General features: G+C 42.6%; 2 protein-coding genes, 1 long non-coding RNA gene, 1 other non-coding gene and 1 pseudogene across 29 annotated transcripts; 4 read left to right on the top strand and 1 right to left on the bottom strand.

The window, feature by feature from the left end:
* Positions 1–5889: 5889 nt before the first annotated feature.
* Positions 5890–8605, top strand: LOC114672853 (uncharacterized). Its single transcript, XR_003723379.2, has 2 exons — positions 5890–6183; positions 6971–8605. It is a non-coding gene; the product is annotated as an uncharacterized LOC114672853 (long non-coding RNA).
* Positions 8606–11642: 3037 nt separating this feature from the next.
* On the bottom strand, positions 11643–19536 carry LOC711374 (14-3-3 protein beta/alpha). Its single transcript, XM_077966434.1, is given in 5 exon segments — positions 11643–11884; positions 11887–12027; positions 12030–12320; positions 13793–13955; positions 19375–19536. Coding segments are annotated over 5 exon segments (864 nt in total). The 3' UTR covers positions 11643–11777.
* Positions 19537–20378: 842 nt separating this feature from the next.
* Positions 20379–21704, top strand: LOC114672652 (uncharacterized; annotated as a pseudogene). Its single transcript, XR_013404975.1, has one exon. The product of XR_013404975.1 is annotated as an uncharacterized LOC114672652 (transcript).
* Positions 21455–104175, top strand: LOC711523 (ankyrin repeat domain-containing protein 18A). 25 transcript variants are annotated; one of them, XM_077966451.1, is made up of 21 exons: positions 21455–22294; positions 26467–26581; positions 26744–26917; positions 31418–31524; positions 32298–32435; positions 35034–35101; positions 38260–38394; positions 39344–39397; positions 41361–41434; positions 46438–47352; positions 48936–49085; positions 54417–54529; positions 56736–56865; positions 65481–65762; positions 66362–66573; positions 67930–68152; positions 70512–70557; positions 71724–71777; positions 72922–72977; positions 102001–102108; positions 103701–104175. In XM_077966451.1, exons 1-19 carry the CDS (start codon positions 22089–22091, stop codon positions 72930–72932), a joined length of 3207 nt encoding a protein of 1068 aa, XP_077822577.1. In that variant the 5' UTR covers positions 21455–22088; the 3' UTR covers positions 72933–72977; positions 102001–102108; positions 103701–104175. The 25 variants fall into 25 exon arrangements, with proteins under 25 accessions (XP_077822577.1, XP_077822575.1, XP_077822578.1 ...); XM_077966449.1 differs by lacking the exons at positions 102001–102108; positions 103701–104175 and adding exons at positions 74598–74770; positions 74924–75205; XM_077966452.1 differs by lacking the exon at positions 102001–102108.
* LOC114672884 (U6 spliceosomal RNA) lies at positions 33805–33907 on the top strand. Its single transcript, XR_003723418.1, has one exon. It is a non-coding gene; the product is annotated as a U6 spliceosomal RNA (small nuclear RNA).
* Positions 104176–121896: the final 17721 nt, after the last annotated feature.

Below are 121896 nucleotides of genomic sequence, written 5' to 3'. Positions count from 1 at the left end.
AGACCATGCCATTGCACTACGGCCTGGGCAATAAGAGCAAAACTACATCTAAAAAAAAAAGAAAAGGAAAAAGAAAAAAAAGACTGTCCCTTTATCCATTGAACTGCATTTCTTCTTTGTCAAAAATCAGGTGACTAGGCCAGGCGTGGTGACTCACACCTGTAATCCCAGCAGTTTGGGTGGCTGAGGCAGGTGTATCCCGAGGTCAAGAGATCAAGACCATCCTGGCCAACATGGTGAAACCCCATCTCTACTAAAAATGCAAAAATTAGCTGGGCATGGTGGTGCATGCCTGTAATCCCAGCTACTCAAGAGGCTGAGATAGGAGAATTGCTTGAACCAGGGAGGCAGAGATTGCAGTGAGCCAAGATCATGCCACTGCACTCCAGCCTGGTGATAGACTGAGACTCTGTCTCAAAAAAAAAAAAAAAAAAAAAAGAAAAGAAAAGAAAAGAAAAAGAAAAAGTGCATAATGTGCCTGGAAACAAAATGAGCACAAATAAATGTTAGTGCCTGCCCCTCATGGTAATGATATTTTTGGTGTGACAAATACTGGGGTGATTATGGGGACATTAGAGCAGTCTCCTTGAAGTCAAGGCTATTCTGGAATACTGGGGTCTCTGCAAACCCTTTCTGCTTTCTCCTCTCTCTGCTCTCAAGCCCTCTCTACAACACAAATAGCTTGATTTCTTTTACGTGCATAATTTCAAGATGTATTTCATTTCTCTACATGCTCTGTTTGTTAGAGCCTTTTGCAAATGTAATCAACTTAAAAGAGGTCTGGCATGTGCCATCCTGGGCTGTATCCCATACATAAACTCTCTTTGTGAAACTGTGAGCACCTCCAATCACCTGAATCTTATTCTCATGATCGTCATTTTAAACGCCCTGGCTGTGCTGCTGAAAATTGCAGCTCTGAAAGACATACTCAAAATCCCTGCCTAAGAAAACAGTGCATCATTGGGCTTGCACAAAATAAAATCTTTGGGTGCTGAACCCTTGCACTTAATATTCCTCAACAGCTGGCTGAAGGGAACACACCCAGAGGTAATTTGCATTTACCTCCTGAATAAACTTTCTAATCAAAAGTACTTTGGAATGAAGCATGTTGAAATATGCTGCATTTGCAGTGGGTGGGGTTGATTTATTCATCTGCCCATGCAGCGTATGCTGCTTATGCAGTGCTTTATGGCAATCACAGGTTTGACTGTTCCATTTTTCTCTAACCAATGCTCTAGTGGGCTGCTTGCTTTTTATTATCACAGTGCTCAGAGCTGCAGGGTTCACTGTTTCTATGATTGCTGTCTTGGGGATTAGAATGGCTTTTCTTTTGGTTATTAGTATTGCAGAAGAAACCAATTATCAAATATGAAGTAATCTTGTGGTGATCTTCTCAAATGCCAACCTCATGAAGACCCCAACTAGTAGGTCATTCCTAACACCACATGCAGATTTCCTCAACCTTTACCACTCAGAGGACCCATGACTCACACAACAGAGCATTGACTCATATAGGAGTGTGCTCTAAAGGCAGATTCACACGCCCCACCCAGGGCGACTGAAGTACAAGGTACATTTTACAGGATCTGCAGCTGCTTTGTGCACATTAATGCCCAAGTGGCACCATCCTCAGCCACCCTGGGGTTTGGGAGTCTTTTGAGGCATTACTCCAGTGCTTCCACAAACAGGATCCCATTCAATACAGCAACCTAGTGGCAGCTGCTATCCTCATCTCACATGGTGGGAAAAGAAGGCTCAGCAAACCCATGTGAATGGTGGAGTTTGTTGGGAACAGGCCCCCCAAAATCTGGCCATTAACTGGCCCCAATCTGGCCATAAACAAAATCCCTGCAACACTGTGACATGTTCATGATGGCCATAATGCCCACGCTGGAAGGTTGTGGGTTTACTGGAATGAGGGCAAGGGACACCTGGCCCACGCAGGGTGGAAAACCGCTTAAAGGTGTTCTTAAACCACAAACAATAGCATGAGCACTCTGTGCCTTAAGGACATGTTCCTCCTACAGATAACTAGCCAGAGCCTATTGCTTTATTTCAGCCCATCCCTTGGTTTCCCATAAGGGATACTTTTAGTTAATCTATATCTAAAGAAACAATGCTAATGACTGACTTGCTGTTAATAAATATGTGGGTAAATCTCTGTTCGGAGCTCTCAGCTCTGAAGGCTGTGAGACCCCTGATTTCCCACTTCACACCTCTATATTTCTGTGTATGTGTCTTTAATTCCTCTAGCACTGCTGGGTTGGGGTCTCCCCGACTGAGCTGGTCTCAGCAAGTGGCGCCCAATGTGGGTCTCAAATCCAGGTAGAAGGGTTGCCAGAGTGACAGTTGGAGAACTTGGAACTAAGCTGGAGGACACCCGAGTACTCTTAAAGCAATCCCTGTGTTGAGTAAGAGGGGGAGCTTGGAAGCATCAGGGTAACAGTGGGACAAGTGTGGGTTCTGGTTTGTTCCACCTTGGAACTTTTTCACACTAATGATGAGGGGTAAGGAGAGTATAACAAAATAACAGAAGAGGTTACAGAGCAGGTTTATTTGCCAGCTAAAGCTAAAGCAGCAAAGGAGGGAGAGGTTCATCCCTACCCTTCTGCACCCCCTCATTATTATTTTGGAAAAAAAAAGAGTGGCCTGACCCTCCAGATCTTTCTTTTCTGGAGGACACTGGGGGAAAAGTAGTGGCCCCAGTGACTGTTCAAGCAGTGCCTCGAGTGACTGCTCTCAGTTCTATTCAGGCAGGAATTCAGCAAGCTAGACACGAGGGTGATTTAGAGGCTTGGCAGTTCACTGTTAGAATACACCCCCCAGATCAACAGGGACATGTTATAGCTACATTTGAGCCTTTTCCTTTTAAATTACTCAAAGAATTTAAACAAGCTATTAATCAGTATGGACAAGATTCTCCTTTTGTAATGGGACTGTTAAAGAATGTTGCTGTTTCCAGTTGGATGATTCCTACCGACTGGGATGCTCCTACTTGAGCTTGTCTAACTCCTGCTCGGTTTTTACAATTTAAAACTTGGTGGGCAGATGAAGCTTCCATTCAGGCTGCTTGCAATACCCAGGTCCAACCTCAAATTAATATAACTGCAAACCAACTTTTGAGGGTTGGTGGCTGGGCTGGTTTAGATGCACAAGTGGTCATGCAGGATGATGCCATAGAACAGCTTAGAGGAGTGTGCATTAGAGCTTGGGAAAAAAATCACTTCATGTGGAGAACAATATCCTTCCTTTAGTGCTATAAATCAGAGACCAAAAGAACCATACATGGATTTTATAGCTCGGTTACAGGAGTCTCTTAAAAAGATGGTTGTAGATTCGGCTGCTCAGGATATAGTATTGCAGTTATTAGCTTTCAACAATGCTAATCCTGATTGCCAGGCTGCTCTGCAACCTATTAGAGGGAAAGCACATTTAGTTGATTATATCAAGGCCTGTGATGGTATTGGAGATAATCTGCATAAGGCTACTCTGCTAGCACAGGCAATGGCAGGACTGAGAGTGGATAAAGGAAATACTCCATTACCTGGAGCTTGTTTTAACTGTGGGAAGCATGGTCATACTAAAAAAGAGTGTAGAAAAAAATCAGTGAGTCAGGCCGCCAGACAGGGGAGAAAAGAAAACTGCTGAGTCTGAAATATGTCCAATTTGTAAAAAAGGAAAACACTGGGCTAATCAGTGTCACTCTAAGTTTGATCAAGGTGGGAACCCAATTTCAGGAAATGCCATGAGGGATGTGTCCCAGGCCCCATTCCAAACAGGGCCATTTCCAGCTCAGACCATTCCCTCACCCCTGTACAATGTCTGTCCCCTGCCACAGTCAGTAGTGCCGCATCAGATTTATGCTGTGCAAAAACTGTGAGTCTTCTGCCTGGGGAACCTCCACAAAAGGTCCCAACAGGAGTCTGTGGACCCTTGCCAGTAGGGACGATAGGATTACTTTTAAGAAGGTCTAATTTAAATTTAAAAGAGGTACAAATACATACAGGAGTCATTGATTCAGATTATAATGGGGAAATTCAAATTGTTGTATCTACTTCTGTTCCCTGGAAGGCAGAGCCAGGAGAGCACATAGCACAGCTCCTGATTGTGCCATTATGTGGGAATGGGAAAAAGTGAAATTAAATGAACAGGAGGATTTGGAAGCACAAATAAACAAGGCAAACAAGGCAGCTTATCAGGTAAGTCAAACTACTGATAAATGTCCTACCTCTGAAATAACTATTCAGGAAAAGAAATTTAAAGGTTTGGTAGATATAGGAGCAGACATTTAGATCGTTTCTCTATAGCACTAACCTTCTGCATGGCCAATTCAACCTGCTCAATTTAACATAGCTGGAGTTGGTAAAGCCCCTGAAGTATATCAAAGTAGCTATATTTTGCATTGTGAAGGGCCTGATAGACAACCTGGGACTCTTCAACCAATTATAACTTCTGTATCTATGAATTTATGGGGGAGAGATTTATTATAACAGTGGGGAGTACAAGTTCTAATTCCAGAACAATTATATAGCCCTCAAAGTCAACATATAATGCATGAAATGGGGTATGTCCCTGGTATAGGACTAGAAAAAAATTTGCAAGCTTTGAAAGAACTGCCTCAAGCAGAAAGACAAAGTTCCTGCCAAAGATTAGAATATCATTTTTGATGGTGGCCATTGTTAAGCCTCCAGAACCTATACCTTTAAAATGGTTAACAGATTCAAGCCTGTAATCCCAGCACTTTGGGAGGCCGAGACGGGCGGATCACAAGGTCAGGAGATCGAGACCATCCTGGCTGACACCGTGAAACCCCGTTTCTACTTTAAAAATACAAAAAACTAGCCGGGCGAGGTGGCAGGCGCCTGTAGTCCCAGCTACTCGGGAGGCTGAGGCAGGAGAATGGCGTGAACCCGGGAGGCGGAGCTTGCAGTGAGCCGAGATCGCGCCACTGCACTCCAGCCTGGGCGGCAGAGCGAGACTCCGTCTCAAAAAAAAAAAAAAAAAAAAAAATGGTTAACAGATAAGCCAATTTGGATAGAACAATGGCCACTAAGTAAAGAGAAACTGGAGGCTTTAGAGAAATTATTTCCTGAACAATTAGAAAATGGGCACATAGCTCCAACGTTTTCCCCTTGGAATTCTCCAGTTTTTGTAATTAAGAAAAAAGTCAGGTAAATGGATAATGTTAACTGACTTAAAAGCCATCAATTCAGTTATAGAACCTATGGGAGCATTACAGCCAGGATTGCCTTCTCCTGCTATAATTCCAAAAAATTGGCCTTTAATAGTCATAGATTTAAAAGATTGTTTCTTTACTATATCCTTAGTTGAGCAAGACTGTGAACGGTTTGCATTTACAATTCCTGTGGTAAACAACCTGCAGTCTGCTAAGCGTTTTCATTGTTTTACAGATGGGTCTAGTAATGGTAAAGCTTCTTATTCTGCTTCGAAAAGTAAAGTTTTCCAGATGCCCTATACTTCAGCTCAAAAAGCAGAGCTTGTAGCTGTAATTGAGGTATTGACTGCTTTTGATATGCCTTTTAATGTGATTTCTGATTCTTCATATGTGGCTCATTCCACACAGTTAATTTAAAATGCTCAGTTACTATTTCATACAGATAAATAACTAATGACAAAAACAAAAAAGGGGGAGAATAGGGATTATGGGACAGCCCATACACAACTGAATCTAGCATTATTAACTTTAAATTTTTTGAGCCTGCCCAAAGGCCAGATGTTAGCAGCAGCTGAACAGCATCTACAGAAACCAGCTGCAAAGACAGAAGCAGAACAACTGGGTTGGTGGAGAGATCCGATAACAAAAAGTTGGGAAATAGGTAAAATAATAAATAATAACTTGGGGTAGAGGTTATGCTTGTGTTTCTCCAGGCCAAAATCAACAACCAATTTGGATATCATCAAGACACCTGAAACCTTATTATGAGCCAGATGCTGAGGAAGAGATTCCAGGAGGATCCCAAGGACCCCCTGGTTGAAGCCATGTTGAGACTGATGCTGAAGAGGACCCCAACTGCCACGACCAACACCCATTGAACATAGCCACCCACCTGGGATCAGATCAAGAAGCTATCACAGATGGCGGAAGAAAACCTGAGGAAAGCGGGACAACCAGTCACAATGAGTAATTGAATGGTAGCTATGATGGCGGTGATCACCACTGCCGTGAGTATTCCTTCAACAAGGGCTGACACAGAGAGCAATGATACTCGTTGGGCATATTTATCAATCTTGGCTGGTAATAATGCCTGGATGTAATCACTCTATGACACAGTTACACATGTTTTCCGATCTCAGTATGTACTATAACAAATCTGCTCCTATAATTGAGGCATACCACCCTCAAAAACCTATTTGTAAACAGAATTGAACCTGGCCAGAAAGAATGAACATATTTGTTTAGGAGGATTGCATTGCAGAACAGGCAGAGGTGCTGCACAATGATTCCTATGGAATCATTAATTGATCCCCTAAGGGGATGGTTAGCTTGAATTGCACCTCTCAGTCTGCATGCCATGGCCACACTATGTTCAGATGATCTGAACAAAACAGTCAGATGGTAGAAATGATAAGAAGTACGGCAAGAGTTCCTATTATCTGGAACTACGGAGCTATAGTGGCACCTCAACCTCAAATGATATGGCCCGCTCTAGAAGCTAAACACAAGGATTTGTAGAAACTATTAATAGTTCTTAATAAGATCAAAATTCGGGAAAGAATAAAAAAGCATCTAGAAAGACACTCTACAAACTTGTTTTTGGATATTGCAAAATTAAAAGAACAAATATTTAAAGCATTCCAGGCACACCTGACTTTAATGCCAGGAACTGGAGTGCTTAAAAGAGCTGCAGACAGATTAGCAGCTAGTAACCCAGTAAAATGGATAAACACACTTGGAAGTTCTGTGATTTCAATGATGATTGTGCTTTTAATCTGTGTTGTCTTTGTATAGTCTGCAGATGCAGATCCTGACTCCTGCGAGAAGTAGCTCACCATGACAAAGCTGCCTTTGCTTTTATCACTTTGAAAATCAAAGAAGAGGGAGGAGTTCATTGGCTTTGGTCAAAGACTAGGATCACCTATAAAAGGCGGACCCCTTGCCGCTGGATTAACATGGTTCCATTGTGACGTGTTTTCAGAATCCTGCACATTGCCATTATGGAGGGTTGCTGTGTCTGTCACTGCGAGAATTTGGTTACCATCTTTCTCCCCAACCATACTAGAACCCTATGAGCCCCAGGGTTCAAACTCCAGGGTGGCTGAGAACCCTAGCCGTACGGGGTGGAAGCACTGACTCTTGGAGGAATCAGAATTCAGCCCAGGCCTCTGAGGGACTCTCCATCCTGCCTGTGCACCAGAAAAAAAAAAAACCCTGATTGTTTTAAATCAGTTGCTTAGTTCCCTTTGACCCACTGAGTTAGAATCTCCTGGGCCCATGGTCCTGGTGCCTGTTTTGTTATAAAGTTCCCAGCCTTATGCAGCCAGGCTAGGAGCCTGCATGCAAAACAGTCACCCCATCCAGCCACTCACTGGGCCCTAGGAAAAAATGAGATGTCAAGCAGCTGCTAACGTTGATTTGGCAGCTAACACTGTGGTTGTGCTCTGTAAGTGTCTTAGGTTGCTTGTGCGTGATTTCAATGCCAGTCCCTTCAAGATGGAACCCCTGATCTTTCCCCATTAACCTGGTCCTCGTCTCATGGTCCTTGACTCTGCAAATGGCACCAACCTATGCAGTGTGGAAGACAGACACCTAAGAATGCTCTGTAATGTTCTCTTCCTTTTCTCTCATATTCAACCCATCTCTAAGCTACTACCTGTCAATTTTACCTCCTAAGTGTCTCTCCAACATATCCACTTGGTGTCCATCATCACCATAGCTACTGACCTCTCCCAGGCTACAGTCTACAATCCTCTTGCTTGGACTCCTGCAGGAGCCTTTGAATTCTCTCTACATTCATTCTGACCCCTCCAATCCATTCTCCACACTGCGGTAGGCAGCATCTCCACTGGCACCCAGACATTCCCACCCCCTGGCATTCACTCCCTGGTACAATCTCCTCCTGAGTGTGGGCCACATCAGGTGACTTGTTTCTATGAATAGAATATTGTAAAAGTGACAGAATGCCACATTTCAGATTAGGTTACAAAAAGAATGTTTTCTGTCTCTCCTGCCTTCCCATTCTGGGGGAATCAAATTGCCATGTTGTGAGAAGCCTTAGGGAGAGGCTCATGAGACAATGAAGAAATGCCTCCAGCCGGCAGTGAGCAAAGGCCTGAGGTCTGCCAACAGCCACTTGGTAACCTTGGATATGAATCCTCTCCCCAGGCAATCCTTGAGATAGCTGCAGCTCCCACTGACACTGGATTGTAACATTGTGGGAGATCGAGAGTCAGAGGACCCAGCTAAGCCATGACCAAGTTCCTAGCCCAAAGAACCGTGAGATGATAATATAAGTTGTTCTATGCCACTGCCCTTTGGGGTAATTTGTTACACAGCAATAGATAACTGATACACCTATTATACCACACTCTCCTTTACTTCAAGACCACCCAGCCTTTAAGAATAAAGACTAAAACCCTTGACACCTAAGGGCCTTTGTGACCTAGACTCTGCTGACCTCTGCACCTCACCTGGCACAAGGCTCCCCTACTTTCAGGGTTCCAGACATCTCATCTTCTGGCAGGTCCTTGAAGAAGTTTAGCTGCCTCTGGACAGAGGGCCTTTGCACAGGTCCCTCTGCTTCAGATCCCTTTGACCCAATTTCAGGAAACGCCATGAGGGGTGTGTCCCAGGCCCCATTCCAAACAGGGGCATTTCCAGCTCAGACCATTCCCTCACCCCTGTACAGTGTCTGTCCCCTGCCACAGTCAGTAGTGCCGCATCAGATTTATGCTGTGCAAAAACTGTGAGTCTTCTGCCTGGGGAACTTCCACAAAAGGTCCCAACAGGAGTCTGTGGACCCTTGCCAGCAGGGACGATAGGATTACTTTTAAGAAGGTTAATTTAACTTTAAAAGAGGTACAAATACATACAGGAGTCATTGATTCAGATTATAATGGGGAAGAACCTGTCTCAAAAATAAATAAATAAATAAATAAATAAATAAATAATAATAAAAACCCCAAGCTAGGAAGAACCTGGAGACTGAATACTCCTCAAGTGAAACACAATCTCTACAGAACGTTCTTCTTCTTCTTCTTCTTTTTTTTTTTTTTTTTTTTTTTTGGAGACAAGGTATTGCAATGTTGCCCATGCGGGAGTGCAGTGGCTATTCACAGGTGCGACCACAGGACACTATGGCTTTAAACTCCTGGGCTCAGGTGATCCTCCTGCCTCAGCCTCCCAAGTATTTGGGACAACAGGCATGCACCACCATGCCTGACTCAGAACCTTATTCTTAAAGGTATTATCCAGGAATATGGGGCAAAGACATGTGGGGGAAGGGACTTCTGTGCTATAACGAGGGTGGCTAACACTCAGTGAATCCTGTGTATCCACTGGGGTTCTGAGCAATTTGTATGCATTATCTCATTAAACTCCTCCAGATATGTGTGTGTGTGTGTGTGTGTGTGTGTGTGTGTGTATGTGTGTGTGTGTGTATATATATGTGTATGTGTATATATACATATATGCCAGGAAACAGACAAGAACATTCCTAAAACACACAGCATTTTTTTTTAGCTCAGTGTTAACAATGAAAAATAATTCCACTATTGAGGCACAAGTTGCAAATCAGTAACATATTCCTATTGCTGTAGAAAAGGGGGTTAAGTCAGGTGTGTCATATGAGCACTAGAACTTTTCATGGTGTCACAAGCCAGTTGTCTGTCACAAAGAGTTTCAACTTCAGGATTTGCATTTCCTCAGAGGAAGACGCTGTGGACGTTTGTGGTCATGAACTTTTGAGTGGCAATAGCCCAAACAGGTCTAGTGTCTGTAAGCTCTTAACAGGCAGCATCACTGTGAATTATCATTAAACTCGAATGCCAAATGAGGGTGTCTCACTCCACATCCCAGCATCACAACGCAACCTCTATAACTTTCTGTATAACTTTACAACGTAATTGTATTTCAGTGACTATTTTGATACTGGATTAAACTTTGCAAAGAGTTACACAACATTAGGGTCTATTTTTCCTATCAGTAAGAATTGTGCTGAATTTCAAAACCCATCACCACAGTGTTCAGCTTTAAGAAAATTAAACACACAGTAATCTTGCCAATGTCAATCAAAACCAAAACTTCAGAATGCCGTGGTGTTTATGCAGCCAATCTGGGTTTTAGATACCAATGCCAGCTGTTTATCCCATGAACCATTCTTGCTAGGCTGAGGCTGTGAAAAATCACAAGATGATGTACAATTCTTTTTTTTTTAATCTCACAAAGGGATGTTGTGGATGGTACAGGGTGACACTGAACAGAGGCATGGCAGACATAGTTCTCTCCCTCCCCAGCATCTCCCGTGTCTCCCTGGTTTCCCGATGTCCACAGAGTGAGACTGTCTCGAAGTCACTGCATGATGGGAGTACTGTCTTTATAAGACACTTCACTCAGTGTATCCAACTCAGGAATTGCTTCATCAAATGCCATGTTTACCAGGTTGCAGGCCTTTTCAGGAGAGTTTAGAATCCCATAGCAAAAGGCTGAGAAATTAAGTGCCAGGCCTAGTCGAATCGGGTGTGTAGGCTGCATATCTTTCTTACTAATTTCAGATGCTTCCTGGTAAGCTGCTGGGAGTTTATCAGGAGAACCCGCTCCCGATGTTTAACATGGGTTTTTTTCTATTTCCTAAGTGTCTCGGCTCGGTTGAGAAATAAAGGAAAAGAGCACAAGAGAGAGAAATTTAAAGCTGGGTGTCCGGGGGAGACATCACAGGTCGGCAGGATCCGTGATGTTCCCTTAGCCGTAAAACCAGCAAGTTTTTATTAGTGATTTTCAAAAGGGGAGGGTGTGCACGAATAGAGTGTGGGTCACAGAGATCACATACTTCACAAGGTAATAAAATATCACAAAGCAAATGGAGGCAGGGTGAGATCACAGGACCACCGGATGAGGAAAAATTAAAATTGCTAATGAAGTTTTGGGCACGCATTGTCATTGATAACATCTTATCAGGAAACAGCGTTTGAGAGCAGGTAACCTGTATGACCACAGTTTATTAGGTGGGAATTTTCCCATCCTAGTAAGCCTGGGAGCACTATAGGAGACCAGGGCTTGTTTCATCCCATCAGCTTCGACCATAAAAGACGGGATGCCTTAAAAAGGGGCCGTCTATAGGCCTACTTTCAGGGCGCATTCTCTTTCTCAGGGATGTAACTTGCTGAGAGAAAGAATGCAGTGATATTTCTCCTATTTGCTTATGAAAGAGGAGGAATATAGCTCTGTTCCGTCCGGCTCACCGGCGGCCAGTTCAAAGTTACCTCTCTTGTTCCCTGAACATCGCTGTTATCCTGTTCTTTTTTAAAGATACCCAGATTTCATATTCAAACACACATGCTCTACAAACAATTTGTGCAGTTGACACAATCACAGGGTCCTGAGGCAACATTCATCCTCCTCAGCTTACAAAGAAGATGACAGGATTAAGAGATTAAAGTAAAGACGGGCATAGGAAATCGCAAGGATATTCACTGGGGAAGTGATAAGTGTCCATGAAGTCTTCATAATTTATGTTCAGAGATTACAGTAAAGACAGATGTAAGAAATTATAAAAGTATTAATTTGGGGAACTAATAAATGTCCATGAAATCTTCACAATTTATGTTCTTCTGCCGTGGCTTCGGCTGGTCCCTCCGTTTGGGGTCCCTGACTTCCCACAACAGGAGTTCAACAGAGTAGTTTGTTTATTGTCTCCAGACGACACCCAGAAAGATACCTGAAATGATCTCCTTTCATTTCCAAGCAGAACAGCTTGCTTTCAGGTTGCGTAGCGTGGGGAATGAGAGACCTGCCCAACCGCTCTGGAACCTCATTGCCGATGTCCAGCAGCTCTGCCTCTGTCTTCCACAGTACTCTTTGCCCATCTGCTGCTTCTCATTCCTCCCTGTTCCCTGCTCAGTGCTGGAGATGAGAATCCAGGAAGAATGGCGGGCACCCGCCATGTTCCTGTAGGCGGCAGAGGGCAGATTGCTGTCTTCAGTTGGGGGTGCATGCCCCTGTGGCATGGCTGCCTTCCCAGCTGCAGCCACATCATCACCGCACTCAGCCTGCTCAGCGGTCTTGGCTTTCTGTACCAGCACACTTTTTGTCACTTCCAAGCACAGCTCTAAGCATGGTGACCACCACCTTCCCAAACTGACTCCTTAGGCCGCTGCAGTGGTGGTGGCAGTGGTAGCTACCCCAGCTCCAAAATGAGCGGCAGCTGCTCCACTTCCCCAAAACAGCCTCTCTTTGATGAGCTACTATCATGTCCTGCCTGGATCACAACACCTGTAAAAAAACTAAATAAAAATGAGCAGAAATAAATGAGCCCCAAGTTGCCAACTCTCTGGAAAATTCTGAAGACTGCCAGCAGGTGTAATTTCCAGGTGTGAGAAAAATAGAGGTGTCTGAAAAAGGACAGGGTGCAGCAATGAGGATGGTGAACTCAAAGGGAGCCAAGGTTTGCCAGAGCGGCCGGTAGCCATGGCAGGGCGAGAGTGTGGATGGTTCCTGTGTTCCTCTGAGTCCCTATCTCACCAATAGACCACACAGGATGGTCTACCTCCAAATTTTAATCTCGAGCTGACCAGAGTGGCGTTCGGATATCAGAGCATCGATGGTGGGCTGTTTTCTGCAAGCCCCACTCACCCCTGCATCCAACAAGCCCCATGGCTCTGGGCTGATGGTCATTCCTGAGAGTGATCCCAGCTTACTACAGGGAAGGGGTCCACACTCCATCTGTCCTGGAATAGCTGCCATCTCTTGGGCAGCCCAGGCTGGGAATACCCCACCAGAGTGGGCATGTCTGACTGTATCATAGTTTGTCATAGTAGGAATAATTGAACTAGCTTTCCTTGGGCCTTTTTGGATTTTCAGAAAGGTTAGGACATTCCAAGTTTTTATTTCCTCCTTTCCCATTTCTTGCATCTGAAATTCAATTCTCCACCCCATGCAGTGTGAATCGTATAATGCAAGGCAATAGCCCCATCTAGTGTACTCGTCTCCAACTTCCGCAAAATGACTCTGTGGCCAGTCCTCCCGGACAAGGAGAGGTGCCAGATGTGTGCTTTTATCCCCCTGTCAATCAGACATAAGAAATGTGAGGGGAGACGGGAGGATCGCTTGAGCCAGGGAGGTCAAGGCTGCAGTGAGCCATGATTATGCCACTGCACTCCAGCCTGGACGACAGAGCGAGACCTTGCCTGGAAAAAAAAGAAAAGAAAGAAGAGAAGCATGAGGACCTAATTAATTTTTCAGTGTTAGAATAAATTACATTTATTTTCTGATAAAATTGCACATAACCCTTGACCTATACATGCCCCATGTACCCTTTGTTTCCACAGTTAGCACAAGCGGTGGTGGACCGTGCCTGTTCGGTCCTGAGGCACATCAGGCATTCCCCCAGAGCCCCCAGTTCCAGGAGGTGGGTCACAGGGGCCATGCGCAAGGTCTGAGCTCTGAGAGAGAAAATCTCCCTGGGGAAGATCATGATTGACCCCAAATCACCATTGCGCTCAGCTCAGAATACATTTGAGAGTTCAAGGAGGCACTTTGGGCTAAAGTGGAAGATCTACACTAGAGCCGGATCAAGTCGAAGAGGGATTTTTGTGTCAAGATCCAAGCATGCCTCACTGGGCCTGCTTGGATACTGCTCTGAAGTTATGTTCACTTTCTTATCTCCATGTGCTGGCTTTACTTCTCTTTCTTTGTCTCTTGGCTGGCAGAATTTCTGTGCTTCCTGGGCCACAAAGGAGAGCTGGCTTTCCACAGCTCCTGGGTTCCCCAGGGCTCTGTTCTAGGACGTGAACCCAGGGGCACGAGCAGGGAGATAATAGCAAAGGCACGATGTTAGGTAACCAGAGCACTGCGGAACTCAGCAGAGTGCTAGTCCAGTCTGTTTTCTCTCTCCTTTCACCCCTTAGAGACTCCCACTCCTGGGAACATCACACACCAGGGCCTGTCAGGGGGTAGGAAAAAGGGGGAAAGAGAACATTAAGACAAATACCTAATGCCTGTGGGGCTAAAACCTAGATGATGGGTTGACAGGTACAGCAAACCACCATGGCACATGTATACCTATATAACAAACCTGCATGTTCAGCACATGTATCCCAGAACTTAAAGGAAAAAAAAGAAAAAATAAAATAAAAAAGACCAGCTCCTGCCATAAAGAGTTCCTGCAGTCCACAGGCGTGTAAAGTCGGTGCTTCCTCGGTCCTCTGAGTTTTCCTTTCCTCAGTACCGACTTCATTAATTCCTAAGGCCACTGGGCTTCCCCATCAGAGGGGAAGGTGACCACTCTGATGCCAGATCCAACGCCTCCAAACTCTTGAACCCCCGCAGAAAGGAAAGATGGCCAGAAGGCAAGTGGAAAGCAGGCTTCTTTGGATGCTCTTCAGTTTTACAGAAATCTTTTTGTTTTTTCTTTTTTTTCTTTTTCTTTTCTTTTCTTTTTTTTTTTTTTTTTTTGAGATGGAGTCTCCCTCTGTCGCCCAGGCTGGAGTGCAGTGGCTTTGATCTCAGCTCAGTGCAAGCTCCGCCTCCCAGGTTCACACCATTCTTCTGCCTCAGACTCCTGAGTAGCTGGGACTACAGGTGCCCACCACCACGCCTCGCTAATTTTTTGTATTTTTAGTAGAGACAGGGTTTCACCATGTTAGCCAGAGTGGTCTCCATCTCCTGACCTCATGATCCCCCTGCCTCTGGCCTCCCAAAGTGCTGGGATCACAGGCATGAGACACTGCGCCCAGCCCAGAAATCTTATTTTTAAATAATATTTCACATTAATCTGAAAGCATAGACTTGTAAAGCATCAGGAGAATCATAAGATTTTTCTTACTTTGAAAACTAAAAACAGACAACATACAAAACTGGCCAATCAGAGGAGGCTTAAAGAAACTAAATACATCCTGGTTACAGACAAAAAGAATCCCCAAAGTATCTCTCTCTTTCTGGTCTGAGGGGAAGGAAAATGAGCCCCTACAGGTGAGAAAGAGAAGGATGAATTCCCTACTATCTTTCTGCTTTCCTTTCTTTATAACCTAAGCAATACTGTGGTGGTGATTCAGTGGTTGCAGCTGGGCTAAGAGCAACAGCTACCAACAGGAAGCACCTTCAACTCTGAAGGAAGGAAACTCTTCTCTCTAACCCAAGAATCTATGGTTCCAGGAGTTCGGAGTGAATCTTCACTGCTCGCTTTCTCTGTGTGCTTGTGCCACATGGCTCTGAACCAACAATAGAACTACAGCCCATTGGAGGAATTTGCGTATTGAATCTGACCTAGCTGATTGCCGTTTAAAACAACAGCAAAGCACATTGTCCTGATGTTTTAAACAAAACCCAGAGTCTCATAAGATGATATCCAAAATATCCAAGATATACTCCAAAATGATTCAGCAAATAACGAACAAGGAAAATCTCAACCTGCAAATGAAAAGACAGTTATGCTTCAGAACTAAAAATACAAACACTGAAATTAAAAATTCACAAGATGACCTCAACAGCAGAATAGAAATGACAAAGGAAAAAGTCCACGAACTTAAAGATAGATCAATAAGAAGTATTCAATATAAACAATAGAGAAGAAAAACAATTGAAGAAAAATGAGCATAGCCTTAAGGATCTGTGTAACAATACAAAAAAGCCTAACATTTGTGTCACTGAAGTTCTACAGAGAGAAGCATAAGAACAGAGTAAAAAATATATGAAGCCATGCATCTCTTAATGACAGTACTACATTCTGAGACATGTGTCATTACGCAATTTCATCACTGTGTGAACCACAGAGTGCACTTCCGCAAACCTAGATGATAAAGCCTACTACACACCTATGCTACATGGTATATCCTGTAGCTCTGAGGCCACATGCCTGTATAGCATGTTACTATACAGAATACTGCCGGCAATTGTATTACAATGGTAAGTGCTTGTATATCCAAACAGAGAAAAGGTGTAGTAAAAATATGGTAGAAAAGACAAAAAATGGTACACCTACATAGGGCACTTACCATGAATGGAGCTTGCAGGACTGGAAGTTGCTCTGGGTGAGCCAGTGTGTGAGTGGTGAGTAAATATGAAGGCCTAGGACATTAATGTACACTATTGCTGACTTTATAAACACAGTACCCTTGGACTACACTGAATTTATTTTATTTTATTTTTTTATTCAGGCTGGGTTAAAAAAATTGACAAAACCATTAATGGAGGTCCCCAAGTACTGGGAAAGTGTTTCAGGAAGTGCAAGCATATGATAGTTAAAAGATATGGCAGTGCGGACAGAAAGATGGGTTAAGTGCCTAAGATTTTTATGATAAAGTGTAAGAAGTTGCAAGATATGACCAGTGATTTCATGACTTGCACCTTGATGTTATACCTTGCAGTGGAGTGGAGAGAAAAGTTATTGGGTTAAAAAAAGTCGAGGAACCATGAGTCACTTTCCAAGAATTATCAGACTGCCCATGGGGAGCAGTGATTAGAAGCCGGCGACTACAGGAAGGGAAAGGACTATGATGGACATCGGTAGAGTCATGTTGCGTGGTGGCAGGAGTCTCAAAGTCAAAGGCGTGTAACAAGGGAGAAGCGAGTGGAAGTGGGGAACACAGATCAGAAGGGCACTGACACCACCAATAAGCTCGAAAGGAGAAAGGAAAAGGACAGTCTTCCCCTAATTCCACATGTGACCCTGGTGCCACATATACATTACCATGTAGGGAAAAATCAATGGCTATGCACACCTTCTTCTTTAACTGTATAATAAAACAATACGTTTTCTTTTCTTTTCTTTTTGTCTTTTTTTTTAGACAGACTCTCGCTCTGTCACCCAGGCTAGAGTGCAGTGGGATGATCTGGGCTCACTGCAACCTCCGCCTCCCAGGTTCAAGACAGTCTTCTGCTTCAGCTTCCCAAGTATCTGGGACTATAGGTACATGCCACCATGCCTGGATAATTTTTGTACTTTTAGTAGAGACGGGGTTTCACCATATTGGCCAGGCTGGTCTCGAACTCCTAACCTGGAGATCTGCCCACCTTGGCCTCCCAAAGTGCTGGGATTACAGGTGTGAGCATTTCACCAGCGAATTGTATGAAACATTTAAGGAAGAAAAGATAACAATTATTTACAATCGCTACCAGAAAACAGAAGCAAAAGGAAAATATCCCAATTCATTCTATGAAGTTCTTATACTAAAAGCAGAAAAAGACATTTAAAGAAAAACAAATGTTCAGACAAATATCTCTCATCAAAAATTCTCAACAAAATATTAGCATGCTAAATCTAACAATACATTGTTGAATTACACACCAAGAGCAAGTGAGATTTATTCCAGGTATGCAAGCCTGCCTTAACACAAAATAGTTAAGGCAATCTATCACATAACTAGCTAAAGAAGAAAAGTTATTTGATTGTATTAATAGATCAAGAAAGCATTTTATAGAATCCAAAGCCCATTCATGGTTAAAACTCTCAGCAAATTAGAAATAGAAGGGAAATTCCTCAACTGATAAAGAACATATACCAAAAGAACACCCCACAGACAATATCATACATAATGTGAAAAATGGGATGTTTTACACAAAAGATAAGAAGCAAGGAAAGGTTATCCTCTCTCACTGCTCCTATTCAACATCATACTAAAATCCTAGCTAATGCAACAAGACAAGAAAATAAAATAAAAAGCATACAGATTGGAAAGGGAGCATTAAAATGCCCTTTACTCGCTGATAAATTGATTTTCTATGTAGAAAATCTCAAAAGTATCAGCCAAAAACCCTTCTGGATTATAGCAAGGTTGCACAGTATAAGGTTAATATACAAAATCAATTGCTGTCCTACATCCAGCAATGAACAACAAGAATTTGAAATTAAAAGCCCAATATCATTTTCATTAACATCAAGAAAATGAAACAGACACAATCTAGCAAAATATGGGCAGGCTCTATGTGAGGAAAACTATAAAATCTGTTGAAAGGAATTAAAGATCTAAATAAATGAAGAGATATTGTGTTCACAAAATAAGACTCAGTGTTGTTAAGATGTCAGTTCTCTTCAATGTGATTTATAAATTCAATACAACTCTGGTGAAAACATGAACAAATTATTGTGTGGAAATTGACAAACCAATTCTAAAGTTTATATAGAAAGACAAACTAACCAGAATAGCCAACAATATTGTAGGGGAGGAACAAAGTTCAAGGACTTGCAAAGTGATCAATGGAACAGAATAGAGAAATAAGAGCCCACAAACACAGTCAATTGATCTTTTACAAAAAGTTAAAGGCAGTTCAAAGGAGAAAGGGTAGCTTTTTCAAAACCAGTGATGAATCCATTGCATGTATGTATATATACGTATATGCAAAAAAAAAAAAAAGAATTGAGACACAGACCTTGCTCCTCAAAAATTAACTCAGAGGACACATGTTTAAGTTAATAATATTTGAAATTGTCAAACCATAATCACATACATTTATGGGGTACAGTGTGATGCTTGGATATGTGTATAAAACAAGGAATGACTACATCGAGGATAAAATATCCATCACCTCAATTTTATTTTCTGTGGTTAGACATTTGAAATTTACTTTTTGTTATTTTGAAATATACAGTACATTATTATTGACTATAGTCATACTGCTGTGCAATAGATTTCAAAATGAATTTCTCCTGCTTAACTGAATCTTTGCACGTGTGAACAACTTCCCATTTTCTCTCCAGCAACACAGCATCTGGTAATCATCATTCTACTCCTACTTTTATGAGTTCAATTTGTAGACCTAAATTTAAATCCAAAAGCTGTAAAACTTCTGTAAAATAACAAAAGGATTAGATATTTAGGTAACTTTGGGTTTGGCAATTACTTTGTAGATACATCACTACAGTACATAAAAGACAAATTTCTACCATGAAAGAAGATATTGGAAAAGAAAGAAAGAAAGAAGATATTGATATGACTTCGTGCTCTGGGAAAGAAAATATTAAGAGAATGGAGAAACAAGCCACAGACAAGGAGAAAATATTTGCCAAACACCTGTCTGGCATCCAGACCATTAAAAACCACTTACAACTCAACAATAAGAAATCAAACAACCCAATTAGTAAATGGACAAAAGATCTAAAAAGGCTCCCATCAGAGATGGCATATACAAAGGGAAAAGCTTATGAAAAGATGTTCGCCTTCCCAGGGCGTTTCCCTCCCTGTGTCCGTTTCTCCCCTACACACCCTCCGCTGCAGCGAGAGTGGGAGCGGGTCAGGGTCGCTGAGCTGTGACGATGACGTGCTGTCACTCTGGCGAGGCGTGAGATTAAAGCGCATTACAAGCCGTGGGTCCCGGGGAATCCCGAGAGGCTGCGCTTGGAGCCCAGACTGATCTGCCTCTCTCATGGTCCCGGCCCGCTGCCCTGCAGAGCCCGCCTTACTCTTCCTCTCTCCAGGCCTGCTAGCCGCGGCAGGCCTTGGCTCCCCTGAGCCTGGTGGGCCCACAAGGAGCTGCGTCCAGGAGGAGCCGCTGCCAGGGAACAAGCTGCCCGCGGGCCCTGGGGAGAATCGCCCCTCCGATGAGCTCGGCTGAGCGTGCACGCAGTGTCGAAATCAAGGACGGCTGGATGCTTTTCGTGGCAGAGTGACAAAGGTTTAACAACAAGAAGAGGAGCAGGGGCCAAGACAAGACGCTGAAGTTCTGCCTGCCAGGACCCCCGGGTCCCAGCATCCCACCTGAGGCGCTGCTGCAGGAATTCCAGCTGCTGCTGAAAGGTGCGGTGCCGCAGGGCCAGCGTGCGGGACCCTGAGCCCAGGATGCCAGTCCTCGCGGGGCCGATCGCTGCGAGCCTTGCTCAAGTCCAGCCGCCTCCAGGGAGGACTAATGTCCACGAGACGCGGGGGGTGAGGGCGGTGCTGGCCGCACCTCTGGTCCTGGGGCCGCAGGAGCCGTGCGAGGAGGCCGCCTTCCACTGCTGCCTGCGCCGGGACGGGTTGCTGCAGGGGTGCAGCTGCAGGAGCTCCGCGCCTGCTGCTTCTCCGACGCCAGGGCGCCACCAGGATGGCAGGTGCAGGAGGCTGCGGCTGTGGGCAGATGCGGCTTCCAGCCCCAGGTCCCGGCGGCCCCTGGCTTCCCAGCCCGCTGTCCTGTGGGCAAGAAGATGAAGAAAGCCACCCCATCAGCAGGCCCCGCCTGGCAGCACAGCCGGACAAGGCAACCCGAAGTTCATCCTCTCTGAGGTGACTTCATGCGGGCAGCGGACCCGCGCCCAGGATGCTGGGGAGCCCTGTGCGCCGGAGGCCGGCCCCTGGGGCCCAGAGGCGTCACAGGGCGAGAAGGCACCCGCCTCCCAGCGATTTCACCCTCCGGCCCGCCCGGCCCGCGAGGTGTCCCAGAGGCTGCGGACAAGCCAGGCATTCTGCTCGGCGGCGGCTGCACAGGGGCGAGAACTGAGAACCCCCGATCAACCCCAATCGGGGTGACTGCCAAGTGCCCATGCCAGCGACCCCGATCTCCCTCCTGTGGAGGAGTGGGGCGGGAGGCATGGCCGGGGGCCTCAGGCTGGGCGCGCTGGCGATCCCGAGGCAGACCAGGTCATGCACCTCCAGCCCGCCTGGGCACCCAAGCTGCAGCCGGCTTCTGTGTGCAGGCAGCAGCTTCCAGGCAATCCCCGAGCCCGCCCGCACTCCCCGTATCTCAGAACCGGGGCCAGACGTCCCAGTGGCTGCGGCCAAGCCAGGCGGTCTGCCCTGCGGCGGCAGCACAGGGGCGGGAACCGGCCCTCAGCCCCATCTCCGGTGGCTGCAGAGGGCCCCCGGCTAGAGGTCCCGAGCTCCGGCAGAGCAGGAGCCGGCGGGGGCAGGGCCTGGCGGGCTCTCAGGCCAGGTGCACTCGCGATCCAGAGGCCGCCCAGGCCATGCTCCACCACCTGGACGCCCAAGGTGCAGGCGCCCTCTACCTGCTGGCGACAGCTGCCTGGCAACTCCCAAGCTGGTTGGCGCTCCCAGCCTCGCAGAACCGGGGCTAGATGTCGCCTTGTCTGCTGCCAAGTCAGGCGGTTTGCCCGGCGGCCGCTGCACCAGGGCGGGAATCGGATCCCAGCCCCATCCCTGGTGGCTGCGGAGGGCTCCTGTCAGCAGCCCGCATCTCTCTTCGGGGGAGGAGCGGGACAGGAGTCACGGCCAGCGGGCCCTCAGGCCCGACGGGCTTCGCGCCTGCGATTCCGGGACGTCCAGCGCGAGCCTAGGAGAACCCGCAAGCCAGCGGCGCCTGCGCTCAAGCTGCAGCCGCCCCCTTCCGGTCACGCGGACTTGGGAGAGGCTTCCGGAGTCCCGGCGGGCGCTGAGCTGCAGGCGCGCGCGTAACGCTTGGCGGGACTCACTCGGTCTGAGAGGTCTGAACGCTGAACTGCAGGCACGCACCTAACGGCTTCGTGGGGCTCACTCGGTCTGAGAGGTGGGAGCGCTGAGCGGCAGGCGCCCGCCTAACGGCTTCGCGGGGCTCGCTCGGTGTGAGAGGTCGGAGCGCTGAGCTGCAGGCACGCGCCTAACGGCTTCGCGGGGCTCGCTCGGTGTGAGAGGTCGGAGCGCTGAGCTGCAGGCGCGCGCCTAACGGCTTCGCGGGGCTCGCTCGGTCTGAGAGGTCGGAGCGCTGAGCTGCAGGCGCGCGCCTAACCGCTTCGCGGGGCTCACTCGGTCTGAGAGGTCGGAGGCTGCGAGTGTCGCTGCTGAAGGCTGTGGTGGACCGGGCTGGATCGCGGATTCTGAGCTACATCGCGGGTTTGGGGGTGGATCTTGGATTTGGGGGTGGATCGCGGGTTTGGGGGTGGATCTTGGATTTGCGGGTGGATCGCAGGTTGGTGGGGGGATCGCGGATTTGGGACTGGGTGGGGGTGGAAAGGCCACGAGGGGCCGCGGCGGCTCAGGAGCGGGTTGTGGGCGTCTGAGAAGTCGCCACCATGAGGAAGCTCTTCAGCTTCGGGAGACGCCTGGGCCAGGCGCTCCTGAGCTCCAGGGACAAAGAGTACGCGGGTCCCGGGTACCACACCCTGGACTGGGAACTGCGGAAGATCCACAGGGCGGCCATCAAGGGCGACGCCGCGGAGGTGGAGCGCTGCCTGAAGCGCAGATTCTGGGACGTGGACGCCCGCGACAGAAAGGACAGGTAGCGGGGGCTCAGCCCGCGGTGGGAGGGGGGCCCCAGGCCTGGTTTCACCGCAGCCCCTGAGGCGGGGGCCTTGGAGGGCTCCGGCACCCTCGGAGCCGAGGAGCCAAACGGAGCCTCAGCTGCTTTCCATCGCTGGCAATTCCCGCCTGTAGTGCTTGGTGGAGAATTTGAGTGATTTAACTCACGAAGTTAAGCATATACACGTTTAAAACATGGGTCATATACATGATAGGGAGATGCCTAATGAGAACTCATTCCCATGTCAAAAATACCAGGAGCCATTTTCAGTAGGCGAAGAGTTCTCAGATAAAACCCTGTGTCGGTTTCACATCCGTGGGGTCATATACATGATAGGGAGATGCCTAATGAGAACTCATTCGCATGTCAGAAATACCAGGAGCCATTTTCAGTAGGCGAAGAGTTCTCAGATAAAACCCTGTGTCGGTTTCACATCCGAATCCACCTAGGTAGATAGGTTCTTTATTGCGGCTTCTTAGAGGGACACTTGGAAGTGGGACGTGGGTTCCTTGAATGGGAAGACTCAGTTTTCTCAAAATGTGAGCTCTTTCTATGTTTATCAGTTTTACATAAACCGAATGAAAATATCGAGGTTTTATGATTTGTGCATGACATTTGCTGTCTGTCTTACTATTGTGATGACTTTTAAAAATGTTTATAATGGAGTGAAAAGACTTGCTCCTCTAGATACCAAAATGTGCTATTAATTCCCACAATTAATTATTTACTAATAGCTGTAAACACAAATAAATGGAACAGAATAGGAAATCCAAAAACTCTGAAATATATGCAAGATACATGCATAGGGATTGATAATGGTAACCTTTCAGATGAGTAGGAAAGGATGAGTTATTAATAATATGCCTGCTGTGTGAAGAAAACTAATGAAACTTTATGTCACAAAAATGAGTTCCTGATGGAATTTAGACTGAAATTTTTACATACGCAAAATGAGAAAAGTACCAAAACAAAACACAAAGACTTATTTATACAGGTACATTTTATGTTAACAAAGGCCTTCCTAAGAATGACCTCGCGAGCAGGCATTCTGAAAGTTGATTTAGCAAACTAAAAATTAAAATCCCCTGTGTATCAGAAAAAAATTAACAAAAGATAACACACTTGAAAAAATTTACTGTATATATTTTTACTAATATATAAAAATATATATTCAACTGAAAAGTGTATCTTCATCCTACAGGGAATTTATTCTTTATAATATGATATTTAATGATTATATATAAAACATTTACTGATTATATATATAACAAATTGTATATATTACTAATATAATATGTTATATATATAGATCAGTTATATATATACAGATAAAAAAACACATCTTTATTTTACAGGGAATTCTTTCCAATCAAATCCACAAGAAAAGAACTCTAAAAGTGAGCAAAGTACCTTTTTGCAGATCCACAAGTTACTTATGTACATAGGAAAAAATCCTTAGTGTTTCTCATAAGAGAATTTAAGTTGAAAGAGGAATGCGACTGTTTTCTATCCACAATGTTTGTGAGAATAAAGAGCAGTGGTACTTATACTGCTGCTTGAAGTTTAAGTTGCTGATGACTTTTCAAGTGGTAATTTGGAGATAATTACCACATTTTAAAAATGTATATGCCTTTTACCCATCAATTCCATTGCATTAAAATACCTTTAGAAAATAGAGATACATGCACTTTGTTTTTCTCAGCATTTATATTAAGAACCGATAGAGGCCGGGCGCGGTGGCTCAAGCCTGTAATCCCAGCACTTTGGGAGGCCGAGACGGGCGGATCACGAGGTCAGGAGATCGAGACCATCCTGGGTAACACAGTGAAACCCCGTCTCTACTAAAAAAAAAATACAAAAACTTAGCCGGGCGAGGTGGCAGGCGCCTGTAGTCCCAGCTACTCGGGAGGCTGAGGCAGGAAAATGGCGTGAACCCGGGAGGCGGAGCTTGCAGTGAGCTGAGATCCGGCCACTGCACTCCAGCCTGGGTGACAGAGCGAGACTCCGTCTCAAAAAAAAAAAAAAAGAACCGATAGAATGGATATGTGGCCATTGAAGGTGGCAGTAGGTCGAGAAGTATGTTGATGTGTGAAGATGTATTTTGTTATAGCCAGTGAGGAAAAAAAAATCAGTTTGCTTGCACATACACACAAACATACTATGGTCTTGTGTTAGCCAAAATTATGTACAAAATAGGATAAAATTTGTAACTTCTGAGCATTTGTATTTTAAAGTCTTTTGTTCCTTTTTCTTACCTTTGATTTCTGAAGTGAGCATTTATGAAACTTCTAGTAAAAATTTATTATTAATGGAATAATATTTGGGAAGAGAGAAATATGAATCTTGTATAGATAAAAATAATTTCTCACTATTTTATATTATTATTGAGAGTTATCTTGTTTGAACTTTTAGCTTCAGAAATAAAAAGGGAATCTTTTTATCTGTGCTTGCAGATTTTATTATGTATATATTTTTTATGTATATTTTTATGTATATATGTTTTTCTTATGTATAGATTCATTACATATGTGCATATGCAAACAATGATAGATTAATCATTTCATTATAGTTGTAGTCTTATAAAAATAACAAACAGCAAATATTATTACTATCACGAAAATATTGGTTTATAGAAGTTGTATTTAAAAATACTGGGATCCCCAACTGTATTCTGTCAATCCATTTATTCATCAAACATAACCTGAAAACCTGTTATGTAGCAGACATTTTGCACTATCTCTCAGGACCCTTCCATACTTAAAACCTTTATGTTTACCTGTTCTACCTGAGCAAGATGAGAGATTTAAAATGGGAATAGTAGGACTTAATCTCACTGAAGCTTTTCCTCCCACCTTTCAAGCAAAAGCATTTCTGAAGGTAGAAAACAGTAAGAGATAACCTTTAACTGCCCTTTTGAAAATTTATCAGTCTTAAATTCTATTATTAATAATTGGAAAGTCTGATTTGCATATATTCTGTAAATCTAAGTGTTGACTAAAATGAGCCATACCTGTTCATCTCAATCATTAGTTTTCTTTAGCTTCATGTTTTTAAAAATCAAAGTAAGAAGTAATTTGTTTAAAAAGTATGTTGTTACTTCAGTGATCGTTCCCCATGGTACTTTTAGGAATTAAAATGTATTTAAGTGTCAATTAGATGCCTAGAACTGCCCTAGACCTGCTGTGTATACCGTATTCTACTTAATGTAAGGCCTCATGGATTGTGTAATACCTTACTATTTTCTATATTAATAAGATGATTTTTTAAATGCTACCAATTATAAAAAATTATGAATTATAAATGCCATTCCAATATCAGATATGCTAAAATGTGACCTAACCTTTAAATCATCCTGCAGAATAGCAATAATTATATCATTTTACTTAATTAAAATGTTTTTGTTAAGTAGTAGTAATAGTAATAATTATAACATCTGGCTGGGTGCGTGGCTCACACCTGTCATTCCAGAACTTTGAAAGCCTGAGGTGGGAAGTTCCCATGATGCCAGGAGTTTGAGACCAGACTGGGCAACAAAGTGACATTCCTACTCTACACAAAATTTTTAAAAATTTGCTGATTATGCTGGTGCGCTCCTGTGGTCCCAGCTACTCAGGAGGCTAGGGCAGGAGGATTGCTTGAGCCTACGAATTTCAGGCTGCAGTGAGGCATAAATACACCATTGCACTCCAGCCTGGACAACAGGGCAAGACCCTGTCTCAACAAACAAAAATCTAACAGTTATTGAGTTGTTGCTTGTTCTGGAAATGGTTCTAAATGCTTTACATAGATTTTCATTTAAGCATCATAATGGTGTCCTGTGAGCTAGCTACTGTTGTCATCTTTATTTTATTAATGTGGAAATTGAGGCACAGAAAGGTTAAGCAATAGCTGGTATGTGACCGAGTTCAAAGTAGAACTCAAGCCCTAGTTGAACTGAATCCAAGCACCAAGCTCATTCTATCCAAATAGGCTGCTGTTTCATTAAGGTAGGGAGCAGTAAGAGCTAATAAATATTGTACTTTCTTCAAAAGAAAATTATTTGTTTTGAAGGCAGAGGAATAACTGCCATTCATTGTTTACAATTACATGAACCATTGTAGGTTTTGAGATATTGCACTACAATTTCCTGAAATCTCCTCTTACTCTCCTAGGACTGTTCTACATTTGGCCTGTGCCCATGGCCGTGTGGAAGTGGTCACTCTCTTGCTGAGCAGAAGTTGCCAGATCGACATCTGTGACAGACTAAACAGGACACCGTTAATGAAGGTATATAGTAGCCAACTCTTTCAGCATGAAATGAATTTGATTTAAATACATAGAGTTAAAATTAATTTATCTCATTTAAATATAACTAGTTGGTGAAACCTGTGGAATATGTATTTTGAATTCTTAGAATTTATAGTCTAATTTTTTACCTAACACGAATAGGCTGTACATTGCCAGGAAGAGGCTTGTGCAATTATTCTCCTGGAACATGGCGCCAATCCAAACATTAAGGATATCTACGGCAACACTGCTCTCCATTATGCTGTGTATAATAAGGGGACTTCACTGGCAGAGAAACTGCTTTCCCACCATGCAAATATTGAAGCACTAAATGAGGTATAGATCGATCAACTTTCTTTTCAAAATGTTTGTTTTAACATTGACATAGGTAAGAGTCAGTTTTTCATATTTGGAACTCAAGTGTTTCTGAATAAAAATATTTTGAAATAATTGTCTAAAATTTTATTTTAAATATTGATAGTTTTAAAGAAGCATTAGAGGGCACAGCTTTTTTAGTGCACTTATGGGAAATATTTGTGAATTTGTTAAGGTAAAACTTCTTTTCAAATATTTGTTTCCTACCCCAGGTATATATATTTTTTTCTAATTAGTATTTTAAAAATCACAGGAAAAAAATTACCCTGGAAACAGGTTTTATCTTAAAACTGAAAACTAAAGCAACTTACAATAAATGTAAATCTTGCTGCTGCTGACAGTTTTCTAAAAAAAAGGATGTATCTTTCATTGGTAAGGTTTAAGAGGGAAAAATGGGAAGGGAAAAGGGGAGCAATCAAAAACATGCAGGTCACTTGGAAATTAGGTAATGAGGGAAAATGCCAAGAAGAGGTTTTGTTTTTCAGTTTGTTGTTTTCCCAGTTGATGTATTGAGACAAAGTGCTCTTCAGCTTTGGGGTAATCATTTTTGGTTTGGTAAATAGAGTGATTGAAACTTGCCTAAAGATTAATTTTTAGAGGACTCTGAGGAAACCAGATTGGCAGTGAGTAGATGGTGATGAGGTGAGAAACACTTCAGCAAAGGGTGGAACAAATTAGTAACTGACTTATTACCCATCCTGGCAGAAACAGTCACTTAGATAAGAGTCTAAACTCTCAAATCTAGAATATCTTGGTGGGAAGGTGGGAGATAAGGAACTTATAAATAGCAAAATCAACTGGGATTTTGAGTTTACTTGTCCCTGTTATACCCACACCCAGGAAAATTAACTGGAGTTTTAATAAAAAACTCTATCTCATACTCTTCTCTTTCTGGCCACATCCCAACTGATAAAGGATACTGGCCATGTGGGTGAGAGATGAAACGGAAGTGATTGTCTGCTGCAGTAATTCTCAGCTAGAATTGTGCATTACAGTGACCTGGGGAAATTTTGTCAAAAATCTACAGGTGTAGGCTTTCCCCTGATGTTTTTGATGTAATAGATCTAATAAGTTCTGAACATGTATGGTTAATAATATTTTCTTGAAGTCATACACAATGACATGTACCTGCAGTCCCAGCTACTTAGGAGGCTGAGGTGGGAGGATTGCTTCAGCCCAGGAGTTTGAGTCCAGCCTAGTAATTTTTGTTTGTTTGTTTTGAGACAGAGTCTCACCTTGTTGCCCAGGCTGGAGTGCAGTGGCATGATCTCCCCTCAATGCAAGCTCCACCTCCCAGGTTCACACCATTCTCCTGCCTCAGCCTCCCAAGTAGCTGGGACTACAGGTGCCCGCCACCATACCCGGCTAATTTTTTGTATTTTTAGTAGAGTCAGGGTTTTACCATGTTAGCCAGGATGGTCTGGATCTCCTGACCTCGTGATCCGCCTGCCCCTTAGAATTTATAGTCTAATTTTTTTATCTTACACGAATAGGCTGTACATTGCCAGGAAGAGGCTTGTGCAATTATTCTCCTGTAACATGGCGCCAATCCAAAAATCTTGTCTCTTACAACAAGAGCAAAAACAAATACCTCAGCATTCAAATACACTCCTGATGAAGAAGCACAGAATAGATAAGTGCAGTATATAAATTCCCATATCTCAAAGACATAAGAAATCTCTAAAAGAGTTGGCATTTGATAGGTGCTACTTTCTTCAAAGGTCTCCTTTCCAATAACATTAGCCTGACTTATCTGTCTTTCTCTACGTTTGTGACTGGGAAGTGAAAGGAAATATCATTGGCAACAGCTCTCAGCTTACAGAATAACACTCTTTCCTTCCCACCATGAATCATTCACTGCTATTCAGAGAGTCTTCAGCAATTTGCTTGTGGGTAATCTTTCAATAAGTAGAGGCTGACCCTTTCACAATTTCATGTTCCTCTGTCACCATTCTAGTGATTATGTGTCAACAAATGTTCATTACAAGTGAGATTTTCTCAATTAGGTTAGTAGCAAATCCTGAACCTTTTTTTTTTTTCAGTTGAAGTTGTGTTAGGGACTATCTCAGTGTGTCTGTTAAGTTTATAGAGCTTTGGCATAATCAGGATGTCAGTTTTAAACACTGAAATCCTTGAAGTCAGTGAGAATACAATAGAAATTCTTTTAATAATTTAGTTTCCGCAGTCCTATGAACTAATTATCTATTTGGTTAACAATCTGGGAAAATGATATACACATAGATTGCAAATGAATAAATGTTGGGAAAATTCTTGAGGTGGGTATTATGAGTCTTAACAGCAATTTTTATTATGTATATTTCAGGGCCTGAGTTTTTTTATTAAACATATGATACTAGAGAAGGAAAAAGTTCCACATGCAAATACTTAGTTTATACACAATTTAGTAACACATTCATAGCAAATATAAAAACACAAGGGTTATAGTCTACATGTGGCACATAGATTTGTTCTTTGCCTCTTTAAATTGAGTCAACATGTAAAATTTAGTAGACTTATGCAGAAATCTGGACCTCAGGCTTAAGAATCAAATCTAGTGTCCCCTGAACTGCATCAGTGCTTAGTCTGCTGTGCAGAGGTTGCCCTGTGTAGGAGGCACATATTCTCCAGTTTGCTACTGAGCCCACCTGAGTACTTCACTTACTTAGGTAACCTCCTTCATCCTTACAAGTATTTGAGTTTACAACTCCTTTTTTATAGTATATTTTCATAAAGATATCAAGTTTTTCAAGACAGCATATATTGGTTCATAATATATAGTCTATAGTTTATATAAATCCCTCAATTATAGAGTTGGATTTTAGAATTCAGAAGTTTAACTCTTTTTTTATATCTATACCACAAATAGTCATCTTCTCATAAGAATGCCTAGAAGCCTTTTTTAGGTTATGCCTGCTGAGAAGTGGATAGATTATGAATATTGCAGACATTATATCTTTATTCTCAGCAATGTCCCTTAAAAATGCAAGTGACGACTGGGCATGGTGGCTCACACCTGTAATCCCAGCACTTTGGGAGGCCGAGGCAGGCAGATCACGAGGTCAGGAGATCCAGACCATCCTGGCTAACATGGTGAAACCCTGTCTCTACTAAAAATACAAAAAATTAGCTGGCAACTATAGTCCCAGCTACTTGGGAGGCTGAGGCAGGAGAATGGCGTGAACCCAGGAGGCAGAGCTTGCATTGAGGGGAGATCATGCCACCACTGCACTGCAGCCTGAGCGACAGGGTGAGACTCTGTCTCAAAACAAACAACAAAAAAGCAAGTAACTTACTGGCTTTTGTTATGCTAGAAATAAGCCCTATACATCAATATTAGAACTTTTATTGAGAAGCCATTGTATTTTTATTTCTGATTTATATTTTGCCTAAAGTAAAAAAATAATGTTAAATAGCAATTTAAATGGAAACCAATACAAATGGATTTAAAAAGTATAGTTGCATTAGCATCCCAGGATTATCATTATAATTGAGAATAAAATTTCTTACTGAGCTTTGCTTTTTAATATTTATTTTCAAAAATTTTTAACTGGTCTGTATTACACAGAACATACTGAACTTTCTAAGTTAAGATAAAAATCTATCCTCTTGTATTAGGAAAAATCCCATGCACTATTTAATAGTAAGGAAAATAAGTGCATTTGAAGCCAATCTCTCTTAATTCAGAGCTCATTTCTTTAGTAGCCCCTTTGCATCAGGAGTGCCTGACATTGACATCCTGACACCATTGATGCAAGTGAATCAAGTAAGTTTGTACCACCCAGAGGAAACCTACATTTGTATTGCAAAGCTCTGACAACTGTGTCCCTGAAACTCTAGTTCCTAAAGTGTTAATGTTTGCCACAAAAAGTATTGTCAAATTGAGATTAGGCAAAGTTCAAGGGATTTCTAGATTTTTGGCCATGTAATACAGTTTTGTAATACTTCTCAAATGCAGATGATCATGGAACCTTTTCGTTGGGGTACAGTTCTTCTGGTAAAACAAATATTCTTTGAAATGTAGTTTAAGAAACACTGCTCTAGAGATAATTTAAATCATTAATTTATTTTAAAAACTTAAAGCATTTGCTACTATGTCTTAGGTTTTAGGGTTATAGAGAAAAAAGATACAGCCCTTGCCCTCAAGAAGCTCTTGGTTTCAGTGGGAAACAATGAAATAATTACAATATACTGTGCTAAATGCTGAGATAGAAGCAAGGATTTTTGGGACTGGTAAATAAAGTGAGTTTTGGAGATGACCGAAGTTAACGTGGGGAGGCAGAGGAGGGGTGTTTGCAAGGCAGTGTGTGGGAAAGCACAGAGGAGTGAAAAGGAAGGGACTGCTTTGCATTTACTTTCTTTCTATATTGTAAGTTTAAGTTCATAGCATCTTATAGAAGATTTTTAGTTCAGTTGAGAAATATGTAATTTTGTGAATTATAAATTGATTTTGCTTTCTTACAGGAGGGAAACACTCCACTTTTGTTTGCTATAAATTCTAGGAGACAGCAAATGGTGGAATTTTTATTGAAGAACCAGGCAAATATACATGCCGTTGACAATTTCAGAAGGTGCAATAGTTTTTGTGTTTTTTTGTTGTTTTTTGTTTATTTCCTAAAAACCTGAGTGTTCTGGAGTGGTAACTCAAGTGAGAAATGTTAATAAGATTCACTTATAATTATTGACATATAGTAAAAAATAATACAAATAATCAGTTAGGTAGAAAAGCAGTTATTTGGACTGAGCAACATCAAAAACAGTATATAGTAGGATTCATCTTTTCTTATAGACTGTTATTTGTAATCTGATGTTTTTGGTCCTGTAATCATAATAACTAAAGGGGTTTTGTATTTTCTTAATTTTATAAAGCATAGACTTTAACTTTCAGTTTACAACAACTACTATCACTATTATTGTTGTTGTTGCTGTTGTTTTCAGCCTGCAGATAGCTCTTACATGTTTGATCCCTAGCTGACTTTGAGTTACAATATATCAGACTAGGAAAGCAATGGGGAAATCTTCATCTAAATCTTTGCCTACTTTAGATAAGTGACCTTAGCACAGTTTCTTGGCCATCAAAGGATTATAAATTAAGAGCTTGTATTATGTCATATCCCAGTGGGACAAGAAGCTTCCTTGTTGTCCCTGCCTTCTAGCCTTGGTGGTAATTTACCAAGATGAACACTTGAGCACCCAAGATGCTTATACACATAAGCTAGTACATGTAAATGGTTATTATGTCTATCCTGAGAGGCAAGATATGAAATCGGTAAAGTGTATCCAATTTGCTAATTAAATATCTTTATTAAAGTTCTTGAGTGCTGTTATTTCTTTGTTATTTTAGAACAGCCCTCATGCTTGCTGTGCAGCATAGCTCATCAAGTATCGTCAGCCTCCTCCTTCAGCAAAATATAAATATCTTTTCTCAAGACATGTTTGGCCAAACTGCTGAGGATTATGCTGTTTGTTGTGATTTGAGAAGGTATATGCTTATATTAGGTTAATACTACATTAAGGTTTAAAATAATTACAAATATTGCATCTTATACATTAGGTGAGAGTTCATAGTTTGGTTGAAGTAGTTTGGAATGGCAACAAGTTAGTCCACTTTTTAGCCAGAAATCAAACAGAAAGCTAGACTAGTTAGAAGTAGCAATGAGTGCAAGATTCTTTCAGAATCTTTGAAGACCTTTATCCCTAGGGATCTCAGTGTTGTTCATTTCATTCCAGGTATTACCCTTGTATGTGAGACATAAATAATGTCACATCTTTTACTTTCTTTTTTTCTTTCTTCTTTCTTCTTCTTTTTTTTAAACAAAGTCTCACTATGTTGCCCATGTTCCTGAGCTCAAGTGATTCTCCTGCCTCGGCCTCGCAAAGGCCACCATGGCTGGCCTGACTTTCCAAATTAGTTGTTGGGTCTTGAAATGTCCAGTTTAGCAGAAAATCTTGTATTTATTCCCTGGGGCTATCTCTTATGCCTTCCTGCTTTGAATTTTTCAAAAAGCTAAGGGGTTCCCTAAGTCCAAGGAAGACAATCTTGCTTTACAAGTCAGAAGAAGGGGGGAAAAGGCCGTTCTAGTCATTCTGTTGTTTCCATTGATTCACTTCCTGTATTGCTGCCATTGTAACTTGTCCTGCAATCTGGTAATGATTGACTTTTGGTACCAGGATGCCCTTACTGATTCAGATCCCTCTCTCTTCATGATGACTCATACACAGTGTCCACAGCTACAATGTTTTTTAGTTCATGTACATAGATAGGCTCAGCCATTGTTCCCAGCACCCTGCTCTGGCAGAAAGGCCTCCTAGCTTTACCCACACACGTAGTGAGTAAATTGACCTTCTCCCTAATACTAAAAACCTTATTTGTAGCCCACGTCTTAGCTTGGCCTAGCCTATACCTTCATGGTATGTTATCCTTTGAGACCAGTGTCCATCTGTTCTCTAGCAAATATTAGTTGGATTGTACTCAACAGTCAGGGATGTTCAAATAATGTTGCAGGAAGAGAGCAGAGGTCCCTTTGCCTTTTGTTGTCACATCTGTACCTTGAGCCTTTTTTCTGTCCCGTGTAGCCTTTTGTTAGATAGCAGAATGTTCCACATTATCCTTCAATAGAGTAATGAGCACCAACTTGGAGTTGGCCCCTCAAGTAATGTGTTTCCATAATAATGAAAACCTGTCAGGCTCTTTGCATCTCCACCTCAAGTTTTTAAAATATTTTAAAATTCTACCTCACAGGAAGTCATTCAACAGAATTCTCTGTATCTAAAGTAGGTAATTTAGATTTAACAGAGCTAAGCCTCATCCATGACTTTTGAGTATCCGTGTATAAAACAGGGCTTTATACTTGTTTCAGCAGCACATATTCTAAAATTGGATCATTACAGAACAGATAAGCATGCCTGCTGCCTAAGGATGGCACACAAATTCAGAAAGCATTCCACATGTTGCATGGTCCCCAGAAGGTCATTTGACTATTTGTTAACTAGCTTCAAGGAAATAATGTGAGTCAAACCAAAACAGGAGTCACCCAATATGGAAATTGTTATTATGATCATTATAGAAGTATTCATGTAAGGTGATCTGTGAAATGAGAACAGAGCTGAGTGGCATAAGGGATGTTATATGCAAATATGTTGTTAGTACATGACTTGGAAATGAAGAAACATCAACTTGCATCTCTTTCATGGAACTGAAAAACAATACAAGCAAGGCTTTGTCTTGTGTGTCAGTCGGAGAGGACCCAGAAGATGCAGCCTCTGACACAGACCTGCTGGCTCTGAGTTTGAGGAGGTAGAGAAGGAATGGTAGTTGTCCCAGCCAGGTTTTGACATCTATTAGTTTTCTGCCCTTGGTGTGATTGATGAGCTCAGTAATAGGGGACAATTAGGTTATATGTTTTAATGAGACAATAATATATTTATATATAAATTTAGTTATAAGTTATGAGCTAGCTAAAATGCTCTGAACTATAAGCCACAATGAATAGAACTAATAACCAAAATTAGCACTTAATAATATTCTCTGAAAACTGTGACATTCAAATATTAGAACCTATGAAAAAACACCCATCAGGTTTTATTTGAGATTCCAAAATTGTTCCAGCAATGCGGCTCAAGAATAAATTTTTCCATTGCTTTACTATTTCTCTGAACATTTAAACATTTTACCTCATTACATCCTCCTAACAACCTAGTGAAGTCAAGTAGTAAAATCTTTGTTTTTTAGAAGAAGCCATGGAGCCTAAGAGAAGCAACTGGTCTGAAAACAAAATACCTATTGGTCACAGAGCGAGGACTTACTCTGAGTGCAGGACGGTTTCCAGGCTGTTAAGCTAATTAGAATTAACTTACTGAGCTATGTTTTTCTCAGTTTATGAGTACTTCCTGTTTTTCTTCTTTAATTAGAAGCTTAATAAGTTTATACAGCTTAAAATTTTAAAGTGTATTGGACATTAGAGTTCTGATATTAGCTCTGATATTGTCTGAAATGCTTTAAGAATTTAATATGTTTGGTAAATATTTTTCATATCACTATTAAAATACTAATTTTATTTATTACATTTATTATGCATAGCATTCAACAACAAATTTTGGAACATAAAAATAAGATACTTAAAAATCATCTTCGAAATGACAATCAAGGTAAGACTTCTGATAGTAAATTTCTCATTTCTCTTGGTGGTCTTACTGATTTTAAAAAGCAAAATTACAGGCCAGGCGTGGTGGCTCAAACATGTAATACCAGCTCTTTGGGAGGCCAAGGCGGGTGGATCACCTGAGGTCAGGATTTTGAGACCAGCCTGGCTAACATGGTGAAACCCCATCTCTACTAAAAATACGAAAATTAGCTGGGCATGGTGGCGGGCGCCTGTAATCCCAGCTACTTGGGAGGCTGAGGCAGGAGAATCACTTGAACCCAGGAAGTGGAGGTTGCAGTGAGCTGAGATGGCACCACTGCACTCTAGCCTGGATGAAAGAGCGAGACTCTATCTCCGAAAAAAACCAAAAAAAGTAAGATTACGTATTTTTAATCATAAAAGAGCAGTTTAAAATATGTATATTTATGTATAAATTAATTTTTTAAATTTAATTTCTTTAGTTTAGAATTCAGTTATTTAAGAAGTTAGTTCTCAATCTCAAACAGTATTCTCTGAAAAAAATTCGTTTATGATCCCTGAAATTCTACATTATATTTTTGTATTAATATAAATAAGAAATTAGATTTTTAAGTTAACATGTTGCATTTTCCTATATAATTACATTGTTACAAATTGCACTTGTTATGCAAATGGATCTTCTATTTAACTTTTATAGTAAATGGTTTATATTTAGTAAATAAATGTTAATTACAGTTGATTCTTGAATGTTGTGGGAGTTAGGGACTCTGATCCCTGTGCAGTTGAAAATCTGAGTATAACTTTGACTCCTTCCAAACATAACTACTAATAGCCTACCATTGACTGGAAACTTTACTGATAACATAAACAGTCGATGAACACATAGTTGGTATGTGTTGCATTATTATATACTATGCTTTTAGAATAAAATAAGCTAGAGAAATGAAGCTGTTACAAAGAAAATCATAGAAAAGAAAAAAACATACCTACTATTCATAAACATAAGTGAATCCTCCCAAAGGTCTTCATCTTCATCATCTTCAGGTTAATTAGGCTGAGGAGGAAGAAAATGGTTGGTTTTGCTGTCTCTTGGTTGCAGAAGCAGAAGAAAAATCTGCATATAAGTGGACCCCTGCAGTTCAAACTCTTATTGTTCAGGGTCAAGTGTATTATACAGGAATCTGTGTCACTAAGAAAGTAACTGTCTTTAGAACTGGGAATTCAACAATCCCTTTCTGATACCATAAACAAATGGCAATAAGAACCATAAAACTGAGCCATTGTGCACCCATACAAATAGGAGATTATTTCTGAAGATACCTACGGAATGCAGAAGACAGAAAAGTAATCCCTTCCCGAGAAGCAGAAGTTATGTTACATATTCTTATACAAACAAGGTCTACTTTTAATTTATTCACCATAAGTTGGAACCTCATGAGATATATTCACTTCTTAGAACAAGCTGTGTTTTTTTATATGCTGGATAATTATAATAATAGTAATTTTGTTGGGACAAGATAATCTGTTACCAGGCTGGGCGTGGTGGCTCATGCATGTAATCCCAGCACTTGGGAGGCCAAGGAAGGCAGATCACTTGAGGTCAGGAGTTTGAGACCAGCCTGGCCAACATGGTGAAACCCTATCTCTACTAAAAGTACAAAAAGTAACCAGGCATGGGGGTGGGCACCCATATTCCCAACTACTCGGGACGCTGAGGCAGGAGAATTGTTTGAACCTTGGAGGTGGAGATTGCAGTGAGCTGAGAACGTGCCACTGCACTCCAGCCTGGGTGACAGAGCAAGATTCCATCTCAAAAAACAAAAAAAAAACTCTGGTAACCATTAGGCAAGAGATGATCATAATAAATATTCCAATAACCAAACTCTAGGCTCAAAAAATTTTTTTAAATTATAATAAAATTATAAAAATGGTTCACAATAACAAAAGTATAACACCTAATGTGTTGTACAGTCTGAACTGTATAAAGACACCGTTAATTTAGTATATATTTATCAAACCACTTCTATAAGTTAGGTTTGGCAAATGCACGAGACAAAGATGGAATTGACGTAGTTTTTGTCTTTAAGGTGCTCATAATAGAATATTAGAATATAGATAACTATTTAATTTTTGTGTTTTTTAACAGACTTTTTAAGAAAAATATTTTAATTCATTCATATACTTGTCCACTTAAAAAATAACTATCATTTATCTTTTATAGACTAAGCATTTTTCCAATGTTACAAAATACATTTAAAAAATGCAGTTAGGAGATTGTTATTACCACTGTTATTTATTTACCACCTTAAATAGTGCTTACTGTATGTCCAATGTCACCTGGGAGCTTATAGTTATTATTTATTATATATGTATCATGTTCAGTACGTGCCAAGCACGTTTATGTTTGTGGTAATGAATGCAAGCTTCTAAAATGTGGGTAGGATTTAGGGTAAGTGTGCAGAGTGGGTGGAACTTTGCCAGGTAAGGAGGCAGAGGGATGATGCTTGGCAGAAGGAGTATCTAACAAGCTTGCATGTTTGACAGAAGCAGCAGCCACGAGGAATGAAAGTTTTAAAACACGAGGAGCAAGTTCAAAAGATAGGACACCTGAGTGAACTTTGTAGAGTTTATGAGCAGCTCAAATTTACTAGTGCAAAAAATATATATGGAGAGCTTGGTAATGAGGTGAAAACAGCTCACAGTTATTATTTATTACGTATTTATCGTGTTTAGTGTGTGTCAGTGAAGGCAGGCTTAGGAGAGACTTTGTTGTTGGTTTACCTGTGTCTAGAAACAAGTCCAGTAAAAGACTTTTAATAGTATAGAGCTGAGTGGATCTCATCCTGTGGGCCAGGTGAAACTTCTGAGGTAGAATGCTTTTGGCTGCAGATACTAGAGGACATAACAGTGGCCAAACCATAAGAACCAGGCTTGTTTTGGTTGTCCGGTGATATTATTGGATCCCACATGTTCCTCTTTCAGCTATGCTGTTGGCAGTGTCTTGTTCATGTCTCCTTTCATGGTTGGCTACTTAGCAACAGCTCCAAACATCCTGTTCTCACAAGACAGTATCTAAAGGCTGGAAGGGCTGCTTTTCTTCACATGTGTCTTTTAAATTGGGAGAAAACTCCGAACCTTGCAGGGGACTTTTTGTAATTTTTTTTTTTTTGGGGGGGGATGTAGTCTCTCTCTGTCGCCAGTCTGGAGTCCAGTGGCACGATCTCGGCTCACTGCAGCCTCCACCTCCCAAGGTCAAGCAATTCTCCTGCCTCAGCCTCCCGAGGAGCTGGGACAACAGGCACATGCGACCAAGCCCAGGTAATTTTTCTATGTTTAGTAGAGACGGGGTTTCACCTTGTTGTCCAGGATGGTCTCGGTCTCTTGATCTCGTGTTCTGCCCGCCTCGGCCTCCCAAAGTGCTGGGGTTACAGGCATGAGCCACCGTGCTCAGCCCTTTTTGTAAAATTTTATTAGCTGGGTCACACCACATACTCATTCCTAAACCAGGCACTGAGAAAGCAAATGTGGTTATGTGATTAGCTTTGAATAATCACTTACCTTTTGAAGCTGGAGAGGAGTATTGAGATAATAAATATCCAAATAGATTTGTGATTCTCCAGCAAGAAACAACAAGGAACTGCTCTTGGGTAGGGAGCCAACAGTGTTTGCTTTAGAAATTCATTGGAAAATTGTGAGCAGGGGAGGCATTAGATTCAATTTGAGAATTAGGGCATTCTGTTCAGGGTATAAAGCAGGGATTGGCAAACTTTTTCTGTAAAGGGCCAAATAGGAAATATTTTAGGCCATGTGGTCTCTCTTTCTCTCTCTCTCTCTCTTTCAAGAACGATTTAAGCAGCTGAAGGCCATGTGATCTCTGTCGTAGCTACTCAACCCTGCCATTGTAGTGTGAAAGCAGTCATAGGCAGCATGTCAGTGAATAGGCATGACTGTACTCTCATAAAACTTTACTGAGAAAAAACTTATGGTAGGCAGGATTTGGCGTGTGGTCTGCAGTGTGCTGACCCATTTTGTAGAGGGTAGATGGAGGATAGGTGTCACCTGGGAGCATATAGTTATTATTTACTAGAAATTTATTATGTTCATTAGATGCCATGCACTTTTAAATTTGTGGTGATGACTGCAAGCTTCTAAAAAAATGGGTAGGATTTAGGGGAAGCATGCAGAGTGAGTGAAACTTTGCCAGGTAAGGAGGCAGAGGGATGATGTTTTCTAGAAGGAATAGCTAACAAGCTTGCATGTTTGGCAGAAACAGCAGCTGTGAAGCCTGCAAATTTGAAAAAAAGGAAAGAAGGTGCAAAAGGTAAGACACTGAGTGTCTCTACTCTTAACCATGTGAAGAGACGGGAAGACAAGGGAAGCTTCAGCCATAGTTAATGCTGTAGTTTCCTTGTCACAAATCCATGGAGTCCATGAGTCTATTACAAGGTTTTCACCCATCCATTATAAAATAAAACGGTGGAGCTCCAGTTTATTCATTTGAAAATATTGGTGTTGCCAGGGATGGTGGCTCCTGCCTGTAATCTTGTCAGTGTTGGAGGCTGAGATAGAAGCATCCCTTGAGGCTAGGAGGTCCAGCAGCCTGGGCAACATCGCCAAATCTTGTGTCTATTTTTTAAAAATCTGTAGCTGGGTGTGGTGTTCTGCCCCTGTGATCTCAGTTACTTGGGAGGCTAAAGCAGGAAAATTACTTGAGCCTAGAAGTTTGATCCTGCAGTTAGTTATGATAGCAACCTTACACTGTAGCCTAGGTGGCAGAGTGAGACCCCATCTCTAAGAAAAATCAAGTCAAATAGGATAAGATACAATAAAGTAAAATGTTGGTCTTTTTCTTGGAATTATGCTTTTCTAATTTGTTTTGCTTTTTTTATAAATTTAAGAAACAACAGTAATAGTTGGTTTATATAAGGCTTTCAGAAACTGGCTTCTGCCCAAATCTCCATCTGCAGCCCTTTCTCTGTCTGCCTCTTTTTCTGGCATTACTGAGCTGCTGGTGATGCCCCCGTCACCGTCCCTCTCATGTAGACAAATACATACAGTCTGGGAGGCTTCTCTCCCTCTCTTGCCACTGCCTGGCATGTACTATCTTTCCTGCCCTCTGCCTCTTTTAATCTGGTGAACCTCACTGTCTAAGTCTCAGCCCATGCATGATCTCTAGAAAAACCATCCCTGACAGCTTTTATTCTCATTCTTTAAACCCCAGTGCCTACCACTTAGCAGGAACTCAATTAAACATTTAGTAAAATAAAGACTTTATACAAAGATGATTGCTACAGTCTAGCAACAAAGGGGATAGACGTGCAAAAACATGATGCACAGTTCAGATGGTGAAGTGACACTAGAAAAATGGACACTAGAAAAATGGACTAAGGGAGCCCCAAGGACGGAGAGCCTGTGTATGTGGAGAATGATAGCCAGATTCAAGGAGGACTTCACATAGCATTTTGAGCCTTTTTTCCTTTTTTCTTTTTCTGTTTTTGGAAACAAGTTCTTACTGTGTCATCCAGGGTAGAGTGCAGTGGCATGATCGAGACTCACTGCAAACTGAAACTCCTGGGCTTAAGGGATCCTCTTGCCTCAACCTCTTGAGTAGCTGGGACTACAGGCACACACCACCATACCTGGCAAATTTTCTGTAGAGTCAGGATTTCACTATGGTCTCCAGACTGGCCTTAAACTCCTGGCTTTAAGCAGTTATCCCATCTGGACCTTCCAAAGTGATGGGATTACAGGTGTGAGCTACTGTGCCCAGCCTACATTCTGAGTCTTACAACACAAAAATACATTTATCAAAATAGTAGAGGAAAACATTTCAGATGTAAAAAACAGGGTGTACATTATAAAGGTGTAACAGTAACAAAAATTTTGCAAATTATTAGTAAATAACAACTTAGCATGTTGTTTAAAAGATACTATTATGAAGTAGAGAATGGTAAAGTGTTACTTTATATGTTTTCACTGTATTTTTAAATTTTGTTTTGTTTCCAGCAGTTTTGTTTATTTACATTGGGTGGAATAATTTGTGGGTGACCCTGAGACTTTTGCATGTCTTGAACCTGCTGATATCTAGTGTCTCCCCAAGTGGTTTGTTAAAGTTTTAGGTAATTAGAAGTGCTTCTTAAAAATGTAAATATTCCAATAAACATTTAGCTTCATTTAAACTCTCAAATTATAAAATAAAAGTATGTTATTTTGTATCCATTTTAATAAAGATTATAGTCTTTATTCTAAGTCATTCATTTTAACTGAACATATGGATTTGTCAGCAGAACACAACTTAAAAGTGGCTTCAGAGGAAAAGCAAGAAAGGCTTGAAAGAAGTGGAAATAAACAGCCACAGGTATATAGCAATTTAAATTTCTGGTTTACTATTGGTTTGTTTGTTTGTTTTTCTTTAATACCATAGCATAGTCCAAATGAAGTGACCTTATAGGCTATCATTTTAGAATCCAACAGATCGTAATTTCATATTGAATTTTAAAACATTTTAGCCAGTTATAAAATTTAAAATATTCTTACAGTCTGTAGTAACTCATAGCTATCTGTACCCTTGGAATTGAGGCCAGAAATTTCCAGAAGTCGCTTTGCTCTTTTATTTTTATAACCTTCTTCATGATAAAGAAGGTAACATCAGAAATGGAGTTGTATTACTAAGCAAGAGAAATTATGAACAATTGGACAGTGATGGCCCCTGAGTTCACCTCATGTTAAAGGAGTGGTTCCCAGTGGTTCGAACTTTGCAGTTTTATGTTGCTGGTCACCAGTGCTGAGGTTAAAGACTTCGTCTGTCTTTTGGTTTCTGGTTGCCTTTGGTGTCTATGTTCAGGGAGAGGATGGGGTCATAAAATCAGCCCAACTGCCTATTGAGAGAATCATGCCTTCCAGAAAGGGACTTTGGTGTCAGAGTACAAACAATAACTTTCTTGTTTTAACATAAATAGAAAATGCTATTAAAAATTTTTAACCCACTGTCACTAGTGGAGCTTAGAATATATTAGACCTGGATATAAGCAGATAACTTTCTAGATAACACTGTCATATTACAGTACAATATTTGAAGTAGAATCTAAAAATTTTCTTGTCTTTCTGATTGGTATTCATTTTGGCTTCTAATAATTTAGCATTTGCCAACTCTTTAGTTAATCCTCAGAGATATTAATTCACTGTAGGGGTTCACTATTTAGGGTATGCTGAGGTAAAAATCCTTTGAAGAGAGAAAGCCTATAGAATACTACATATCATCTGTGAACCCATTTCTGTCAGATTTAATTCATAATGAATTAAGTTTACTCCAAACAAACAGAGTTAAGCTTCCTGACTCATGTTTTTCTCCTATATTAAGCCAAGGCAAATTATTTTTTACTTCTTAGTTATAATCCAGTAACTTAGGGGTAGTAAAACATAGATTAAGTTTCACAGTTCAATTTTAATTATTTTCTATTTTTTCTTTGTTCATACTTGAGACTAGAGTTAATTTTAAAACATGCACCCTGTCAGAAAAGACATCTGAGAAACAAAAGACGCAAATTAATTTTCACTTTTGCACCTGCAAAAAAAAAAAAAAAAGTCTCAAGAACCAGAACTGGGTAAAAATTGTAATAAAGACGATATATCTGTATATTCAGGACTTCCTTTAAAATTCATTACAAAGACTCACACCTGTAATGCCAGCACTTTGGGAGGCCTAGGCGGGCGGATCACCTGAGGTTGAGAGTTTGAGACCAGCCTGACCAACGTGGAGAAACCCCGTCTCTACTAAAAATACAAAATTAGCCAGATGTGGTGGCACATGCCTGCAATCCCAGCTACTCGGGAGGCTGAGGCAGGAGAATCGCTTGAACCTGGGAGGCAGAGGTTGTGTTGAGCCAAGATCATGCCATTGCACTCCAGCCTGGGCAACAAGAGTGAAAGTCCATCTCAAAAAAAAAATTCATTACAAAAAAGTTCAACTGAAGATTGTTGAAAGTTTTGAAAAATCCAAAATTACTGTTTGTCCTGAGGAAGAGCTCTTACGTTGTAAACCTAAAGAGGGACAAAGTTAAAGGGAGTGCCCCGTAATCTGATGAATCATATCCCTGATAATATCCCTGAGGAAGCAGATACACCTGGAGTGTCTTAACTCTGTAGTATTCCAGGCATTGCCTGAACAGAACGAGCCCATCTCACTCAGGTCTTGTCATTGCATTTACACTCGGAGTCCCTCAAACACACTTGCCAGTCGTCTTCTAAGCTTTATTCAAATGAAAATAAATCAGACTGTAAAAATTGTAACAAACCAGACATGTCGCCATTTCTCACAGAGATGAAGAAGAAAGAGAATTGTTGTAATGATACAGAAATTGAAAAATTAAGGAACCCAGTAGTTATGGCTGAAATGAAAGAAGACTAAGAGTTTGATATTCAAATGACAAGAAAATACAACCCAAAATACCACAGATTGGAAATTAGACATTAGACATTGGCCTCAGTCTAGAGATGCAAAAAGTCTTTTTGGTTTGTGGTTTGCTCACTTCAAAGAATTGAAGCATGTAATATGGATAGAAAGCTACAGTATTTCTGCTGTTACAGACACTTACAAAAACCGAAAACCAATACAGCGCTTGTTCCACAAGCCATATGGAACTTAGAAGCTCTTCTAAAGCTTAGAAGATGACTGGCAAGTGTGTTTCAGGGACCCACATGTGACAGTCCCACTGCTAATATCTATAAAAGCATGAAACCCGAATTAGAAAATGTGAGTTATTCTCCACCACATAGTGACAGAACATCAAAAGCATATGTAGAAGAAGACTTACAGCAAGATATGCAAAGGCTTAAGCATGAGGTGAGCTTGTTACAAGTAGAGGTCCTGGCTTTGAAGAAAAGAAGTTCAACTATAAAAAGAAAGAGGTTCCCTTGCTGCTTCTCTTATTATAAGTTATCTGATTCTTTCTGGTTCTCTACTCAAGAAAATCTCATGTGTATAGTTACAGTGGGGTTATCTAAACGTGTAGTTACGTGTCAAAGTAGATTAGTGCTGCTATCTAAATGACAGTTCTGGAAAACATTCCCATAATCTTTGCTCATTGATCAACTTAAGTCTCACTATGAGTCTTCCAAGTGGCATATGTGCTGGGAAAATTATTTAACCATATACCATGTGACCTTCTGAACTAGATAAGCATAAGGGAAATTGCTAAAGAAATAATGTCTAGATTCTTTTTTCTATATTCATTTTAATATGAATTACATTTATTTAAATGATAAAATGGTAATACAATGGGAGGGAAGCAATGACTGAGAAGAGACATGAAAATGTGTCTGACCTTGAGAGTTGCAACAAATACTTCCAGCCAAAGACGTCTGTTTAGTGTGCTTCATGCATGCAGGTTTATCTGTTTGACTCAAACTGTTTAAACTTATAATTCCATCATGGCCACTTTAAATAATTTTGGAAACAAATATATATACTTTCACATATTTAAAAAAATCATCACTCTCCAATGTTTCTGTTGAATCAGACTTTTACATGATGTTGTTTCATAAAATATGGTAGGTTTTGAGATGTATGATTTTATCATATAAGTACCATAACTCCTCAGCCAAAAATTTAGCATTTGACTCTGTAGTAGAAGGCTGAGTTCTGTACATTGTGTTCTAAAGATAGACAAAAATCTAGAGATTTTCTTTCAAAGTAAAAGCAGATGAGGCCTCCCACCACCCTCTGAGCCATTAAATTGCTTTGCCAAAGTCACACCTTTAATTTATTTGATGAATTTAATGCATTTATCTGGTAATTTATGTAATTCAGCAACATGTAATTGTATCTTCCCTTTTGGTGCCACGAAATGCTAGGTAATGCCACCTTAGGAGCGTTGAGTGAGTTACTTAATATTTCTTGGTTTTACTTCCCTTATCAAGTAGATAATGGGGCTAGAGTGGACAATTATACTGTATATCTTCCAGCTATAAACTTTTGTGGTAAGTGAATGTAAATTTGAGGAACATCTCATTTTCCAGGATTCTGCACTAGCAACTCAGCAGTTTCACTCAGCTCCTTGTGTTGTGGCAAACTTTGGTTCCTCTATTTCAGTGAGCACCTTCACTTTTTTGGTATCCCAGGATCCAAATGAAAAAATAAGGAGAACAAACAGTGGGGAAAAGAATAGCTTAGTGCAGAAAAGGGAAAGCTTCTTTTCTGTTTCTGAAGCCCCACATGTCACATCCTCTCAATCTGGCTATTTCATGGAGAATCCAGGTGACAAAGACAGAAGACACATTTTATGCCTGTGTCTTTTTGTTTCTCTGTTTTTGTGTTGATACATTTACACCACAGAAGTACCTGTGATCTGATGGAGAACTAGAAGTAGAATCAGAAGCCCTGAGGAAAATCCTGCAGCTTGCTTATATTTTTAACCTCTCTTCTTTAAGGATTGTGATGATTAAATAAGTTCATCAATGTATGTATGTAGAAGTGCTTAGTACAATGTCTAGATTTATGATTTAGTAAATGTAATTCTTACAACTGACTAAAAAATGTTGAGTCAAATCACAATAGAATATGATCAGAGAAACAGAACTTTTAAAACTTTGAGAGATTTTATCTGTCCAAATAGATGTGGAGGTAAAGCTCTTGCTCTAGGGTGGTGTCTGGGTTAGATATCAGAGTATAAATGCAATTTTCTTTTTTCAAGATTTTAGTCAAAATTTTTAACATTTAACTTTATGCTTTGAGTTTGTTGTAATTCAGAGAAAGGTTTTTCCAATTCTGATATTCTTAAAAATTCTCTAGAGTGTGTGTGTGTGTGTGTGTGTGTGTGTGTGTGTTTACTTTTATGGATTCATTGACATCAAATAAATTTAATTTTTTTTTTTTTTTTTTTTAAGACGGAGTCTCACTCTGTCGCCCAGGCGGGAGTGCAGTGGCCGGATCTCAGCTCACTGCAAGCTCTGCCTCCCAGGTTTACGCCATTCTCCTGCCTCAGCCTCCCGAGTAGCTGGGACTACAGGCACCCGCCACCTCGCCCGGCTAGTTTTTTTGTACTTTTTAGTAGAGACGGGGTTTCACCGTGTTCACCAGGATGGTCTCGATCTCCTGACCTCGTGATCCGCCCATCTCGGCCTCCCAAAGTGCTGGGATTACAGGCTTGAGCCACCGCGCCCGGCCTGACATCAAATAAATTTTTGAACTTTTTGAAATGTATGCTAAGGTTCAAGGTTTTACTTCAACTTTTTCTCCAGTTTGATATCCACTTACAGCAACTTTTAATTCCATGAATGTACAGGTTGTTCTTTCACTTCAGAAATAACCATGATATGTTATTTTGTTGAGTGCTAGCTAAAAATTTGTTTTGTTTTATTTAGGATTCTCAAAGTTATGGAAGAAAGAAGGATGTGATGTATGGAAATTACATGTTGAAGAGAGACATTGCCATGCTCAAACAGGAATTATACACAATAAAAAATGACAGTCTCAGAAAGGAAAAAGAATATATTCAGGAAATTAAAAGTATTACAGAAATGAATGCTAACTTTGAAAAGAGTGTAAGACTCAATGACAAAATGATAACAAAAACAACGGCCCAGTATTCGCAACAGCTTAATGAACTGAAAGCTGAGAATACAAGGCTGAATTCAAAATTGGAGAAGGAAAAACACAGCAAAGAAAGACTAGAAGTTGAAGTTGAATCCCTCCATTCTAGCCTGGCCACTGCTATAAATGAGTACAATGAAATTTTGGAAAGAAAAGACCTGGAACTAGTTTTATGGAGAGCAGATGATGTTTCTGTACATGAAAAAATGGATTCCAATATTTCTCAATTAACAGATAAGAATGAGTTGCTTACCAAACAACTTTCTAAAGCTCGGGTGAAGTTCAATACCTTAAAAGGTAAGCTTCATGAGACAAGAGATGCTCTCAGGGAAAAGACACTGGCTTTAGAAAGTGTACAGATGGACCTAAAGCAAGCGCAGTATCGATTAAAGGAAATGAAGCAGATGCATCCAAATGAGGAAGCTAAAGAAAGTCAATCCTTTGGAAAGCAGAACTCTTTAGAGGAGAGAATACATCAAGAACTTGAAAATCTATTGCTTGAACAACAACTAAAGGATGCTTATAAGGAAGGCAATAATAAAGAGATAGTCATTAATATCCAAGAAGACTGTCTTGAGAATGGAAAGGAAGATCTTACAGAAGAAAAAAATATGGAATTAATGAATGAATATAATTATTTAAAAGAAAAACTGTTTCAGTATGAAAAAGACGAAGCAGAAGGAGAAGTAAGTATGAAGAAAACTGTTTTTAACCTTCTGGAAACATTTAAGCATTTCATTCTGGCTGTATGTTGAACCTAGTTCAATATAAAAATAAATAGATGAAAATGTGTTTACCATACTGTATAATTCCATTTACATGAATCATCCAGGAAATACATGTATAGGAACAGAAAGAAGATTAATGTTTGTGTAGGGCTGGGGCTGGAAATGGGTGGTGACTGCTAATGGGCATGAGGGATTGTCCTGGAGTGATGAAAATGTTCTAAAGTTGGATTGTAGAGATGGTTGCACGACATAGTAAATTTACTAAAAATATTTGAACTGTTTGTTAAAACAGATAAATTCTATAAATCGTATTTCAACAAAGCTGTTTTAATAAAAATCATATTTCCACAAAGCTGTTTTAATACAAAACCAAAAAAATATGTTTACTGTATCAGCTTGGAAACATACTTTGTTTCCAGAAAATAAAAGGTAGAACTGGCAGATGCTTTCCTTTGAGTAAAGACATTATGTCACCAATGAAATTTTAGTAGATACAGAGCAATGTTGATAAGGGAGGTAGTCTTATACTACTGAAATAATAAATTTAATGTCTTTATGTTGCCACATTCTAAGACCATAATGAAGCAGGTAAATGGAAATGCTTGTACCTGAAATGTGTATTTTGAAATTAAGATTCAATTAAGTGAGCCGCTTTGACACTTAATTCTAGATTTCCCAGATGAAGTGAAGTTTGTTGCTGTGTCTTGTGGTGCTTTTCCTTTAGTGACTCTCTCTTTTATGTATTTTGGTTGGTATAACTTTGTTTTGATTCATACCAATGTGACTTAAGTCTAAAAATATGTCAGTCTCACATTATGTATTTTTCTGACCACTTAGAATTTTAAAGACATCTACTTGTTATAAAATCACAATTTGGAATAAATGTCACAAATTTTAGCAAAAAAAAATTTGATATAATGTTCCCACTGGTAGGTATTTATAATTTATTGTGAATATTTTATGAATAATTAGCTCATAATTTACATTTTAAGTCTCAACGGCTATCATTTAGATATAACTCTTTCCCGTACAAGGATACTTGTAGCTGTCTGTGACTTATGAGTTTGACATTGAATCCCCATTTTCAGACTAATAAGGGGTGGCAGAGTTCATGGAGAATGGGATGGAAGTGAGTATGGGACACAGATGTAGGAGCTGAGGTCAGGGAGGGAGTTAGAGGCCATGTTACCTAGCGCCTTGAAGGCTATTGGAATTTTACTTTTATTCTGAGATAGGAATCTGTTGGAAGGATTTCAATAGGTGACTGAATATGTGAGGAACTCAGGTTGAGTTGAGGATCTAAGATGAATGAATAGTGGGCTAAATCCATCTGTCATGTAAGAGAATGATTTGGCAGGAAGATAACACCTTCTGTGCCCCTCACTGAATTCAGTAATAAAGAAGAATGTGTACGTATGAGGAAAAGAAAGTGAATCTGTGTGTGTGGTAATAATTTTCAAAGCATGTATGCTAGAGTTAAATATTAACATAATTTAATAATAAGGCACTTTATAAAATTGGTAACAAAAATATTTTATCAGGTGATTGTGAGACAACTTCAAGAAGAACTGGCTGATCACCTTAACAAATTTTCTATGTCAGAATCTCCACTGGAAGGTACATCACATTGTCATATTAATTTGGATGACACACAGGCTTCAAAGAAGAAATTATTTCAAGTAGGAAGTCAAGTATGTATGGAATTTAACATGTAGACCATTAATCTGTAGCTGGTTGAATAATATAAAGTGTTTAGGATACTAATTTCAGTGGACAGCCTGTTTTTGTAATTTCATTATAATTGATTATTACCATTTTATTATCTTTATAACGTACTTATTTCTTCAACTCTGGCTCTTGTTCTGACATTTTGAAAAATAGTTGCATATGTTTTCTCTTACAATGTTTACTCTTGGGAAAGTTGAGAATGATAAATCACTCCTCACAGAAAATTGACTTTTTTCCTGTTAAACAGTATTTTTAGATAATTTCCTTATTGTCTTGGTGAGGCAAGCCAGATTGAGTCAGAGGAGAATGTTTAATGGAATATTGCAGAAAGTTGTCTTATTTCTTCACTTTTGTGAATGGACACAGAAGCTGTGCCTATTCATTTCATGGATTCTAGGTTAACTTGTACAGAAAGGTCATCATACTGTTCTTTGAAATGCACACGTTTTAGATTAATTCACAAACTGCTTGAAAAGTTAGGCATTGCCTTCATCTTCCTTTCATTTAAAATATACTGTAATGGCATAAAAATATTCAGATCTGATAGAGCATGTACATCCAAAATAGAGAGCTGAGAAAATTATCTTGATCCTACCATGAGATTTTTGAAACAATTTCACTGAGAGATAATTCACATGTCAGACAGTTCAACCATTTAAAATGTATAACTCAGTGTCTGTTAGTATATTCGCAGCATTGTGTAATCATCAGCACAATCAATGCTAGAACATTTTCGCCACTCTGAAAAGCAACCCCACATCTCTTAGCCATGACTGCAACCCCTCTCCATGTCTCTCCACCTACCCCTACCCCATGTCTCTCCATCTACCCCAGTTATAGGCAACCACCGTCCACTTTTGTCTCCATAGATGTGTATGGTCTGCATATTTTATATACACAGAGTCATACAATATGAAGTCCTTTCTGACTGGCTCTTTCACTTAGCAGAATGTTTTCAGAATTTTATCCATGTTGTAGCACGTATCAGTAGTTTATTCCTTCTTATTGTCTCATAATAGTCTATTTCATGGCTACACCAGTTTTCCATTCATTCGTCAGCTGATGGACCTTTAGGTTGTTTCCACTTTTTGGCTATTATGAAAACAGCTGTTGTGAACATTCATTTACAGGTTATTGTATGGATGTATGTTTTTATTTCTCTGCCATTGGACTTTATCCTAGCGTTAATTGGGCAGATGTCAGCCCCAGTTTTACCCATGCTGTCCTTCCTGCCTTCTCAGTTCCTGCTCATCTAGCCTCATTCATTCAGACCTGGCAGGCAATTTCCTCTTCATGAAGCTTTCTCTGACTGTTCTTACTCTCACTGACCTTACATCTCAGCACTTGTTGCCCAGTCTGCAGAATAACTTAGCCCTTAATTTGACATGGCTTTTATTTTTGATGGAAGATAATTTTGTCTCATCATAAATTTGCTTAAAGGGAAAATAATATCTGACATGCATGTCACCTATCCTTGTATAAATTGAAAATATTTTAGCTTGGCAGCTTTTAGCATAGAACAAAATATACCATACCTATGATTTCTTCTTTGAGACATTAACACAGTAAGTCTTTTTATTCTAAGTGTATTTTTAGCAATTAAATATGAAATTAAAACCAATTAGTCTAATAAAGGAGAATTGTTCAATCAAATGCTCATGTTTTTCTCAGTATGAAAAAAGAATCTAAATTTGCCTTCCTTCACTATGTAGCCAAAACTGTATTTCTGGATGGTTGCCAGTTTGTCAGCTGAACAGTTCTGGGTGCAGCTTGTCTGATGAAAGCACAGCCCCTTAATCCGAGCGCTCAGCAGAGTACTCGTGAAAGCAGTGCCACAGCAACAGCTTCTGGGAGGGAATTGATTCAGAAGCCTTGATTTAGCAATAGAGTCCAGGGTTTTCAGCTCCGTGGCTCAGCCTGTCTCTGCTGGTCATGTCGGTTATGTACTACTCAATCCAGGAGGTGCTGTTTACATTGTACTACGTACATGACTGTTGCCCACTGAGTCATATGGAGAGAAAAGTAAGCTATAAATTATGCGCTCCCCATTTGCTGCCACTTTCAGTGGTGTGAAGAATGATTCAGTGCAGCTATAGGAGACTACTCCCATTGGAATGCCACCTGCCTAACGTGTACAATTGTCAAGATATAAAAAAGTAAAAATTACCATGCTAATAGCAAATCTTATCTGTAGTTCACTATGTACATGGACTCTTCTAAGTGCTTCTAAGCAAATCTTATCTGTAGCTCACCATGCACCATGTACTCTTCTAAGTACTTCATGTCAGTCCCCGGTTTAATCTTCCCAACATCCCAGTGAAGTAGATGGTATTATTCTCTCCATTTCATAGATAAAGAACCAGAGACACAGAAAATTAATTTTCTCAAGTTCACACAGCTAGTATCTGGTAGAGCTGGGATTCAGACCCAGGCCTTCTGGCTTCTGTGTAGAACTGCTTCTCAAACCATTGCATGGAACACCTGGTTGGTGAGGTGGTTAATGCCAGTAATTCTAGCACTTTGGGAGGCTAAGGCAAGAACAGTGCTTGAGCCCAGGAATTTGAGACCAGCCAGAGCAATATAAGTGAGACCCTGACTCTACCAAAAAAAATTTTTTTTAACAGATGAGGCATGGTGGTGCATGCCTGTAATCCCAGCTACATTGGAAGGCTGTGGTGGGAGGATCGCTTGAGCTCAGAATATCAAGGCTGCAGTGAGCGGTAATCAAGCCATCGCACTCCAGCCTGGGTAGCAGAGCAAGACTCTGTCTCATAAATAAAATGTTTTTTATAGATTCGCATAGAGTTGATTTAGACATCAGGCATAGAATTATTAGCCACTGTGATGTCTGCCTTGGGAGTAAAACATATAATAAGGGACAGCTTTAAACCATCTCAGTCAATAGCTTCTAACTTCTCCAGAAGGTTCTTATTTCATGAGTTCCTAAGCAAGAGACTACCTGGATAAGACATTTGGTGGACACCATTTTGAGATGAAGAATCTCGATTAGGAAGAAGGGAGATCTCTACTTGACTGGAGCTTCCCAATGATATAGTTGAGTGTCCCCAGAAAGAAACTGTAGAACAAGATGTTCATCATGCCATATCTCTATGGAAAAGGAAATTCTTTAGAAGGAAACAAAGGCAAACAATTGATAATCTGATTCTCATGGGAAAGTTTTCATTATACAAGAAAAAAAGGGCTGGGTGCCATGGCTCATGCCTGTAATCCCAACACTTTGGGAGACTGAGGTGGGTGGATTGCCTGAGGCCAGAAGTACAAGAACAGCCTGGCCAACATGGCAAACCCCTGTCTCTACTGAAAATACAAAAATTAGCTTGGTGTAGTGGTGTGCAACTGTAGTCCCAGCTACTTGGGAGGCTGAGGCAGGAGAATCACTTGAACCCAGGAGATGGAAGTTGCAGTGAGCCGACGTGACACCACTGCACTCCAGCCTGGATAAAAGACTGTGACTCTATCTCAACAAAAAAGAAAGAAAAAGAAAAAAAGGACAAAGTATAGTGGTCAAAAAAAGAAGAAAGAGAGAGAGAGATATGAAAGAAAGAGAGAGAAGGAAGGAAGGAAGGAAAGAAGGAAGGAAGAAGAAAGAAAGGAAAGAAAGAAAAAGGGAAAGAAAGAAAGAGAAAGAAAAGAAAGGAAGGAAGGAAGGACAAAGTATACCGGTCAATATCCAAAGAAAAAGGAAAAAAAAAGAAAAGAAAAGAAGGAAAAAGTACAAAGTATACTGGTCAATATCCTAAGGGTGAGACAGCCCCCCTTCAAGATTAGAAAATAATACTATATTCAAAGTAACATCAATAAGAATCAACATAAAATAGACAAGATTCACTATCTACAAAAGTAATCTGCACCAAGTAGCAATGTATGAGTGTGTGGTTGAAAATATTGTCTATAATATGTGTACTAGAAGGAAGAAGCCTCAGTAAAAAGGTCAGAGTTGGAAATATATATTAGGGAATCCAGGTTAACCTTTGGAGATTTTAGGAGTTCTGAGAGAATTTAAAAAGAGGAGTAGCAGCCGGGCATGGTGGCTCATGCCTGTAATCCCAGCACTTTGAGAGACCGAGGTGGGCGGATCATGAGGTCAGGAGTTCAAGACCTGCCTGGCCAACATAGTGAAACCCCATCTCTACTAAAAATACAAACAATTAGCTGGGTGAGGTGGTGGGCACCTGTAATCCCAGCTACTCGGGAGGCTGAGACAGGATAATCACGTGAACCCGAGAGGTGGAGGTTGCAGTGAGTGGAGATCGCACTGTTGTGGAATCAGGAGGACTAGAGACAGACCTTGAGGTGTATACAGGAGGATATCTTTATTGAGTGTATTCAGATCCAGTGGACTCAACTTTTGACAAACTGGGCCCAGAACAAAGACAGCACTTGACTTTTTTTATGCACACCTCAAAAAGAGGGTGGGCTAGCTTGAAGCAGGCTTACAGTTAGAGTGGTGTGAAAGCACGGATACAGAGCAGAACAATTAATTAAATTGTGACAGGTTCATAACTCAGGATTACACATGACGTTTGCCAAGCAACCCAGATGTCTGTTATCTAGGTTTTGCTCTAAAGAGCCGTACACTGGTTTATCTCAAGTTTCAGTATACAAAGTGATGAAAAGTAGATCTCTGGATGAGACCATGTGTCATAGAGTCCAATGGAAGGGGAGAAACAGGATAATAGAAAAGCCACAAAAACCAGACAAAAGTTATTATTTGTTTATTATAGAAAAAATAAACTTTGTTTAAAGAGAAATGGTAAAGAGACATGGAAAGACAAACCCACAGGTGAATACTTACAGAGGATGACAGTGTTTAGCTCAGCCTGAAGATAGATGAGGATCAAAAATGTAATGGGAACTAGTAAGAGTTTTCTAAAAATCATCTTAATAAGATGTAATTTAACTTGGAATATCTTAAACTATTAATGACAATGTTTCTAGAGCATCTTTAAAAACTAAAATGTAAATATAGCTACCTTTATTTTTTTTCTTTTACTAACCCTTAGTATTTTATGTGTAAAAATTCTCATTTTTAACAAACATTTTTGGCAGTTTAAATTTCAGAAAAGATAATGATGAAAGTGTGAATCATTTTTAGCTGTTTTAAGAAAATGACTATTTTTGAAATCTGTCCTTATTGGCATCAGGTTTATAAAACGCACTTTATATACCTGCCTAAATACATATTATTCGTCAACTTATGAGAAATAATATTTTTAAGATAAAAGAGGGGCTCTAGATTTTGCAAAAATAATTTTAAACCCTTTGTTTTCAAGCCTGAAGAAAAACATGAAGAATTCAGAAAACTTTTTGAGTTAAGATCATCACTGGACTATAATGTGGATCAAATAAGAAAGAAAAATCATAAATTAGAAGAAGAGACAACTGGGTATGGTTTTCATATTATAGGACATTTTAACCATTTGTTAATTGATTTAACTCTAACTTTACTTGACTAAAACCTAGATACAAATTCATTTTATGTCTGCATTTTCATAATTAAACGAATTGTATTTTAAAATGTATTTCAGAAACTCACAACGCAACTTTATAGGCATGTGAGCAGGAGTCCATGACCCTTGCACTTTTTTGTTGGAATTATTAAAAAATCAAATTTCAGTATAAAAACACAATAACTGATGAAAAATAGATCTCTGGATGAGACCATGTGTCACAGAGTCCAGTGGAAGGGGAGAAACGGGGCAGAAGTCAGCTAAGTGCTATGGCGAAGTTGGGATGAAAACATTCATATTAAAAATATGTGAAAAAAAAGAAACAATGCGATCTCAAAATTTTTTTGAATGCCGAAACATTACACTTATTTATTTATTTTTTGAGACAGAGTCGGGCTCTGTCACCCAGGCTGGAGTGCAATGACACGATCTCGGCTCACTGCAACCTCCACCTCCTGGGTTCAAGTGATTCTCTTGCCCGAGCCTCCTGAGTAGCTGTGATTACAGGAGTGCACCACCCTGCCCGGCGAATTTTTATATTTTTTGTAGAGACAGTGTTTCACCATGTTGATCACGCTGGTCTCGAACTCCTAACCTCATGATCCACCTGCCTCGGCCTCCCAAAGTGAGGCATGAGCCATTGTGCTTGGCAACGTATTCTTTAATGGTTTTGAAAACAATAATGACAATGCTTTGGGCATGTGATGTCAAGTGCACTCTTCATGACCTAGTTTGAATTTTTATTTCTGAAGATATTTTTGCTGTATTTGGTCATCTTTTCTTCCTTTTACAGTGTTCTTCTCTGCTGCATTCAAAGTTTTTAAAGACCTATTTGTGTCATTCTTTAACATCAAAATTTATCTTGATATATAGCTTGTATTTGGTTTCTGCTTCTTTCTTTTGCTTTTAGATATAAAACATATCATGGAAATTTACTCATTTTACATGGGTACCTCCATTGTATACGTGAAGTATACATCTTACTAAACTTTTGTTTTACAGAAATAAATTATACATATGTATAAATATATGTATAACCTAAAGAAAAAGAGTAAAAGACCATTCATGTTTTGATCACAGATTTTAAAAAAAAATGGAATGTGTCTTTGAAGTCCTGAACACAGCTAGTTTTCTATTTATTTACTGAGCACTTAAGTTGGTTCTCTGATTCTATTCAACATTTTTCTGTCATTGTCTTTCTCTACATGGTTTTGTATCTCTTTCATTTTGTTGGATTATGTCAGTAAAGATCTCTAGATCTCTTCTTCAAAGTCTTTAAATCATCACATATCTGTCTCCACCTTTCCTTTTTTCTAAAACTGCCTGTTTTCTTTTTCTCCTCAACTCAGATATTAAAGATGTTTCCTTACTTCTCTTTCTCTACATTGAATGACCTTCTTGATGCTTTTTGTGTGTACTTTTTTTTCTTGTTATAGACTGTGGTCATCGGATATCAAAATGTATTTTTGTGTCTTTTTCAAACATGTATGTGTTTTACTTTTTTTTATCTTAGTTACTCATCTCTGGGTTATGGCGTATATTTACTAATAGGTCATTTTATCTTAGCATACCAAAATGGATGTGAATAGTTTATTTATAAAAAACTGTATGGTTAGGCCAGGTGTGGTGGCTCATGCCTGTAATCCCAGCAATTTGGGAGGCTAAGGCAGGTAGATCATTTGAGGTCAGGAGTCCAAAACCAGCCTGACCAAAATGGTGAACCTCATCTCTACTAAAAATACAAAATTAGCCAGGGATGGTGGCACATGCCTGTAATCCCAGCTACTTGGGAGGCTGAGACAAGAGAATCACTTGAACCCAGGAAGCAGAAGTGGCAGTGAGCCGTCATCACGCCATCGCACTTCAGCCTGAGCAACAAGAGTGAAATTCCATCTCAAAAAAAACTGTATGGCTATCGTATCACTTTACCTGCTATGTATGCCATAAAATTGTTGTTCATATTATTTATCTAAGATTATAATTTCATATAGAATATTTTCAAACTATGTTCAGTTGAAACTGAGAGGATCATAGTTTATAGATTTGTTTCTTTGATATGCCATAACATAATATCTGTTTAAACGATTATTAAATATTTACTCTTACAAATACTTGACTTACTACTTCTGTACATTTCTGCAGATATAAGAAATGCCTAGAAATGACAATAAATATGTTAAATGTATTTGGAAATGAAGACTTCAGTTGCCATGGAGACTTAAATACAGATCAACTGAAAATGGATATTCTGTTTAAGAAGCTAAAACAGAAGGTAATTAAAAATAATTATTTTATCTTAAGGTCTAGATTACATGTGCGAGACGTGCAGGTTTGTTACATAGGTAAACGTGTGCCATGGTGGTTTGCTGCACCTATCAATCCATCACCTATGTATTAAGCCTCGCAGGTGTTAGCTATTAATATTGATGCTCTCCCTCCTGACCCAAACAGGCCCAGGTGTTTGTTGTTCCCCACCCCAAGTGCATGTGTTCTCATTATTCAGCTCCTACTTATAAGTGAGAAGATGAAGTGTTTGGTTTTTTGTTCCTGAGTTAGTTTGCTGAGGATAACAGCTTCAAGTTCATCCATGTCTTGCAAGGAGCATGATCTCATTTGTATGGCTCCATAGTATTCCATGACGTATATATACCACATTTTTTTTATCCTGTCTATCATTGATGGACATCTGGGTTGACTCCATGTCTTTGCTATTGTGAATAGTGCTGCAATGAACATACAAATACATGTATCTTTGTAATAGGATAATTTATATTCCAACATAAGGTAATTTTAAATCAGTTTGGGGATTAAAATTATGTAATTTGGGGAAATATTAATGATGGATAAACCCAAATTCAGCCATAATATGTTTAAGGAGGTTGATTCTGAGCCAATATGGTGACTGTGGCCCTGGATTACTGAATCTCCAGAGCTCTTGAGAAAGTTTCATGAGACAGTCAGATTACAGTTTGGTTTTGGTTTTGTACATTTCCAGCAGACAGAAGGTGTAGGGAAAATCATAAATCAATATGAGGAAGGCAGACATTGGCTCAGCCTAAAAGTGGGACATCAAAAAGGAGGGGCTAACAAGTCATAGGTGGGTTTTCGGGATTCTTTAGGTGACAATTGGTAAAGAAAATCTGTTGTCTAAAACTGGAAATAGGTAGAAAGGAAGGCCTTAATTAAGATAAGGTGGTTACGGAGGTTAAGGTTCTTATTATGTAGACAAAGCCTCATAGCTGGCAGCCCTCAGAGAAAATAGAGGGTAAAAATATCTTTTCAGACTTTAAATGCATCAGGCTCTTAGTTAATCTTCCCTAGATCTGGGAAGACCTAGAAGGGGAGAGATTGGGCTACATTAATGAAGACTTCTTACAGATGCAGTTTCCCCCACAGAAGACAGCTTTGTACAGTCATTTCAATTTCTTGGTCCTGCAACAGCCATTTCAAAATGTGTCAAAAATATATATATATCTGGGGGTAAAATACTTTGATTTTTTTCAGCTTCTTCTCTCTGTGATGCTGTACCAGAATCACGTTAGAAAGTAAGCCACATCATAAGAGTTAATAAAACCTGTCTGATGAGATTTGATAATTTGAAGGGTGTGATTCCCAGACCCTTTAGATAGAAACTGGGGCAAAAGAATACAAGGTCTTTCTCCTCAATATAAATCTCTCAGTGCTTTAAGCGGTGAAAGATTTTTCATTTAATTTTACAGACTTGATGCTAATAAAAAGGATACTTAAAAAAATATATATATATATATATACACACTATACATCTTATAAGACATGCTGTTGATTCTCTTATGTCTTGAACCCTGGCCAGTGGTCTGAAACCAAGCAGCCCATGTCTCCAGATCACTAGTATCAAATAAATTTTGGGGTGCAACAGGTTTATTGAGAAATAATTAACACACCGTGCAATTCACTCATTTAAAATATACAAGTCATTGACTTTTCGTATTTTCAGAGAGTTATGCAATCATCATTACAATCAATTTTAGAATATTTTCATCACCCTAAAAACAAACCCCATATCATTTAGCCATATTCACTAGTTTTCTGTTCCTCCTTCAGCCCTAGGTAACCACCCACCTTCTTTGTATAGATTTGCCTATAAGCCTCTGAAATAAAAAGCAAGTGGTCTACTGTGACTGGCTTATTTCACTCAGCATAATTTTTCATGATGCATCTGTGCTATAGCAGGTATTGATGCAGGGTTTTTGCTTCTTAATTCAGCTAAATCTGGGTTCTTCTCATGATCAGGAAAAATTAGGCACGTGGACACATTGAAGGGTGAGGAGGACAGAATTTATTAAGTGAAAGGGAAGCTCTCAGCAAAGAAAAGGGTCCTGCAATCAGATTTCCACCTCACAGTTGAATACCAGGACCAGCACACATGAGCTGAAGAGGCCAGGCTCCTCCTCTGCATAAGGCATGAATTCCTGGTGGCTCCACCCCAACCCCCCAGTGCATGTGGGCCTCTGGTCCGCTGCTGGCATGTCCAGGCAAAACCCTGTGCAGTTTCCCTTATCTGCACCAAATGTTTTGTCTGGTGTAGACACTTGTGGGCCTGGTTGGAGATTCTCTGGGGACTGTGCTGTATCTGCCTAGGCATTTTGCTGTCTCCTGCTTCTATCAGTATCAGTACTTAATTTCTTCTTATTGCTGAGTAATATTCCACTGTATGGATACATTAAACATTTTATGTATCCATTCGTGAGGTGATGGACCTTTGGGTTCTTTCCACTTCTTGACTTTATTAATAATGCTGCTGTATAAGTTTTTGTGCTTGCATATGTTTTTATTTTTCTGGAGTATATAATTAATGACTGGAATTTCTGGGTCATATGGTAACTTCATGCTTAACCTTTTGAGGAGCTGCCAGTTTTCCAAAGTGACTGCACCACTTTACATTCCCAGCAGCATTGGATAAGGGTTTTAATTTCTTTACATTTTTCCTAACACTTATTTTCTCTTTTTTATTGAACAAAGATTTCATCCTGTGGTGTGAAGTGATACCACAAGGTGGTTGTGATTTACATTTTCCTAATGACTAATTACATTAAGCATCTATTAATGTGCTTATTATCCATCTTTATATCTTCTTTGCAGAAATATCTATTCAAAATCTTTGCCCATTTTTAAAATTCGGTTATCTTATTATTTATGAATTCTATATCCTATATATGTAAGTCCCTTATTAGATATATGCTTTTCAAATACTTTCTTCTACTCAGTGTCTTACCTTTTCACTTCTTGATACTGTCTTCTCAGGCCCAGCAGTTTTCAATTTTGAAGTCCATTGAATCCATTTTTGCTTTGGAGTCAAGGCTAAGAAAACTGCCAAATGCAGTCACAAAGATTTATACCAATGTTTTTTTCTGAGAGTTTTACAGTTTTAGCTGTTACAGTTAACTGTTTTATTTTGAGTTAATTTTTAGATATGGTATTAGGTGAGAGTCCAACTTTATATATATATTTTTTGCACATGTATACCCAGTTGTTCCAACACCATTTATTGAAAAGACTATTCTTTTCCCATTCTGTTTTTTTGTTAACCTTGTATAAAATCAATTGTAAATGTGCAGGCTTATTTTTAGATTATCAATTCTTAGTTTGTTTATGTCTATTCTTATACTAGGACCAAATCAAATTTAATGAAAAGGTTTTTTTCAATCATGTTGCATATTACCAGTTGTCTTATGTCATAATAAAAATTAAATGTAGTGAAATATCTTTAACTTCACCTTTTGTGTCTCAAAGGAGTCTGTGGTCAGCTTATACCTTACTTACTCTAAGACACAATGGCAAGTCAAGCTTACAAGACACACTTTCTTTCTTTTTTTTCTCCATTTAAACCTTCAGTCTCTTATCCAGTGCCTCCCTCTATAGTTTCGTTTTCAGTAAATTTTGGTCACAGGATCTGCTGACATAGTCTACTGTTTAGTGCATTATGTTTTACTAATTCATTATAATTCATAGAATCATCCATAGATATTTACCATCCAGGAAGGAGAAGTTTAAGTCTGAGCTGCCAGCTTTCCTCAGTGGAAACCAAGTGAAGTCATCATCTTCCAGTTCGCAGATCCTCTTGCCATGTGGTAGCTGGTTCTCTTGAGTAGCACTGTGGCTAATCCTTTTCTTGGTGCAGATCTTGCATTCTCAGAAACCACAGTTTCTGTATTGACCTCCTTTGACTGAAACAGAGATGCACAGCTCTGCTTTCTAGCTTACTAGAGGATTCTTGGAATAAAAAGTTTAACTCATTCCAAGAAAAGTTTTAGGAGCGCAGCAGTTAAAAATCAGGTAATATTCAGCAATTTATCAGAGACAAATGGTAGATTGGTATTTTGAATTTCAAAATATCAGAGCCAAGTTGTGTGCTATAGAGAAGCATTGTGGTATAACATAGAGATGGGATTGTCTTAACTTCTCCATACAAACAGGCTTGGAGTAAGGTAAAGGAGAAATTGCATTTGATGTCTTAACACTCAAACCTCACTATGTTTATTTTACTTCTGTGAAGTCTAAAAATCATTCCATAATGTTCTCCTTATTTCCTCCTCATTGAGAAAAAGGAAAATGAAAATTGAATACTAGATTGATTAATAAATACTCAAAGCGTCTTCTCTTTTTTGTTTTTTCTTTTTTTTTTTTTTAGATGGAGCCCTGCTCTGTCACCCAGGCTGGAGTGCAGTGGCGCAATCTCGGCTCACCGCAAGCTCCGCCTCCCGGGTTTGTGCCATTCTCCTGCCTCAGCCTCCTGAGTAGCTGGGACTACAGGCGCCCGCCACCACGCCCGGCTAATGTTTTGTATTTTTAGTAGAGATGGGGTTTGACCCTGTTAGCCAGGATGGTCTTGATCTCCTGACCTCATGATCCGCCCGCCTCGGCCTCCCAAGCTGGGATTACAGGCGTGAGCCACCGTGCCCGGATCAAAGCTTCTTTTAGAACTTTCGTTAATTGAAATCACATAAATATCTGATTTTGGTTATGTAACCAGGTATTTCTAGTTGTTTTTCAAATCATATGTCTTCTTGCTTCGCAGTCTATAACTTGAGGGGAAATTGTAAGGAGACACCCTTGCCTTATTATCAGAGTTCGTAATTGAAGGGGGTTTTAGGAAAAGTTCCTCTTCAGCAGCTTATGTCTCTTTCCTGGTTATCTGCTGCTTCTCAATAATGTTTGTCATCATTAAATTAATCTCAACATTTATTAGATCCTACTTTAAAGGAGAGTCTTTTCTGCTGTATAAGTTATGTTTCTTGTTGTCTTTTTTTAAAACTTATTTTTCTAACAATTACTCAGAGATTTTTAGCTTAAAAGAAAAACATTTATTTAGTTCATGAACCTGTGGTTTGGAAAAAGCTTGGCCAGGACAGCTTGCCTCTGCTCCCCTCAGCTTCCCTAGGAACAGCTGATCATTTGGGGAAATGGCATCATCTGAAGCTTTGCTCACCCATGCGTTTGATGGTTGATGCTGGCCATTGGCTGGAACCTTGCTTGGGGCAGGCAGCATGAACACTGACACTGGCACTCCCAGGCTGTCTCTGTGGTCTGATCTCTCTCACAATCTGAGGGCTGAGTTTGAAGGGAAAGCAGTCTGAGATAGGGAAGCCACATGGTATCCCTTTTACTGCATTCTATTCATTAGAAGGAAGTCAGTAAGGATGGCCCATATTCTATTCTTTTGATGGGATAAATATAGCTTCTCTTTTGTTTTAATTGACATGTATATACATAATTTTGGGCTATAGAGTGACATTTTGATACACGTATATAGTGCGTAATGATCAAGCCAACTAGCATATTTACTACTTCAACCATTTCTCATTTCTTTGAATTGTGAACATTCAAAATCTTCTAGCTTTTTAAAAATATACAATAAATCATAGTTAACCATATTTGACTACAATGCCACAGACCACCAGAACTCATTCCTCTTATCTAACTGTAATTCTGTATCCATTAACCAGACTCCCATCCCCTATCTTTATGAGCTTTTTAATTGTTGTTAAGAGACGAGGTCTTGCTAGTGAAGTCTGGTCTCCGGGCAACTGTAGTCACCCAGACTAGAGACAGTGATTTGATCATAGCTCACTGCAGCCTCAAACTCTTGGGCTCATGTGATCCTCCCACCTCAGCCTCCTGAGCAGCTGGGATTGTGGACATGCACCATTGCACCTGTCTGATTTTTCACTGTGTAGAGATGTCTCTCTGTGTTACTCAGGCTGCTCTGGAGCTTTTGGTCTCCAGTGATTCTCCTGCCTTGGTCTTTCAAAGTGCTAGGAAATTACAGGCATCAGCCGTGTCGCCCAGCCCTCAATTACTCTTTTCTTTTTTTTTTTGAGATGGAGTTTTGCTGTGTTGCCCGGGCTGGAGTGCAGTGGTGCGATCTCAGCTCACTGCAAGCTCCGCCTCCTGGGTTCGCGCCATTCTCCTACCTCAGCCTCCCGAGTAGCTGGGACTACAGGCGCCCGCCACCACGCCCAGCTAATTTTTTGTATTTTTAGTAGAGACGGGGTTTCACCATGTTAGCCAGGATGGTCTCGATTTCCTAACCTCATGATCCACCTGCCTCAGCCTCCCAAAGTGCTGGGATTACAGGTGTGAGCCACCATGCCCAGCCTCAATTTTTCTTTAGCTTCCACACATGAGTGCGAATGTACGGTATGTATCTTTCTGTGTCTGCACTTAATATAATATCCTCCAGACTGATCCAAATGGCCACAAATAAGAGGATTTCATTTTTTTACATGGTGAATAGTGTTCCATTGTGTATGTGTACCACGATTTTTGGTCCATTCATTTGTTGATAGACATGTAGGTTGATTTATTACATCAGTTGTTGTGAATAGTGCTACAATGAACATATGAGGACAGGTATCTTTGTGATCTATTGGTTTTTTTCTATTGCCTGAATACCCGGTAGTGGGGTTGCTGGATCCCTCGACAGTTCCATTATTAGTTTTTTGAGAAATCCTCATGTTGTTTTCTAAGTGGCTTCACTAATTTACCTTCCCACCAACACCATGTAAGAGTTTACTGTTCTCTGAAACCTCACCAGCATTTGTTATTTTTTGTCTTTTCTATGATAGCCATTTATTCGAAATGGAGCAAGAGTATATCACATTTTAGGTTTGATTTGTATTTCCCTGATGATTAGTGATACTGAACATTTTTAAATGTATTTATTGGCCATTTGTATTTCTTTTTTTCTTAAAAAAAGAAAAACTAATCAGATCTTTTGCGCAGTTTTGAACTCAGATTATTTTTTATACTGTGAGGGTGTTTGAGTTCCTTGTATATTTTGGATATTTACCTTTTATTAGATGAATAGCTTGAAAATATTTTCTTCCATTCTACAGGTTTTCTCTTCACTCAGTTGTAGTACTGTTTGTCTATCGTTTGTTTTTTGCCTGGGCTTCTGATGTCTTACCCATAGAAATCTTCGTGCAGACTAATGTCCTGAAGCATTTTCCCTATCTTTACTTATAGTAGTTTGATAATTTTGGGCCTTACATTTCAGTCATCAATTGATTCTGAGTTTATTTTGCTATATGGTGCTAGATAGGAAGCTAGTGTCATTCTCCATATGGATAGTTTTCCCAGTGCCTTTCATTTGAAGAGGGTGTCCTTTCCCTAATGTATGTTCTTGGCACCTTAGTCCAAAATCAGTTGGCTGTAAATATGTGGATTTATTTCTAGGTGCTGTATTCTATGGCCTTTACCCCAAGAATCATTACTTCTTAAAATTCAATTCAAATTAGCATGAAACATTTGCAGTTTAGGAAAAGCCTTATGGCATCAGAATCCTTATTTACAGGATTCATTATTTTGTGGTTTTTTGAGATATGGTCTTTGTCTGTCATCCAGGCAGAAGTGCAGGGATGTGTTCATAATTCACTGCAGCCCTGAACTCTGAGTACAAGCCATCCTTTTGCCTCAGTCTCCCAACTAGCTGGGTCTACAGGCCTGAGCCACCATGCCTGGCTAATTTTAAAAAATTGTTTTGTAGAGATGAGTGTCTCACTATGTTGCTCTGGCTGATCTCAAATTCCTGGTCTCCAGTGATCTTTCTGCCACAGCCGCCTAAAGTGCTAGGATTACAGGCATGAGCCACCAGGCCTAGCCTAGAGTATCATATTATTTTCAAAGTCTTATTCTGAGAGCAATTTATTGACTTTGGCCTAAATAACTCAATGTGATAGCTCTGAAACTTTTTTTGACAAATTTTGGGGAGTGGCTGTGAGGGAAGGGGTTAGACACTTTTCACTAGGAGATCACTTTGGCCTAAATAACAATGTGATAGCTCTGAAACTTTTTTTGACAAATTTTGGGGAGTGGCTGTGACGGAAGGGGTTGGACACTTTTCACTAAGAGACCACCTTGGCCTAAATAACAGTGTGGTAGCTCTGAAACTTTTTTTGACAAATTTTGGGGAGTGGCCGTGACGAAAGGGGTTGGACAGTTTTCACTAAGAAACCACTTTGGCCTAAATAACGATGTGATAGCTGTGAAACTTTTTTTGACAAATTTTGGGGAGTGGCCGTGAGGAAGGGGTTGGACACTTTTCACTGAGAGACCCACTCAGTGCCGTTTCAGGAGGAACAAAAACAAATCGTCGGAAAAATGAAAAGATCAAGCGCAGGTGTTCTGTGGCAAAGATGATGATAGTAGAGCGTGTATTTTTGTGACTCATGGTAGCTTTAACTTCGCTCTTAAAATTCTGAGTAATTTAAGGGTTCACATTTGAAGACTGTGCTACATTATTGATAACATGTTATTGCAAGTAAATGCATTTCAAAATTTGTTACTGGTTTTGTATTAGATTATTTGAAGCCTGCTTCACTATCAAGCTCTATTATTTTATTCATGCAGTTTGATGATCTTACGGCCGAGAAGGAAGCTGTGTCTTCAAAATGTGTCAATTTGGCTAAAGACAATCAAGTTCTTCAACAGGAGTTTTTATCTATGAGAAAAATACAAGAGAAATGTGAAAAACTTGAGGAGGATAAAAAGATGTTGGAAGAAGAAGTATTAACTCTTAAGACACATATGGAAAACAATATGGTAGAACTTGGTAAAGTACAAGAATATAAATCAGAGCTAGATGAAAGGACAATGCAGATAATAGAAAAATTAGAAGAAACCCATTTACAGGTTAGTTTTTAAAGTCAGGTAAGTTTATCTGTAATGTGCTTTCATTTGTTTCACTGCAAATTATATTTTGAATATGTATATATTGTGTTTCCTCTGCCTCCCTTAGAGCAATTTGCTTTGTAGAGTTCTAGAAAACAAGTGGCATCTTTTTTTTCTTTTAAATATTTAAATTTACATTATTATTATAACAAAATCAGTATTTCAAAGTAATGATTCTCACTATAGAGTCATTTGATGATTAAGACCAACTGGCATAAGATAAAACTGTGATTTAGAAATTATGTGATACTTTTGGATTGGTCTTAAGCTACGTTGTTCATTGTTCACTTTTTAAAATTATAAATGGATTCTATTACTTTTTATAGGACCAGATTACATTAATACTAACATAATTATGATTTCAAATTTTTATAAATCAGATTTAATTCTGAATTCAGTTATTAGTTTTGTTGATAGTGCTGATAAATACTTTAAGCTTCAGCCTCTTTTTAACATATTCAAAATTGCTCTTTGAATCACTGACTCAAAATGAAAGGCAGCAAACATATGGTAATTAGGTTATAATTGTTTTAAAAGTGTATTCTTTTCATTTGTTTTAGGAACAAGCAAAATATGAAAAACAATTAGAGCAGTTAAACAAGGATAATATAGCTTCACTAAATAAGAAGGAACTCACACTTACAGATGTGGAATGTAAATTCTCCGAAATGAAAACTGCTTATGAAGAGGTTACAACCGAATTAGCAGAATATAAGGAAGCCTTTGCAGTAGCATTGAAAGCTAACAATTCCATGTCAAAAAATTTAATGAAGTAAGTCAAAACACACTAACAGAAAATGAATTAAGCTCATTAATTTGTTTTGAAAGTATAATTTTTAGTGAGATGGCTTCAGGAGATCAGTAGGAAGTGACTGCTAATCTGATAATGTAATTTTGGAAAACAATGTTAGTAAATAATCTTACCTTTAAAATGTTCTTCAAGGATAGTTTCTGTCTCTATGCTCTCTCTTTTTTTTTTTTTTTTTGCTTTTGTATGGCTTTTTTCCCCGAAGTCTCATGTAGTTAACCTGACCTGTTAGTTTTTTTCACTAAGTATTTTTGAAGCTTTATAATTAATAAAGTGATCTTGTTATAAAATTGCCAGAATTTCCCTAAATAGAAATATTAAAGAGTTTATTTTTTGGTAGATCACAACCTAAACCCAAAGTGTCGAGTTGTGCTTCTACTCTGGGCACATCCTGGCACTGAGGCAAGAACTGTTTTTGATTGTGATCTTTAGTATTATCACTAGAGGGTGCCTCAAGAAAGACTATTTGTGTAACATTTTCAAGGAGTTACAGCAACTTGTCCTTGTGAAATAGGGAATAATTATCACAGGAATGAAAAGAAGTGTAATCCACAAGGTGGTTTAAAAGAAAAACACCATGTTCAGCCTGAAGGGGTATGTGGAAGGCAGAAAGAACAAGCCCCACCTACAGTGCCTTGGTCACAGTGCTGGGGGCTAATTGCCTTCAGAGATGCTTTAGTTCTCTTGGATCACCAACCAACCAATCTGGTTCTCCCCCAGGAGTTGTTGCTCTGAGTTATTCCTCAGTGCCAAATACTTAAGTGTTCTTGGATAATGAGTGAAATGTACAAGGGTGAAACCTGAAACTGGTTTACAAAACACAAGTATTTCTAGATTATTTTTGTTCATTTTAGTTTTCTTAATCTACATTCTTTAAGGAGTACAACATGATGTTTTGATATAATTATTTATAGTGAAGTCGTTCTTATAGTCAAGCAAATTAACATATTCATTTTCCCATATAGTTACCCTTCAAATACAAGTATTTCTAAAGGAATCTGTAGAATCTTACAAGTAGAGCTATTGTAGAAGGCAGCTGGGTTACCTGTTGAGCTGTACATCACTGATAACCATTTCTCTTCCCTGTCGACTTTGAACTTCTTGCTCAGTAGAAATCACTTTAGAAGCAATATACTTATTCAGAATGATTTTAAAATTAAAGTTGCTTACAAGAGGTAGGCTCTCACACATCTTCTTGTGAAAACAGTGTTTAGTGGGTAATTTGGTTTACTCTCGGGCAACTGTTTTAAAAATGCAAGTCGTTAAGAATCATTCAAGGAAAAATGAAATACTAAGCATTTGTCTTTGCTGTCTTTACAGATCGAATAAGAAAATAGCAGTGATCAGCACCAAGCTCCTTATGGAGAAAGAGCGGATGAAATATTTTCTCAGCACTCTTCCTATAAGGCCAGACCCAGAGTTACCTTGTATTGAAAATCTTAATAGTATAGGACTCAACAGAAAAGATATTTCCAAAACACCCATAAGAATTCCTACTTCAAACCCACAGACTTCAAATAACTGCGAGAACTCCTTGACTGAGGTTAGTTATATGACCATTTCTCTTTTGGGTTTCATTTCTTTAATATAATTCTTGTTTATAATTTGGTGAAATACTGAGTTGTTCTGTTGACTTATGCATGTTAAGTGAAGATTATAATTACCTGTGTTAACACAGAAAGGAAATGGGAACTTTACATTTTTTAATTCACTGGAGCTCTCATTTTCAAGAGATACCCATTTGCTAAGTTTATTCAATAAATGTGACTAAACTGACACATTTAAAATTTCTTTAAAAGCTGCATTTAAGTTAGGTTTTAGAAATTGCATGTTATTGCCTACTAACTGATGGTATACTTTGAGATGCTTTGTCTTACTCTACTTGATTGTAGTTTGTCTGTGGTTCATATCACCTTTTTTTTTTTTTGAGAAGGAATCTTGCTCTGTTGCCTAGGCTAGAGTGTAGTGGCATGATCTCAGCTCATTGCAACCTCCGCCTCCCGGGTTCAAGTGACTCTCCTGCCTCAGCCTCCCGAGTAGCTGGGACTACAGGTGCCCACCACCACACCTAGCTAATTTTTGTATTTTTAGTAAGGATGGGATTTCACCATATTGGCCAGGCTGATCTCAAGCTCCTGACCTTGTGCTCCACCCACCTCAGCCTCCCAAAGTGCTGGGATTACAGGGTGAGCCACCATGCCCAGCCCATACCACTTTTAAAGTTTCTTTGCACCATCTTAACTCTTCCCACCCATAATCACAAGTGAATGACTGGCAACCAAACACTTAACCACACATAGATATTTATTATTTCATAGAATCCAAAATAAGTGCATTTTATGAATTAAATAAACAAGACACTGAAAGATTCATTTCCATTTTTCTGTTAAAAGATTTGTGCTTGGCCAGGTGCGGTGGCTCACGCCTGTAATCCCAGCATTTTGGGAGGCTGAGGCAGATGGATCACCTGAAGCCAGGAGTTTGAGACCAGCCTGGCCAACATGATGAAACCCTGTCTCTACTAAAACTATAAAAATTAGCCAGGCGTGGTGGCAGGCACATGTAATCCCACATGCAGCAACCCCATTACTATACTAGGGGTATACCTGAAGGAAAATAAATCATTGTAACAAAAAGATGCATGCACCTGTATGTTCATTGCAGCACTGTTCACAATAGAAAGACATGGAGTCAATCCAGGTGCACCCAAGGATTGGGTGATTGAAAATCCAAGGTAGATTGGAAAATTCCATATACACCATGGAGTACTATGCAGTCATGAAAAGAACAAAGTCATGTCCTTTGCAGCAACATGGATACAGCTGGAATCCACTATCCTGAGGAAACTAAGGCAGAAACAGAAACCGAATATCTTGTTTTCACTCATATGTGGGAGCTACGCATTAGGTGCACATTGGCGTGAACATGGGAACAGTAGACACTGGGAAATAAGAACAGGGAGGGACAGAGTGGGCCAGGATTGAAAAACTACTTCTTGGGTCCTATGCTCACCACCTGTGTGATGGGTTCAATTGTACTCCAAACCTCAGCATCCCTCAATATACCTTTGGAAGAAACTTACACTGGTACCACTTTAATTTAGCATACAAACTAGAAAAAAAAAAAAAAAGCAAGAAAAATTTACTATAAAAATTTTTTTCTATAAGTAAAGAATATAAATTTCTTTTTAAGAAAAAATTTATTGAAGTAAAAAATTGGATTGAACTTTTATAAAGGACAGAGTTTTGCTAAGAATTTCAAAGCAATGCATTCATTGCAAAATATGACTTTAATTGTTTAACTTTTTTTTTTTTCTTTCTTTTTTGAGATGGAGTCTCGCTCTGTCACTAGGCTGGAGTGCAGTGGCACGATCTCGGCTCACTGCAACCTCCACCTCCTGGGTTCAAACGATTTTCCTGCCTCAGCCTCCCAAGTAGCTGGGATTATAGGCACGTACCACCATGCCCAGCTAATTTTTGTATTTTTAGTAGAAATAGGATTTCACCATGTTGGCCAGGATGGGTCTTGATCTCTTGACCTTGTGATCTGCCCACCTTTGTCTCCCAAAGTGCTGGGATTACAGGCATGAGCTGTCATGCCCTGCCATTGTTTAACCTTTGTACTAATAAAATACCACCTTTCTAAAATTATGTATATCCAACAGACCAATATTATCTATTTTTGTCAGATTACTCTAAACAGCATTACACAGATACATCCCCTATTATCTAAACTTAAGTAGAAATTTTACTTTATTATGTGATTATTTTTCTATTTAAGCAAACTTCATGTTATGTCTAGTCACTAAAAATACTAAAGGCCACATTTTGTAAGTGATTTATTATTCTCATGATACTGTCTCTTGTTTAATTTAAACATTTTTTTTTTTTTACTTATTTTAGGTGGAGCCGGACTGTGTAGAACAAATAATTAGAGAAACAAAGAAAAGTATGTTGCCAAAATTTATTAATTAAATTTAGGTTTATTTTAGTAATAAAGTGTAAATAGCAGATGGCATTCCTTTTCATTGTGGGTTAGTAGATACTATGTTCAGTATCTTTTTCTTACACACATCTAATGAAAGATGTGAAAACAAAAACTTTCACAATGAAGAGTATACTTATGCACCATTAATTCATCATGTTCCATAGCTTAAAAAATTCCCGAGAAGTGTATACATCTCTTTTTCACTGACTCTACAATTTCTTCACTTTTGCCATCCTCATGGAACTATCAGCCAGCACACTGAAAGGATTCTCCGAAAACAAAGGCATCATCAAGTTCTCAGGGTTTTGGTGGAGATTGAAGGCCAACAGACCTCAGACTCATTTAGAAATACTTAACTGAGCAATAACCCTTCATAAGCAGTCGCTTGACAGGTTATATTTTAAATCTCCTGTCGTTTACTGTGTCATTGACTTACATCTGTTCTCAAGAAAAGTTCCAAAATTTTCACCATGAAATAAAAACACCCATGTCAATGTAATTCTTGTCAAGTTACTCAGCCTTGTCTCTCACCACTTACCGCACTCTGCCCTTTGCTCTAGCACCAAAGTGGATGGAGTAGAACTCCACCGGGCTGTTGGTCACCTCAGGCTGTTTGCCTTTGCCTTTTCCCTCTATCTGGCAAGCTTTTCCTTGTCCTTTAGGCATCAACCTATGGATCTTCTCCACCAGAAAGCCCATGATATTGACACAAAAGTGGGATAGGTGTCCCTTCTGTGTGTTCCAGTAGTGCCCTGCTGTATACCTGTCATGGTATCTGTGACTCTATATGGACATTGCCTGCCTGTCTGTTTTTTAGGTTATAGCATATGACTGTTGAGAGGTGAACCATGCCATCTTCATCTTGTAATTCCAGTGCTAGTTTCAGTACCTTAGAACGTGGCTGTTGAGTACATGAATGAAGAATGAAAAAGCTGTGATATTTAACCACAGTTAGAATTTACGCTATGTGTAGATTATTTAATAGTAATTTTGGATTGTAATTGTACATACATATTTCTCATTCTTATTAACTCTGATAATGTTCTCAACTCTTTACATTTTAAACTCACACTTAGTTAACTGAAATGTATTAGGTAAAGAACATAATTCTTTCTTTTTCTTTCCAGCTTTTGCTGTGTTGGGCACTTGCTCCCATCTACTTTCTTCTCTAGAATCCACTGGTAAGCCACATCTAATGAAGAGAATATTTAACCAGAAAATCTTAAGGAAAAGTTGTATGATTTAAAAGATAATCAAACTTTATTACTGGGCTATTTACATGAAATTTTAATTGTTTCTCATAAAATATATAACAATCTTTACTATAAAGATTGTTTATATCTTTACTAAATTTTTCATGTACTAGAATATTTCTGTGTCATATGTATGTTGAAAATTTATATGGTATTTTAAATGACATTTTTTAGCCTTCTTAAGTTTTAAGTGGATCTTGCAAATGAACACCAGTATTATTGGGTTGGGCATACTCAAATTGCCCAAATGTCAGCTGTTTAAACAGCCAAACAACCAAGTCATCGTTGATACTTTAGTAAAGGTCATCAAAGGCTTATTTGCATTTTACAGTTTTTATTACTCTATATAGTAGGAGACTTAAAGAGTACCTGCCAGGTTTGTCCATACTAATGTTATGATTTTCAATGTGTAGTTCAACCATATTTTGTGTGGAAATACTTTGAGGCTCTGTAAATATCTGGTTACTCCTCAAAACCCATTAGATTTAGCATTTCGTGGGTGACTTGTGTTTGAACAAGTATTACTATGATGGTTGCCAGATGATTTTCTTGTTCTCTTCTTTGTTCTACATGGAGAAATAACACCAATAAATAAGACCGGGTGCAGTGGCTCACAACTGTGATCCCAGCACTTTGGGAGGCCAAGCCAGGCAGATCACGAGGTCAGGAGATCGAGACCATCCTGGCTAACAAAGTGAAACCCCGTCTCTACTAAAAATACAAAAATTAACCAGGCATGGTGGCGGACGCCTGTAGTCCCAGCTACTCAGGAGGCTGAGGCAGGAGAATGGCGTGAACCTGGGAGGTGGAGCTTGCGGTGAGCCGAGATTGTGCCACTGCACTCCAGCCTGGGCAACAGAGCGAGACTCCATCTCAGAAACAAACAAACAAAAACAATAAAGGAGAAGGGAAAGCTTATGATTCTTGTGCTCCAATTCCCCAAGATTAGGTCAGTAGTAGACATTTCAAGCTGACTTTGTGTCTTTTTGATTTGTCCCTGTTACTCTGTCAGCACTTTTTAACTTTCTGGCATAAAATATTCTAAGCTAATCTTGTATTTTCTCTGCCCCAGGGCCGGAATGAGTGATTTTTCTTAGAAGCAGAGTTGGAGCCACCGAGGAAACACAGGTGAGCGCTCCCCAGCACACACTTACTAGTCCCCAACAGAAGAACCACTGCTGCATCCACTGAGGTACCAAGAAACTAGCGAAGGACCTTCTAGCTGTCTGGGGACAATCCTCATGTGGTCTCTGGCTCAGCCTCAAGGGTTCTGGATTAGTCTCTCTGCAACCTTTGTGCTGTGTCTCTAGATCGGGGCTCTGCGGGAAGGGCCTGGGAGACCCAGAAGAACAGGGTGTCTTGCCTGCCAAATGTCCCTTCCTTCTTCCCACTCTGACACTCAGGAATAGGCTACATGGCATGTCCAGGCAGTGCCAGGCCATCTCACTATCTCCTTTGAGATGGGCCCAGAGGGCCTTGGGGGGCAAGTGTGAAGCTGGGTGCCTGGAGCCTGAGGCTGACTGTCCCTCCCTGTGTCTTGGAGGAGAGGCCTTGGGGCCCAAGAAAACCCCCAAGGCCTGACCTCTGGGCACACATGCAGGGAGGGAGGGTCTGTGGGCTGATGGGGGCATTGTAATGAGACTTTGAGCACCACTGCTCAGGGGCCTCATCAGTGGACCATGGTCAGAGATGACCTGGTCATCAGGACCTGGTCAGTTGGGACCTGATCAGCAGGGACCTGGTTAGCAGTGGCCTCCTCAGTGAAGGCCTCACCAGTGGGGACCTGGTGACCTAGTCATTGGAAGCCTAGCCAGTAGAGACCTGGTCAGTGGTGGCCTTATTAGTGGGGCCTGATCGGTTGAAACATAAACTATAAAAAACTGGTTGGTGGGGTCAACTCAGTATATTAGGGGCCTGGTCAGTGTGGGGCCTTAGTGGCTTGGAGCCTGGTCAGTGAGGGCCTGGTCAGAGAGGGCTTGGTCAGCTGGGCACTGATCCATGGAGAACTGTTCAGTGGGGTTGGGGTGAGCGGCAACCTGGTAAATTGTGGTCTTGTCAGTGGGAACCCAGTCAATGGGGACCAGATCAGTGGGAAATTGGTCAGTGGGGTCTGGTCCATGAGGCCTACTAATGGGGGCCTGGTTAGGGAGACATGGTCAGTGGGGACTTGGTCAGTGGGACCTGGTCAATGGAGAAGTGGTCATTAGGGGCCTCATCAGTGGGGACCTGGTTGGGGGCACCTGGTCAGTAGGAACCTGGCCAGTTGGCCGTTGTGTGACCTCAGGCAGGGGGTTTGTCTGTGGAGCCTTCTTGCCTCCATCTGTAGGGAAGCTGAGTTAGGACACCCTGGACGGTTGCTGGAAAGAGAATGTGAGAAGATGTGTTGAATATAGACAGACCTACAACTTTACACACGACCTGGGTTCCACCTAGAGAGGGTGCCAGCCCTCTCTGCTCTGCCCGGTGCCCTTCCTCTGTCTGCATCCCCAGGACAACCCTCAGTGGGGAGGGTAGAGTTTGGGGAGCACCTGTGGAGGCTCTAATCCTGGCCCTGGGCCCTGGTAGTGACAGTGATGAGGACATGGGTGCACCTGTGAGTGGAGCAGCTAGGCCTGGCCAGAGAAGCAAGACAAACACACACACCCATATGTACACACACACACACACGCATGCACAAACACAATGCATGCACACATGTCAGTTCAGGGGATAGAGGACACTGACTCTGAGCACTCTTGACCCAAGCAGGCTCCCGTTGTGGTGGATTGTGTCATCCCACAATGTCGCTATTGCTGAGTCCCCATCACCTCTGTGTTGTGGAGCAGTAAGAGACACATAGCAGTGTCTGTGGGTGGCTCTGCGTGAAGGACTGTTTTCTAGGTGAGAGGCACATCTCAGCATAGCTGACTGATCAGACTCAGGTGAGTGGGACCTGCTCTCTTCTCTTCCTCCTGGCTTGGGGACAGTCACTATCAGGTGGGTGGTTTTGGCCTCTGGGCAGCTACTGAGGGTAATCCCTGAGCATTCACCAGGTGCCTGTTCTGTGCTGAGAGTCATCTCATTCATCCTCACAGCAATTCCATTCTGCATCTCCTCTGGACAACCCCAGGACAACCCCATCAGGGCCCTTGTCACCAGGCCCAGTGTGGCTCCATGATAGCCAAGACGCAGGTCCAGAGACAACTGCCCTGCATGGTGCCTGCATCTGACCCCCCTTGGTGGATAGTGATGAGCACAACATGGAAGAAGCCAGGGCAGCATGCGGACGGCTGCCCTGCAGCCCCAGATGGCACCTGGCCCTTGGGAAGTCATTCTCAAAGGGGAAGCTGGAAACTTTGATATCCCTGGAGGAAAGGGTAAACGTGGCCTCCCAACAACCCTAGCAGCCAGCAGCATGCCATACATTTTCTCACCCAACCTGTGGGACAGAGGCCCCCTCCTGGGGAACAAGATCTGTATCTAAAGGGTCCTGACCCAGTCGGGCCTCATCCTGGGCCCTGGGAGGGGATAGGCACTGTGGGCCCTCCAGCAGCAGCCAGGATTACCACCCAGGGGACTCAGCCTTCTGTGGCCCTGGCCAGACTTAGAATTTGGCACAAGACAGGACAAGCTCACTCAGCGCAGCTTGTTAATACCCAGGGCCTGTGCATGCCAGGCAAGGCCAAGCTGACTCAAAGAGCAACCAGCCACCTCTGCAAGGGTGTGCCTGGAGCAGGTAGACCAGCCACCAGCCTCACCCACTCAAGGAAGCAGGGGTGGCCAGGTCCCGCAGCCTGAGTAGCTGCCACCTGATGGCTGATGGAGCGGAGGCCTGAGGAAAAGCAGATGGCACTGGGGCCCTACCTCCAGGGCAGAATTACTGATTTACCCTGAGGGCAGCGAGTGAGGTTGGTGGCTGGTCCACCTGCTCCTGGCACACCCTTGCAGAGGTGGCTGGTTGCTCTTTGAGCCAGTTTGGCCTTGCCTGGCATGCACAGGCCTCAGTGCAACAACTGTGCTACAAATGGAGCCACATAGAGAAAATGAGCAGCAGGCTCAGGAGCAGGGTGTGCGCTGCCCTTGGGGCCCCAGTCCATGCTTCAGGGCTCCTACAGCACTGTGGGCTTCTTGGGTGCCAAGAGGCAGACCACAGGCCATCTTGAGGAGGACTGCTCAAGTACAGAAAGGGCCCAATCTAGTGGATGAACCGCACGGCCAGCTTCTGGGTGCGGGCACAGTGCCACATCTTCCATCACTTCCTGATGTGCCCCACCAGCACTGAAGAGCCTGGAGACAGGGCAAGAGGTAGGCTGAGAAGGATGAGATGGTGAATTCCAGCTTCTTCCTGACCCTGAGCCCACCTCCAGGATGACCCTCAACCTTTAGGAGTGGGAGAGCAAGATTGACAGCTTCGAGTGATTCACCAAGAAGATGGACAGCAGGACGCTCAGCTCAACTTCACAGCCAGTGAGTTGACATGCAAGCAGATGACGGTGACGGTGACAGGCTTTAAGAAAGAGCATCAGAAGGCAGCCAGTTCTTCAGCCTCGGCCAGGTCTTGGAGCTGGAGCAGGCCATCACTTCACCAGAGATGCCTTCAACACTGATTGGCTCTTTGCCAATCAGCCCAGGCAGGACCTGGACCCAGTCATGGACCTGTTAGTGCTGTCTCAGGGACACCAGACCAAAATCCTGGACATCATCCGTATACACAAGGAAGCCCTTACCAAAGTCATGCAGAGCAGGCAACATGTGGCAGAAGGGAAGACAGAGGTGCAGAGGCTGATGACGCCAGAATCACAGGAACAGGATTTTTTTGGCCACTTTGGCTGAAATTCACTGCTTCCATCCAATTCAAATGAGAGACATGGACTCGCAGATGCAGTATTTCTTACAACAAGAGATACTAGTTTTTCAAAAAGTTACCCAGGAATTGGTAGTGTTAAATGACTAGATACTCCTTTGTGGACTGTTTCCAGTTCAAGGATACTTTCTACAGCAGAATAATAACACTAAAAAAGAGCTAATGCCAGCTGTTGGTGGTAGGACAAGGATGCTTTTGTTCTCAGTTGAAACTCAGCTGAATATAGAATTGTGTAGGAAACAGTTAATATGGTGATAGAATAGAAAGAGTAGCAAAGATGAACTAAATCATGCTATGATTGCCTACACTACCAGTGTAACTTTTGGAAGAAAGATACCACTTACTTTATCGCTTTTTAAAGTATGAATATTTTAGTATATATGCTGTAGACTTCAAACCGTGTGAAGAGTCTCAAAGAAGCTGGCTGTATAAAGCCTGATGTGGATTTCTTTATACTCAAAGACTGATGATGCAATTCGAATATATGTCCCCACCAAATCTCATGTTGAATTGTATTTCCTAATGTTGAAGGTAGATCCTGGTCTAAGGTGATTGAATCCTGAAGGCAAATTTCTCATGAATGGTTTAGCACCATCCTCTTGCTACTGTCCTCACAATCATGAGTGACTTCTCATGAGACCTGGTCATTGAAAACTCTATGTCACCTCCCTACTCTGCATGTTTTCCTCTTGCCATGTGAGACAATTCTCTTTCTTCACCTTGCACGAAGATTGAAAGATTTCTGAGGCCTCCCAGAAGCAGAAGCCAGTGTGCTTCCTGTCCACCCTGCAGAACCATAAGCCAATTAAACGTCTTTTTCAAAATGAATCATACAGAAAGTGGCAAATAAGGACTGGAGCATTGCTATAAAGATACCTGAAAATGTGGAAGCAGCTTTGGAACTAGGTAATGGACAGACATTTTAAGAGTTTGGAGGGCTCAAAAGAAGACAGATAGATGAGAAAATGTTTGGACCATCTTAGAGACTGGTTAAATGGTTGTGACAAAAATCCTGACAGAAACATGGACCGTGAAGGCCAGGCTGAGGAGGCCTCAGATAGAAATAAGAAGCTTTCTGGGAAATGTCTTCCTTTTGGATATGGAAAGCTTACACAATGCCTGTACCATCATTGTACCTTAGAAGCAGTGAACTTGCTTTTTATTTCAGAGGCTCATAGGGAAAAGAGGCCGTAGCCTTGACTCAGATGAGACTTTGGACTTTGTAACTTTGAGTTAATGCTGAAATGAGTTAAGACTCATGCTGGCAAGGCATGATTGTATTTTGCAATGTGAGAAGGACATGAAGTTCGTAGGGTCAGGGACAGAATAATATGGTTTGTCTCTATGTCCCTTTCAAAACTCATGTGGAATTATACTCCCTAATGTTAGAGGTGGGGCCTAGGTGGAAAAAGATTTAGTCCTAAAATGGTGCGGGTAGATCCTTCACGAATGATACAGGACCATCCCCTTGATGCTATCCTGATAGTGAGTTCTCATGTGATCTGGTTGTTTAACAGGCTGTGGAACCTCTTTCCTCTGTCTTGCTCCTACTTCTGCCATGGGAGACAGCTCATTGTTCCTTGGCCTTCTGGTATAATTAGGAGGCTTCCTGACTCCTCCCTGAAACAAAAGACACTATGCTTCCTTCACAGCCTGCAGAATCCCGAGTCAGTTAAACCTCTTTTATTTACGATAATACAGAAAATTAGAACTGCAGAGAGGAGCTGTGAAATGTCTTGAAGGCCTTTTTCCATTTGTCTTGGCTAATTTGCACAGGGCTTTTGTATATGCAAGTTTCTGAAGTCTTGAATTTTCCCCCCTTATATCAGGTTTTGTGTTATTACTACATAGCCAACCCCACTCTAGAGATACCTGAAAAAGTAGAAGCAGGTTCCAAGTGGGTAACAAACAAAGACTGAGAGGGTTTGGAGGGATTGGAGAATGACAGAAGGAAGAGGGCCTGGCGGGAGTGATTTAATCATGGATGGGAGGCAGGTCGGGTGGAAGGAAAAAGGGGTGGGTAGGGTGAGGAGGAGTAGGCTGGCTGTAGGGTGGTGGAAGGGTGGGGTGTAGTGGGAGTAGGGAGTCGCCTGCTGCAGAGGCACAGCCTCATGGACAACCTCTACTAGGGCAGTGCACCTGTGGCTTTGCAAGTTTTAGCCCCCGTGGCTGCTCTTATGGACTGGGCTAGTGTTGAGTGCCTGCAGCTTTTCCACACTGAGGGTGCAAGCTGTTGTTGGGTCTGTGAATCTGGCTCTGCCTATGCAGCAGGCTTCTGCCTGGAGACAGTGGGAAGTGGAGGTGGAGGTGGGGATAGAGGGGCGGATCCTTCACCAGTGGTTATGCACCATCTTCTTGATGCTGACCTTGTGATATGGAGTTCTCATGAGATCTGGTTGTATAATAGGGTGTGGCACCTCTTCTCTCAGTCTTGCCCCTACTCCTGCCATATGAAGCATCTCGGTGCCCCTTGGCCTTCTGGTATGATTGGGAGGCTTCCTGAGTCCTCCTAGAAGCAGAAGCCACTATGCTTCCTTTACAGCCTGCAGAACCGTGAGCCAATTAAACCTCTTTTCTTTATGATTATACACAAAATTAGTGCTGTGAAGTGGAGCTATGAAATGCCTTCAAGGCCTTTTCCCCACTGTCTTGGCAACCAGCACCCACGTTCTTTTCATGAAAATATCTGAAAGCCTTCGTGAATTTTCCCCTGAAAATGGACTTTTCGTCTTTTACCACATTACCAGGCTGTGACAAAGATAACTGAGAATGTAGAAGCAGGTTCAGAAGTAGGTAAAAGACAGAGGTCGGGAGAGTTGGGAACACGTAGAAGACAGCAAGATGAGGAAAAGTTTGGACCAGTGAAAAGAATTGTTAAATACTTGTGATGAGAAGGCTGACAGAAGGATGGACAGCGAAGGCCGGACTTAAAAAGTCTCAGATGAAAATGAGGAATTTCCTGTGAACAGGAGCCAAGGTTACATTTGATTGGCAGCCCTGGAGATCTGTGAAACTATAAACATGGGGGTGATGATTTAGGATGTATCTGGTGGAATGAACATCTTGGCAGCATAGCTCAAGAGGTGTCCTCTTCGTTCAACAGCCTGTGTTCTTTTTTTTTTTTTTCTTTTTTTTTTTTTTTGAGACGGAGTCTCGCTCTGTCTTCCAGGCTGGAGTGCAGTGGCGCGATCTCGGCTCACTGCAAGCTCCGCCTCCCGGGTTCACGCCATTCTCCTGCCTCAGCCTCCCGAGTAGCTGGGACTACAGGCGCCCACAACCGCGCCCGGCTAATTTTTTGTATTTTTAGTAGAGACGGGGTTTCACCGTGGTCTCGATCTCCTGACCTTGTGATCCGCCCGCCTCGGCCTCCCAAAGTGCTGGGATTACAGGCGTGAGCCACCGCGCCCGGCCAACAGCCTGTGTTCTTATGTGCAACCTAAGAAATGACCTCAAGTTGCAACTTCTATTTAAATGGGAAGTGGAGCTCAAAAATTTGAAGAATTTGCAGCCTAGCCAAGTGGTCACAAAGAGAAGCTGATTTTCAGGGGGAAAAATTCAAGAACACTTAGCGTATTTGCATAAAAAAGAGCCGAGTGCAAATAGCCAAGACTATGGGGAAAAGGCCTTGATGGCATTTCAGAGGCCTTTGCAACAGCCCTTGCTGTCACAGGCCCTGGGGCCTAGGAGAGAATGGTTTCCTGGGCCAGCTCCATGGCCTCGCTGCTGTGTGCATCCTCAGGACACTGCTGCCTGCATCCCTGCAGCTCCAGCTCCAGCCATGGCTGAAAGATAGATACACAGGTACAGCTTGGGTCACTGCTTCAGCGGTGGCTCCAAGCCTTGATGGCTTCCACATAGTGTTAAGCCAGGAGGTGCACAGAGCAAGAGACTAGAGGCTTGGGAGCCTCCGTCTATAGTCCAGAGGATGTACAGAAAAGCCTGGGTGTCCAGGGAGAAGCCTTTCCAAGACGCAGAGCCTCATGGGAAACCTTTACTAGGGCAGGAAAGAAGGGATATATCAAGTTGAAGCCCTCACACAGGGAGGCAACATCCTTCAAATCCCAGATTCATAGACCCACCAACAGCTTGCCCCCTCAGTGTGGAAAAGCTACAGGCACTCAACACCAGCCCTGTCCATGAGGGCAGCCACAGGAGCTGATCACTGCAAACCCACAGGTGGAGATCTGCCCAAAGCCTTGGGAGCCCAGCCCTCACACCCCTCTGCCGTGGATGTGGGACAAGGATTCCAAAAGGATGATTTTGGAGCTGTAGGATTAAATGACTGGCCTGCTGGGTTTTGGAGGTTCATGTATCCTGTGAATCCCATCGGTGTTTTGTTTTTCTTTCTAACAATTTTTCTTCTGTTGGCTGGGAATGCTTACATGTTGCCTGTATAATCATTGTACCTTGGAAATAGTTAACTTGTTTTATAATTCAGAGGCTCATGGGCAGAAGGGACTGTATCCTTGTCTCAGATGAAACTTTGGGCTTTACACATTTGAGTAAATGCTGGAATGAGTTAAGATTTGGGGGACTGTAGGGAAGGCATCATTGTATTTTGCAATGTGAGAAAGACATGAGATTGGTGGGGGCAGGGACAGAATAATATGATTTGGTTCTGTGTCCCACTGATGTGGAATTGTCATGGGAGATGTTAAAGGTGGGGGCTGGTGGAAGGTGATTTAATCATGGTGGAGAGTGGAGGTTGGAAGGTAGGGGTGGTGGGGAGAATTGGGGGGAATTATGGTGGGAAAAGGCAGGGGTTGGGGGCAGATCCTTCACAAATGGTTAAACACCATTTCCTTAATGCTGTCCTTCTGATAGTTCTCTTCATGATTTTGTAGCTGTGAGTTTGAATGAATAATGGTCTGCTGGGTTTTGGATGTGCATTGGGCCTGTGGTCCCATTTGTGATATTTTTCTGGGAAATTTCTTCCCTTTGGATTGAGAAAGCTTACCCAATACCTGTATCATCATTGTACCTTTGAAGAAAAGCACTCCGTTTTAACTTCGGGGGGTCATAGGCAGAAGAGACTGTAGCCTTGTCTTGGATGAGACTTTGAACTTTTTATATTTGAGTTAATGCTAGAATGAGTTAAGGCTTTTGGAAACTTTTGAAAAGGCATGATTGTATTTTACCCTGTGAGAAGGACATGAGATTTGGAAGGGTCAAGGTCGGAATAATATGGTTAGGCTGTTTTTCCCTAGAAAAACTCATGTGGAACTGTAATCCCAAATTTTGGAGGTGAAGGCTGGTGGGAGGTGATTTAATCATGGATGGGAGGAGGGTGGGGGAGTACGGAAAAAGGGGTGGGGAGGAGTAGACTGGCCATAGGGTGGTGGGAGGGTGGTGGGTAGCAGGAGGGAGGAGTAGCCTGCTGCAGAGGCAGAGGCTCATGGAAAACTACTAAGGCAGTGCACCTGTGGCTTTGCAGGCTTTAGCTCTGTGGCTGCTCTCATGGGCTGGGCTGGTGTTGAGTACCTGTAGCTTTTCCATATTGAGGGTGTGGGCTGTTGGTCTATGAATCTGGGGTCTGGAGGATGGTGGTATCCTGCACGGGGACTCCAAGCCCATATTTTCCTTCTGCACTGCCCTAGTAGGGGTTTTCCAAGAGGCTCTGCCTCTGCATCAGGCTTCTGCCTGGAAACAGTAGGGGGTGGAGGTGTGTTGCGGGGTAGATCCTTCACCAATGGTTAAGTTCCATCTTCTTGATGCTGACCTTGTGATATACTGAGTTCTCTTGAGATCTGGTTGTATAACAGGATGTGACACCTCTTTCCTCTCTGTGTTGCTCCTACTCCTGCCATATGCAATATTTTATTGCTGCTTGTCCTTCTGGTATAATTGAGAGGCTTCCTGAGTCCTCCTAGAAGCAGAAGTTACTATGCTTTCTTTACAGCCTACAGAACCATGAGCCCCTTTTCGTTATGATCATACAGAAATTTAGTACTGCAAAATGAAGCTATGAAATACCTTCAATGACTTTTCCCTTTTCCCCATTGTATTGGCTATTAGCACTGGTCTTTTTAATGCAAAGATCTGAAGCCTTCTTGAAGTTTGCCCTGAAAATTGACTTTTTTTTTCCTTCTACATTGCCAGGCTGTGACAAAGATAGCTGAAAATGTAAAAGCAGGTTCAAAGTGGCTAACAGCCGGAGGTTGGAGAGTTTGGAGGACTTGAAAGAAGACAGGAAGATGAGGGAAAGTTTGGACCATTGTAGAGACTTGTTAAATAGTTGTGATTAAAATGCTGACAGAAGGAGAGACAGTGAAGGCCAGGCTTATGAGGTCTCAGATGAAAACGAGGAACTTACTGGGAACAGGAGCCAAGAGCCAAGGTTACTTTTGTTTTGCTGTAGGAAAGAACGTGGCTGCAGGGTGACCTTGCCCTAGAGATCTGTGAAACTTGGAACTTGAGGGTGATGATTCAGTGAGGGTGATGATATCTGGTGGAATGAACTTCTAGGCAGCAAATCTCAAGAGGTGTCCTGTCTGTGTCAAACAGCCTGTGCTCTTTTGTGTGACCGAGGAAATGACCTTAAGTTGGAACTTATATTTAAATGACAAGCAGAGCTCAAAAGTTTGGAATATTTGCAGCCTGGCCAAGTGGTCAAAACAAAAGCTGATTTTCAGAGGGAAAATTCATGATGGCTTAAAAAATTTGCATAAAATGAAGGCCAGTGCTAATAGCCAAGACAATGGGGGAGAAAGCCTTGGAGGCATTTCAGAGATGTTTGCAGCAGCCCTTGCTGTCACAGGCCCTGGGGAGAAAAGAATGGTTTCCTGGGCCAGCCTCATGGTCCTGCTGCTGTGTGCAGCAGGGATGCAGGCAGCACTGTAGCTCCCTGCAGCTCCAGCTCCTGCTCTGGCCTTGTCTCAAAGATGCACAGGTACAGCTTGGGTCACTGCTTCAGAGGGTGCAAGCTATGAGCCTTGGTGGCTTCCACATAGTGTTAAGCCACTGGGTACACAAAGCACTAGTCCAGAGGCTTGAGATCCTCCACACACATTTCAGAAGATGTATGAAAGTGCCTGGTGTCCAGTCAGAAGGCTGCCAAAAAGGCAGAGCCTCATGAGAAACCTCTACTAGAGCAGTGCAGAAGGAAAATATGGTGTTAGAGCCCCCACAATGGAGGCCACCATCATGCAGACCCCAGATTCATAGACTTTGTACCCCAGGTACAAAGACCAAGTTCTTTGTACCCTTTATGGGTAAAAACTACAGACACTCAACACCAGCACAGCCTGTGAGGGCAGCTGCGGGGGCTGAACACTGCAAAGCCACAGGTGCAGAGCTTCCCAAGGCCTTGGGAGCCCAGCCTTCACACCCTTGTGCCCTGGATGTGGGACAAGGATTAAAAAAGGGTGACTTTGGAGCTATGGGTTTGAATAACTGGCCTGCTGGGTTTTGGACTTTAATGGGACCTGTAAGTCCCATTTGTGTTTTGTTCTTCTTTCTGGCAAAAATGCTCCTTTTGGCTGTGAATTCTTACTCAATGCCTGGACAATCATTGCACCTTGGAGGTAGTTAAGTTGTTTGTATTTCAGAGGCTCAGGGGCAGAAGAGACTGCCTTGTCTCAGATACAACTTTGGGCTTCGGACATTTGAGTAAATGCTGGAATGAGTTAAGACCACGGGGACTGTAGGTAAGGCATTGTTGTATTTTGCAAATTGAGAAGGACTTGAGATTGGGGGAGGCAGGGACAGAGTAAGATTCGGCTGTGTGTCCCTACAGAAACTTAGGTGGAACTGTAATCGGAAACGTTAGAAGTGGGACAGGTGGAAGGTGATTTAATCATGGAGAGCAGTGGGTGTTGGAAGGTGGGAATTAGGGAGAATGGGGGGATTATGGTGGGGGTGAGGGGTAAAAGGTGGGTGTTGGGGGAGGATCTCGCACAAATGGTTAAACACTATCTCCTTAATGCTTTCCTCATGATGGTGAGTTCTCATGATGATTCTGGAGCTGTAAGATTAAACGGATACCGTTCTGCTGGGTTTTGGACTTTCAGTGGGCCTGTGATCCCATTTGTGTTATTTTCCTGACAAATCTCTTCCCTTTGGATTGAGAAAACTTATCCAATGTCTGTGCCATCATTGTACCTTGAAAGAAAAGAACTCCCTTTTAAATTCAGGGACTCACAGGCAAAAGGGACTGTAGCCTTTTCTCAGATGAGATGTTGAACCTTTTACATTTGTGTTAATGCTGGAATGAGTTAAGACTTTTGGCACCTTTTGAAAAGGCATGAATGTATTTTACTCAGTGAGAAGGATACGCTATTCGGGGAATCAAGGTCAGAATAATATGGTTTGGCTCTGTGTCCCTACCAAAACACATGGGAAATTGTAATTACAAATGTAGCAGGTGGGGCCTGGTGGAAGGTGATTTATTCATGTACTTGAGACGGGTGGTGTTGGAAGTAAAAAGAAGTGGGTAAGGTGGGGAGGAGTAGGCTGGCAGTACAGTGGTGCAAGGGCAGTGGGTAGTAGGAACGGGGAGTAACCTGCTACAGAAGCAGAGGCTCATGGAAAACCTCTACTAGGGCAGTGCACCTGTGGCTTTGCGGGCTTTAGCCCCCATGGCTGCTTTCATGGGCTGGGCTGCTGTTGAGTGCCTGTAGCTTTTCCACACTGAGTGTGGGAGCTTTTGGTGGGTCTATGACTCTGGAGTCTGGAGGATGGTGGTATCCTGTATGGGGGCTCCAGGCCCATATTTTCCTTCTGTACTGCCCTAGTAGAGGTTTTCCAAGAGGCTCTGCCTCTGCCTCAGGTTTCTGTTTGGAAACAGTACAGGGTGGATGAAGGGTATTGGGTGGATCCTTCACCAATAGTTAAGCATCACCTTCTTGATGCTGATCTCCTGACACTGAGTTCTCAGGAGATCTTGTTGTGTAAGAGGATGTGGTGTTATGCCCAGACCGGTCGTTTGTTCCCCAAAGAAGACCACCAGAGTACAGAGTCAAAGCCAAGCGGCAAGGATCTTTTACTGCAAGTTCGAACTTGGTCCCTCCATTCCACAGCATGCAAGAGGGCCCCGAACAATGCGAGTGCTTGCCTTTTTATAGCCTGATGTAAACAGGATATGTAAAGTTACAGAGGAACAAGGGATTTCTTTTGGTTACAGCACTATAATTGGTTAACACTATACATTTAGCATTTTTTATTGATTCTCGCTGTGTCCTTATCGGAGATTTTCCAGGTGTTGTTTTTCTAAAGTTGAGAGACATATGGAGGAATGTGTTTGTGCTGGGCTCAGGGAGTTGGGAGATATATGGAGGAATGTGTCTGGTTTCTTTCAGTGGCACCTCTTTCCTCTCTCTGTCTTGCTTCTACTCCTGGAATATGAAACATTTCATTGCCACTTGGCCTTCTGGTATAAATGGGAGGCTTCCGGAGTCCTCCTAAAAGCAGAAACTACTATGTTTTCCTTACAGCCTGCAGAATTGTGAGTCAATTAAACCTCTTTTCTTTCTGTACAAACAGAAAATACTGCAAAGTGAAGCTATGAAATGCCTTCAAGGCCTTCCCCAATCTCTTGGTTGTTAGCACTGGGCTTTTTTAATGCAAATATCTAAAACCTTCTTGAAGTACCCCCATAATGGACTTTTCTCCTTTTAGCACATTGACAGGCTGTGACAAAGATAGCTGAAAATGTAGAAGCAGGTTCAGAAATGGGTAATGGTCAGAGGTTAGAGAGTTTGGAGAGCTTGGAAGACGACAGGAAGATGAGGGAAAGTTTGGACCATTGTAATGACTTGTTAAATAGTTGTGATTAAAAGGCTGACAGAAGGATGGACAGTGAATGCCAGGCTTAGACCGTCTCAGATGAAAATGAGGAACTTACTGGAAACAGGAGCCAAGGTTTTTTTGTTTTGCCTTAGCAAAGAATTTATCTGCACAGCGTCCTTGCTCTGGAGATCTCTGAAACTTTGAACTTGAGGCTGAAGATTTAGGGTGTATCTGGTGGAATGAACTTCTAAGCAGCAAAGCTCAAGAGTTGTCCTGCCTACGTCGAACAGCTTTGTGGGTATTATGTGTGACCAAAGAAATAGACCTTAAGTTGGAACTTACATTTAAATGAGAAGCAGAGCTTAATCCTTTGTAAAATTTGCAACCTAGTCAAGTGGTCAAAAAGAAAAGCTGATGTTCAGGGGAAAAATTCAAGAAGGCTTTGGGTATTTCCATAAAAAGGAGCCCAGTGCTAATAATTCAAGACATTGGGAAAAAGGCCTTGAAGGCATTTCAGAGACCTTTGTAGCAGCCCTTGTTTTCGCTAGACCTGGGTCTTAGGAAAAAAGAATGTTTATTGGGCCAGCCCCATGGCCCAAATGCTGTGTGCAGCCTCAGGACACGGCTGCCTGCACCCCTACACCTTCACCTCCAGCTCCAGCCATGGCTGAAAGATGCACAGGTGTAGCTTGGGTCACTGCTTCAGGGGTGCAAGCTCCAAGCCTTGGTGGCTTCCACATAGTGTTAAGCCAGCAGGTACACACAGCACAAAACTAGAGGCTTTGGAGCCTTTGTCTAGACTGTATGTATGGGAAAGCCTGGGTGTCCAGGCAGAACCTTTTCCAAAAGGCAGAGCCTCATGCTAAACCTCTACTCGGGCATTGCAGAACAAGCATATAGGGTTGGAGCCCCCATACAGGGAGGCACCATTTTCCAGACTCCAGATTCATAGACACACCAACAGCTTACACCCTTAGTGTTGAAAAGCTACTGGCACTCAACAGCAGCCCAGCCCATGAGGGCAGCTGTGGGGAAAGACCCTGCCATGCCACAGGTGCAGAGCTGCCCAAGACCTTGGGAGCCCAGCCATCACACCACACTGTGCTCTGGATGTGGGACGTAGATTCAAAAGATGATGATTTGGAGCTGTAGGATGGAATGACTGGCCTGCTGGATTTTTGACTTGCATGGAGTCTGTAAGTCCTATCTGTGTTTTGTGCTTGTTTCTAGCAAATTTCTTTTTGGCTAGGGATAGTTACCCAATGCCTGTACAAGCATTGTACCTTGGAAGTAGTTAATTTGTTTTGTATTTCAGAGGCTCAGGGCCAGAAGGGACTGTAGCCTTGTCTCAGATGAGACTTTGGGCTTTAGACATTTGAGTAAATGCTGGAATGAGTTAAGACTTTGGGGGACTGTAGAGAAGACATCATTGTATTTTGCAGTGTGAGAACGACATGAGATTTCGGGGGCCAGGGGCAGAATAATATGATCTGGCTCTGTGTCCCTACCAAAACTCATGTGTAATTGTAATGGGGGAATGTTAAAGGTGGGGCTTGGTGGAAGGTGATTTAATCATGGTGGACAGTGGGGGTTGGAAGTGTGGGTGTGGGAAGAATGGGGGTTCATGGTGGGGGTGGTCGTGAAGCATGGAGACAGGGACAGATCCTTCACAAATGGTTAAACACTATCTCCTTAATGCTGTCTGTGTGATAGTGAGTTCTTGTGATAAATGAATTCTCTCCTGCTGGCTTTTGGGCTTGCATTGGGCCTGTGTCCCAATTGTGTTATTTTTCTGGGAAAATCTTCCCTTTGGATTGAGAAAGCTTACCCAGTGCCTGTACCATCATTGTAAATTGAAGGAAAAGAACTTCCTTTTACATTCAGGGACTCGTAAGCAGAAGGGAACTGCAGCCTCGTGTTGGATGAGATTTGAACTTATTACATTTGATTTACTGCTGGAATGAGTTAAGGCTTTTGGAAACTTTTCAAAAGGCATGTTTGTATTTTCCTCTGTGAGAAGGACATGAGATTTGGGGGTGTCAGAATTAGAATAATATGGTTTGGCTGTGTTTACCTACAAAAACTCATGGGGAATTGTATTTCCGAATGTTGGAGGTGGGGCCTGGTGGGAGGTGATTTAATCATAAATGGGAGACTGGTGGGGGTAGAAGGAAAAACACGTGTGTAGGGTGGGAGGTGCGGGCTGGCAGTAGGGAGGTGGGAGGGTGGTGGGCAGTAGGAAGGGGGAGTAGCCTGCTTCAGAGGTACAGCCTCAAGGAGAACCTGTACTAGGGCAGTGCACCTATGGCTTTGCAGGCTTTAGCCCCATGGCTGTTCCCATGGGCTGGGTTGATCTTGAGTGCCTGTAGCTTTTCCACACTGATTATGTGAGCTGATGGTGGGTCTATGAATCTGGGGTCTGGAGGATGGTGACCCCCCCACATGGGGGCTCCAAGTCCATCTTTTCCTTCTGCACTGCCCTTTCCAAGAGGCTCTGCCTCTGCAACAGGCTTCTGCCTACAATCAGTGGGGGGTGGTTATGTGGTGGGGGTGGATCTTTCACCAACGGTTAAGCACCATCTTCTTGATGCTGACCTTGTGATACTGAGTTGTCATGAGATCTGGTTGTATAACAGTGTGGCACCTTCTCCTCTCTCTGTCTTGCTCCTACTTCTGCCATATAAAATATCCTGTTGCTGCTTGGTGCTCTGGTATGATTGGGAGGCTTCCTGATTCCTCCCAGAAGCAGAAGCCTCTATGATTCCTTTAAAGCCTGCAGAACCATGAGCCAGTTCAACCTCTTTTCTTTATGATCATACAGAAAATTAGTGTTCTGGGCCGGGCGCGGTGGCTCACGCCTGTAATCCCAGCACTTTGGGAGGCCGAGGCGGGCGGATCACAAGGTCAGGAGATCGAGACCACAGTGAAACCTCGTCTCTACTAAAAATACAAAAAATTAGCCGGGCGCGGTTGTGGGCGCCTGTAGTCCCAGCTACTCGGGAGGCTGGGGCAGGAGAATGGCGTGAACCCGGGAGGCGGAGCTTGCAGTGAGCCGAGATCGCGCCACTGCACTCCAGCCTGGGCTGGGCGACAGAGCGAGACTCCGTCTCAAAAAAAAAAAAAAAAAAAAGAAAATTAGTGTTCTGAAGTGGAGCTATGAAATGCCTTCAAGATCTTTTCCTTCTTTTCTTGGCAATCAGCACTCATTTTCTTTTCATGCGAATATCTGTAGCCTGCATGAATTTCCCCCCTGAAAATGGACTTCTTTTACCACATTGACCGGCTACAACAAAGAGAGCTAAAAATGTAGAAGCAGGTGGAGAAGTGTATGACGGCCAGAGGTTGGAAAGTTTGGAGGGCTTGGAAGATGACAGGAAGATGAGGGAAAGTTTGGACTATTGTACAGACTTGTTAAATAGTTATAATTAAAAGAATGACAGAAGGATAAACAGTGAAGGCCAAGCTTTAAGGTCTCAGATGAAAATGAGGAGTTTACTGGGAACAGGAGCCAAGGTTACATTTGTTTTGCCTTAGCAAAGAATATCGCTGCATGATGCCCCTAACCTGGAGACCTGTGAAACTTTGAACTTGAGGGGTGATGGTTTCGGGTGTGTCTGGCGGAATGACCTTTTGGCAGCAAAGCTCAACAGGTATCCTCTCTGTGTCCTGGTCTTCTGTGTGACCAAATAAATGACCTCAAGTAGAAATTTATATTTAAAAGAGAAGCAGAGCTTGAAAGTTTGGAAAATTTGCAGCCTGGCCCAGTGGTCAAAAAGAAAAGCTGATTTTCAGTGGGAAAATTCAAGACAGCTTCAGAAATTTGTATTAAATGGAGTCCAGTGCTAATAGCCAAGATAATGGGAAAAAGGCCTTGAAGGCATTTCAGAGACCTTTGCAGCAGCCCTTGCTGTCACAGGCCCTGAAGCCTAGGACAGAAAAATGGTTTTCTAGGACATAATGGTTCCTGGCCCAGCCCCATTGTCCTCTTCTGTGTGCAGCCTTAGGATACTGCTGCCTGCATCCCTGCAGCTCCCGCTCCAGCCATGGCTGAAAGATGCACAGGTACAGCTTGGGTCACTGCTTCAGGGGTGCAAGCTCCAAGCCTTGGTGGCTTCCACATAGTGTTAAGCCAGCAGGTGCATAAGCACAAGACGAGAAACTTCGGAGTCCTCATCTAGACTCAGAGTATGTAGGGAAAGTCCTGGGTTTCAAGGCAGAAGCTTTTCCAACAGGCAGAGCCTCATGGTAAACCTCTACTAGGACAATACAGAAGGAACATACAGGGTGGGAGCCCCCACACAGGGAGCCACCATTCTCCAGGCCCCAGATTCATAGACCCACCAACAGCCTGCACCCTTAGTGTTGAAAAGCTACTGACAGTCAACAACAGCCCAGCCCATGAGGGCAACTTTGGGGAAAGACCCTGCCATGCCACAGGCGCTGAGCTGCCCAAGACTTTGGGAGACCAGCCATCAAAGCACCCTCTGCTCTGGATGTGGGATGTAGATTCAAAAAAAATGATTTGGAGCTGTAGGATGGAATGACTGGCCTGCTGGGTTTTTGACTTGCATGGGGTCTGTAAGTCCCGTCTGTGTTTTGTGCTTCTTTCTAGCAAATTTCTTCTTTTTGGCTGGGAATGCTTACCCAATGCCTGTACAAGCATTGTACCTTGGAAGTAGTTAACTTGCTTTGTATTTCAGAGGCTCAGGGGCAGAAGGGACTGCAGCCTTGTCTCAGATGAGACTTTGGGCTTCAGACATTTGAGTAAATGCTGGAATGAGTTAAGACTTTGGGGGACTTTAGAGAAGGCATCATTGTATTTTGCAAAGTGAGAGTAACATGAGATTTGGAAGGCCAGGGGCAGAACAATATGATTTGGCTCTGCGTCCCAACCAAAACTCATGCAGAATTGTGATGGGGAATGTTAAAAGTGGTGCTTGGTAAAAGGTGATTTAATCATGGTGGACAGTGGGGATTAGAAGTGAGGATGCGGTGAGTTTGGGGGGTTTACGTTGGGGGTGGGGGTGAAAGATGGGGCTGGGGGGCAGATCTTTCACATATGGTTAAACAGTATCTCCTTAATGCTGTCTATGTGAAAGTCAGTCCTCGTGATGAATACATACTCTCCTGGCTTTTGGGCTTGCATTGGGCCTGTGTCCCAAGTGTGTTATTTTTCTGGAAACTTTCTTCCCATTGGACTGAGAAAGCTTACCCAATGCCTGTACCATCATTGTATCTTGAAAGAGAAGCACTCCCTTTTACATTCAGGGACTCATAGGCAGAAGGGACTTCAGCCTCATGTTGGATGAGACTTTAAACTTTTTACATTTGAGTTACTGCTGGAATGAGTTAAGACTTTTGGAAACTTTTGAAAAGGCTTGTTTGTATTTTACTCTGTGAGAAGGACATGAGATTCAGGGATGTCAGGGTCAGAATAATATGGTTTGGCAGTGTTTCCCTACAAAAGATCATGGGAAATTGTATTCCCGAATGTTGGAGGTGGGGCCTGGTGGGAGGTGATTGAATCATGGACGGGAGGGGGTTAGGAGTAGAAGGAAATAGAAGTGGGTAGGGTGGGGAGGAGTAGGTTGGCAGTAAAGTGGTGAGATGGTGGTGGGTAGTAGGACATGGGAGTAGCCTCCTGCACAAGCAGAGCCTCGTAGAAAACCTCTACTAGGGCAGTGTACCTATGACTTCAGGGTTTAGCCACCATGGCAGCTCTCATGGGCTGGGCTGGTCTTGAGTGCCTGTAGCTTTTCCATACTGACGGTGCAAGCTGTTGGTGGGTCTATGAATGTTGGGTCTGGAGGATGGTAACCTCCTGTGTGGGGGCTCCAAGACCATATTTTCCTTCTGCACTGCCCTAGTAGAGGTTGTCCAAGAGGCTCTGCCTCTGCAACAGGCTTCTACCTGGAAACAGTTGTGGGGTGGGGGTGTTGGTAGGGACAGATATTTCACCAATGATTAAGCGTCGTCATCTTCTTGATGCTGATTTTGTCATAGTGAATTATCAGCAGATCTAGTTGTATAACAGAGTGTGGCACCTCTTTCCTCTCTCTGTTTTGCTCCTACTTCTACCATATGAAACATCCCGTTGCCGCTTGGTCTTCTGGTATGATTGGGAGGCTTCCTGATTCCTCCCAGAAGCAGAAGCCTCTATGATTCCTTTAAAGCCTGCAGAACCATGAGCCAGTTCAAGCTCTTTTCTTTATGATCTTACAGAAGATTAGTGCTCTAAAGTGGAGCTGTGAATGCCTTCAAGGCCTTTTCCTTATTGTCTTGGCAATCAGCACTCGGCTTCTTTTCATGCAAATATCCAATCCCTTTGTGAATTTTTCCCCTGAAAATGGACATTTCTTCTTTTCACCACATTGACAGGGTGCAACAAGGATGGATGAAAATGTAAAAGCAGGTTCAGAAGAGGGTAACAGCCAGAGGTTGGAAAGTTTGGAGGCCTTAGAAGAAGACAGGAGGATGAAGGAAAGTTTTGACCATCGTAGAGACTTGTTAAATAGTTATAATTAAAAGGGTGACAGAAGGATAGACAGTGAAGGCCAGGCTTACAATGTCTCAGATGAAAATGAGGAATTTACTGAAAACAGGAGCCAAGGTTACATTTGTTTTGCCTTAGCAAAGAACATCGCTGCATGATGCCCCTAACCTGGAGACCTCTGAAACTTTGAACTTGAGGGTGATAATTTGGTTGCATGAACTTTTGGCAGCAAAGCTCAGCAGGTGTCCTGTCTGTGTCCAACAGCCCATGGTCTTCTGTGTGACCAAATAAATAACCTCAAGTGGAAACTTATATTTAAAAGAGAAGCAGAGCTTAAAAGTTTGGAAAATTTGCAGCCTGGCCCAGTGGTCAAAAAGAAAAGCTGATTTTCAGTGGGAAAATTCAAGAAAGCTTCAGAAACTTGTATAAAATGGAGTCCAGTGCTAATAGCCAAGACAATGGGAAAAAGGCCTTGAAGGCATTTCAGAGACCTTTGCAGCAGCCCTTGCTGCCACAGGTCCTGAAGCCTAGGACAGAAAAATGTTTTCCTGGGCCAGCTGCAAGGCCCCACTGCTGGTCTCAGCCACAGCACACTGCTGCCTGCATCCCTGCAGCTCCCGCTCCAGCCATAACTGAAAGATATACAGGTACGGCTTGGGTCACTGCTTCAGGGGTGCGAGCTGCAAGCCTTGGTGGCTTCTACATAGTGTTAAGCCAACAGGTGCACAGAGCAAAAGACTAGAACCTTGGGAACCTTCATCTGGACTGCAGAGCATGTACAGAAAAACCTGGGTTTCAAGGCAGAAGCTTTTCCAAGAGACAGACCCTCATGGGACACCTTTACTAGGGCAGTACAGAAGGAACATATAGGGTTGGAACCCCACACATGGAGGCACCATTCTGCAAACCCCAGATTCATAGACCCACGAACAGCTTGCACCCTTGGTGTGGAAAAGCTACAGGTACTCAACACTAGCCCAGCCGATGAGGGCAGCTGTGGGTAAAGACGCTGCAAAGCCGCAAGTGCAGAGCTGCCCAAGGTCTTGGGAGCCCAGCCATCACACCCCTGTGCTCTGGATGTGGGATTTAGATTGAAAAGAGATGATTTGAGCTGTACAATGGAATGACTGGTCTGCTGGGTTTTTGACTTGCATGGGGTCTGTAAGTCCGATCTGTGTTTTATGCGTCTTTCTGGCAAAGTTTTTTCTTTTGGCTAGAAAAAGTTTTTTCTTACCCAATGCCTGTACAGTCATTGTACCTTAAAAGTAGTTAACTAACTTTGTATTTCAGAGGCTCAGGGGCAGAAGGGATTGCAGCCTTGTCTCAGATGAGACTTTGGGCTTTGGACAGTTCAGTAAATGCTGGAATGAGTTAAGACTTTGGGAGACTGTAAAGAAGGCATCATTGTATTTTGCAGTGTGACAAGGATATGAAATTTGGGGGAACCAGGGTCAGAATAATATGATTTGGTTCTGTGTCCCTACTGATACTCATGTGGAATTGTAATGCGGAATGTGAAAGTGGGGACCTGGTGGAAGGTGATTTAATCATGGTGAAGCATGGATTTTGGAGGTAAGGGTGTGGGTGGAGATTATTTTGGGGGTGGGGTTGAAAGATGAGGATAGGGGATGCATCCTTTCCAAAAGGTTAAACACTATCTCCTTAATGCTGTCCACATGATAATGAGTTCTCTTGATGATTATGGAGCTTTAATATTAAGTGAATACTGTCCTGCTGGGTTTTGGACTTGCATTTGTGTGATTTTTCTGGGAAATTTCTTCCCTTTGGATTGAGAAAGCTTACCCAATGCCTGTACCATCACTGTATCTTGAAAGAAAAGAAATCCCTTTTGAATTCAGGGACTCATAGGCAGAAGAGAATGTAGCTTTGTCTCAGATGAGACTTTGAACTTCTTACATTTGGAATGAGTTAAGACTTGAAAATTTTGAAAAGGCATGATTCTATTTTGCCCTGTGAGAAAAACATGAGATTCTGGGGTATCAGGGTCAGAATAATATGGTTTGGCTGTGTGTCCCTGTGAAACTCGTGTGGAATTCTAATCCCAAATGTTGAAGGTGGGGCCTGGGGGGGTGATTTAATCATAGATGGGAGAGGGTTGGAGTGGAAGGAAAAAGGCTGGGTAAGGTGGGGAGGAATGGGTTGGCAGTAGGGTGGTGGGAGGGTGGCGGGTAATAGGAAGGGGGAGTAACCTGCTGCAGAGGCAGTGGCTCATGGAAAACCTCTACTAGGGCAGTACACCTGTGGCTTCACAGGGTTTAGCCCCTGTGGCTGCTCTCGTGGGTGGACTGGTGCTGACTACCTACAGCTTTTCCACACTGAGGATGTGAGCTGTTGGTGGGTCTATGAATCTGTGGTCTGGAGGTTGGTGGCCATCTGTGTGGGGGCTCCAAGCCCATATTTTCCTTCCACACTTCCCTAGTAGAGGTTTTCCAAGAGGCTCTGCCTCTGCATCAGGCTTCTGCCTGGAAACAGTAGGAGTTGGGGTTGGGGGCGAATCCTTCACAAATGGTTAAGCACCATCTTTTTGATGCTGACCTTGTGAGACTGAGTTCTCATGAGATCTGCTTGTATAATAGGGCATCTTTCCTCTCTCTGTCTTGCTCCTACTCCTGCCACATGAATCATCTCATTGCCCCTTGACATTCTGGTAAGATTGGGCGGCTTCCTGGGTCCTCCCGGATTCAGAAGCCACTATGTCTCCTTACAGCCTGAAGAATTGTGAGCCATTAAACCTCTTTTCTTTATGATCATAGAGAAAATTAGTACTGGAAAGTGGATGTATGAAATGTCTTCAAGGCCTTCTCCTTAATGTCTTGGCAATCAGCACTCAGCTTCTTTTCATTCAAGTATCTGAAGCCTTCTTGAATTTTCACCCTGAAAATGGACTTGTCTTCCTTTATCACATTGCCAGGCTGTGATAAAGATAGCTGATAATGTAGTAGTTCAGAAGGGGGTAGCAGGCAGAGATCCGGAGAGGTCGAAGGGCTTTGAAGACAGGAAAATGAGGAAAAGTTTGGATCTTTGTAAAGAATTGTTAAATACTTGTGATCAGAAGGCTGACAAGAAAATGGTCAGTGAAAGCCAGACTTAGAAGGTCTCAGATAAAAATGAGGAACTTACTGGGAACAGAAACCAAGGTTACTTTCCTTTTGCTGTAGCAAAGAATGTGACTGCACGGTGACCCTGCCCTGGAGATCTGTGAAACTTTAACCTTGAGGGTTTTGACTTAGTGCGTATCTGGTGGAATGAACTTCTAGGAAGCAAAGCTTAAGAGGTGTCCTGTCTGCATTGAATAGCCTGTGCTCTAATGTGTGACTGAGCAAATGACCTCTGGATGGGACTTACATTAAACGAGTCCCAACTCTTATATTAAATGAAAAACAGAACTCAAAAGTTTGGAAAATTTGCAGCCTGGTCAAGTGGTCAAAAAGAAAAGCTGATTTTCAGGGAGAAAATTCAGGAAGGCTTCAGAAATTTGCATAAAAAGAAGCCCAGTGCTAATAGCCAAGACAATAGGAAAAGCCTTTTAAGGCATTTCAGAGACCTTTGCAGCAGCCCTTGCTGTCACAGGCCCTGGGGCCTAGGAGAGAAGAATGGTTTACAGGGCCAGTCCTGTGACTCCCCTCTATGTGCAGCCTCAGGACACTGCTGCCTGCATCCCTGCAGCTCCAGCTCCAGCCACGGCTGAAAATGCACAGATGCATCTTGGGTCACTGCTTCAGAGGGTGCAGGCTAGAAGCCTTGGTAACTTCCTCATTGTGTTAAGTCACTGGGTGGACGGTTTCTGAGACTAGAGACTTGGGAGCCTCTCATAGATTTTGGAAGATGTATGGAAATGCTTGGGTGACCAGACAAAAGCATCCCAAAAAGGCAGAACCTCTCAAGAAATCTCTACTAGGGCAGTGCAGAAGGAAAAATAGGGTTGGAGCCCCCACACTGGAGGCCACCATCTTGCAGACCCCAGATTCATAGACCCACCAGTAGCTTGTACCATCAGTCAGGAAAAGCTATAGGCACTCAACACCCACCCAGCCCGTGAGGGCAGCCATGGGGCATAAACCCTGGAAAGCCACAGGGGCAGAGCTGCCCAAGGCCTTCAGAGCCCAGCCCTCACATCCCTGTGCCCTGGATGTGGGACAAGGTTTCAAAAAGGATGATTTGGGAGCTGTAGGATTGAATGGCTGGCCTTCTGGGTTTGGAGTTTCCTGGGTCCTGTAAGTCCTATGTTTTGTCCTTTCTGGCAAAATTCTTCCTTTCAGCTGAGAAAGCTTACCCATTGCCTGCACAAGCACTGTACCTTGGAAGTAGTTAATTTGCTTTATAGTTCAGAGGCTCATGGGCCTAAGGGACTATAGCCTTGTGTCAGATAAGACTTTAAGCTTTGGACCTTGGTATAAATGCTGGTATGATATAAGATTTGAGGGGGCTGTAGGGAAGGCATCGTCGTATTTTGCAATGTGAGAAGGACATGAGATTTGGGAGCCAAAGACAGAATAAAATTTAGCTCTGTGTCCCTACCAAAACTCATGTGGAATTGTAATGGGGAATGTTAAAGGTGGGGCCTGGAGGAGGGTGATTTAATCATGGTGGAGAGTAGGGGTTTGAAGGTGGGGAGTAGGGAGAATGAGGGGATTATGGTGGGGGTGAGGGGTGAAAAGTGGTGGTGGGGGATGGATCCTTCACAAATGATTAAACACAACCTCCTTGTTGCTGTGCTTATGACAGTGAGTTCTCTTCATGATTTTGGAGCTGTGAGATTAAATGGATACTGGCCTCCTGGGTTTTGGACTTGCATTGGGCCTGTGGTCCTATTTGTGTTTTTTTCCTGGGAAATTTCTTCCCTTTGGATTGAGAAAGCTTACCGAATGCCTGTACCATCATTACACCCTGAAAGAAAAGAACATTCTTTTTAATTCAGGGACTCATAAGCAAAAGGAACTTGTCTCAGTTGAGATGTTGAACTTTTTGCATTTGAGTTAATGCTGGAATGAGTTAAGACTTTTGGAACTTTTGAAAAGGCATGAATGTATTTTGCTCTGTGAGAAGGACATGAGATTCTGGGGTATCAGGGTCAGAATAATATGGTTTGACTGTGTTTCTTTACCAAAACTCATGTGAATTGTAATCCTTAATGTTGATGTGGGACCTGGTGGGAGGTGATTTAATCATGGCAGGAGGGGGTTGGGATTGGAAGGAAAAGGGGTGGGTAGGGTGGGGAGTAGGTTGGCAGTAGGGTGGTGGGAGGGTGGTGGGTAGTAGGAAGGGGGAGTAGCCTGCTGCAGAGGCAGAGGCTTATGGAAAACCTCTACTAGGGCAGTGCACTGTGGCTTTTCAGGCTTTAGCCCCCATGTCTGCTCTCATGGGCTGGGCTGGAATTGAGTACCTATAGCTTTTCCATACTGAGGGTGTGAGCTGTTGGTAGGCTTATGAATCTGGGGTCTGGAGGATGGTGGCCTCCTGTGTGGGGACTCCAAGCCCATATTTTCCTTCTGCACTGCCATAGTGGAAGTTTCCCAAGAGGCTCTGCCTCTGCAGGAGGCTTCTGCCTGGAAACAGTGGGCAGTGGTGTGGGTGGTGGTTCCTTCACCAGTGGCTAATCTTCTTGATGCTGATGAGTTCTCATGAGATCTGGTTGTATAACAGGATGTGGCACCTCCTTCTTCTCTCTGTCTTGCTCCTACTCCTGCCGGATGAAATATCTCATTGCCGCTTGGCCTTCTGGTGTGGTTAGAAGGCCCCTGATCAGTGTGGGCCTGGTCAGTGGACTAGTCAGTTGGGACTTGGTCAGTGAGGCCTATTTATTGGGGGCGTGGTCAGCAGGGGTCTGCTTAGAGAGGGTCTCATTAGGGGGATCTAGTAATGGGGTCTTGGTGAGTAGGGACCTAGTGGCAGCCACTTGTTTGGTGTCTGCTCAGTGTAAAACTGGGCTGTGGGACTTTGTCAGTGGAGACCTGGTCAGCATGGGCTGGGTCACTGGTGACCAGGTCAAGGGGTGCTATTCCGTGGAGGCTGGTCACATGGGACCTAGTCAGCAGGGCATGTCCTCATCAGTGAGGTTCTTGTTAGTGGGGCCCTGGTCAGGGCAGCCTGGTCAGTGGAACCTAATCAGTGGGGACCTGTTCAGAGCGTGCGTGGTCAGTGGTGGCTTTTGTAGCACTGGTTTATGGGGTGACCTGGTCAGCGGGGATCTGAGCAGTGGTTGCCTATTCAGTGGGTCCTACTCACTAGGGTCACGGTCAGGGGCATCTGGTCACCTCAGGCCTGGTTAGTAGGGGTCTGGTCAGTGGCAGCCTGTTCCCTGGAGGCCTGGTCAGTGGGGCCTCATCTGTGGGGCCAGGCAGTGGGGCCATGATCGGTGGAACCTGATTAGTGAGGCCTTGTCAGTAAGGACCTGGTCAGTGAGGCCTTGTCAGTAAGGACTTGGTCAGTAAGAACCTGGTCAGTGAGGCCTCGTCAGTAAGGACCTGATCACTGGGACCTGGTCAGTGAGGCTTTGTCAGTGAGCCCCTGGTCAGTAAGGTCCTGGTCACTGGGGGCCTGGTTAGTGGGGCTGGTCATGGGATTCTAATCAGTGAGGACCTGATGTGCAGGATCTGGTCAGCAGGGACCTGGTCAGCAGGGGCTACTGAGCACTGCTGGGAGATGTCAGGTGCAATGCACATTATCAAGGGCCCTGTGGACAGCTGGGATGGCCCAGTGGTGCCCATAGACCCAGTCAAAAGTGGACAAAGCAGGTGTTTGGATGGACCTGGGAGATCCTGCTCAGAGATTTTGACAGGACATTGCTGTCCAGGCCTGACAGACTGGGAGGACCTGTTAAGTTCTCCATTCCTAGACCAACCTCCCACACAGCATGGACAGTCTCTTACCTTTACCTTCAGGGCACTGACTGACCCATCTCACTCTAAGGCAACCAAGGCAAAGCTGAGGATCTGTGCCAGGCTGGGAGCCAGTCCCCTCTCTAAATGGGCCTGAGGGAAGCACTATCCCTGTCCCAGTCCACTGCAAGTTTCAGCCCAGGAGACACATAGGGAGGGGAGGATGGAATCTCCCTCCTGGCTGACCCTGGAAAAGCGGGACCTGGGAGAAGGGGACCAGGAGGAAGGGCCAGAGTGGCTGGTGAGATGGTCACAGTCTACGGGCTGCACAGGATGAAGGAAGCCAGGGAACAGGCAGGGTGGGCACCTGGGGTGCAGGGAGAGGCAGGTGCATGCTGGGAGGTCAGACCCTGTGAGGACTGTGGGGGTGTCAGGTGGGGTGGGCTCCAGGTGCACCAGGCAGGTCTCAGCCCAGGCTCCCTGGACCCCAGCCAGGTGATGTGGTCACTCCCTGGGGGACTGCTGTCGGGCCCCAGCCACCCACCATGGGCAGCACTGTCCTATCTCAGGTCTGGACTTTCTCAGATCCTGCAGAGGGCACAGCCTCCAGCCCAGGAGTGTCAGCCCCATGGTGCAACCCGAGCTCTCCATGGGCCTGGAGCATCCCCTGGCATTCCTGCGCTCCCTCTTCTCCCAGGTCCAGCTTTTCCAGTGTCAGCCAGCAGTGAGGCTCCGTCCTCCCTTACCTGTGTGTCTCCTGGGCTGAAACTTGTGGAGGATTGAGACAGGAATGGTGCTTCCCTCAGGCGCATTTATGGTGGGGGACTGGCTCCTAGCCTGGCACAGGTCCTCAGCTCTGCCTTGGTTGCCTTAGAGTGAGATGGGTCAGTCAGTGCCCTGAAGGTAAAGGTAGGAGACTGTCCCTGCTGTGTGGAAGGCTGGTCTAGGGATGGAGGACTTAACAGGTCCTCCCAGTCTGTCAGGCCTGGGCAGCACTTTCCTGTCTCAGGACTCAGAAAGTTTAGTCTTGAGTTGGGACGGTGCTGCCCAGGGTGGGTGGCTGGGGCCTGACAGCAGTCCCCCAGGGAGGGACCACATCACCCAGGCGGGGTCCAGGGAACCTGGCCTGAGACCTGCCCAGTGCATTGAGGGTACACCTGGAGCCCACTCTACCTGATGCCCCCACAGTCCTTGCAGGGTCTGACCTCCCAGCATGCATGTGCCTCTCGCTGCACCCCAGATGTCCACCCTGTCTGTTCCCTGACTTCTTTCATCCTGTCCAGCAGGATGGGATGGGCAGGGGGACAGCCTGTGTGCCATTTCGTGGCAAGTAGGAGTGACACACCATCCCTGGGAGGCACCATGGTTTCTGCCAAACCCAACCCCAGAACTCTGTCCCTGAGTTGGTTTTACCAAACCCAAAACCCAGAACTGCGGTTGTGGCTCAGGGGTCAGCACCCGCTAGTGCCAGGACACTACTGGGAGACTGGGTCCTGACCAAAGCCCATGGTGTCTGTGGCCTGAGGACAGGGTGTCTTGGGACCCAGGCCACCAATGGCCATTGGGTCATAGGGCCTCAGCCCCAGTGTTTGTCCTTCCCTGGCTCCTTCTAGTTCAGACCCACCAGGGCCCTGGAGCCCAAGACCCAGCACCCCAGGTCCCCTCCAGGAATCCTGGTGGCTTGGCTTACTTTATCGCATTCCATCTGAGAGCAAAAATGTCAGATCAGATGCACAGAAAAATGGCCCAAAGTGCTTAATGACTAGAAGAAGTCTAGGAACAGCAAGAAGGTAATAATGTGAAGAGGGGAGGACCTCCATGACCGGTGTCTGCAGAGCCAGGTGTACAGGCACCCAGTGCTGTGGTCTGGCACCACCTGCCTCTCAGAGGGTGGGTGGCACACTGTCCTTACCCGGAGGGCAGCAGGCCTGATCACCAGTTTTTCCACCTGTCCCTGCAAGCATCACGTTTCTAGAAGAGAATCTCATGCCAGAGCTTGGGCCATCCCTAGCTCAGAGATTAAGGGTTGTCTCTTGGAGGCCTAAATGAAAAAATAGGTCCAGATCAGAGTTCCTGATGCAGAGCACGCATCCACTCTTTGAATCGTGGGAGGGGAGGCCTGGTTTTAGGTAAACCTAACCTCTTTGAGGAACCACAGAGCCCAAGACTGGAAACCTCCAGAATCTTCTGGCCCCCGGTCCTCCCCGGAGACCCCGCAGCCTGTCTCACCAGGCACTCCTCTGTCTGTAGACATCTCAGCTGCTCTACAGGGGAGTCCACTTTGAGGTGTGCGGCTGGGCATGGTCACTGCTGCTGGATGTCTGGACGGCGGAAACCAAGGACCTAGGAAAATACCAGGTACAGCCTTTCCACCCTCATCCAGAGCAGGACGAACAGGTCAGGCGGTGTCAGGAGCCCAGGTCTCCAGCTGGAGGGAACGTCAACCCTGCAGTGGGAGCCGGGGCCCATCGCACATCCTAGGCACAGATGGTAATGTAGGCACCAGAGGTAAACTGGGCTTGGTACCCTTCCCTGGCTTCAGAAAGAAGCCAAACAAGGAGCATTTTTGCAGAATGAAACCTTTCTTTCCAGAAGCACTGCTGACTGTTTGGTGGTTACCATTTGTGGCAGTGAGCCTTTTGTCCATTCTGAGGTTGGCTTGTCCATTCTGAGGTTGGCTTGGTTTCTCCTTCTGGCCCTGCTTGCCCTACAGACCATAAAGGAGAACAACAAGAGGCCCCCAGCAAACATCCACAGATGGCCCTGGACATCAACCACATTCTGAGAAACATGTCATGTTCTGGGAGGGCTAAGGCACCAAGTAAGGCCTATGGGGCTGGTGGGGCAATCCAGAGCTGTGGGGGCTTCCCATGGGAATTGGGAGGTCCCAAGGCACAGTCAGGGGTTCCACAGGAGGAGTCACAGAGTCACCAAGGGCTCTCCTGGCCCAGGGAGCAGTCAACACCATGGACTGAAGGAACATCTGCTGGGCTCCAAGCCCTGGGCCAGGCTGGGGCATGTGGGGCCAGGAGGCAGCTCAGAGTAGGAGGCAGAGAGAGAAGTGTTCTCAGAGGGCACCCGTATCTGGATATAATGTGGTCCTGAGATTCTGGCTGGGAACTGCTTCTAGGGTTTCATATGTGTTGTGCAGCTGCTTCCTCTCCCCAGCCTCACTCTGCAAGAATTCTAGTGATTATGTTGCCACCATCTTGGAGTTCCATGCCCTCATAGTTTAATGGCATCAGCAGATCTGCCTGTGCACAGACTTCCTGTGCTACCTCACTCCTGAGGGGTGATACTTCTGCAGGGCCTATGACCTGGTGCACAACTTTAGACACCATCATCGTGGAGCAGCACTGCACCCTTACTAGCCAGGGTGTTGGTGACACCCTCAAGGCCAAGGCCATGTTCAAGACTTCGGACTTCAGTGATGCACTTGTGCTGGGCAAGGTGGGCGTCTCCGGGATCTTAATTCAGGAGGTGGAATGCAGCTTGAGATCAAGTGTCTGATCAAAGAACTTGAACTTGATCTGGAGGGCTCTGGGGAGCCATGGAAGGTGCTGGATAAAGGAGGGACAGTCAGCCACGTTTTAGAGATGACTGTAGAAGGCTGAGTGGAAGCGGCAAACAAGAGCCAAGAGACCAGGGAGGGAGCTTGTGGGGCAGGTTTGGAGATGGCAAGGGAGGGATTCTGCTTGGATGAAAAGTCTTCAGGAACTATCTCAGGTTACACTCAGGTACCCTCAAAGCTAGTGTGTTCAGAGGTCTTGTTTCCAGGATGAAAGTGGGAAGGAGTTGTCAGACAAGGACATATATGGAGGCTGGCATCTTCATTAGTGGCAGTGGTGGTCCCATTGTGGACTACTGTAAGAACAGGGGTCTCTCCATTCAGGGACATGGTAGATGGGCCCTATATCACTCCATTCTGCCCTTCCTTTCCCTTTCCCCAGTCTCCCCAGGGCCTGGATGCATGGGCGCTGTCCATCCTCTGGTGCTGAAGCAGCCAAGTGGCCCAAACCTGCCTGGCCGCCTCTTAGGATATGACTGCACAGCCAGTGGCCTCTACTAGATCCTGTACAACTTCACAAGACACCCAGACACTGCGAGTGCTGCCAGCACGTGCTGCAAGAGTCCTGAGGGACCACAATCCTGAAAACATTGAATGGTGGGTGCAGGGCCTCATGGATGTTCCCCAGCCCTTCTCATTGGCTCTGCTTCAGGTGGTGAAGGGGGATAACGTTTCTGTCAATTCTGCCATTATTGACTAGCAGGAAAAGGAGCGGAGCCTAGAAGCAGGGCCTGGTGCCCAGCCTGCCTAACAAGGGAGAATTTGTAGGCTTTGTAGACAGATATGGGAGTCCATATCTATCACCCACTAACTTGATATGAGACATTAGTAAAATCAGTTTTCTTTTCTGAACTACATTTCTGCATATGCAAATTGAGGGAAATTTCTTCTACCCCACAAGGCTGCTTGGAGAATTAGTGACAGTTTGTGTAGAGCAGATGCCACCCAGCAGGCATTTGGTGTCCAGACCACTACACTTCCCCCTTCATTTTCTGCCCAAATTTGCATTCTGTTCCCAAGACTTTCACTCCCCTTAATTATGCTCTTCCCTCTGATTCCCGCCTTATCATCTATTCCACGGTGCATTGAGGGCGACAGCAGCAGTGGTTGTATTGGCATTGGCGCTAGTGGTGGCAGCCGCAACAAGTCTGCGGTCAGGGAAGTGGGAGTGGGAGAGCAGTGGTGGCCTACCTGGCCTGGCGTGGGTAGGAAGCTGTGGGTGCTGTATCATGGGCCTCAGTGGCAGCAGTGGAGGCACAGCCAGGGTAAGGAGGAGTCCTTCCCGTTTTCCTGCAGAATCCGAAGTCTCTTCCTCCTGCTGACACCTGAGCCAGGTGTGAGTGGAGCCTTATTTCACTCTTTAACAAAACTGATGGGGTGACTAAAATTGGTGTATCTTTTTGCTTGTTTTTGTTGTTGTTATGACAAAGTCTTAAACTTTTTCAAATTTCTTGAATCAAGGAGGGGAATCAAGGTATCGTAATAGGCCTTCCGATTCCCTCACCTGTTCTTTTTCCTTTCTTCCAGTCTGTTTTTTTCTTTTTCTCATCATCATCTTCTTGTTCCTCTTTATTTGCTTATGCCGCTACTTCTATTTTTTGTTTCTATTCTTGTTTCTGCTCCTCCTCCTTTTGTTTGCTTTTTCCCAAGCAATGGCATTAACAAACAAAAATGGAGTTAAAAGTAATCTACTTGTCAGTGTGTTGTATTTTAGAAATAATCGGTCCCATTAATATGTTTTAGAGATTTGCATAATTCTGTAGTTACTTGAATAGCTATGCTTTCCTGATCCAGTTAATGCATTCTAAGTAGTTACTCAAGGAATTTTAAAAAAGGAATTGAAAAAACGATACAATATAGATTTGTTTCTTTAAAGTAGTCAATAAAATGCATAAACTTCTAGATCAAAAAAAAAAGAGCTCATACTAAAGGTTGTAATACTAGGAATAAAATAAAGCTCAATACTGCAGGTTCTTAACGGCAAAAATTAATAAATCATTGTTTTTGGTTGTGAATCCTGGCCTTAAAACAGACACAGGATCCCCCCTTCCTTTTTTTGTTGCAAAGATGTGGTGACAAACAAGGTTTGCTCATGCAGATAATGCTCTTGAAAATAGTGGCAGAAAAATAACATAAAGGGAAATATAGTTCACTTAATGATCTCATAAATTGGAACTTAATTCTTCCCTGTGCCTCTTGCCTATCTCCGGACTAACATGTGAGAGAGGTGAAACGGCTGTTTGCTAACAATATTTTACTTGATGCTTCTTTTTTTAAATTCCTTGAGTAACTACTTAGAACGCATTAACCGGATCAAGAAAGCATAGCTATTATTTCTAAAATACAACACACTGACAAGTAGATTATTTTTAACTCCATTTTTGTTTGTTAATGCCACTGCTTGGGAAAAAGCAAACAAAAGGAGGAGGAGCAGAAACAAGAATAGAAAATTTTATTTGAAGATGACTCTAGGACAGTAATTCTACTGCCAGTTCTTCCTTAGGGTGCTAATGCCAGGAAACATCAGTAGAGGAGTGGGGAACAGAGACAGGAAAGGAATGCAGCAGTTAAAGGAAACTTCATCAAGAAAGTATCCACTGTGGCAGCCAGGACTCAGCCCGGCCGGTTTCCTCCAAGAGACAGCATAGAACATGTGCCTCAGAGTCATTCCAGCCAGAGAAAAGGAGCTGGGGTATTTATCCACCAATACCCACCAGTCACTCCTTGGGGTTCCTTTCAAGGGCATGATTCCTCCAGAATGTCCTGCCTGTGCTGCAAGGGTCAGACCTGGGATTGAGGGCAGGGCCCCTGACAGTGCCTCCAGCAGTGAGCAGGAACACAGCCTGGTGTGGAGAGTTTCAGTCATTCAGTGACTCCAACGCGCGTGTGCACACACACACACCACACTCCAACACCAACACAGTGCATATGTACATACACATACATGCATACATGACTGTTACCCACTTAGATCCTTGTGAATCCATGGAATAGAAACAAAAAATAGAAGTAGCGGCATAAGCAAATAAAGAGGAACAAGAAGATGATGATGAGAAAAAGAAAAAAACAGACTGGAAGAAAGGAAAAAGAACAGGTGAGGGAATCGGAAGGCCTATTACGATACCTTGATTCCCCTCCTTGATTCAAGAAATTTGAAAAAGTTTAAGACTTTGTCATAACAACAACAAAAACAAGCAAAAAGATACACCAATTTTAGTCACCCCATCAGTTTTGTTAAAGAGTGAAATAAGGCTCCACTCACACCTGGCTCAGGTGTCAGCAGGAGGAAGAGACTTCGGATTCTGCAGGAAAACGGGAAGGACTCCTCCTTACCCTGGCTGTGCCTCCACTGCTGCCACTGAGGCCCATGATACAGCACCCACAGCTTCCTACCCACGCCAGGCCAGGTAGGCCACCACTGCTCTCCCACTCCCACTTCCCTGACCGCAGACTTGTTGGGGCTGCCACCACTAGCGCCAATGCCAATACAACCACTCCTGCTGTCGCCCTCAATGCACCGGCCCACCCTACAAGGTTCCTACCCCCTGGCCACTGCAACATCCCTGCCCTGACCCTGGCCATAATCAGCCACGCTGCTACTGCTCCAGTGCGCTGCAGTCTCTGTCACGGCCACCCACTGCAGCAGGTGGTGGCAGCGAGGTGAGCCACAGTGTGGCATGCCCCAGCCTCCAGAGTGTAGCAGGGGCTCCTCCTCCTGGCACAGAGCAGCTTGGCTTGCAAAGCCAGAAAAGCCTAGAACAGGATGGAGAGAGAGGTAGCAAAGCCTCACCTTAGGCTGGCCACTGGGTGGGAGGGGATGGTTCACGGAAGGCACTCACACCCTCCAAAGTCCAGCCTCTCCTCTGGCCCAAGGGGCCAGGAACTGGGGCCCAGGGTGGGGACTGGAGACTCCATAGTGGCTGGCGACCCACTCCACAGGAATTGCTGGGCAACGGGGCTGCGGTCCTCAGGACCAAGAACAGCAGAAACTCAGACCCAGCCACCTCCCCCCACACTCAAGTGCTGGTTTCCATTCCTGATGCCTCCACCCACTGGGCCCTGTCTGCCCATGGTGCCTGCTACTCCATGCCTGGGGGTCCCAGGTTGTCTCTGCCACACAGAATGAGAGGACGCAGATCCAGACACTACAGCGGGTGTGGAGGTCCTGCAGTGTTCTAGATTCCCATGGAAATGCTGTGCACCCACCACACTACAGCACAACCAGGAGTCTCGAGTCTGGCTCCTTCCCTGGAAACCACCACTGTGGCAGCCACCTCTGCCATCGGCAGTGCAGCCTGATATTTCCCTAACCCCCACCGGCAGTGTATCCCCCAATAGTGCCCTAAACACCACCCCCCACTCACCAGCAGTGTATCCCCCGATAGCACCCCTAATCCCTGTCCGCCTCAGACACTGCAGCACCCAGTAGTGCCCCCAACCTGCTGCTGGCCGTGGGAAGCAATGCCCAGCATAGCACCCCAACCTGCCCCCCACCGCAGGCAGCACAGCCCTGGATAGCACCCCAACCCACTCCCCGCTGCAGGCAGTGATGCCCCAAATAGTGCCCCCAACCCGCTCTCCACCGCCAGGCAGTGCAGCAGCAGATACGCACTTACCCTGCCTTCACCTTTCTACCACTCCCAGCTGGCGCAATGCAGTCTCCATCACCACCACCAACCTCAGCGAGGCGAGCCATGGTGTTGCAGGCTCCAGCCTCCAGCCTGTGGCAGCGGTGCTCCCTTTTCTCCTCCTGTAGAAGGGCAGGGAGCAGCTCTGCCTTGCCCAGGTCTTACCACTTTGGCGACACTTCCGTCTCTGTCGTGGCCACCCATGTTCTGATTGGATGAGAGAAAACCTCTAAGCCTATTCTGATTGGACTTTATTATCATGTTCTGATTGGTTAGCCTAAGATCTGCTCTCATCCAATCAGAACATGTAGTCCAGGAACCTTGGTATATAAAGCATGCTAAGGCGGCCTTAGACCATTCCAGGCTCTTCTGAGTTTGTTGGTTCTGCTGGTCCATATCGGGCTTGGAAGCCCGACCTGCGGCATGCTGGAGGCTGGAGCTTGCGGCTTCGGCTCCGCAGCTCTCCTCGCTGTGGTAGGTGGAGGCTGGAGCTTGCTGTTCCACAGTTCACCTCACTGTGGTGGGTGGCGAAGATGGAAACTGCAGCGCTGCCTGAGCAGTAGGAGGGCTGCCTGCAGCGGAAGTTTCTCTGTGCCCTGCTACAGGAGAAGAGGGAGCCCCTGCCACAGGCTGGAGGCTGGAGCTTGAGCTTCACTGAAGTTGGTGGCCACGAGGAAGACTGCAGCTAGAGTGGTAGAAAAGCAGCGGGGTAGGTGCATATCCGCAGCTACTCTGCCTGCAGCAGGGGGCGGGTTGGGAACACTATCAGCTGCTGGCACAGCCCATAGCGGGGGCGGGTTTGGTGAGCCATGGTTGGGTGGGGCTACAATGCCTGCAGCCCCAGAGGCAGGTTAGGGATGCTACCGGGTGCTGCATTGCCTGAGGCTGGGGGTGGGTTGGGGATGGTATAGGGGGCTGCACTGATTGCTCTAGCTAGGATTTCCAGTACTATGATAGGTAACAGTGGTGACAGTGGACATCCTTATCATGTTCCAGATGTTAGAGAAAAGGTTTTCCGTTTTTCCCCATTCCCTATGATTCTAGCTGTTGGTCTCTCATATATGGGCTTTTATGTTGAGGTATGTTTCTTCTGTACCCAGTGTTTTGAGAATTTATAGCATGAAGAGATGTTGAATGTTATCAAATGCTTTTTCAGCTTCAGTGGAAGTAATCATATGGTTTTGTCCTTTATTCAGTTGATGTGATGTATCACACTGATTGTGTGTTGAACCGTTCTTGCATCCCAGGGATAAATCCCACTTGATCATGATGAATTATCTTTTCAATGTATTGTTTAATTTGCTTTGCTGGTATTTGGTTGAGGATTTCTGCATCAATATTAATTAGAGATACTGGTCTACTTTTTTGATGTCTTTGTCTGATTTTGGTATCAGGGTAATAATGGCCTCATAGAATAAGTTTGGAAGTATTCCCTCATCTGTTTTTCAAAATAGCTTGAGTAGGATTGGTACTAGTTCTTTAAATGTTTGGTAGAATTCAGTAGTGAAGCCATCAGTTCCTGGGCTTTTTTTTACTGGGAGACTTTTTATGATGGCTTCAATGTTATTGCTACTGATCTGTTCTGGTCTTGGATGTTTTCATGGTTTAATCTTGATAGGTTGTTTATGTCTAAGAATTTATCAGTTTCTCTAGGTTTTCCAATTTATTGGCATGTAGTAGTAAGTTATGATCCTTTGAATTTCTGCAGTATCCGTTGTAATGCCTCCTTTTTATCTCTGATTTTATTTGAATTTTCTCTTTCTTTTTAGCTAGCCTGGCTAAAGGTGTTTTGATTTTGTTTAACTTTGTAGAAAACCAACTTTTTGTTTTGTTGATCTTGGGTATTTTTTATTTCAATTTTGTTTATTTCTGTTATGATCTTTCTTTTCTCATAATTTTGAATTTAGTTTGCTCTTACTTTTCTAGTTTGTAAGTTGTTTATTTGAAGATTTTCTTCTCTTTTGAGGGTAGGCACTTATAGCTATAAATTTCTGCCTTTGCAGTGCTTTCTGTGTATTGTAAGTTTTGGTATATTGTGTTTCCATTACCATTTGTTGCAAGAAAGTTTTCAATTTTCATCTTAATACTCACTGGTCATTCAGGAGCATATTGTTTAACTTCCATGTGCTTGTATGGTCTCCAAAATTTCTCTTCTTGTTGGTATCTAGTTTTATTCCTTTCTAGTCAGAGAAGATGCTTGATATTATTTAAATTTTCTAATGTTTTAAGACTTCTTTTGTGACCTAACATATCGTATGTGCTTAAGAATGAGCCATGTGCAGAATAATGTGTATTCTGCAGCTCTTGGATGAAATATTCTGTAAATATCTATTAGGTCCATTTGGTCTATAATGCAGATTAAGTTAAGTGCTTCTTAATTTTCTGTTTGGAAGATCTGTTCAATACTGAAAGTGGGGTGTCTCCAGCTTTAATAGTACTTTTTATAGTCTTTTATATAGCTTTTTTATAGTCTGTAGCTATAAATGTATTGAGTTCTAGCTCTCTGACTGTAATAATATTTCCTTTATATATCTGGGTGCTTCGGTATTGAGTGCTTAAATATTTACAATATTTACGTCCTCTTGCTAAATTGACCCCTTTATCGTTGAATAGTGGCCTTCTTTGTCTCTTCTTATAGTTGTTGTTTTAAAGTCTATTTTGTCTGATATAAGTACAGCTATTTCTGTTCTTTTTTTGGTTTCCATTGGCAGGGAATATATTTTCCATCCCCTTATTTTCAGCCTATGTGTGCCTTTATAGGTGAAGTGTGTTTCTTGTAGGCAACAGATAAATGGGTCTTATTTTTTAATCCATTCTGCCATGTATGTCTTTTGATTGGAGAGTTCTGTCCATTTACAGTCATTGTTATTACTCATAAGTAAAGGCTTACTCTTGCTATCTTGTTATTTTCAGTTGTTTTGTGGTCTTCTCTTCCCTTTTTTTTCTGTCTTGTTTTGTTTTTATTCCTGTCTTCTTTTTAGTGAAATTGATTTTCTCTGATATGGGTTTTTTTTTTTTTTTTTTTTTTTTTTTGCTTCTTACTTTGTGTGTATCCTTTTTATGTGTTGTTTTATTTGAGGTTATCATGAGGCTTGTGATACTATTTTATAACTTAATTTTAAACTGATAGCAACTTAACACTGCTTGCATAAACTGACAAGCAAATAGAAGACTAATTAAGGCTCTACACTTTAACTTTGTCCCCTTGCTTTTTAACTACTTTTGCTGTATCACATAGGTTTTGGAATGTTGTGTTTCCATTTTCATATGGAAACAACATTTTTAGTTTTAAATTTCTTTTTACATTTTCTCAAGAAAGTTTTAAATTTCTTTTTAAATTTCTTCATTGACCCATTGGTTATTCAGGAACATATTAATGTTCACATATTTGTACAGTTTCCAAATTCTTCCTGTTACTGATTTCTAGTTTTATTCTATTGTGGTTAGAAAAGATAATTGATACAATTTTTGACTTTTAAAATTCGTATAGACTTCATTGCTCCCTTTAGGTCTATTAATAATTGCTTTATATATTTAGGTGCTCCAATGTTGGATGAATATATGTAACTGTTACATCTTCCTGCTGTATTGATTATTTGATATGGCCTTTTACATAATGGTCTTCTTTTTCTCTTTTTACAGTTTTTGGCTTAAAGTCTAAGTATTTTGTATTAGTGTAGCTACTCTTGCCCTTTTTGTTTTTGTTTGCATAGAATACCTTTTCCCACCACTTTTCTTTGAGTCTGTGTGTTCTTACAGTTGAAGGGAGTCTCTTGTAGGCAGCATATGGTTGGATCTTGTTTTTCTTTCTAAATTTATTCAGCCACGATGTCTGCAGAATACATTTTGAATTAAGCAATAGAAAAAACAAGACAGATTAATATGGCTGTATAAAAAAATTTTTAACTTGTAATTAAAAACAACACAATATAATAGGATGAAAAGGAAAGCACTAGAATGATCTTGCTCATTTCAATTCTAATATTAATTCTAATATTAAGAAAATCTAGCAATGTTTGGTTTTCACTTTTTTTTTTTTTTTGGAGATGGAGTCTCAGTCTTTCACCAGGCTGGAGTGCAGTGGCAAAATCTTGGCTCACTACATCCTCCACCTCCCGGGTTCAAGCAATTCTCCTGCCTCAGCCTCTCAAGTAGCTGAGACTACAGGCGCCCACCACCACACCTAGCTAAGTTTTTTTTGTATTTTTAGTAGAGATGGGGGTTCACCATGTTGGCCAGGATGACCTTGCTCTCCTGACCTCATGATCCACCTGCCTGGGCCTCCCAAATTGCTGGGATTACAGGCGGGAGCCACTGTGCCCAGTGAGTTTTCACTTCTATTATTGTATTTTTAGTTCCATAATTTCATTTGTTCATTTTTTGTAACCTTTATTTCTTTGCTGAAATTTTAAATTTTGTTTTCATTTGATTGCAGAAAATTTGTAAATGATCACTGAAGCATTTAAAAAAGATGTCTGCTCTAAGATCCTTTTCAGATGGGTCCAACCTCTGATTCATTTCAGTTGGGGTCAGTTGATTGTCTTTCCTCATTCAAGTCATGATTTTCTTGGCTCTTGGTGTGATGATTGTATCCTGGCCCTTTTGTCTGTCATGTTATGTAATGCAAGGTGCTATTTACATCTTTAATTTTAGCAAGGAAGCACTTTGTTTGGGCTTGGCATGTGGGCCTTAGACTATTTTGTGGACTGGGGAGGAGGCTTCAATGATAGTTTGATTATTGGAGCCTTTAAGGTTTTGCTTTTACTTCCTCAGTGGATTTAGTGCCACTGCTCTCTGCTGGTGCTGGCTGAGGGTGCAGAAGGGTTTACCAGGCTTGTGGTAGTGTGTGGGGTGGGGTGGGGTGGGGTGGGCTAGGGGAGATGTCGGTGAGGTGGGGTTGGAAGGATTCCTCTTCCCAGTATCCCCTCACCTATTCCACCACCTCTGCCTCTGTGTCTGGGTTGGGAGGAGACTCTCCATCTCAAACCTGCAGGGACAAAGGGCCTTCCTTGGTCAGGTCACTGACGTAGCTGCACCTCTCTTGCAGGTTCTGCCTTTTTAGATATTTTTCCTTTGAAAAGGCAGCCCCAGGCCCAGAAGGAATATGGAGCCTTCCCTGGTTGCTTATTGTTGGTGTGGCGCCTGTATCCATCCCCTTTGCTGGTGGTGCAGCCTGTCTGGTAGTCTGAAGAGTCCCAGTTGCATCTGGAGAAGGAATGGGCTTACCTGGAGGCCTTCTGTTGCCTGTCAGGGGTGGGAAACAGCAGGTCTGAGTGGCCTTCTGATTGTGGGAACCCACAAGTCACCCTGTGCTCTGCTGTTTCTCTGGTTCTGGGTCCCGAGAGGCAAGAAATTCCCAGAGTTCTCTGGTCCATAGAGGATGACCTTAGATAAAGAATTGTTGGCTGGGCGCCGAAGCTCACACCTGTAATCCCAGCATTTTGGGAAGCCAAGGCTGGTGGATCACTTGAGGTCAGGCATTCAAGACCAGCCTGGCCCACGTGGTGAAGCCCATCTCTACTAAAAATACCCCAAAAAAAGCCGGGTGTGGTGGCACATGCCTGTAACCCCAGCTACTTGGGAGGCTGAGGCAGGAGAATCGCTGGAACCCAGGAGGCAGAGGTTGCAGTGAGCCAAGATTGCGCCACTGCACTCCAGCCTGGACAACAGAGCAAGACTCCATCTCAAAAAAAAAAACCATAAATTTAAAAAAATTAAATAGTTTAAGGATGGGATGGAAGTAAAGACACGCCCCTCCATTTCACAGTAGACACTAATAAACAACATGAAATATACAATTCCTGTTTGAGAAAAAGTCAGAACACTGTATATTAAAAGTAAACTTTAAACAAATGGATAGACAGCATAATCCTGTGCTGAACATCTATCTTATTATGCTTGGTATTTTAAGACCCTCAAAATCTCTTAATCAAAGAAAAAATACAAAATCCTACTGCAGATTTTTTTTTTTTTTTTTTTTTTTGATGAGACGGAGTCTCGTTCTGTTGCCCAGGCTGGAGTGCAGTGGTGCAATCTCAGCTCACTGCAACCTCTGCCTCCTGGGTTCACACTATTCTCCTCAGCCTCCTGAGTAGCTGGGATTAGAGGCACCCACCACCACGCCTGGCTTTTGTGTATTTTTTTAGTAGAGACGGGGTTTCACTATGTTGGCTAGACTGGTCCCAAGCTCCTGACCTCGTGATCCGCCCGCCTCAGCCTCCCAAAGTGCTGGGATTACAGGTGTGAGCCACTGCGCCTGGCCCTATTGCAGATGTTTTAAAACACTGATAACACATGGCCAGGCACAATGGCTCACGCCTGTAATCCTAGCATTTTGGAAGGACGAGGCAGGTGGATCACCTGAAGTCAGGAGCTCCACACCAGCCTGGCCAACATGGTGAAATCCTGTCTCTACCAAAAATACAAAAATTAGCTGGGTGTGGTGGAACGCACCTGTAATCCCAGCTACTTGGGAGGCTGAGGCATGATAATTGTTTGAACCTAGGAGACGGAGGTTACAGTGAGCCAAGATTGTGCCACTGCACTCCACTCTGGGTGACAGAGTGAGACTCTGTCTCAAAAATGAAAAAAAAATAAAAAGTTATATAAATGGAATTGTAAAGATTAGAACTTTGCAGGGTTAACTCAGTATAATTTTCATTCAGTATAATTCCCTCAAGTTTGATCCAAGTTGTTGCATATACCAATAATTTGTTCCTTTTTATTTCTGAGTGGTATTCCATGGTACGGATGTGCCACAATTTAACAATTCCCAAGGTGAAAGACATCTGGGTGGATTCCAGTTTTTGTCTGTTACAAATAAAACTGCTGTGAACACTCTTGTACAGAGTTTTGTGTGAACATGAATTTTCATTTCTTGGGGATAAATGCACAGTGTACAATTACTGGGTCATATGGAAATTGCATTTAGCTTTGTAAGAAAGTGGCAAATCATTTTCCAGAGTAGCTGTAATCTCTACCTTTTTTTAAAAAAATAGAGGCAGGGTCTCACTGTTGCCCAGGCTGGTCTGGAACTCCTGGGCTCAAGTGATCCTCCCACCTTGGCTGCTCAAATTGTTGGAATTAACGGGTGTGAACCATCACACCCAACCATCTTTACCTTTTGAACTTATGAATGGAGTGTTTAATCCACTCTCATCTCATGTAATTATTGATATGGTGAGATTTCTGTTTGCCATTTTCATTTCTTTTTTTTTTTTTTTTTTTTTTTTGAGAGACAGAGTCTCACTCTGTTGCCCACGCGGGAGTGCAGTGGTATGATCAGAACTCACTGAAGCCTTGACTTCTCAGGCTCAAGCAATCCTCCCATCTCAGCCTCCCAAGTAGCTGGGACTACAGGTGCATGCCACCATGCCTGACTAATTTCTGAATTTTTAATACAGATGGCTTTTGTGTGTTAGCCAGGCTGGTCTCTAACTCTTGGCTTCAAGTGATCCACCCACCTTGCCCTCCCAAAGTGCTGGGATTATAGGCATAAGCCACCACACCCAGCTGTGGTATTTATATTCTATATGCCTCATGTCTTTTTGTTGTTGTTCCTCTATTACTTTTTTACCACCTTTATAGTGTACCATTTTAATTCTTTTGGTTTTTTTTAAGTGTTTATTTTCTTAGTAACTTTTAACAGTGGATAGATATCCAAACAGAAAATCAGTAACAAATCACCGGACCTGAATTACACTTTAGATTAGATAAACCTAATTAATAGACATATACTGAACATTCTACGCAGCAGGAGCAGGATATACATTCTCTTTTTTTTTTGCGGGGGGTGGGGGGAGTTTCGCTCTTGTTGCCCAGGCTGGAGTGCAATGGCGCAATCTTGACTCACTGGAACCTCCGCCTCCCCAATTCAAGTGATTCTCCTGCCTCAGCCTCCCAAGTTGCTGGAATTACAGGCATGCGCCACCATGCCCAGCTAATTTTGTATTGTACTTTTAGTAGAGATGGGGTTTCACCCTGTTGGTTACACTGGTCTCGAACTCCTGACCTCAGGTGATCCACCCACCTCGGCCTCCCAAAGTGCTGGGATTACAGACTGAGTCACCACGCCTGGCCAGGATATACATTCTTAAACACATAAGGAACATTCTCCAGGATAGGTCATATATTAAGCCACAAAACAAGCCTTAACAAGATTGAAACCATATCAAGTATCTTTTCTAACAGTGAAACTAGAAATCCTAACAGGAGTACAACTGGAAAATTCACAAATACATGGAAATAAACACATTCCTGAATGACCACTGGGCCAAAGAGAAAAGCAAATGGGAAATTAAAAAAAAAAAAATTGAGAAACAAAAATGCAACATATCAAAACCTAAGAGAAGCACAACACCGTATATCAAAACTTAAGGGAGACAGCAGTTCTAAGAGGGAATTTTGTAGCAATAAATGCTTACGTTAAGAAAAAATCTCGGCCGGGCGCGGTGGCTCAAGCCTGTAATACCAGCACTTTGGGAGGCCGAGGCAGGTGGATCACGAGGTCAGGAGATCGAGACTATCCTGGCTAACATGGTGAAACCCCGTCTCTACTAAAAATACAAAAAACTAGCCGGGCGTGGTGGCGGCCGCCTGTAGTCTCAGCTACTTGGGAGGCTGAGGCCGGAGAATGGCGTGAACCCGGGAGGCGGAGCTTGCAGTGAGCCAAGATCACGCCACTGCACTCCAGCCTGGGAGACACAGCGAGACTCCGTCTCAAAAAAAAAAAAAAAAAAAAAAAAAAAAATCTCAAATGAACAACCTAATATTATGCCTCACGAAACTAGAACATGGACAAACTAAGAGATGATTTTTTGAAAAGAAAAACAACATGAAAAAAAATCTTCAGCTGGTTAAGGGAAAAAAAAAGACTCAAAATCAGAAATGAAAGAGGACACATTACAACTGATAACACAAAAAATCAAAGGATCGGCCAGGTGCAGTGGCTCATGCCTGTAATCCCAGCACTTTGGGAGGCCGAGGCAAGCAGATAATTTGAGGTCAGGAGTTCAAGATCAGCCTGGTCACATGGTGAAACCCCTATCTACTAAAAATACAAAAATTAGCTGGGTGTGGTGGTGGGCACCTGTAATTCCAACTACTCAGGAGTCTGAGGCAGGAGAATCGCTTGAACCCAGGAGGCGGAGGTTGCAGTGAGCCAAGATCAGGCCACCGCACTCCAGCCTAGGTGGCAAAGTGAGACTCCATCTCAAAAAAAAAAAAAAAGATCAGACGATCATAAGACACAAACACACTTAAATTGGATAAGCAAGAAAAATTGACTGATTTCAAGAAACATACAATCCTACCAAGACTGAATCATGCAGAAATAGGAATTCTGAACAGACCAATAATAAGCAAGGAAATTGGATCAATAATCAAAATCTCCCAGCAAACAAAAGCCTAGGACCAGAAGGTTTCACTGGTCAATTTTACCAAACATTTAAAGAATCAATACCAATTCTTTTCAGATCTCCCAAAAATTTAAGAGGGAACGATTCCAAACTTCTTTTATGAGGCCAGCATTACCCTGATACAAAGCCAGAAAAGGACACCACAAGAAAAGACACAGACCAATATTCTTGATGAGCATAGATGCAAAAATTCCTTGACAAAATACTAACTTGCAAACTGAATTCAATAGCATGTTAAAAGAATCTTCCCCCATGATTAAGTGGGATTTAACTGTAGGATGCAAGGGTGGTTAAACATATGCAAATCAATAAATGTGATACACCACATTCACTGAATGAAGTTTAAAAAAATCACATCATCTCAATAGATACAGAAAGAGCATTTGACAAAATCAACATTTCATGTTAAAAACTTTCAACAAATTAGGCAGAGAAGGCATGTAATAAACATAATAAACACTATCAACATAATAAAAGCCATACATGACAAGCCTACAGCAAACATCATACTCAGTGGTGAAAAGCTGAAATATTTTCCTTTAAGATCACAAGGAAGACAAGAATGCCCACTCTTAATATTTCTAATCAACTTGGTACTGAATCCTAAATAGAGCAATTAGAAAATAAGTCACCCAAATTGGAAAGGAAGAAATTTAAAAATGTTTCTGTTTGCAGATGATCTTATATGTAGTAAACCCATACCAACCAAAAAAAAATAATAATACTTTTTTTGGGTAAAGTTGCAATTTTTTTTTTTTTTTTTTTTTTTTTTTTTTGAGACGGAGTCTTTGTTCTGTTGCCCAGGCTGGAGTCTAGTGGTGTAGTCTCAGCTCACTGCAAGCTCCACCTCCCAGGTTCACACCATTCTCCTGCCTCAGCCTCCTGAGTAGCTGGGACTACAGGCTCCCACCACCACACCCGGCTAATTTTTGTGTTTTTAAAAATTGGCAAAGTTGCAGAACATAAACCCAACATACAAAAATCAGTTGTGTTTCTATATAGTAATAATGAATTACCTGAAAAAGAATTTAAGGGGAAAAATATCCCATTTGAAACAGCATCAAAAAGAATAAAATACTTAGGAATAAATTTGACCAAGGAAGTGAAATATCTGTAATCTGGCAACTATAAAACACTGATAAAAATAAATTGAAAAAGACACAAGAAACAGATACCGCATGTCTGGATTGAAAGGACTATGATGGTTAGTTAATATGTCCATACTACCAAAAGTAACCAACAGATTCAATGCAATCCCTATAAAACTTGAATTTTCACTTGCAAAGAGAATGAAATTGGACCCTTACCTTACTCTATAGACAAAAATCTATTCAAAATGGATTAAAGACTTCAATGTCAAACTCTATTCAAAATGGATTAAAGACTTCAATGTAAGATATGAAACCATAAAAATTGTAAAAGGAAACAGAAAGGAAAAGCCCCTTGACACTGGTCTTGGCAATGATTTTTTGCCTGTGACACCAAAAACATAGGTAACAAAAACAAAAATAAGTGGGACCACATCAAACTGAAACATTTTTGCACAGCAAAGGAAGCAATCCATAAAATGAAATGGCAACCTACAGAACAGGAGGAAATATCTGCAAACCATATGATAGGAGGCTAATATCCAAAATGTATAATGAACTCATACAATTCAATAGCAAAGAGACAACTAACCTGATTTTAAAATGGAAAAGGACCTGAATAGGCATTTTTCCAAGGAAGACATACAAATGGCCAACAGGTATATGAGAAACTACCCAACATCACTAATCATCAGGAAAATGAAAATCAAAACCAGGCCTGGCACGGTGGCTCATGCCTGTAATCCTAGCACTTTGGGAGGCCAAGGCAGGCGGATCACTTGAGGTAAGGAATTGAAGACCAGCCCAGCCAAACATGGGGAAACCCGTCTCTACTAAAAAAGCAAAAATTAGCCGGGCGTAGTGCCATGTGCCTGTAATACCAGCTACTGGGGAGGCTGAGGCACAAGAATCACTTGAACCTGGGAGGCCAAGGTTGCAGTGAGCCAAGATTGTGCCACTGCACTCCAGCCTGGATGACAAAGGAAGAGAGGAGAGGGAAGGGGGGACGAGGGGGAGGAGGGGGAGGGGGAAGACGGGGGGCAGGGGAGATCAAAGTCATAAAGAGATATCACCTCAGACCTGTTAGAATGGCTATTATCAAAAAGTCAAAAAATAACAAGTGCTGATGAAGATGTGGAGAAAAGGGGAAACTTTATACTCTGTTGGTGGGAATGTAAATTGCTACAATCATTATGGAAGACACATGGAGGTTCCTCAAAAACCTGAAAGTAGAATTACCTTATGATTCAGTAATTCCTTCTTCTGGGTATATATCCAAAGGAAATAAAACCGGCATCTCAAAGACATATCTGCACTTCCATGTTCAATTCAGTATTCACAACAGCTGAGATATGGAAAAAAATCTAAATTTCCATTCACAAACAGATAAAGAAAATGTGACGTCTGTGTGTGTATACAATTTGATATTATTCACCCTTAAAAGAAGAAAATCTTGCCATCTGTGACAACGTGGATATGCCTGGAGGACATTATGATAAGTGAAATATGCCAGATGCAGGAAGACAAATACTACATGATCTCACTTATATATAGAATCTATAAAAGCCAAACCCAGAAAAATAACAATGGTCACCAGGTGCTTGGGTGTGGGAAGAAAAAGGGCAGTGTTGGCAAAGGGTGCAAACTTTGAGTTCTAAGTTGAAGTTCTAGACATCTAATGTACAACATGATGCATATTGTTAATATAGGTACTTGAAGTTTGTTGCGCTGGGTCTAACTTTAAAAATGGCCATCTAACACTGCCACCTAGTGGTCACTGCAGTTTAAAACAATGACAAAATAATCACTCCACTTCCAAGACAAGCAAAAGTGGCTTTATAAAAATGACACTGTTGGCCGGGCGCGGTGGCTCACGCCTGTAATCCCTGTACTTTGGGAGGCCGAGACCATCCTGGCTAACACGGTGAAACCCCGTCTCTACTAAAATACAAAAAATTAGCCGGGCGCGGTGGCGGCGCCTGTAGTCCCAGCTACTCGGGAGGCTGAGGCAGGAGAATGGCGCGAACCCGGGAGGCGGAGCTTGCAGTGAGCCGAGATGGTGCCACTGCACTCCAGCCTGGGCGACAGAGTGAAGACTCCGCCTCAAAAAAAAAAAAAAAAAAAAAATGACACTGTTGGCCCGGTGCGGTGGCTTATGCCTATAATCTCAGCACTTTGGGAGGCCAAGGCGGGTGGATCACCTCATGTCAGGAGCTCAAGACCAGTCTGACCAACATGGTGAAACTGTCTCTACTAAAAATACAAACATTAGCCAGACGTGGTGGTTCACGCCTGCAGTCCCAGCTACTTGGAAGGCTGAAAGGCAGAGTTTGCAGTGAGCCAAGATCACACCACTGCACTCCAGCCTGGGCAACAGAGTGAGACTCGGTCTCAAAAAAAAAAGAAAAAAAAAGTTAAAAACAGCTTTCTAACAATGCCCATGAAAAACAATTTAAAATATATGCCCCATTAACAAAACCACAAACAAAAGACCTAGATATTCTAATACACCTTATTAAAATATTTGACAGTCCACTTATCTTTACATGTTCTGCATTCTTGAATATTCTAAATGATTCAGTTTAATCAAGCTAATCTCAGATGGGACTGAAAAAAAAATTCATGCTGAAATATAAAGGGACTAATAACCTCCACATTACTATTCCCATTCATGGGTTTTTTCCTAACTTTTCAGGTTATGTTCCTTTTTATAAATTTTAGAAAATGCGAGTCTTTTTATTTTTATCCCAAATGAATCTCTACCCATTAGCATTTCACCTTCTTGACCCTCATTCCCACTGATTTCTCTCTTTTCTCCACATTCTTTTCTGTACCTTGGTGCCTGTATGTTGTTTTTTCAATAATAAGGGCCTTTCCCACTTCAGAGAGGAGTCCTGCCTCAAATGCAAGCTGGCCTAGCCTCCCTACACACCTGGGACTGTCCAGAGGGACAATCCCAGAATACAATAGGGAGATCAAGGATAAAAGAGGTTCCTTAGCTCATTCAATAAAGACAAGCCAAACTTCCTGTTAGCAACCTAGATGGAGGCCGGGCACGGTGGCTCACGCCTGTAATCCCAACACTTTGGGATGCCCAGGCAGGCGGATCACCTTAGGTGAGGAGTTCGAGACCAGCCTGACCAACATGGCAAAACCTGTCTCTACTAAAATACCAAAAAAAAAAAAAAAAAAAAAAAAAAATTAGCCAGGGATGGTGCACGTCTAGTAATCCCAGCTACTTGGGAGGGTGAAGCACAAGAATCACTTGAACCTGGGAGGTGGAGGTTGCAGTGAGCGAAGATGCAAGATGGTGCCACTGCACCCCGGCCTGGGTGAGAGAGTGAGATTCTGTCTCAAAACAAACAAAACAAGCCTAGATGGAGGAAACAGCCACTGCCTTCAGACTCTATCACCTAGCAGTGGAATCACATGGATGCCTTGGTGAA

Source organism: Macaca mulatta, chromosome 15 (genome assembly GCF_049350105.2).
Source record: "Macaca mulatta isolate MMU2019108-1 chromosome 15, T2T-MMU8v2.0, whole genome shotgun sequence".
NCBI lineage: Eukaryota > Metazoa > Chordata > Mammalia > Primates > Cercopithecidae > Macaca > Macaca mulatta.
The sequence above is the reverse complement of the archived record's forward strand: the minus strand, read 5'-3'. Positions and strand labels throughout refer to the sequence as shown.

Excerpts from the sequence above, each read along its gene's own strand:
- LOC711523 (XM_077966448.1), top strand. The coding sequence starts at position 22,089 with ATGAGGAAGCTCTTCAGCTTCGGGAGACGCCTGGGCCAGGCGCTCCTG. Across the intron at positions 47,353-48,935 it reads AAGACGAAGCAGAAGGAGAA|GTGATTGTGAGACAACTTCA; the intron begins GTAAGTATGAAG and ends ATATTTTATCAG. Across the intron at positions 70,558-71,723 it reads AATTAGAGAAACAAAGAAAA|CTTTTGCTGTGTTGGGCACT; the intron begins GTATGTTGCCAA and ends TTTTCTTTCCAG.